The sequence below is a fragment of the Falco biarmicus genome, chromosome 4 (genome assembly GCF_023638135.1).
Source record: "Falco biarmicus isolate bFalBia1 chromosome 4, bFalBia1.pri, whole genome shotgun sequence".
Lineage (NCBI taxonomy): Eukaryota > Metazoa > Chordata > Aves > Falconiformes > Falconidae > Falco > Falco biarmicus.
The window spans coordinates 1343937-1488115 of NC_079291.1; the positions used below are offsets into that span (position 1 = coordinate 1343937).

Sequence of the window (144179 nt, forward strand, 5' to 3'; positions counted from 1 at the left end):
GCTTCTTCAAGTACATCAGTAGCAAAAGGATGACTAGGGAAAATGTGGGCCCGCTGCTGAATGAGGGGGGTGTCTGGTGACAAAGGACACAGAGAAGGCGGTGGTACTGAATGCCGTCTTTGCTTCAGTCTTTGCTGCCAAGGCTGGTCCTCAGGAACCCCAGATGCTGGAGGCAAGAGAGAAAGTCTGGAGACAGGAAGACTTTCCCTTGGTCGAGGAGGATCGGGTTAGAGATCGTTTAGGCAAACCTGACACCCACAAACCCGTGGGCCCTGATGGGATCACCCCCGAGCACTGAGAAAGCTGGCAGACGTTATTGCTGAGCCACTGTCCATCATCTTTGATGGGCATGGAGAACAGGAGGGTGTCTGAGGACTGGAGGAAAGCCAGTGTCACTCCAGTCTACAAAAAGGGCAAGAAGGAGAACCCAGGAAACTATGGGCTGGTCAGCCTCACCTCCATCCCTGGAAAGGTGATGGAACAGCTCATCCTGGAGGTCAGCTCCAAGCACGTGGAGAAAAAGAAGGTCACCAGGAACAGTCAACGTGGATTGACCAAGGGGAAGCCATGCCTGGCAACCTGACAGCCTCCTACGGCGGAATGACTGGCTGGGTCGATGAGGGGAGCGGTGGATGGTGCCTACCTTGACCTCAGCCAGGCTCTTGACACCGTCCCCCACCAGAGCCCCCGGGCAAGCTCAGGAGCGTGGGTCAGGCGGGTGGGCAGTGATGGGCTGAGCGCGGGCTGAGGGCAGAGCTCAGGGGCTGCGACCAGCGGCGCAGAGCCCAGCCGGGGGCCTGTAGCCAGCGCTGTGCCCCAGGTCAGCGCTGGGTCCCGTCCTGTTCAGCTGGGTCATCGGTGACCTGAGGGGACGGAGCGCAGCCTCGGCAGGTCTCCCGATGGCACAAACTGGGAGGAACCGCCGGGACACCAGCAGGCCGTGCTGCCCTCAGCGAGGCCTGGGCAGGCTGGAGAGCCGGGGGGAGGGGACCTCATGGGGTCCCACAGGGGCCAGCGCGGGGTCCTGCCCTGGGGAGGGACAGCCCCTGCGCCGGCACAGGCTGGGGGTGGGCTGCTGGGGGGCAGCTCTGCGGGGAAGGGCCGGGCGGTGCTGGGGGACAGCCGGTTGCCCGCGGGCCAGCGGTGGCCCTGTGGCCGAGAAGGCGGGTGGGAGCCTGGGGCGCGTTAGGGGCAGCGTGGCCAGCGGGTGCAGGGAGCTGATCCTGCCCCTCTGCTCGGGCTGGTGAGGCCCATCGGGAGTGCTGGGCCCAGCGCTGGGCTCCCCAGTCACGGGAGACGGGGAGCTGCTGGGGAGGGCCCAGCGGGGGCTGCGGAGCTGGTGAGGGGCCTGGAGCACCTCCCTGGTGAGGAGAGGCTGGCAGAGCTGGGGCTGTGTAGCTGGAGAGGAGAAGGCTGAGGGGGGATCTCATCAATGTAATCAGTTATCTTAAGGGTGAGTGTCAAGAGGATGGGACCAGGCTCTTTTCAGCAGTCCCCAGCGACAGGACAAGGGGCAACAGGCAAAAACTGCAACACGAGAAGTTCCATCTGAGTATGAAGAAACACTTTTTTACTTTGAGGGTTACAGAGCACTGGAACAGGCTGCCCAGCTGAGGAGTCCCTTTCTCTGGAGATAATTCAAAACCCACCTGGATGCAATTCTGTGCAACCTGCTCTGGGTGAGCCTGCTTTAGCAGGGGCTTGGACGAGATGATCTCCAGAGGTCCCTTCCAACCCCAACCGTTCTGTTATTCAGTGATTCCTCACAAAGTCTGTACCCATGGATCCTTCTGAAAATTATGCATGTCCTTAATACTGCGAGACCATGGCAAACAGGCACTCCCTTTGGTTGCTGCTGTGATCTGGGGACAGGCTCTGTGCTGGCACCAGCTCCAACAAAACCTAGATGCCTCTGTAGCCTGGTTGACAGTGGCCAGACACCACTGTTCCTGGAGAGATCTTCTAGACAGCAAGGGTTGGTGTGCTGCGTGATCCATCTGTGCCCCTCACCAAAGCCACAACACACGTTACAAGCAGGCCCTTCTCTTGCCACTGTCTGGAGTGATCAGCTGCTTCAACTCCATGAATGTTTAAAAGTAGTATGGTTAAAAAGAGGCCCTTTGGGTTTTTTGTAGTGATTCGTGGAAAAAATGAAATTGTGATGATGAAAGTGCCATTGAAGTCATACTTGTTGCGCTGCACTATTCCTTCCTCTACAACTGTATGCAACTTCTTTGATGGGTTTTTCTGAGATCTGATGTAGGCTGTTGTTGTTCTCTGGTGTTTAGGGAAATCCCCAAATTAAAATTATTGCAGTAGCAATTTCATAATTCCATGAAAAGTTTCATAAAAATGCCATTCATGTCATTCCCTGAAGTCATCCTTGCAATTACAGGATATGTGGTTACAGTAGGAAGGGGAAATTGTTTGTAAAAATACATATAAACTATAACATGTAATTTATAATAATATACAATATATTGTTGTTATGTTATATGCACATGCTTCACAGCCACACACTGGCTATCATTTTTACACTGATGCAGGCAAAGACTGTTCACCTAACAAAGGCTGATCCACCAGAATCACGTCTCAGAAGGGCAACTGGAAAAGTCATATTTTCCTCAGTCTAGAAAACTTATTTCAATGGATCATGCCATTGTTCAAAATAGAGGAAAAAGCACTGTGTTTTGTGATCAAATGTTTCGGATAATTCAAAAGCAATAAAGTTTAGGACAGCAAAATTTCTTGAAAAGAAATCCGATTTTGAGTAGGAGAGTCTTAGAGATAGCTAGTGCAGTCTGTCAAATCAGTATAACTGATCAGCAATTAGGTATGTGACAAGACACCGTGCATTTTTAAAAATCTTTAAAGAATAAGATCTTTTAAGAGACTTAGAAAAACAAAACACCAGGCACAGAACTTTTTTCTTCTGCTAACTTGCGGTTTTATTTCACTATTGCTTTCTTGAACTAGTTGCAGAGTTCATTACCACACAGTTTGCTTTCATTTTCTTATATAAGCATGTTTTCCCTTGTCTCAAGTGAAACAGGATATCCATCTTTCAGGATGAAAGATGCAATACCTTTTGCAAGACCATTCATTTGTATGTCGTAAGAGCACAAGCATTTAGCAAGTTACATTGTGGTTAAAGGAAGTCTGCAGATTTCCTATTGCAATAGGTTAAAGCTTTTGTTGAGCTACAAGATTGACTAATGTGGGACACTTCCTACTTCCCCTTACTTCGATGTCATATATTTAAGGGAAGAGCAGTAGAAATAATAACTATGTTTTATTGTTTATTTTTCTCAGTTTGCCATGACACTGACTTTTAATGGGAGCAGCTTTAAAGAGCACATAAATGAGCTGGAGGTGCCCCTTCAGTCCCGTGCTATTAGGCAGACTACCCCAGTGTCATCCGTGCAAAGACTATGGGATCTGCCTTCATCCCATTAATGAAGTACAGTGATATTTCTTTTAAAGATAATGTTAACAGTTAAATGCCTATGCTGCATTGTCATTGATAACAAAAACTAGCTAAAATCATGAAAAGAGCTTAAAAAATAAACTGATTTTGCTAAGGAGATTTTTCAATTATATGTAACATAGTAAGACAACAACAGTATACATATTAATTTCTTAATAACTTGCTCTCCAAAATTTTAGTTTTATTTTTGAAAGAAAAGAGTCACCAAAGTAGAATTTTAGGGCCTGTTGCTCTAGGAAAATCCACAATGATGATAAGGTAACTAGGGAACTAAACACTGACACTGCAAAGTGTAAGTTGAGCAACTGACTTCTTTAGCTAGACTGTTTCTCCTTTTACAATTTTCAGTTTACCAACTTTCCAGCTTCACGAGCTGCTTAACTTTTGGTCTTGAAGAAGAGCAGAAAGGTCTGGGCCAGTGAATCAACATCTCTGCCTCTTCAGCATGAGACCTTGCAAAGCCTGGTCTCAGAGACATCCAAGACATTCTCCACCAGACAGGGAAAACCTCAGCCAACCTGCTCCATAGACTTAATGAAGGTAAAAAAGGTAGGAAATGAGAAAAAAAAGAGGATGTATTTGAACAGAAATATCAGTTTTCCCATATTCATTAGAAAGGACATGGAAACCAACATCACTATGGTGTTTATTTAAAAAAAAAAAAAAGGAAAAAAAAAGAAAAAAGCTTCCAGCAGTTTTTAAAGCATTTTCTTTACTTATAAAGGGACTTTGATTCTTCAAGTGAAATTACATGCATATGTACCCTTTAAAAAGTATTTTGTAGAGGTGCTATAAAGGTTTGTCCACTTCAAGTCCATGACTACTCTGTGATGAATATCACATCCCACTTAAAAATGTTAGAAGGTTTAGAAGGAAATTGCTTAGCAGCACATTAACAGGCCTGGTCACACTGGCTCCTGCTGGGTTTATATATTGTGAGATCGCCTTTAGTTCCAGGAACATGAGCTATTTTCTTCAGGGGATTCTCACCTCATGCAAAGTCCAGGATGAGTGCTGCTTAGGGGAGGAGACAGCTGTTCGGCACTTCCACTCTTTTTCAACAGACAATGCCCCTCTCATCTATCGCCATCCATGTCTTTCCTGAAATTTTCTACTCCAGGAATGGTGGAGTGGTGCTGACTGCAACAGGATTTCTACCACAGCCTTCTAATACCTCACATATATGAATTATCTGAGGTAAAAGATGACATTAATATTATTCCTATGGAAAACGGAAGACAAAGAGCTTTTCCTGAGGATATCTATAGATTGGATCAAAAAATACCAACATTTTTCATAAAATAAAATTACGTCACGAAATAAAATTATTTCAAGACAGCTTCAGCTACACAAAGTAATTAATGGCAGAGGAATCAGGTCTCCCTCTCTTCTGATACTGTCTCCATGCCTTCATATATCACAATTTTTTTGCTAAGATGCTGAAGATTGCAATGTCTTTGGCTTTAGGTACTTGGAAAATGAAAAACACCACTGTTTAGCTTTTAAAGTTTGGTCATAATCAGTGGCCTGCAGGGGCTTCTTATGACAACCAAGACATTGCCAGTGGTTTGCCTTCTGTAGTACAGAAGGTAACAAAAGGACCATGCCTGAGTCCTTCCCTACTGGTGGTAACTTCCAGTGCCAAGGAAGAAAAGGTTTTGAGCAATTATAGGAACTATTGTGTCTCTACAAGTTCTTCAGACTAAGTAAGGTCTTTCATTTGTGTTTCATTTTGAACTAAGCATGTCTCTCAACATTAGGTTTAGAGTTTGACTGGGAGGGGGCCATTATGAACACCTTCATTTTATATCCTAAACCTTGGAGGGCAGTTGGTTTATCCTTAGCATGCAGTGTATAATTACTACCTAAATGATTATAAAATACTTCAGGGAAGATAATGTTTTAAAATGATCTGAGAACTAACCCTAAATAAGAATTTTTAAAAAAAAAAGGTTTTAAACATTGTTTTTAAAAGGGTCAAGTTCATTCTGGAGAAGCAAATCAAGCCCTGGGGACCTCTCTTCCAGTGAAAGTGGTTACAGTACAAGCAGACTTTCAAACACTGTCTTCTCAGACCTCATTCCTAATCTGCCTCTTCCGTTTTACATGTCATTTCCAGCAGTGAATAAAGCCCTGAGGAGAAATAAGCCTAATTATTTGTACATGGCCCCCCACAGTCTCCTATTTGATTATGTCAAGCAAGAGTCATTCTGCTGACGCACCTCTCGCCAGCCGGCTGTACAGTATAGCGATGGAGCTCCTTCCCTCATTCTGCTTTCCTTCTCCACTTGGCAGAGATACGTATGTGGGATTTCACAGTGTTGTCTGCCAACTTCGAAAGGAGAGATGTGTCAAACTACTATTGGTTGGTTTCAGTTTGTAAGGGCTAAAATAACAATATTTGAAGCTTCAGACAAATACCAGGAAGGAAAAAAAATCTCTGCTGTTGATTTACTGGAACACACTATCATTGAGACTTGAAGGGAGGGAATTTAAAAGGAACAAATTGCACGTATTGCGCAAGCTATTAATTTTACCATTTGATGAACAAGCCCAATAACGCTTGTCCTAATGTAAGAACGTAGGTAACACACTACAATTCACAGCCGTCATGCCTATTTTAAACCGATCTCTGCATAACTTCCCAGATTAACCAACTACTACACTTTCTCAAATAACAGCTGAATTCACCCCTTCTCCTCTGTCTGTTGCTTCCAAAATCATTTCTTGAATACAGTCAGCGCACAGCTAGTAAGACTTTTAGGGATTAAACTCAAGATCATTACAATATACCTAAACTGTCTGTTAATATGCAAACCCTAACAAGCACACAACAACTTTTTCGAAACATAAACTCGAGGTCGCATTTCCTATATATGGTATCTCACCTCCTTAATATAGCCAGGGCATGTTATTTGAGAGTTATCGTAAGATTTGTGTGGGTGCTGGAGCAGAAGGAAGAATAAGAGGTCTACTAAACACTGAAGGTAATGCTGAACTACAAAGCAGGACTTTGCACAAAGACTACATGCCAGATGTGTGCACCCTGCTCATCAAAATTAGCAGCCAGAGAATTCACAAGCCGTTTAAAGCACATTTATAGAACAAATATTTTTTCCTAAAAATTGTTAGGCAGGTTTTGTAGCAATGTTGTGCAAGGTAAATATAAAAATAACTCATAAATATCTTAAGGCAAGAAAAATATGTCAACCTTTTCGGCCATCAGTAAGTTCTGCTATTTAAATTAGACTCAGGAAATTTTCTTTATTCTTGGGACTTCCTAGGCAGTTACAACTGAGAAGCCACAGAAGACCTCATATAAGTTTGATAAAGCGAAATCGCTCTGGCATAAAACTACTGATTAGCTGTTAGAAAGGTAGTAGGAGTCCATGTCGCTATTTTTAAAACCCTACTCTGTTGATCCAAAACACCCACGCCATTCCCGAGAAATGTGAAATATTCTGAAAGACTGATAAATGGGTTTTTTAAAAAAAGTTTTCCTCCAAGCAATTTTCCACTGCCAAAAAATAAGTAATTTTTCAAACCAAGTAACTCATTTGGGGATAGTTGTTTTCACATTGTATCAGAGATCATTTTACGTTGCTTGTACTCCAGACGGTCCTAAAAAGCTACCTAGTTCAATTCCGGTACAGGTAGGAAACTCGCCACCTTGCAGGCGCTTTACCATTTCCCCAGACTGGGGCTGTAACCCCATGCCCTTCATCTACTGCCTTCTCTACAGCCTTCCCCCTTGCCCAGTCCCATCAGAGCCACCTCCACTGGCTCCCCGTGCCCTTCTTTTGGGGCAGAGGCATTGCAGAGTTCCCGGAGAGCAGGCAAGGGACTTACCAGGTGGCTCCTCCGGAGAGCTCCCCTGCCTTCCCAGGAGGTGTTGGATGAACCATACATTCTGGAGGAAACACACACATTTGGTGGGGAGAAAAACTGAACTGCTTGCAAGGACCAGCTCTGTGGCAGAGCAATAAATTAAAGCTGTGGAGGCCATCCGTGAAGATGGCTGCTGGTCTTGGTAGCCCTTCTGCATGGCAGCCTTCCACAGATGGTTCAGTCTTCAGTGCATTTCATATCCCTCTATTTTGGCCATGAATATCCATACAAAATACTGTTAGTACCAGAGATTGTCTGTGAATTCCCACAAAGGGGATGTTGACATGTGCTTCTCTATTCCCTGCCCAAAGGAAAGACCACATACAGTGCTGCCATTCTGTTCTAGCAACCTTTTTTTAACATAAGATATAGGGCAAGCGTCAGACCTTAACTCCAAAGAGGTAAGGATGATATTTTAGATAGCTATATCCTGCTATACCTAAGCCTTTAAACTAATTGTGGAAATACTGTGTTCAGGAGAAGTACTCAATTAACTCCCCAGCTTTCTAGGGAAGTTTTGCACTTTCTCCCAAGCCTCATGCTACCATGACTATACTGCCAGAAGATGCTCAAGAGAGCTACTTCAAAATGCAGGGACCTCAGTCACTACATTTACTGCAAAAATCACCAATATGGGGTTCTGGTGGAATCCTTTTATTACTGCTTTCAGTTTCCAGTAACCTCCATCTCCAGGGCCTTGAAGGCAAAGAACTGGGAACTTTTTACCCATGCTAAGTAGAGGTCAAAGAGGGTCAGTCTGGTCCTCTCCTGGCCTGCCCACAGGTTTGAGTGTGAACATGTAACGTTCTCAGCCCTCTCATTTCCCTGCAAAAAGCGCTGAACTCCCCTTCCAGAACAGGCAGCACACGCAGCACGCTTGTAGATGACTAATACGGTATTCCATGTTGCAAATATGATTTATTCTATTGTCATTATTTTTATTACAGTCAGCCCAAGAATGATCCTTGTACTACTTTATCTCAGTAATGGGATAGTTTGGCAACAATATCACTGCTTTTCCTCTTTCCAAAGAGAGGAGACATTTTTCAAGTGTACGTTTTTTGAAAGCCATGGAATTGGAGGGGGGTGGGGGAGGGGGTGTGTGTGCCAAAGAAATGGGTGAGTCAGGCTGCTAACAGATAGAACATGCAGATCTTTTAGAAGAGCATTAAGCTGTTCCTTAGGCTGACTTCACAGACTGATACAGCCATCGTGGTCTGAGCAGAACACTCGTTAACACATGAATCACAGCAGAACAACAGGTAGCTAAACGTACAATGTTACGGCACAGTTACATCAATGTTCAGGATAATAAAAGAGAGAATAAAAATAAAGAGTCAGAATACAACTGTATTATTCAGCCTGATTAGAAGCCAAAATATTATGATGAGCCAGCCAAAAAAGACAAACACATTCACACACACATCTTTCCACTGCCCCAGTAAACCTTTGGCAATCGAAGAGAGATTATTTGCTGCAGTTTGATTCTGCTAGACAAGAAAAAGGTTGGAAAAAAGACAGTGCACATGGAAAGGGACTAAGGTAACCACCAAACATTATTAGGGAGCATTTTCTTGTCTGTGTAACTGAGACTTACATGGGATGAGGACAGTAGGAATGTGTGGCAGCCTTGCCAGCCCCATGCTGCCTTGGTGCATGATTTGCTCCACGACAACTCTGATGGAGCAATTTACTCACTTCCTATCTGCTCACAGAAACTCCTACCTGCTTTCTGTGTGCCAAAACTGGCCAACTATCTTCATGTCCACTCCACTGAGTAGAAATACCTGAGTATAATTTCTTTTAGAGAAACACAATAACACATTCAGAAAGTGGAAAGATTTGCTTGTTGAGGGATGGTCCAGTGACCCAGTAACGTAACACTTCTGCTAAGTCACTGGTTTTTGAAAACAGGGGAGTGAGAAAGCCTTTCCTAAGACGGTAACTCCAAAATTTAGAAAGCTATTGAAAAGCAGATTTCTGAGGGGTGGGATTAACTGGAAGAGACACCATGAGGTTTTCAAAATTGAAGTCTAGATTGCCAGAGTTGTGTTCTTTGCTGTAATTAATCCAATCCAAAACCTAGATCCCTGTAGGACAGTTACCATTTCCTGTGCATTGAATTCTGCACCACAGTTTTATTTCCAAGTCAGAACAGGTAAAAAGCAAGAGCCGTACCCAGGCTGTGTATACAGGATACTCTTAAGACACTGAGACACAGTCCCCATCACTACTGAAAAAAAACACAGCAGTCATGCAGGGAGATGTGACAAGTACCCAGCTTTCAGACCACTGCAGGCAGGGAAAGGTCATCCTATTTCAGAGGGAATGTTGGTGTGTGTAATTTGTTTTCCATTTCAATAGATATTAAGTTAAACATTATAAAAGACTTTGTGACCGGGTCTTTTCCTCCTGCATACTGCTGGGAAGCTGCAGCGTTTAGAGGCTGTGATCTCACTGACTCCAAGGAAATCCAGCAACAGCATCAACAGCCAAAGAGATGGCAGCAAGCCAGGCCAGTTTCGCTCAGAAATTTCTGCTGCTGGGGTATGCAGAGCTGTCAAAACCCTGGCCAGTGTCACCGAGCTGACATGAGAACTGGGGGAGTTTCACACCGCTGCCCAGTGCTGGGGAACCAGCATCTTCCCAGCCCTCTCACCCCACAATACGCTTTATTGAACTTCTTTTTCAATTAACCTTGCTGTTGGCCATGAAGGAGCAGCCAGATTTTCTCAGTAAGAGTTACCCATAAGGACAGAAATGTTAACATTTCAGCAGCAAAGACCCGCGGTGTGACCTGAGGCCAGCCAGTGCTGATACGAGGCACTCCTGGATGTACAGGGAAATTAGGAAAGATGACAGCTGTAGAGATAAGATGAAGAAATAGAACAACTTTCCTCACTGAAAGGGCCAAAGCCCCAAAACCAGTCTGGAAGTCTGTGGTTACATAGTGTGATACATGGTAAGGAGATAAGAGTGAGGCTGGAAGAAGTGATACTGGGATGAAGCAATCAGCTACACTCATAGGAAACAGCCACGTTCCACATTCTTCCAAACACATCCAAAACACTTGTAGCATCTTGTCCAGTTTTGGCTGGTGTCTCTGACTCTGTTACATTACTGCAAAATAATCATTAAAAAAAATAAAGAAAGATTAGACTTGCACTGACAGGCGTCTGAATACACAACTGTACAGAGGAATGTGATGGTACCTGCAAGATGCAATATAGACTAAATATCTTCCAACTGTAACTCCTGTAACGTCTTTCAGAGAGTGACATTTCCACTTCTGTTCTAGCCTGCAAGACCTGGAAACTTCTTTAAAATGAACTTGTTTGAGATACAGTCTATGTTAACAGAGAAAATTCACAAAGTTCAGTATCTTTTAAAAGCTGTAGGGAGCAAGTGTGGCTCATAACAAACCCTGAAGCTGGAAGACTGGAGCATAGCATTTAGTGCTATGAAAAAATGCCTATCACAGTCCTAATGAATATGTGTTTAAACTCCAAACACCTGTTGGTCAATTATAATAGAGCGCTGTGAATATTTTTTTAAGTGTTTTTGTAAAAAGTCCAAGTATAATGAGTCCCGCTCTGGGTGAGGCTGAGAAAAACCTGCTATGTAATTTCAATGTGCTCTGCTGCTTTTCTGATTAGAGCTGGCTGAGATCTCCCTTAGCCTATGCAACCAGGGCATAATCTGCAGATTTTTGAATGTTAATTTGAATGATAATTCCCGTTCAGCAGATGAAACATCCTAAGTACGGTTACTTCTTTAAGAAACCCTGATCGTTGAAATATCATGTCTAGAAAAACAGAGAGCGAATTACCCATGGGTTCAGGTTCATTGCATTTCATGATTAACCTCCAGGCCTGAGGTTTTTCTTAACTTCAATTCTAACTTTAGACATATAAATTCAAACTGTCACATGGCTTGAATTATCAGTAAAGACACGTGCATGCAAAACAATAGTTAAGTACTTTTGAAGAAGTACATAACTGCTAACGTGGGTATTTGGCCTCAAGAAGTTTCATGTGGGCTTTGACACTAATTTACTAGGTTTCTTCAGACAAGACAGCTTTTGCATTTTGAATCCCCCGTGTGTACAATGAAGGGAATGACTGTAGTTAACCTGTTAGGGACTGCCGGTTTGATTAATTACTGTAGTACCGCCACTGGCAGCAGCCGCAGAGTCAGCCAGGCGCTGCAGTTCCGTCTCACGCAGGCAGCACCCTGGTGCATCACGCTCTCCTTCGCAGAAAAGGGAAGTGGGACAGGCCGCTGCACAGTCCTGGAGAGCTTTGAACAACAGCTCTTGCCCTCGCTCTGGGAGAAGTCACCACCATGGTCTCTTGCATTTTCCCTGTAGCAGGCTTGCTGTTACACTGACTAGCCATGGCTCTCAAGAGGCACCGAACACCTTTGGGTCAGTTATTCAGCGAATCATCTTCTGCCTGTGAACAATCAGATCATAGAACTTAAGGAACTGAGAAGAGAGAGGAAGGGATAACATTCCCTTTTTTGCCTTCACTGGTTTCCCCAGAAAAAAATGGCTTCAGCATTTCAGCCAGCTGCAAGGCTTGTGCCTTCTCTGTTTCATTCTCAAGAGGTACATCTGGTTTCTGGTCAAGGAATGGCCCTTCACCTTCCCTTTTTCCTCTGAAACGAAATAAAATGTGGACATCTGCAATGTAATGAGAATGAAACCACTTCATTCACTTTCAGAGAGACTAAGTGAAGTTTCCTGAAACATAACAGGATGTGAAAGCAGCAGCAGCACCCTGAGCAATGCTCCGTGAGTCCCTGCAGTGGCAGCACATCTTGTTGCAATGTCAGGCTGCCCAGGGAACTTCTGTTCATTCCACATACCTCTTCCGATGACATCTCGACCTAGTTCATTGCTTTGAAATTATTACCTCTTGAAGTTATTGGCGGCCGGTCACAAGCGGCTGCGTGCTGGGGCCAGGCCTGTTTAATGTCTTTATCAACGATCTGGATGAGGGGATCGAGTGCACCCTCAGTCAGTTTGCAGGTGACACCAAGCTGGCCGGGAGAGTTGATCTGCTGAGGGCAGGAGGCTCTGCAGAGGGGGCTGGGCAGGCTGGGCCGATGGCCGAGGCCACTGTGTGAGCTTCAGCAAGGCTGAGCGCGGGTCCTGCACCTGGGTCACACCAGCCCCACAGAGCTACAGGCTCGGGCAGGAGTGGCTGAGAGTGCCTGGTGGGAAAGGACCTGGGGTGTTGGTCCACAGCCAGCTGAACATGAGCCAGCAGTGTGCCCAGGTGGCCAAGAAGGCCAACAGCAGCCTGGCTTGGATCTGAAACTGTGTGGCCAGCAGGACTAGGGGACTGATCGTCCCCCTGTACTCGGCACTGGTGAGGCCACAGCTCGAATACCGGGTTCAGTTTGGGCCCCTCACTGCAAGAGGGACGCTGAGGTGCTGGAGCGTGTCTAGAAAAAAGGCAGCAAAGCTGGGGAAGGGTCTGGAGCACAAGTCTTCTGAGGAGCAGCTGGGGGAACTGGGGCTGTTCAGCCTGGAGAAAAGGAGGCTCAGGGGAGACCTTACTGCTCTCTACAGCTACTTGAAAGAAGGTTGTAGCGAGGTGGCTGTCAGTCTCCTCTCCCAAGTAACAAGCGATAGGACAAGAGACAATGGCCTCGGGTTGCACCGGGGAGATTTAGATTGGATATTGGGAAAAATTCCTCCACCAAAAGGGTTGTCAAGCACTGGAACAGGCTGCTCAGGGAAGTGGTTGAGTCACCATTCCTGGAGGTATTTAAAAGGGGTGTAGATGTGGCACTTGGGGACATGGTTTAGTGGTGGACTTGGCAGTGCTAGGTTAATGGTTGGACCTGATTATCTTAGAGGTCTTTTCCAACCTAAACAATTCTATGATTTTATGGTTCTCTGACGTCCAATGTTTGGCAAAGGCAGTCTAATCCGAAAAAAAAAATAAATTAAAAAAACAGATCCGTTTCTTTTTCTGTTATTTGGAAATTTCACAACAGCTCTTGCCAAATTGCATTCACATTCCCCGCACCTTCTTGACCAGCAAACTTCACTCCAGACCTCAGACAGAGTGGATTCAGCTCACATCCAGACATCCATTCATCCTAACCTGTTTGCAGCAGTGTTGTGACAGCTGTTCTTTGTGTCAGGGCTGGCCGGCTGGGGAGAGCAGGGGGATGAGATAAATATGACAAAAGGGCTGTTGTGACACCAGCTTTGTACAAAGGAAATTAGGGATTTTGTTTCAAGTATGGCTAAATTGTGACGTCTCTCCAACATGTATACGAATGCTTATTTTTCAGTAACTGTGATTTTCTACTTGTACCGCTCTGCATTTCTTCAGCTTTTAATCAAGCCCAGACCACACGTCTCCAACTGAAAGTAACTTTGTCTTTTCCCTCCAGTGTCACAAGTGACAACACCTTCCACAAACACGAGCCTCCAGACCGCAATGTTTGGCCAGGCTGTGGTGCCTTCGGGTGCCTGACACATGCCGATGCCCTCTGGCATTAGTTATGTTATCTTATTACGGGTGATCTCACAAGCTCCACTGGAAAGGCTTTCCACAGAGTCTTAGCCCCCCCAAAATCAAAACACAACACTTTTATCTCTGCAACACATGATGAATGGAAAAATATATCACGGCCCCATATTGGCACCTGGTTTGTTAAACGCAGGATTTGAGCCTCACGGTTTGCTTTTCAATCTGACCTGCTTCAGCACTTACTGCTCGCTATTGCTGAAAATAGGTGCCTCTAGCTCGGTGCCTCTGGAGGTCGGTGCGCTCATCAGTGGTTTTGCTCTGCAGAGAAGTGAGGTCAGCCCAGAGAAGTTACGAGTCTAAAGTGTTTCATAACACTCGAGTTAGAAATTGGGGCTCAGGACCTGGATTCCTGTCCCGGCTCTGGTGGGGCTGGGCTGAAGGCTCTTGAAAGCTGATGTCAGGAGTGATTTAACATGGGACGGTGCATGGAAACTGGCTGTGCAAGCTGTTGCAACATGCAGTAAGAGCAGCAAAGGCAGCAGGAGTACTACAAGCACTTTGACCCAACAGCAGTTCACCCCGAAGAAAATCCCCATAAAAAGCATTTACAGCCATCCTCTGGAGGAGTTGGTTAATTAGATGGATAGCAAGCGGGATAACTGGAGGGTTCCTAAGGCAGATGTGGCAGTTCCCTTACTCCAGAGGTAAGGCTGTGTGGTAAGCAGGATGCAGGAAAGAGGGGGAGGTGGTAAAAAACAGAGGATAATTCACATTTTCCATGACCTGGGCACTTTCCCCAGGGCAGGAGAGAGCAGAAATCAGAAGCAGGTTTGCTGTTTCTTCCCTGGGTTAAAGAAGGGATTAATCACAAGGGGAAAATGCTTTGTAATACTGTGACTCAGCAGAAAACATTACTTGCTTGGAAGCTGCTGAAGGACAGGGCTGGGACACAGCAGTGAGTCAGGAAAACCTGGGATCTGGGCTGCTGCCGTCACCCTTCCCTCTGGCCTTCATTTAGCAATCTGAGCATATGAGAACAAGGTGATCGCTTAAAAATACCTCATGTTGTCTTGTGTAGCCTGTGTGGATTTCGACTGCACAGCAGAAAGAGAAGTACAGATGACATTATTCTCCTTTCTGTGGAGTGCTTTTTGGCACTGATCTTCCTATGGCAGCTTCAGTGGCATGGTCCTAGCAAAACAGGATGGTCACCCATAGATGAGCCCTCCAACACGTACAGTCATCTAAATTCATAGTAACACAGACCCAACTTTTCTACAGGAAAAAAACATACGAGGAAGAAAACCTCGTATCACCCCAGCTCTATACTATGTGGTGTTTTTAGGGGAAGATCCCTCAGAAAAGAGGATGTACCTTCTAATAAATCATGTGTTAGCTTCTGTAAGAACTGCCACAAGGGCACTGGAGCAATGACCTGTCATCTCATGGAGTCAAAAGAAGACAAGTGTCATCCCCAAGAAAGACATTGTGAGGGTAGGAAGCTATCCACTTGCTCTCTCCTGTCTGATTTACTTAAGTGGTGCTGCAAAGCAATGAATGGTACCTAAGTACCTGAGTACTAGCTCAGAACATGAGTTACAGGAGTTTTTCAGACTTTCAGGCTGTACTGCTCACCTTTTAGGACATGTTAATTTTCTCTAAACCCTTCAGATGGACCTACATAGTGGTTTTCTTCTCACCATTTGATGTTACATGACAATCTGGAGACCCCATCCAGAAGCAAACCTCACAGTCAGCAGCAGCCTATAACTCACCAGGAAGCTGACTTCCCCCCACCAGATTTTATAACCCAAATCACAGGCAATAGGCAGTAGGTAAATAAGAAAGAAAGCATAAGTAAAATAAATAGCCTAAATAAAATTAAATAGAAGACTAGGGAAATGTGATACACAGTGACAGTGAAGGCAGGTGTGATACATGACCTAGTCACCACAGAGACCTGGGTAATTACAAGCTGGTTCTGGATCATTCATGTGGCAGACAGCATGAAAAAGTAGGATTTGGTGAAGACAAAATGATGCTGTCATGAATTTGAAATAGTGCAAGATGCAAAACTGCGAGGTTTTTTACTTACTGGATGGATTCATGGATTTACTACAAGTCCCTGAAACTTAAGCTCAGATTTGCAATGTTATTTTTGTCAGTCATGGTGAACAGTCACTCTTTCCCTGTTGCCATTCTCTTTTAAGCCTCATTGCTCAGCACTCAGACATCTTCTGAAAGATTAAAATGAGCAACGCTGGTGTGTTGTTCCCCCTAAATTTCTGCTGACAAACCCTGGCGACGTGTTAGAATATATTGTTGATGTTGGGCCACTGCCAGAGGATAAGCCAAGAAACTGCTGCAGGAAGCATCACCAGTCCTTACAGTTGAAATTATAGGAGTGAGTTAAATTCAACTTTGCAATCATTAGGCATGACTGCATACTTGCAGATGTAGCTAGGTCAGGGTCCTGGCTCAGGTCCTGGTTTCTGTCCTGCCTGAGCAGCACAGTTTCCAACCCAGGCTGCCAGAGGTCATTCAAGGACCACCACGACCTCACCAGTGTCTCTCCTGGGGACAGCTGTGCAAGTGAGCTCAAAGCTGCCCATACCCTCTCCCCTTAGGGGTTCTCTGTGAAAAGGTGCCCTCTTTTCAGCACTAGCTAAACCAGAGGCTAGAGTTTGCCATGTGTTAAGGAAGGATTTATGTCAGAATGAAAAGATAGCAATAATCCATCTAGTCCCACATTGCTTATTCCCACCCCTGTTCACCCCCTTCCCCCTCTCTTTGGCCCCTCTCCATCAGCAGCACAGGCACAAACCAGATCTGGAAACTGTTTCAGCTGAAATCCGTATCTCACTGTGTGTTTTGTTTGTTGGGGGCTTTCAGTTAGGTTGAATGCACGTCAAAATTCAGTCTAAGAAAAAACTTACCAGACTGTTCTCCAGTCTAGACTCACTTCTGTTGCCATTCCTTTGCTTCGGTCCAAAGGTACAGCACTTCTCCCCAAAACTTCAAAACAAACTGCAAGAAAATACCGAGGAGACATAAAAAAACCACCCTTGAACATCTCTACACAGACTTTTCTTTGATAAGTAGTTTGAAATTCACATGCTTGTGTAGTTCCTCTCTGTCACCCAAGGCTGGTGTGTGTAGTATATCGTCACAGGCTCACTGATGCAAGTGGCCATTCATAAACTCTGAAAAACGTGTCAGGCCAGAAGAAAAGAGACTGACAAACCATCTGCTTCTGAGCTGTAACAGGGTGACAAGGAGCTGAAGTTATACCAGATGCCCCAAACAGCTCAAGTCTTTAATTTCACAATTCGATGTAAGGGTCAATCCTTCAAGGTCTGTCCTAAGCAGGGTAGCAGAGCCCAGAGGATGAGTTTGTGGACTAGTGGGAGAAGGACACAGGCAGAAGGGCACAACAGCAAAGCAGCAAGCCATAATGCTCAGGTGTAAAAAGGACCAACCCGGGTGAGTTTAGGCTCCCAGTCAGCTCCTGGTCTCCTTCTGGTGGCAGACCATCCACAATCTTGGGCAAGTGTCTCACCTCCTCATCTGTGAGGCTTACGAGGTTGTGCCAAGGAGAGTGCCCTAAGAAGACCAGGACTCTTACTGCCAGGATGACCACATCAGCCTGGGCAGAAGCCCAGAGAAGAGCAAAGAAAGCACCCTGGTTTCAGAAATTTGATCAAGAACAGTTGTAACACGCATGGGAGAAGGCCTTATCGCTGTTATTCATGCTTTTGAAAATCTCTCTACTAATTACCAAACACACTAGGAACATTATTGAATGGATCATCAGACTCCCTCACACAACAGAAGACTGAATGCAACCAGGAAGCAGAATTATACTTTTCTTGAGGAATTTTCAGTTCTCGGAAGTTATATGACTTTCATTAATCTTTACTGTGCATTAAGTAGCATGAATGGCAGAAAGAGAACAGAAAGATTTGAGATTTGACGGAGCAAACCCAGCAATACTAGCCTGATGGCAGCAAAGATGTTTCCTCAGCTGGAGGATGGCCTGAGGTCCTTATGCTTGCTTGACAAGGTGTTTAACTTTGCTATGCCAGTAGTGTTCCCTGCACGTTTTATATTGAAATAAAATAGCAAATCTAGCTGCCTTGTAATTTCCTCTTCAGGCAATTTATCTTCAGGGAGAATGACTACAAGCACGTTGAGGGCAAGCCTTTCTTTACAGTCTCATTCACTTTAGAGCCTCATGAGCTACCTGTACTTTATTAAGAGTTTCAGTATGGGTGATACTGTTACTAGAGCCATAATAACCTCAAAGTCCTTCAGGTGGACTGGACTTTTACATATATTCTATGTAGTAGTAGTATATATATACATATAGTAGTTGTAGTAATAGTAATAATGACAACAATAACAAACCAATGTCGGGTCTTTTGATAGATAGGAGTTTGAAAAACATATAAATACACCCCAGAGGCTCAAAATCAGTAAAGCAAATGTAGGAATAAATACATATTTATTATGCATTTAGCCTCTTGCTCTCTGGGATGCTTGTTTAAGGCATGGTGTGAGGGTGACAACGCTGCTATTGTACCCTCCCAATTGGACTGATGCTGTGAAACCACCTGCAGTACAGAACAGAAGCGGACAAATGGGATTCACTAATCGAATTTCCTTCTTTAGGAGGCTGGGAAATAGAATAGAAAGGTGGCGAGTTTGTCTGAAGAGGCTTAAGTAGGGGGTGAAAAAAGAGGTGAGGATCTTTTTGCTCTTCCTATCTCTAGGCAGAATCCTTCCCTGTCAGCCCCTTTGGCACCCCGGCTGGTGCAGCAGCCTGCGCGTGCACTGCCATTTTGTCCTAAGGGATGGGGAGGGTATTTTTTTTCCATTTTGGAGCAGTGGTAAAGAAAGCATTTCCTTAGCTGACTTGCACAGAGACTCCTGTATGATATTTGCATCTTCAAGTCCAAAGGAGAAGGTACTGAAAATGTTTGTCACAGTAAGATCCGTTCAATGCAGGGCATGAAGTGGATCTTTTTTGTGGCGTGAGGGGCAGAGGGATGTGTTTTAGCAGCTCCAAGAAAGTCCAGGAAATAGTTCTTGTATTGTCTAAGTAAACTTGCCTGAAATGACAGTGAAAATGGAAGAAGGATAAAGTGCTTTAAAATGGGAAAACTTTAGCTTCTTCGCTTGCCAAGATCTTCTTTTCTAAAACTATGTAAGCAGACAGGCCAAAATGAGAAAAGGGTTTGATTGAATTGGTTGGAGGGATGTTGTCTCTTTTTTTTTTTTTTCTTCAATTTCATTTTTAAGGTATGCATTAACTTACATGTCTAGCTGAAGTGGAAAGAATAATAAGGAAAACTTGCTCTCCAAAAACATGCACGTAACATGCAAGTGAGTTTGTTTCACGTTTTGCTTTTCTAGGTCTGGGGCCTGGAAATTGCATTTTCCTTTCTCAGAAGACTTAGCAATGCACTTTCCAAAAGCAGTTACAGTTTATCCTGTTTCTTTTTCAAAAGAATATGAAAAATACATTTTTAAGTGCCAGAAATCATTTACCAGCACTAACCGTTTAATTGCCAGACAAGAACCATAGGCTGGAACACTATTGTGAAGTCTGCAAAAAGAACAACATGAAGAATTAAGTATTAGGTGGCTTATTTAGCTTACAGCTGTTCTGCATTCTTCATGTGGTATTGTATGTCAGAGAATGACAGTTTTAATTTCCTTTGCTGATTTCTCTGTTTAGATCACTTTGACACAAATTACTGCTTTTACAAAAACATAGTCCAGCTGGAGGGCAAACATCTCTCCTAATAATTTTTCTTTCGTTTTTTTCTGCTGTTCCTTCACTGTGTATAGCAGAGGTGAAAAATCAAGTTGTGTAGCTTGAATTTTTTACAGTTATTTTGATATTTTTAGGCATTCAGGTGTAAAGTCTGGTCCCTAAATTACAAGGCTGTGAGTCTAGCTTAGCCTGGAGAGAATGATTTCATGAGGTGATAAAGAAATAGTGACTGGACTAAGCAGGATCAAGAAAATATTTAAAGCGTGAATTCAATTTCAATGGATCTTAGGCATACATTTTAACTTCTGCGTGCATTTAACTGTTGTCTTTTTTTAACATTTTTATTTAAATTTATTTATATTATAAATATTATATATTACATATAATAAATATATAATAAAATACTATTCTTGTTGTTGTTATTATTATTCTAAAATTTAAATTTAATTTAACTGCTTAACTGAAGCACAAACATCCCTGACCTTGAGGCTATGGAGTCTGTGCTTACTGGAGCCTATGCTTGCAACCCAGGTAATTACACTGAAGCAACTGATGCGTTATTATAATGCCTGTCATCCAGACATCAGCACAGCAAAATCTGACCCAGAAGCTCCAACAGCCACTTGGACTTCCACACCTGGCAGCGCATCCTCGACTGGCCCCCTTTTACAAGGGGATTTTGGCAAAGACCTTGCTCACTACATGTTCGCTCAGGCCGGAATCTCCTGAAAAAGCTCTGTGCAGCCAAATGTTCCCAACGTTTCAAGCTCCACACTGTCCCCGGTCTTCTTGCCCAGGGAGACTGTCCTGCATCCAGTGTCACTGACAGTCCTTCCCCTGAGAGACACAATGGGGGACGCATCTGGCACTTTAGGTGATGCAACCAGGTCTCTGCTGGGTGGCATGAGAGGGGCAGGTCCCAGCGGTGGGTTGCAGACCTGGGTTGTGCCTTCTGGTGGTGCGTCTAGGCTACGGGTCCTTGCTACACGGCACCTGTTGGCCGCTGTAGAGTGCCACAGCTGTAATTTGGCACAACTGGTCAGAAAAACAACAAAAAAAGCTGTGGCAGTGCATGGCAAAGGTGGTAAGTACAGGTCTGGCTTGGGGTGATTACAAGGTAGGAACCACACAAGTCATCACTGAATGCAGTAGATTGGTTCAATAACTTCATGCCCAGGCTTTCCCGTTTCTTAGGCAGTTTGGCCAGGATTTGCTCGCCCTAAGTTAGGTGCCAAAAACATCTAATGCTACAACTTTGCTGGTGATTTAAGCGTGACTAAAACCATTCTCAGGCACTGAAGCCCATATTCACATGATTAAACCATTTCACCTTCCAGAATGGGTGCTCACAAACTGCCTGTTAGGAGTGGTCATTGATTGGTCCTAACCCCCAAAACCATACCAAAAAACTGGTTTGGAAAGTGATATTTGCCCTAGCCTGAAGTGGGGGCAGGTATCTTTTGATAAGTGAATGACACAGAGGCTTGAGTCTCCTTGCCCAGGGACACCCTCTGGCATCTTTACGAGTAGGAACACAGCCTGCCATTTTATTCGTTCTTCTCTTTCCCTCAGCATTCAAATCTCTCCTTCACCTGAAGCAATGTTGGCCTCCCCCAGTGAATGCACTTCAGGAACACAGCTGCCATCTGTAGTAATTATCCCTGCTTGTTAGATGTGTCTGAGGTCCCTGAGGTCCATCCACCGCGCAGCCCACATGAGGTTGGTGATGCTGCCAATGGCTGAGTCTTCATATAGTGCTTGGAAGAAACCTCCCCCAGTCCCTGGGGGCTCGCTTCCAACCTGATCCCCAGGCACTCCCTCCCCTTTGCTGCCTCTGCACACACTGAGTTCAGACCAAACATCTTTCTCTCTCTTCCTCTCCACAGAGGACCGTGCACCGACCGTGACCCTTACCTCCTGAGGTGGCACTGGTCTTTGCAAGGCAGCGGCAGTCAGGTCCGGCACTGCATTCAAGCCCCTGCAGAGCAGTCCTTGCCATCCCAGAGGTAGTAGTTTTCCTTCACTGGTTTTTGGCAGCAGCACTGTCTTGCACGTTGCATCCTCCGCTAAGAGACAAGCCACAGCCAGAGGGCTCAGGAGTGGAGGACAACCAGTCCGCCTGGCAAAGGTGGATCAGATAGGGGAAGCTCTTTGGGATCCAAAGCAGGAGATAGATGCAGAAACCACACTGCAGGAGATAATTGCAGAGACTTCTTGTGACAGAGCACTCCTAAAGCTGAAAGGAGATATTGGAAGGGGTAGTAGCAAGGATGTATTCAAGAGTTGATCCTCAGAGACCAGAGGGGTCAGAGAAGGATGTAAAGCAAATGTTTAGCCACCTAGAGTATCAGTCCTACCAACTCTAACTGTGGTGAGAAGGACAGCATGTCCTGACAGGAAACGTGTGCAATGTAAAGGCATTATCAGAGGTGAACATCTGCAGCTGACTGAGGTGCTCGCTTATGGGACAGCTACTCTGTGTTGACCATAGTGGAAAAAGGAAACAAGTGCATGAGAGAAGCAGAAGAAAGCATTTGAGAATTCCTCTTCTGTACAAGCATGGACATGTTTCATTTTCCACTTGGCCTCTCTTGCAGTGTCCAAGTGCCAAGCTAGCATACTTCTCCATGGCCATGTTCTCGGGTGTCAGGCAATCCAACTGAAAGTGCCTGATGCCTTCTGGGTCTTCGAGCCACTAGAGACATGCCAGCTCATGCGCAGCTGCCTGCCTCTGGGCTATGAACACCCAGGGCATTTCCAAACAGTTCAAAGATTTTCCCCGGGGAGGTTTTTGTTTCAATGCCCAGACCTGTCACCCTGCCCGTGACCGTTCTAGGAGACCAGGGCATCTGCCACCTCAGCAAGCAGCCCCCCTGTACATGGCCCCCCCACACACAGTGTGCAGAGATCGCAACGCAGGCTGAGAGCAGTGACATTTGTGTGTGTGCTGCAAGTGACCTGGGTCACCCACGCAATGGAGACCTGAGAGGCAGCAGACTGCAGGGTACCAGGAGACAGAAAGCCCTTCCCTGGCTCTCCGTGAAAGGCTGAAGCAGTGCATTCACGTGCAAAACCAGAGAAAAGCTACAGGGAGAGGATCCCGAATTGTATACATCTCTCGTGTTTTATACACTGTCTTGCACCTTGCAGGTGTACAGACATTAAGACTTGCAGCTTTTTAGGGTGCATCCCATTGGCCATACCAGGAGAACTGGACCATGACTCAATGAAGGTTTATACTTATATTTTGGATACATACCTTAGGGCATGCTGAGGCTTAGTCACTGGAAATCACACAACTTATTGTGTACCTCTTTAGCATCAGAAGGAACAGTTGTAGCTCAATCTACAGATTACCAAAAGCATATGAAATTTTCCTTTTCAGATACAAACAAAAGCAGTGACTAAGATAGCCTTTCACATGAAAATATGTTTTACATTACCCGGTTTTTCACTTCTATGCTTATTTTTTGCCTGTTACTTCAATGTAAAAAAAAAAAAATATTGTTTTTAAAAATATGTTTTCCTGGGCATCCAATTATAATGTTTCTGTTAAGCTATGTAAAGTATCAGCCCAGTCCTTGTGCATGTGTTTCTGTGTTAATAGTAGGTCTACTAGCCTAGGAGCCAAATTGCCTGCATTTATTTCAGTGGAATGACACTGACAGAAAATTGAGTTCCTGCTGTTCTCAGGGATGAATGGGCCTGATGAATAAACTGCCTTTTTCCCCTACAGATAGTCCTGCCAGTAGGCTCACTGGGAAAGAGGAAGAGTTAGGGAGGGCCGAGTCAAATTGTTGCTGACTGCCCAGGCTAGTGCCCTGTCTTTTGCAAGATCTGTAATTCCATGATTCAAAAATAAAAGTCAGGTCAAATTTGCTTCCCAACCTCATTTCACTTTCTAAATTATTTGTGAGAGGCTGTGCCATTGAACCTGCCAAAGAAATTCGGTTTTGCGCATCTCTTTAGCAAATCTGGACTTCTTCTGGTCTGCTCTTTCTCCTTCTTCCCTTTAATTCTCTTTTGATCCTCTCCTTTCCCCCCCACTCCTTTTTTACATCCTCATACTGCCTCAGCTGTACTAGTTTCATAGAAAACTAAGATTTTTTCCAACTCTCAGCACCTCTTTTTTTCATTACTTGGCCATTCTCAGCTCTCCTGAAAAATACCCTGAATCTTGTGAAAAATATGTTGAGGAAATGAGTGATAAAGACAACAAACAAATAATTTATGAAGTACCTCTGTATCAAAAAATTCTGAGAAGGCATTATTGATAAGCTGTGAGACCCAAATGCTGAAAGAGATGGCAAGATATGTTCTGTCTTGTCCCTGAACTTCTTCCATGTAAGGCCCACAGCCTGCAAAGAGCACCCTGGTCCTCAGGTTTCTTTCCTGCCTGCCTGCCTTGACAGCATTTTGGGTTTTGAGGACTTTTCCTTTCTCTCCTTCTGCTTCTCACTGATGTGTTGTGAAAGGTGCCTGGCAGCTTTTTCATTCTAATGGAGCACAGGATCATGCAGGTGGAAGGCACCCCTGGACATCATCTAGGCCACCCCCTTACTTAAACGTCCCGTTCAAAGTGGGATCAAGTTGCTCAGTGTCTCGTCCAGTCAAGCTTTGTGCACCTCCAGGGATGGAGATTCAACAGCCTCTGGGCACCTGTGCCAGCGCTTGACCAATCCTACTGTGAAACTTTTTTTCTAGTTAGAAAATTTGTGCCATGGTTGGAAAGCACTTTCTCATTTGAAACACACATTTCTATTCACAGCTAGGTTAGTCCCGTGTGTTCATTGGTACCCTCTCTGGTATTTACACTGCTAATAGGAAGCAGTCTTGGTCCCCTCTGAGGCTTCTTTGCTCGACTAAACAGTGTCCACTTCCCAGCTCCTTTCCAGCACAGGGTCCCCCAGCTCCTTACCGGCACAAAGCTCTCCATCCCTCTGACCACCCTGGGCACCCTCAGTCTCAGTCCATCTTTGTAACGTAGGCAATTAGAAGAATAAGCAAAATTTAAACGAAATCTTACAAACGTCTTTGAATCAGGGCAGTAAGCTTCCCTCTTTCCTGCTGAATGTACCTCACCAGACCACTTTAAGATCACATTAGCAGCACATCCACCTTATACACCAGGGTCCTCCCCTTCCACAATTGTTTCCATACAGCATATTTGTGCCACCACCACACCCAGCTTATGAATTCCTTCCTCACCGCTTACTTATTAACACTTCGCAGTGCGCTCTGCCTTTTAGCCAGCCCTGTGCACACCTAATCCCTGTTTTCTCGCAGCTCCCTCATCACTGCATCCCACAAGACTGCATGAAAAGGCTTAACTGAAATTCCCAGGAAGGAAACATGTTTCCTTTGTGTAGGAAATAGATTTTCAAAGACTCTGTTGAGCTGACACCATCCAACACTAAAGTCAGGTTTCACTTTATCCTGTTCCCTTCCCAACCTCTGCTTGTCCTTTCATTCAAAATTTTCTTGAGATCTTTGCATACTGTTGCAGTCAACTGTGTAAGATCCCCTGGGTCACCTCCTCTCTCCACCTGCTTAACTAAAGGGCCCAGGTCTGCTTTTCTTCATACAGATGGTTTTGTCCTCATGAGAGGTTTGAAACTAAGAATACTTGCTACCAGGGCTGTGCTTCCATGTACCAGTCCTGCCAAAATTCATAGGCAGACTTTGCCTCACAATATCCAGGAGTTTTTTTCTGGAAAAACGCCAGACTCACTGTATCTTGAACAGCAGAAGAGGCAGAAAAGTGAGGACACACTTGAGATCCAGAATGACTTACGGTCATCCCAAAAGTGTGCAAAAAGAGACACACTGAGAAATACTGGCAGTATGTTCATAGCTGTGGAGGCAGTAATTTCTTCGGCTATACCTCTAATGTCAGAGCTTATCTGTTAGGTCACGGGGATCCAGAGTGCTGCCATTGCTCTGTAGTTTCATTTCTGGATTTACTAGGTGGAAAAACAGTGAGCAGATGTGAAATCATGGATGAGGAGTTAGCTACCAATAGGCAAGATTTCAGTTTCCTTCTAATCTCTTTATTTGTTCAGACATGTCTGTTTACCCCAGTCGTGTTATCCTTTTCAATCAGCATTCCCAGCAAAACAGTTACCAGCACTGCTATTATAATACCCGTAGCTAAAATAGTTTTGCAATATGGGGAATATCAACAAGATGGATTTTGTTGGCCTCTTCACAATTTTCTTGAACTCTTCTTAAATACTTTTCCAAGTGGCAAAAATCCCTTGGTACAAGAGATGCCTATATAAGAAAGTCTTTTCTCCTGTAATCTTTAAGAAATGTACATGTAGAAATAGATTTTTAAAAAATTTTAAAGTCACATTCCACATTTAAACAGTTCCACTTTCTAAGTTCAAATGCAGTCTTAAATAAAATCTCTGACCCTCTGCTCAAAACAATCTATAATGTCCTATTGCATGTCGAGTGGAAATTCTGAAATGTCATGCTAACAATCTAAACCAGACCTAACTCTTTTCATCTGCTCAGTCCCTTACAAAACCACCATTAAAAAAACCCCAAAACATTACACAAGAAAAAACTGCCAACAAGCATAACCCCAACCTTCTGTTGCAGCTCAATGGTAATAACCCTAAGCTTAAAAGCTAAATTTTGTGGGCACTGCTATTTGGTTAGGAAAAATGGCACCTACACGGTATGAATCGTCAAAAATTAGATTTATCAGTACTGTAAACTAACTGTAACGTATAAAATGCAGAAGACTGGAAAGTTACAAGTCAGCAGAGAGAAATGACGTAAAAGCGACAGGGTAGGAATGCTGCCGCTTGCCAGCTCCAGCTCCCCCTTGCTCCTGTCGCTGTCAGTATAGCTGACGTACAGCACAGCTAACCACCTACAGTACAGCACAAATACTGTCTATAGCATATAGAAATGTATGTGCTATAATAGGAATAAATAAATTAAATAGGAAAAAATTATGCTCCTCTTCTGCATCAGGAAGAGGCCGGCTGTGTCACTGAAGGTGATACTGGGGATGACGGGAGCTGTGGTTCAGGATGTCTGTCACTGTGGCTTCTTAACTATCTGCTTTGTGGCAGCGCTGGGCACGGAGCAGGCCCTGCAGCATGACGCAGGCAGGCCCCCAACCCCCCCCCAAACCGGCAGCCCCTGGCCCCGGGGCATTTACGTTTGAGGTGTAACGTCACCCACACAACATTGCTACCAAGTTCCAGAGCAAGCGACATCATGAGCTGAAGGTCCCCTGCAGCCATCAGTTACATGTCACCTAATATACAGTAAGTTTGTAAATAGCCACCTCTTCAAATGTGCCCAATTTTAGCACAAAAAAAGCCCCAACATTCTGGGCTTTCATTTCTAATTCAGCTTGCAGTCAAGACAAGAAGGCTGAGCAGCCGTCACAGCGATCTGTCCTGCAATTTGGAGGTGCCAGGGACCACTCCTGATTTTTCAGAGCATTCTCAGCTAAAAAGGACTATTTTCTATTTCATGTAAATAACTTCTGGTTTAGTAAAACCATTCCAGGTTACTGAAGGGAAAAAAATGAAGCTGATGCAAAACTGTCACTCATATATCTTTTACAAGACTGCAGAGTAGCCTTGCCTTGCAGCAGTTTAACTTAAGGATGCTTTTCATGCGACCTTTTTCTTCCTGATAAACTCTTGCTTGAGAATGGCAGGTTAGAAGTACGAAACCAAAGACAAATGAGAAAAATAAAACAGGAAAGAGCAGAGGTAGAATAAATACCTGCAGAAACTGCTCCAAAGGACTTTGCCAGTGCTTTACCAGGAAAAAAATAAATATTGTCTGATGCTAACCAAGAAAATGGCATCCCATGGCTTTTTCAGCCCAGGTCAAAGTCAGGGCTACCTGAAATTGTCTGCACTCTGGTGTGATGCTGTATTAACACTGAAAGGCAGCCTGCCTCATCTGCACAAAGAACATCCCAGGCAAAAGGTGATTTGGGGGAAAAGACATTCTGGTGAAAGAGAACCTAAGCGCGGGGTAGGGTGGTTGTTTGAGGTTACAATAAACATACATATCAATAGGGAATTAATAGCAAACTTCAGGAGTATCAAAAGACACTGTACTGTGGGACTACAGCTTCCTACAGATGACAGGAGGAGCTATTCAGGAAAAGGCCCTTATTGAACCAATTAAAAATGTTTGAACATTTTTTTCAAATTAAAAAAAAATCATCTATTTCAAAATCTTTGAAAGAAAGTATCACTTCTAGCAAGTGGCCACAGAAAATTTATTTCAAAACAAAAAGCTTGTTATTCAAAAAAACCTGGGACTTTTGGAATTATGAAATGTCATGGTCCCGTTGTGTACTTTGTGACATTTAATCCCTACACTCTTCTTGTTACTCCAGGCTATGTCAAGATTACTAGCGCTTAAGGGGCTAACTCAAAGGAATAAGTTGCAGAACAGGCAGAGTGACTTTGTCCCCTGGCAAAGAAGTCTCCCACGTCAATGGCAAGCAAAGCTTTTCAAGCAGATATCATCTAATGTTCCTCCTTTTCTGATATGATCTGACTTGCTTTCTTCCTTGTGGCAGCTCAAAAAATTAGATCTATTTCTTCCTGTGCCAGACTTTGTTCTGATAGTACTACTTTCAGAGAAGTTTTCTCGATGCTTGAGAAGGAGATGAGGCTCAGAAGAGGGTGAACAAATTGTACAGAGAGTAGGAGGGCTAGAAGCCACTTCCAACTTTATCCATTTGTCTGTCTTTTACACGAAAAAAAGTGCCAGGTTCATAATGAGTTCAATAGAAAGAAATGTTGTCATTGAGTTTACCCTCTTACAGTAACTTTACCACACCACTGAGAAAGTTTTAAAACAGCTTTTCCTCTGTGTGACACTGATCTCTCTCTTTTGAGAAGCAGTTATTTGCATTACCCCTGTGACCAGTTCTCTGAAACAATATACAAGAATTTTCTCAGGAAGGCCACAATAAAGAAGCTATGAAACAAAAAATGATGGAATTCTAGAGATGTTAAAGGAGCCTCCCATGCATTTCTTATCATCCTCAGAAGCCAGAAAACATCAGCTTTGTTTTGCTGTTTGTAGGCTTTTGATTCTACAGAGTTTCTCGGTAGACCAAGAGCAGTGGGAGCTCTGGCTACACCATCTATCTGCATACCAATGCTCCTTGCAAAAGCTCTGCTTTCCAGAGGTTCGGAGGTCATGAAATCTGCAGTCTAAAGGATCCTGCAACCCCATCGCATTGCTTAGTAGAAAAAATTATCAGCTGTGGCCTTACCCTTTCAGATGGCAAAGCATGCACTGACAGTGATCTGTGGCTGCAAAACTCTTCTGCTTGACTCTCTTTTCTCTTTCATTAGGGATGAGAAGCCCTGCCAAAATCAGTGGAGTTACAACAACATAAAACATGTGCAATGTCTTTCCATGGGCAAGGGGGTAGGGCTGGCTAAAAAGACCATTCAGGGAACAGCAAATAGGTCCAAAATATAATCTGGAGCTGAAAGCAGGTGGGGAGATGAAAGTCCTCATGAATTGAAATTGAATTTGGCTGCTAGGTTTGCCTGGTAATAAAAAGTGATGAACAAGTCAATGTCTTAAAACTTTCCATTTTTTTAAATCTGATTTCAAGAGTATGTGTTGCTTTGGAGAGGTGAATGTTTTGAGATGAGGTGAAGCACTTTTCATCTTCAGCACAAAGCCACAGTAATTTTAATTTGTTATTGATATAGCCCTAGGAGTCAGGCATTGCAGCTGCCTCCATCATACTGACACATGCATTTGAGCAGACACACAGTGACTCAGATCACAGAACAGATCCCAATGAAAACTGTTTTTTATTAAATTCCTTTAGTGGCTTAGTTTCGAACTACATCCTCTCCCCAGTCTGACACACATGGGAGGTGGTGAGAAAAAGTGACTCGGGGCAGAAGTCAGACTACGGACTGGCAGTGACACTTTTTGGTAGCACCTTTCTCACATTGGTACCCATTTGGAAGCACATTCCCACTCCCCAAGAGTTAGCTTTTGTTCAAGGGCTCATTGAAAGAGCTTTAGACTGGATTTGAAGGGAGAAAGGGATAAAACCAGGCTCACTACAGATAAGATGAGGGGGGCACACCAGTGTTGGAGGGATAGTGTGCTAGCTAGGTCCTTTGGTCTGCCACCTCAGTGGAGGTAGGGGGTGGAGATCAATGCGGTAACAAAGACGCAAGGGTTATTGATGCATTAGAAACCAGGGAGCACCTGAGAACGGTAAAGCAGGAATTAGGGTTTCTGCCCAGAAAAAGGTGGCAGGATCAACAGCCCAACTGAAGTGCATCTACACCAACGCACACAGCACGGGCAACAAACAGGAGGAGCTGGAAGCCGTTGTGCAGCAGGAAAACTATGACATAGTATGACAGAAACACAGCGGGCTGCCTTGCACAACCGGAGTGCTGCGATGGATGGCTGTAACCTCTTCAGAAGGGATAGGCAAGGAAGGAGAGGTGGTGGGTAGCCCTGTATGTTAGGGAGCATTCTGATTGTCTAGAGGTTAACAATGGTGATGATCCAGAGCTTTGGCTGGAACTTGGGGAAAAAAGGGAGACTTTATGACCCTTGGAAGAAGGGGCGGACAACTCAGGAGGACTATAAGGATGTCATGAGGTTATGCAGGGAGAAAATTAGAAAATTACAAGGGCCAAAGCCCAGCTAAAACTTAATCTGGCTACTGCCATGAAAGACAACAAAAACTGCTTCTGTAAATACATCAGCAACAAAATGAGGGCTAAGAAGAATTGCCATCCTTCGTTGGATGCAGGGGGGAACATAGTGACAAAGGATGAGGAAAAGGCTGAGGTACTTAATGCCTTCTTTGCCTGTAACTCCTTTAACAGTAAGACCAGGTGTTCTCGGGGTACCCAGCCCCTGAGCTGGCAGACAGGGACACAGAGAAGAATGAAGCCCCCACAATCCAAGGGGAAATGGTCAGCGACCAGCCACACCACTTAGACACACACAAGCCTATGGGGCCAAATGGGATCCACCCAAGGGTATTGGGAGAGCTGGTGGAGGAGCTCACTGAGCAACTGTCCATCATTTATCAGCAGTTCTGGCTAGCTGGGGAGGTCCCAGGTGACTGGAGGTTAGCCAATGTGATGCCTACCTATAAGAAGGGCCAGAAGGAGGATCCAAGGAACTACAGGCTTGTCAGTCTGCCCTCAGACATGGGGAAGGTTATTGAGCAGATCACCTTGAATTCCATCACGAGACATAGAGGACAACCAGGTGATCAGGCCCAGCCAGCATAGGTTTATGAAAGGCAGGTCCTGCTTGACCAACTTGACCTCCTTCTATGACAAGGTGACGAACCTCGTGGATGAGGAAAAGGCTGTCGATTTTGTCCACCTAGACTTTAGCAAAGCCTTTGACACAGTTTCCCACAGCATTCTCCTGGAGAAACTGGCTGCTCATGACTTGGACGGGTGCGCTCTGCACTGGGTAAAACACTGGCTGAACGGCCGAGCCCAAGGAGCGGTGGTGAATGGAGCTCAACCCATCTGGTGGCCGGTCACAAGGGGTGTTCCCCAGGGCTCTGTGCTGGGGCCAGGCCTGTTTAATGTCTTTATCAACGATCTGGATGAGGGGATCGAGCGCACCCTCAGTCAGTTTGCAGGTGACACCAAGCTGGCCGGGAGAGTTGATCTGCTGAGGGCAGGAGGCTCTGCAGAGGGGGCTGGGCAGGCTGGGCCGATGGCCGAGGCCACTGTGTGAGCTTCAACAAGGCTGAGCGCGGGTCCTGCACCTGGGTCACACCAGCCCCACAGAGCTACAGGCTCGGGCAGGAGTGGCTGAGAGTGCCTGGTGGGAAAGGACCTGGGGTGTTGGTCCACAGCCAGCTGAACATGAGCCAGCAGTGTGCCCAGGTGGCCAAGAAGGCCAACAGCAGCCTGGCTTGGATCTGAAACTGTGTGGCCAGCAGGACTAGGGGACTGATCGTCCCCCTGTACTCGGCACTGGTGAGGCCACAGCTCGAATACCGGGTTCAGTTTGGGCCCCTCACTGCAAGAGGGACGCTGAGGTGCTGGAGCGTGTCTAGAAAAAAGGCAGCAAAGCTGGGGAAGGGTCTGGAGCACAAGTCTTCTGAGGAGCAGCTGGGGGAACTGGGGCTGTTCAGCCTGGAGAAAAGGAGGCTCAGGGGAGACCTTACTGCTCTCTACAACTGCCTGCAAGGAGGCTGTAGCGAGGTGGCTGTCAGTCTCCTCTCCCAAGTAACAAGCGATAGGACAAGAGACAATGGCCTCAGGTTGCACCAGGGAGATTTAGATTGGATATTGGGAAAAATTCCTCCACCAAAAGGGTTGTCAAGCACTGGAACAGGCTGCTCAGGGAAGTGGTTGAGTCACCATTCCTGGAGGTATTTAAAAGGGGTGTAGACGTGGCACTTGGGGACATGGTAGACTAGGCAGTGCTAGGTTAATGGTTTGACGTGATGACCTTAAAGGTCTTTTCCAACCTAAACAATTCTATGATTCTATATCAGCTCATAACAGTTGTGGAACCACATGTTAAATGTCAGGCAGAAAAGAGCAGATTTTACTAAACAGGTATGTGGCACCCAGGCTAAATAGGAGACAAAGTAATAGCTAAACAGATGCATAGCAGTATCCAAGGGATGTCTTACATATGACTTAAAAAAATGAGTAGAATATAAAATTTTTGAAAGTAGCAATTTCACAAAATGTATAAAACATGCAGCGTCACACCAGAAATTTTGTATAGACTATTACAAGCACATAATGAAAGCACTGAAATGAAACACAAAAGTTAATCCTTTCCTAAAAGTGCCTGCACTTCTGACCAAAGTCTTTGCTCTCTGTTCGCGTTTGCCAACGGTTACTGCATTCACACGGAATAAAGAGAACACACGTTGCTGTATTCACGTAGACATGTTTTAAAAGTCCAAGCACTTCATCCCGACAAGTCCAGACAAGCAGTATCAGAAGAAAGTAGACCATAGAAATCCCAAGATGTATTTCTAAATAACAATGACGAATATCAAACTAAGAGCAGCAGGGAGTGACGTTTGATGCTGCAGAGCTGAAGTACAGAGGGAGATACCCAGCGTGTTCCCTCTCCGCACCAGAATTGCCATTGTCACGTATAACTTCAGGCACAGGGAAGAGCCAGGGGGTTTCGGATCTGAGTGGTTCAGCCAGCCTGCTTCTGGTTTTTATTTTTAACTTTTGGTTTCACATATATTTTTAACGTCAGCGGGGAAAACGGAGTACATTCTGCATTTGGTACGAATGATACCAGGGACTTTACAGCGAGCAGTGCCTGGCTGGGGCAGGCAGAGCCACAGTGTTCCCCTGCCAGCCACGAGCAGACCCCCTGCCAAGGAGGGTTTGTTGGATGAGGAGATCTTGCACCAGTCTGCAAGAAGCTCCAGGGAGAGGAGCTTTTTTCCCTCAGAAAGCAAGCGTCTCTCCCAGGCAGCCAGGACCCTTTTCTGGGAAGGATCCAACACCCAACCCTCCTCGGTTTCACCTCACAGACCGACTCTTCTTCCTCTCAAAATGCAGCCCACAGAGGAAGCAAGGCCCTCAGCCCTGTCCAGGCTTACCCAACAGCTCTGAGGTCAGGGTGCTCCCTGGGAATCACTTTCTATTTCTGCCCAAAGGCCAAATTTCCTGTACTACATATTTGAGCAAACATCACTTGGAATCCGGGTCAACCCACCAAGGTGTTACACGGACTCCTGACCTTCTCTTTCTGACAAAAAATGGTTCACTTTAAGAAGATGGATTGGAAAACATCTTGGCCAAGATTATTCTTAGGAGTTGGGGGACTTTCCTGTAAAGAAGCAAATCTGGGTTCATAATCCCTTTAGATAGGGAAGGGATATGATTCAACATCTCCCACACCCTGCTTGAGCAATCTAAAATGAAAACACCAAACCATCTAATTGGCCATCTGAAGGAAAAATCTAGTTGGACTTAGACCACTTGAACCCTCAGGTGATAGGATCAAAAGCCTTATAGCCAGCCTGGTTCTCAGGATACTTTTGCTTTAATAGCAGTGGTGTGGTAAGAGTGAAGATTAGAGGTTACCTTTCACAAATTTAGTTTAGAACAATAAAGGAGTTTGCTAGAACTCACCCAGAAAGGAAGAAAGATCCAAAACCCCAATGATAAGGTACTTTCTGAGTAGTGATACTCAGGTTTCTCAACAAGATTGCAAGGCCAAATGTATGACCAAAGTGACAAACTACAGCAGCTCTACCATGTCACTACAGGATCCTTGAGCTAGAAAACCTTCATGAAACCGCACAATAATTATTGCAGGTGCCTAACGCATTTTGGTTTTCTAGTTACTCATCTCCTAAGATAAATTTCCAACATATATATACTGCTAATGAAACGTTATCTCCCAAGAGGAACGTACTGAAGCCTTGCATCTGAATCTGGTGATGGAGTTACAATACTTTCATCAGTGGCCTTGTTAAGCAGTACTACCACATTATAGCACATGTAAAAGCCCTCCAGCTGGACAGTCTAGGTGTCTATTATATTCAGATGGGATATAAATTGCATCTGCCCACATCCAGCTGTATTTCCCTATTCTAAGCTCTGATGTAGAAATAAAGCTCTCCGAAGCATGAGGAGTACTATCTCTTACGCCATTTTGCATACAGTGGCAAAAATAACCGCTGACACCACCCAACTTCTGTTCTCAGTGCAGAAAGAAACTACTGCTATCCAGGAAAAAACACAAAAATATCATTAAGTGACTTGGGTTATGCGTAGGCAATTTATAAATTCACAGAAAGGCAGTCAACAAGAAAAGCGGAACGAGGATGCGCGGCTAAATGTCGAACTGTGTGAGACAACAGTTTGATAAAGAGATTATGGGCACCAAGAATTCAGGCATGAATGAGGGTAAACACATTTAGATCTACAGATGTTTCATTGAGCAACACATTGAACTTTTATGTAAGAGTGAAATAGATCCAATGGTTACTGAACTGAACTAGACTTGATACGCGTTCACGAGCGTGATTAGATAAACACTGACAACCCTTCACTTTCCTCTGGCATTGAGCAAGCTCCTCAGAGAGAGAACTTGCTTTTTGAATGCTTTGTAAAACACAATCTACATCTAACGTACTATGTTAAATATAACAAACGATAAATATAACAAATACTTACACCATTCAGGACCTCCCATACGCTCAGGCTCCTCATTGTGTTCTTTCCAGCGTCATCATCTTCCTCTGGGACAGAAGAACTTCACACTTCTCTTTCGGCACACAACATCTTCAAATGTTCATCTTTCATCCTCCGAAGAGAGCTCAAAGGAAACCAAGAAGTTCCTTAAACACAAGTGGAATTTACAGTCAATTTATTTGTAAAAGGGGACCGAGATTTTTCATAGAAGCACAATGCAACAGTAATTTAAAACACAGTACTCATAAATGGGATCCTTGTCAAAACAGCGTGTTGCCATAGTGGGTGATGATCACAAACAAGCCAGATACAACAGTTAGCGTGCAAGTATCGTGCTTGTGAAAGGCCAGAGGCCACCGGGGTATTTCTAACTCAGCCAGTTCTCTGCTCTGGTGCCTCATGCAGCCCTACGAAGAGGCATCACCCACCATACCAGGCACACTGCGTTGTGACGAAGACAAAGCGAGAGCTACCTTCCTTCCATGAGAAAGTCTGCGGAATCACTTCCCGATGGTGTTTGTCAGTGCAGCCACAGCAGCAAAGTGCTCCTAGTACAAATCTACATTCACTGTTGGGTGTTACAGTATTCCAATTCTGGAGTTAAAACGCCTGCAATCATTTTGATTTGAAGGAGATGCATCTATTTAAAGTGGCCTGTGGCATTCGGATAGTCCCCAAGAACAGTTATCTCCAGGACGTCTTTCGCCTGCAGGACTGCATACCTGGCAGCCTGGAAGTAGACTAGAGAAGACCACAGCATGATATCTCTTCTTGAGATTAAGCAGATAAAGCCAAAAATCAGGGCATAACTTAAAGTTAAGTAAGATTTTTTCCTCCAAACCTCTGATTTAGCTTAAGGCATGGAAATTTGTGGCATTTGCGTATAATGCACTCATGAAAAAAATATTTCAGTCTATCACTACACATCCTAGTCCTGTTGAAAAATAACGCAAGCCTGCTTTTAGGGAAGAAAAATGAGCAATTCCACAGCTTTTCATCAAAAAATCCCCAAACATCTCTGCAGTTTCCTGGCAAACAATCAACAGAGAAGAGAAGAACTTCCAAAGCTGCAAAAGCTCAAGGCCATCGGTCAAGTGCACCAGCACTCTTTGGTGATGTGCAGCTTCTCAAAGCGATGTTTGCTTATGAGAAACATGAACACAGGACATTAATGACCTGTTCAACCTGTTCACCTCAAATACAGCGCAGGGCAGCTTGGTTTAACATTCACACATTCAAGCTCTTAGCGGAGCCAGTGCTGACCATTAATTTGAAAATGCATGGGCAAAAAATAATTCCAGTTTTTGAAGCTTGGGATTTTTGATGGACTGTTGAAGACGATACTACTCCTAATGCTTCAGACCATGGAAACCCCAGAAAATGTAGGGACATGTAAGCATTTACAGACCTTGTAATGTCAGTGAATGCTCAATAGAAAGATTCTTAAAAGAAATGAACTCTAGAATGGGTGAAGGGTTCACATCTTGATGGACTACAAAGAACTCATCTCCCCTTTTTACAAGATCTGTAGGATCTCAAGATCTCTTATTCCAAGTTTTGAGGGATTCAACTTAAAATATGTCAGGGGAACTGGACATCAGCTTTCCACCTCATTCAAGACATTTGGAAGTTACTTCTTTAGTCATTCTCACGATCTCACTTGAACAGTCTACCAGCAATTGGCATTTTCTTCCACAGATAAACCTAACACTTTTTGTAGAGTCATAGAACGGTTTGGGTTAGAAGGGACCTCAAACATCCCTAGTCCCCACCCCCCTGCCATGTGCAAGGACATTTTCCATGAGACCAGGCTGCTCAAAGTCCCATGCAGCCTGGCCTTGAACACTTCCAGGGATGGGGCACCCACAGCTTCTCTGGGCAACCTGTCCCAGTGCCTCACCACCCTCATAGTGAAAAATGTCTTCCTAATATCTAATCTAAATCTATCTTCTTTCAGATTAAAACCATTACCCCTTGTCCTGTTGCTACAGGTCCTACTAAAAAGTCTGTCCCCCACCTTTCTTTTAAGCCCCCTTTAAGTATCGAAAGGCAGCTGTAAGGTCTCCCTGGAGCCTCCTCTTCTCCAGGCTAAACCACCCCACCTCTCTCAGCCTGTCTTCATAGGGGAGGTGCTCCAGCCTCTGATGAGCTTTGTGGCCCTCCTCTGGACTTGCTCCAACAGGTCCATGTCCTTCTTATGTTGGTTGCCCCAGAGCTGGAATGCAGTACTCCAGGTGGGGTCTCACAACAGCCCAGCAGAGGAGCAGAATCACCTCCCTCAGCCTGCTGGTCACGCTGCTTTTGATGCAGCCCAGGATTCAGCTGACTTTCTGGGCTGCAAGCGCACACTGTCAGGCTGTCAGGCCATGCTGAGCTTTTCATCCACTGGCACCCCTAAGTCCTTCTCTGCAGGGCTGCTCTCAATCCCTTCTCTGCCCAGCCGGTATTGATGCTGGGGTTTGCCCTAACCCAGGTGCAGGACTTTGCGCTTGGCCTTGTTGGACTTCATGGGGGTTGCACAGGCCCACCTCTCAAGCCTGTCAAGGTCCCTTTGGATGGCATCCCTTCCCTCCAGTGTGTCAACTGCACCACTCAGCTTGGTGTCATCAGCAAATTGGCTGAGGGTGTGCTCCATCCCACTGTCCATGTCACCAACAAAGATGTCGAACAGCACTGGTCCCTGTACTGACCCCTGAGGAACGCCACTTGTCACCGATCTCCATGTGGACATTGAGCCATTGACCACAACTCTTTCAGTGCAACCACCCAGTCAGCTCCTTATCCACCAAGTGGTCCACCCATCAAATCCATGTTTCCACTTTAGAGACAAGGATGTCATGCGGAACAGTGACAAAAGCTTTGCACATGTCCAGGTAGATGACAACAGTTGCTCTTCCCTCATCCATCAAGGCTGTAACTCCATTGTAGAAGGCCACCAAATTTGACAGGCATGATTTGCCCTTAGTGAAGCCATGCTGGCTGTCACCAGTCACCTCCTTATTTTCCACGTGCCTTAGCATAGTTTCCAGGAAGATCTGCTCCATGATCTTGTCAGGCATGGAGGCGAGACTGACCGGCCCGTAGTTTCCCAGGAGCAGTGGTTTCCTGTTTTACAGAAGAACACACATGTTTAGTTATATTCCTTCTTTTATCATCAACAGTACAATTTGAAGGCATCATCTCAGAATAAGCTTTAGTGGTCTGTATTACTATTGTAGAAAAGTCAAGATTATTAGAAAGAAAAAACGGTCAAACCAAACACACAAATAAATCAGTGGAATATACTGCAGCTCTAGTAGTTCTCCTACTTTATTAAAATACCATATTTTTCCATCTAGGAATGCCATTTATATAGCCATTTAGTTGACTCGGCATTCAGCAAGCAAGGTCTCCTGCTGCTGCCAGTAGCACTGGGTTTTACCGCAGCCCCTGGTGGGATTGCTTGCAGACCTGTCTGATGGCTGAGAGAAGAGGGGTGACAAGCTATGACCGTGACAGCTCTGCAGCCTGCTGAATTCTTCAGTGGCCACTGCATTCTCCTGAAAACAGCCTCCTGTCTGCAAATCTCCCAGGTTATCAGCAGCAAAAGTGGCGTGGGCTTGCTCCCAGGCAAAACAATTCTAGAAGAAACAGCACCTGCTCTCGAATGGGTCTGTGAGTTGCCACACTCATCCTAGAAAACAGAGTTGGACACATGGGACGATCTGGATAGGCTCCCTGGCTACAAACCCACCTCCTCAACTAATCAGGAGTAATTTTCATGTGTGGACAGTCTGAGGAGATTTTTTACAACATCCAGAACTGGCCCCTCTGCTCCCACAGAAATGTACAATGGTAATGCTCATTGCTCAGAAAGAAGGAAAAGTTGGATAAACACTGAGAATTTCTGAGATCTCACCTTAGGAAGGTTTTGTATGTCAGGATGCAGCCATCTGGTTTATAGTATAAACGATAAGAAAAAAAAGCACCTGTACAGGGAAATGAAGAACAGTAGCAATAAAAGGATACAAGAACAGCAATCGGCAGTATATACAATATATACTGTATGGAGGAAAGAGATTCCTCTGTATCTAGAAATCATACCTTATGAGTCTCAGTGATACTACTTATACATTTTAAAGTACCAACAGGCAAATCTCCTGACCTGCAGCTAACTCACGAGCAAGTGCTGTTTGTTCGGAGCTTACTACATTTTGAACATGGCTACTGATGAATTGGAGTAACTCAGTGTAGTACAGTAGAATTAACCCCCTTTAAGCCCTCTCTAAACTTTAACCATTATTATAGATAGATCAGTGCCAAGTATTTCTTTTATGCGCAGCATCAATTAAAAAAAAGTAGTTTTCCGTAAGAAACTGTCTAGAGTAATAGCAGAAGTATTTTAATACTATTGTGTAAATTCTAGTTCCTCCTTCCCTTGAATGCTATGCTTTGTCCTAGATTATCAAACTGAGTTTATAAGGCATTAATGAGCAACCTCCACTGGAGCATGTAAGTATATTCTGTACTTTTGAAAAGTCACGAGGACAATCATATCACAGAATAAGCAAAACCCCAAAAGGAGCCAATAATAACTGAAGGTTTAGAGACATTTGGATGAGGAACAACAGCAGAAATTTCCTTTTATTTCACTCGGAAGATGTAACTACGCACATCAGCAAGACTGATCCCTGTATAAGAGTCATCAGCACAAAAAGGTTCTCTGGAAATTGCTAAGGAACAGACATTTCCATGGCACAAGGAGAAACAGACTTACAAAATCAAAAATGACAGAGCCACAAACAAAGCTAACTTACAGAAGGTCTGCTGAAAAGATATTATGGAGGAAAGGTAGCCTTCTACTAAGTTTTGGTGATTTTAGGAATAGTATTTTCAGTTAGGTTAGGTAAAGGAAAAGTTAATAGCCTATGGGCCACCTGGCAGTGGAAGGAAATCCGTGTGCTATCACAGACGGAAAGAGAGGGAGGCAGGAATTGCCATCCCAGCTGCATCTGCCCCTGATGGCTATCAGAAGGCAAATATCGGACTTGTCAGGAGCATTGAGCTCATCTGGTCTGGCTGTTTTAATCCTTTGGCACCTTGCAATCGTGTCTTTTAATTTGATACTCGTCAAACATACCACGAGTGGTATGCTTTATTCTTATGCCCAACACCGCAGACCTGGCAAGGGTCTAACAGAAGATTATATAGCTATAAAGCTAACTACACAGAGGTTATTGCTATGGCTCCCTTCTGCCATGCTCAGGGAACTGGCTGAGATGGATTGCTGCCGTTGAAAATCGCTCTCTCACACTTGTGTTTCAGCACTAATCTCTCTCCACTGGGCAGAATTACAGCAGCTGCCTTTCCGCTGCTGGCAGAATGAGATACTAAGTAAAAAGCCAGTAGTACCCTGCTTCTTTCCTGAAGCTCTCTACCCAGGCTGTTCTTAGAAAATGAGTTAGCAGTGTCTGTTCTTTTGAAAGGGGAGAGTCCAAATGAGAATGCCCAAGTACAGCCCTTGCATCACCTCGCTCTCTCTCTCTCTCTCTCATGCCCTACATTCTCTTCTCCCCACTCTGTGCCCTCCTCTTAGCACCTCCAGAAGCAGAATCAGGTCTTCCTCTGGCCTTCCTTCCAGCAGAAAACGGCACCAATTTAATTTTAAATAAAAAAGTCCCTTTGGCCAAAATCAGTTCAAGCCATTCCAGAAGTTCAATGCCAGCGTGCCTTGCAGTTTGACTCGGTCCAGACTCTACAAGACTGAGCCAAATGAGGACACTTGCCTGGGGTGAAGAGCCCCTCTGTGAAAGGTTAGAATTCCCACCACACCTCCCGGGCAGGCAGAGATAAGGTGGCAGATAACGGGGACCTTCCCGGCATTTCCTGCAGCCACCCTCCCGCAGGAGCTGGCTGTGGTCCATTCCTGTGCATTTAAAGTGTTCGCACGTGATGTATGTCATCCTACTCATACCTAGCTCACAGGGAGAGCGGCAACTTAGCACTTACACATAGCCAGCACCTAAACACATGCATTTAGTTTCACGTAAGTAACAAAACCAGCTAAAATATAGAGGTAAATGCACACAATACGACAGGTATAAAACATTAAAAACACACGAGAACACATGAAAACAGATAAAGTGTGTAGCTACAGAGGTAGGTAGGTAGGTAGGTAGGTAGGTAGGTAGGTATGGTTACCGAGACTTTCTGTGCGGCTAGAGTCGGCGGGCTCGCAGGCTGCCGGGGCTGCACCGGGTGGCCGCGGCCCCAGCCCGCCGGGGCCAGGAGAGCCGGTGGCGGCGGCGGGGGTAGCCCGGCCCGCGGGGCCAGGTGAGCCGGCGGCGGGGGTAGCCCGGCCCGCAAGGAGTTACCGTGCAGGAGCGCGATGACTTCATGCCGCCGCCGGCCTCTCGGCTGCCCCCCCGGCCCGTTTCACAATCCCGCCGCCCCGCTCGGACGGGCCGAGCGCCGTGTCAAGCCCTGAGCGCAGCGCCGCGCACACGCCCCCGCGGTCTCAACGCCGGATTTTCCCGGGCCATGAATAATCTCGAAGCCCCCTCGATAAATACACGTTCAGGGATGCCCGGAGCTCAGTCAGCCCGCCAGCCCGCCCGGCGAGAAGGGGCTAGAGCCGAGGAGCCGCACCATGAAGTTTCCCCGGGGCCGTGGCTGTGACCGTGACCGCGACCGTGCCGGCCGCCGCCCGCCCGCCCTCCGCGCCGCCGCCGCCCTGCCGCCGCCGCTGCTGCTGCTGCTGCTGCTGCTGCCGCGGGCCGCCGCCGCCCCGCTGCCCGCCGCCGACTCCTCGGGGGAGGCCGAGCTGGAGGAGGCGGCGGCGCGGCGGGCGGCGCTGCCCGACTGCGTGCGGCTGGCGCGGCTGCTGCACGCCCGGGCGGCCCAGCTGCAGGAGGAGGTGGGTAGGGGGCGGCCGGGCGCCCGCACCCGCTCGCTCGCAGCCGGCCCCGGCCGAGGTGCGACCCAAGCTCTCGGTGTCTCTCCCCAGATGTGCGAGAAGTTCACCGTCTGCGGGAACAGCATGGAAATGCTCGTCCAGAACAACCTCAACCTCCCCAAGGTGACGGAGGAAGACGGGTGTCTGCTCGCCGGCTTCGATGAGGCAAGAAACCGCTCTCCTTTCCGGGCTAACCCTATACACCTGGGGCGACTCCCGCCTGCTCCAAAACCCGTGGAAGTCGACCTAAAGATCTGTGCCGGCTCCAGCTGGCTTCGGCACAGCACAGACCTCCACGCTCCGCATCAGCATCGTCCGCTTAGCATAACTGCGACGGAGGCGTTTCGGAGCTCTAAGTGACTTTCTCACCTTTCTCTCATTTCAGGAGAAATGCTTGAGGAAAATCTCCAGCGGCCTTTATACCTTTCAGACATACCTTGCACACGTACAAGAAACTTTTACTAGTGAAAAGCAAAACGTTGAATCGCTGTGCTATAGTACAGAGCACCTGGCACGCACCATAAGGCAGATGGTGAGTTGGTTTTACGTTCACCCCAATAATTGTTGTGGCTTAGCACTGACGGGTACGCAGAGAAACAGGAGGCGGAAACAGAAGTGGAACATTTCCCACTTTCATTTCTCTCAGTGGAAGCAGGTGATGGTGCCTCCCGCTCAGATACTTACCCTTATGACGTAACTTACAGGCTTTACAAGGTTTTGTTTTCTTTTCTAAAAGCAACGATTCTTCCTACTTTCTACTGTTTTGTCTAATTTCCAAACCAGCAATGAAATGCATCATTGTTTTAAGGACAAATATACTGATGCTGCCTGGCTAACAGAAATAAGATTTCTCAGGGAGCCTGTTCCTAATTGTGGAACTGCAGTTCAGCCCAAGCCTTCTAATGTCGCAACCACCTGAGAAGTGGAAGTTAACTTGGCTTTTATTTAAATGGTTAGGGGTTTTTAAATACATTTTTACAAAATTACTAATCTTCAAAACTCTCCGAAATTTAGCTTAAAAATCAAGGAAGCCTGTTAAATTCAGAATGTAGGTTAATGACTAAATAAAAGGTGCTGCCTATTGAAAAGCACACATGGTGCTGGTAATAGATTCTCTTCATTCAGTAAACTAAATGCTGCTCACTTCTGACAGTCATTTGCCACGTTTTAGAGAGCTCCGAAAGATCACACTTCAAAAATTCACTTCATTCTTGCAGTTCTTCCTTATATTAGCAAACCCTTAACATGAGTGCGTACTTTGTCGTCAGGGAAACTATTTGCCTGAGTATGAAGCAGCCAGGTGAGTAAGGACTGCAGAAATCCCAGGGCATTATTTCCTTCAAGGTGTTCTTTGGCCTCCAAAAAGCCCATTGTGTGTTTGCCATACCTTTCCTAGCATCTTTATTTATGTCCATCATTTTTTAAGTGAAAGGGAGCTGAGCTGCTTTTTGCACACTGTGCTAGCTAAGAATAATAGTCCCATCATAAGACTGCAACGGACCACTGGCTTCCAACTTGATATATTAGTTTGCAGAAGGGTTCACTTCCTAACTGGGGGAGACTGATTATTTTTTTGGAAAATTAGTAGGATAGAGGTAATTGGAACAGGCAGAATTAAACAGTGATCAAAAGCAAAACCTGTACTTCTAGAATCTATGGAATTTTTCAGGAGTCTTGATCTCCAGGCTGGAAATTTTTCTTTGAGAGAAGTCTATCTGCTATGTTAAGGCATGGAGAGCAAGGACAGAATCTGTCACTTGTGGTCAGATAGAGCCAACAGCCCAATACCTGTGTGAACATCCAGATACAAACTTTTACAGTGTGCAACGAGGAGCTGGATGTATAAGTAACTGGGTGTGTGATCAGAATCCGCTTCCAAGTAGTCTGGACAGAAAGAATATCCATCTCTAACTGAATTTCACAAAAAAAGATGTTCCAGAAGGAGCTGCACTTGTTTTTGTCACTTGTTAAAGGGTAGGAGAGATCCTAAAACCAGGATGAAGCAGACACTTTATTGTTAGACTTCAGATCCGAAGTCATCTACAACAGCTCCATGATTAGGTAACTCCCCTTTTCAGAAGTCACCTACCCGCTTCCTGGGACAAGTTCTTAAAAGGCATTTAGGTACCAGGTACCCAGCACTGTCAGTCAGCATTGGGTACACAACTCCTTCTACTCATCTTGCAGTTAGAATTCCACACATGAGTGAAAGCTGGTGACAGAGTCCCACATGCTTAAATGCCTGGAAAGTAGGAATTAAGCAGCTAAACAAGTCTGACATCTTTGGGAGCTGTTAATCCACTATAAAATGTGAGAGTACTCCAATGTCATCTAATTAACTTATGACTCAGGATGTAGCAGCCAGTACAGGTTAGGACAAATCATGATCAGCATCTTCCCAACTAACCACGCAGCCGGCAGACAGCAGAAGTGCGTTGATCTGTTCAGTGCAGCGTGTGTTGGGCTGCGATGTCGGACATTGCATTCAAACCAGAACCAGAACAAACTGTATAGATCAGACGAGATGCTCCGATTCTTGCACAGTGATCGTAGCAGGCATCAACGTACCCCAAACCCCACCGTGGAAGCTGCAGGGAAACACAGGTCCCAGGGAGGTCTGTCATCTGCAGTACAGAAAGTGTGGACACACAGCTGGTCGGGAACATAATTATACCTACCAAGTGATGCTCTCCAACAAGCTCAATTACATGTTTTAACCAGGGCACCCCAATGCTGTCTTTTTTTTCCACAGGTGATCAATCCTGATGAAGTGATCATCCCGGACTCAGCTACCCAGGAATCCCTCCGCGCAAAGCTGAAGTCCGATAAGATCTGGATAGAGAAGATCACCACCCACCTCATCCTCCGAGACTTTACTTCATTTATGGAGAAAACAGTGAGGGCCATTCGCTATTTGAAAAATATCAGGAGTTTCAGTGTTTGAATGTTTTAATTCAGGCACAGTCCTTTGTTACAAATCTGTCACGTGGCAGACGACAGTGTTGTTCTGTTTTAAGAACCAGAGATAGTAACAATGGTTTGCATTTATATACATTCCTGTTTCCTTCTAGGAACCTATTTATTGTATTTAAAATATTTATTAATTTCTAATGTTTCCTATTTATATTTTCAATATTTAGAAATAATTTAAACAAAGGATGTATTTTATATCATTTCTAATGGTACTATGCAGAATATCAACTTACTTAATAGGTATTCAACAAAAAAATATTTTCAGAAGCCAGAAAAATTGTTGTATAACTTATGCTTTTTAAACTATTTGAGAGATGGTATTTATGACTTATTTATATTTTTAGAACAAATAAAAAGCTGATTTTACAAAAACCTGTATAACCTGTCTGAACTTTAAATAAGACTAAGGAACCCTAATGTATCCCAATTTTTAATACCTACAATTATCAAAATAACAATTCAAGAATTTAAATTTTATCTCTATAATCAGGTCAGTTACCTACATAATGCATACATACATACATACACAGACAGCTAGATCAACACAGAATTCTTAAAATGGGATATAAAGGAATCAGATGCACTAAACACCGGCACTTCAGAATGAAACATGATAAAGCATCACTGCTCTCGCGAAACGAACAAACAATGAGTCCCCTATACTTAGTAAGGAACACTCCATAAAATCCTAATTGTAGGCATCTGCTTACAAGTCAAACAATCTCTTTCAAACAAATAAAATGGCAAGATACCACATTAACAGCTTTGATGTGAATATCATCACTTCATCAGACTCACTGATGTCATCCAAGGGAATTTTCCAAGTTTGATTAAGTATTTCTCCCCTCTCCCCCAAGAAGCAGAAAAAAACCCCCATCTTAGGTGCTCTCCTCAGGTGATATAAATCAACATATTGCTGCCGAGATGTCAGTGACTGTTGGCAGTTTAATGCATTTGCCTTTTGTTATTTATATTCCACTAGCATGGACAGGCCACGTAACAGGAACGCACATTCTTGAATACTGTAAAGGAAAAAAAAAAAACAAACACCCAGGTCCTTAACCCGAGTACCAAACTGCTGAAACATTCCTGCGCTGTATCATCTGCTTCACTGCAGCTGCGCAGGTACCTGGCATCCCCAAACTCAGGGGAATTCGCAGAACACACAAGGGATGCAAGCAGCAGAAGCCCCTGGAGCTTTGTCCCTGGAAGCGGTGGAACGCTAATTACCCTCTCTCTTTCTTGCAGCACAGTGGTGCAGATGAGGAGATGAAAGGCAAGCCCTGGAATGTGGATAAGGATGTCAGTAAACTCTCCTCTTCCTCTGAGTGATCTGCTTGTCCACACACACATTCCACTGCTGGGGATGCCAAAACAGTGACCAGTCCACCCAGAGCCCGCATCTCAAGAGGCTCAAAATAAACCAAACCACAGCTTTGCCCAATATGGTAGAACCAACATCTGAAGTTGTGCAACATCTGGAGAAGGAATGAGGCAGCCTCAAGGTGGTCACTTCCAAGACATCTGTGGTGAATGGGGTTTTCTCACAACATAGAAGATTCTGCTTTAGCAGTCCTGTCATGTGCTCTAGCGGACGTAGGAAAGCCTGGTGTGGCTTTTTCCACAGCTTACCTTCAAGGAGATTTTCTCAGTGACCATTTGGTTAGAGGCCATTCTGGTGCTTATTATGGCTGTAATAGCTACGAGACTCAAATGTGGATCCCACATTGGACCTTTAAAGGCCTTCATTACTACTATGCAGTAGCCGGGGAGGGGGGGGGGAGGGGGGTGGTGGGGGCAGGGAGGAGGAGAAGAAAGAGACCAAAAAGAAAGGCATCCCCTGGTCTCGCCTCTCCCAGCAGTGGGTGCCTAGCCCAGATCACCATTAGTTACTACGTACACTGCAATTACACAAACTCACACCGATTTCCTCCTTGAATGCTAGGAAGCATTTAAGACAGAGGGTACTGAAATCCCATGCAATCGACAGACAAGCATCCACACTTCCCACTGGCACCCTTCAGCTGATGGCCACCCCAGGCTGCCCACAATTCTAGTAAGGATACAAGTGCTACTACATCGTAGGATGTAGAAGATGAGCAAAGATTACCACTAGCTGGGTGGGGAGGTCAACTTTCAGGTCCTTCCCGGAGTTCAGAGTATCACTGATGCTGCCACTGTGGTGCCATCATTCTACCTGTGGCTCCTCCACAGCCACCTGCAATTCTCTGGGTACTTGGCTGCAGCAGCTGCCTGGCTGGCCATCGTCCTGCTGTCACCGTGCCACCTTCAGGGACTGCCCCCAGGATAAGCATCACTTGCTGAAATCTATAATCGTTGGTGTCTGTGGCACATGAAGACCTGCAGCGGGGAACTCATACGGCAGTCAGAGGAGAACTTAACACTGTTTAGTATGTTGTGGGGCCACTCAAATTAACCAGCCTAGTATCCGTTTTCCAGTTTGTTGTGTAGAAAGTATTTTACAACAATCAATAAACACACGTGGGCTTTTATTTTAGTTGGCAGACCACTGCAGACATACACCCCCCCCCAAACAATAGTAAAAGTTGTGTTCCAAACTTCTAAACCAATCCTCAAAAGTAACTGTGCTACTTTTAGCAACAATGAAATACCCTAATGCTTCTACTGAAAAGCGCTCCTAACTGACAAGCTAACTCACTGAGCAGCCAGTGAGTAGGGAAAAACCCCAAACCAAAGACCTATTAATAATTGCCCATAAACACTACGAAACTACCCACCAAAGAAGTGTTTTGGCTGCTGCTGTACAAGACCAGCCTCGACCTGCAGATCCCCTTCCCCATGTTCCCACTGCATCCCTACCTATTAACCTCACAGAGACTTCGGAGTGCTTGACAGATTACTAACTCCCTTCATCCTGAATTTGCTTTTCCTTTGCAGGAAGAGGGTAAAGCTGTTAAAAAACATGCATACACTCTACAGTATGCAAGAAAAAGCCCATAGTATTAAAAGATAGCGTTAAAGATGAGAAACAAAATATTCCTCAGTGCTGTAGCTATGACACTAAAATGCTAGATGAGGAATGAAAAGGCAGAATGCAACTTAATCTGTAATGCCAAATTACCTTTTTTTTTTTTTTTTTGCAATTACAGTCTCTGAAGAATCACTTTTCTAACTACAGTTTTCCATCAGATGTGTGAGAAACTTTAAAAAAGAAAAAAGGAAAACATTTCAGCCTGACCCACTTCCCAGGCTGTGATAACATCTCCTGCCCAGTAACCTATGTACTGATGGAAACACTGAATTTTGGCAGAAAAAAAAACAGCTACTTGAAAGAGACTGTCTGCAGTTCTAGTGCCTTCACAGATTTTATTAACAGCTGATGGCAAGTGAGGTTAGCAAGATAGAGCTGATGCTACATGAGATGAAAGAGTTAGGTCCCCAGCGAAGCAAGGGAAGCAGGATCGCTTTTCAGCAGTAATGAATCATTAGGTTTGTTTAGCTCAATGGGAAACTTCCCCCTTAAGTTTGCCACTGTACCTTGCAGCTGAGAATCCTTTCCACATTAAATTTAAAAGATAAAATGGTGGAAAGGTAAGTATACATCAAAGTCAGACCCCTAATGGTCAAGAAATGCTGCCAAATATATTACTACAAACCTTGTGATATTGGGTGGGAAGCTTTCTGTAAACCCTTTGCTTCTTGAGTAGAATGATTAAGGTAATTTCTGCTATCTCTCTCTGTGAATTTTTGTTCTTGATAGGAGGGAAACCAAACCCCACACCCTCAACCCCAGAAAATGCCACCTCTGAGGGCTCCAACACCAGAATCCCCCTTCCTCCCTGAACTCTAAAAAAAATAAACTGATTTCTGTAATCTAAACACATTTAACGAAATCTTGGTATACTTTCAAGACTGACTTTGGCAGGAAGACACACTGCAGAAATTTTGCAATCTGAATTTCAGTGACCAGAACCTGAGAAGATTCAATCTTTCACAAGAAAATCTGTTTTTAAAAAATATATTAAGAAATCAAACATTAATCTTCAGATCAAGAAAACTGAGATTTGATTCGCCCTGCCATAATTATTTCTACCAGACAGTGCTTACCTAACAGTATTTTCAAGATTTTCATTCATTTCAACTATACCAAGGGCAAAACCCTGACTGGTTTAAATAACAGCAAATGTTTTTGTGGTAAATTCAAAGGGATTAAGAGACAACTAATCCTGTATTAACAGATAGATTTACATCCGGTACCACATAAATAGGGTCAATATGATGTATAAGCAAATTATAGTAAAAGTTTTATTACCTGAGAGAATCACTTACAGCTGTTAAACACACAAAAAAAAGTAAAAACACCTCAGGAAAGCTCAAAGTCCCATCCTCAGCTCAAAAGAGAAAAATTAGCTACTGCACTACTGCACAGCAACAGCCTTTGTCTCCTCTTCCACTTCTAACAATCTGGGAAGAGATGTAAAGGGAAAAGGGACTATATATTGACTACACCTGTGGATCCCACATTAGCATGTGTTAACAAATACAACAAAGTTCAAAGACATCCCTCAAACTGCAAGACCTATACTGCTCCTAATCATATAGCTCAGTGACCTGGGGCAGGACTATAAAAGAAAATGAAATTTGTTAGAAGAGAGACCATTCGGGGTGAAGGCAGACGTACAGGCAATCTTCCAGTCCGGCTGGAAAGGGATTGCTTTCAGGTTGCAGTGTCACAAATTGCACCATTTGGAGATCTGTCTATAAGAATAAAGTGGACCCTGAGAAACATAACTAGAACATAATCCAGGCTTATCTCACTTCCTAGGCTAGTAGCTGCTCGCTGCTATGCAATGCAATTGCTTGAACTTATTTTTGACAGAAATTTGGCATTTCTTACAGCAGAAATAATGAGAGTAAGTATCTTTTCCCAATTCAAAGATAAGCATCCCCTCTGTCTTACCCACCTCCTAATCCTGAATTAACATGAGCATAACCAAGAAACAATGCACATAACCCACAGTCTTAACCAAGACACAGCTATTGCACTGCACGCCATCACGGAAAAGTATTTAGAAATTGCAATTAAGTAGTCACTTGTCAAAATTAGTCTTATGACATTTAACCAGGATGTGGTCTCTTCTCCTGTGGTGAGAACACATATAATGAGCTTGTATTTCCAAATCTATCATCAGTATCATCATAGCTTAAATTCCAAGTCTGTAACAACATATTTCCAAAAATACCCAGGGTATAGTTTGATTTAGCTTTTTTCTTCCCTGATAAAAACGATGTGTTAGATACCTGTTTCCCTTACAACACAGTGCAGAAAAAATACATCTCAAGAAGTACTTTGTCTTTTACAGCCATTGTGGAAGATGGCTGTACAAAGAAGCAAAGAACAGATTTTATACGTTGCCAACAAAGGCCTGTTATGACAAAATTATGAACGTTGTTTTGGTCTGCAGAGTTTACATGTTTGAAAGCTGTAAGTGTATGTTAATATGAGTTTTGCTGATTAATTAATTCTAGGAAAAAAAGCATGTATCCTCTGTTTCCTAACTCCAATGAGATACAGTACAGTGACTTTATACCAGCTGTGTCTACACCAGGAATTTGCAGCAGAATTAAAATAATTGTTCCAAACTTCCTATCAGCTTCATTTCTACCTCCCAGCTGGCCAGGCTCTGAAAGAGTTTTTGGAGCAAACAAGTAGCTTCCTTTGTAGTTTAACTTAAGAACAAATTTACACTAAAAGCCAGTTGTGGTTTTTTTTTTTCTCTCCTTTGTTTAGTGATGATATTAAACAGACCAGTTTTTTCCACACCCTACTACCAGATTACCAGTCCACACACCAAGACCAAGAAAACCGTCCAACTTGCAAGACTCCATCAGCATCACACACCAAGCATCACAGGGCTCTGTGGCTCCTTCTCTGATGTGCATACCTTCTTCTCACTTACTGCATTTTCACCTTTTAAAGTCGTGTCCATTTTTCCTACTCTTTATTCTTCTTCTGACTGACCTCCCTGTCCTTATTCTCTTTTCATGACCCTAACTTTCTCCCTCCCCATCTCTTAACCCAACATCTCTGCACTGTCTGCTATGCCAACACCCGAGGGCAGCTCCTCAGAGTCCAGCTTGCAGGAGATGCTTTGCTAAAGCAGCTGTCACAGCTGCGGGCTGAAGAGTTGCTGCCCACCACGATTACCCAATTGTACCAGGTCGTAACTGATCGTCTGACTCCAGTTAGATACAATGATGGGAAAGGCAGTTTTAAGAAAATACAGAAATGATAGAACATATATAAATTGTTCCATCAGCAGTTGCGGTCAGCGTGCCAGTGAACAAGATAACCACAAGACAGGACACCGTATTGCTCCTTGCCAATCATAACCCCCGACACTTCGCTAGCATTTCACACAGTCTGGCTGGAGGAGGAGGAACCACCCATTTCTCCAGTCCTGGGTTAAGGACGATCCCTTGTTCATAGACACCCTCTCTGGAGACCAAACAAAAGCCATTGTTGCCATTGTCACTCTTGCACAAAGCAGCCGAGAGGCAGACCACCTTCTGACAAGGAGAAATGTCTTCCTGCTGTTAAGGGACCACGGGCATGGGAATGCAGCTCACCTGAGACTGAGAGCAGGGCGCTCTTGCATTAAAATCCTCAAGATGCCCTCATTTTTGGCAAGCGGCATAGTGAGCACGGCAACCGGTGATCTTCCTAAGACTGATCCAGGCTGAGGGTCCTCTGCCCCACATGCACTTGTTTGCCACCAGGTACAACAGGCTCCAGCTTGAGCAACAGCCTCCACCTGGGGTATTTCCCTGACACTGAGGCAACCACAGCCACACTCCACCTCCACTTTGCAGGCACAAGGCACACAGCCAAACAATTCTTATCTCCAGGTAAGATCAGCTGGATACCTCAAAGTTTGTACATACAATCTTCCCAGCACACAGGAAGGGCACAATGATTTTATCTCACACATCTCAGGCTGTAGCCTTGAGCTCAGCTGTGGAAGACACAGCTCAATTTGCAGTAAACTACACTCATCAACTTTATTCTAACACTAAGAGTTCATGCATGGTCCTCGTCAAATCCCATGGCAGGAAAGAACGCATACCTGGCTGCAGAAGCCACTGATTCACTTGACAGAGATCAATACAGTCAAGCAGGGAAGCTCACGTTTGTTCTTTAAGTGCCTCCCATCCAACAGTAAAATGAAACTTTCTCAGGTTTTACTGGGAGAAAGATGGAAGAGCAAAAATTAGAGATTAAAACATTTGGAACAAATAACACCTAACTTCAAGTCCCTAGCCCACAGCCTTGACAAACATGAGAGTCCCTCCACTTCACTTCAGAGACCTGCCCTCTTTTTCCCCGCACCACCAAAAAAACCCAAAACAAACCTCAAGTCTTGTTAAAACTAGAATATTTGCTGAAGTTCTGTCAGGGAATTAAGATTCTTCATAGGAATCTGTTTAATGTATAGCTTCACAGAACACTGATCTGCTTTTACAAGCAAATCTGAATTGTGTGAAAATTACAATAACTGCAAAGTAATTTTAAGATATTGCTACCAAAGATTCCCTCATTTTTAAACTTGAAAGAAAAAATCCTGGGTTTTGCTACCTTACAGTTAATTACCAAGAACAATGATTAATGCTTATTCTGTTTTTTTAAAGGGGGGGGGGGGGGGGAAGTACTGTTTATTTAAGGAGTTTCTTATCTTTTAGTTACAGAGAGTGAGCTATACTGAATTAAACTGTCTGGTTGCACAAATGAAAAATGGTGTACTACATATTGGCATTTAATTTAACTTGAGTTAAATATACCACAAAAGACCTTTTCATCAATTTGAAAATTCAAAGATTCTATGCTAATGACTCTCCTGAACCACACTTGGGTGTGTTGTTAAGAGACAGTAATTTCACTTGTTTCCGTAACAGCAGTGAAATTACCAAAAATTTGCTATCCAATGTGCATAAAGCAAAATTTTAAAAGTAAGAACTATATAAACAATACTTATCCAGTAATTCCAAGTCTCAAAAAAACCTGAACTACAACTACTTTTAAGGGAAATTTTCAGCATGGTAAGGTCACATAATATGGCCTGTGCTTGATATACCCACACTTATGTATGTAAATCTTTCAATGAAAAAGAGACAAGCACACTTCCCTATTTCTCTGCCTCTTGCCAAATAATACTATTGTTGGAAAACAGCCAGAGCAACCATGTGGTGGTTAAGACCCACAAACCACATCCCCAGATGTCTGACACACAACAGAGCGCATGAAATACACCTCTGCAGGTGTTTGGGTCCACCCTCTCACTGCTGCATTTTGGGTACTGCATACCCTTGTCAGAAGCAAAACCCAATTTTGAGAAATTGGAGTTTACACCAAATACCGTATCTCTTCATACTGAGTATCTCTGGTCATTCCACTAGATTCAACGTGAGAAAAATGTTCCTGATCATGGTTAAAGCCACTATCAAGTACCAACAGATTATTTCATTACTATTTTAATCAGGATCAGTCAAGAAAAAGGATCAGAATTTGAAGTCCTTTCATAATTTAGGACATATGAGCAGTTACATTAATCTGAAGTTACCATCAGAAAAAAGGCACTAGAAAAGCTGCACTAGCAACAGGCTGTAAGGTCACAAGAAAAGTGTTCTGCATTCAGTCTTTGCTCTGCTCCCCTGGCAGTGGTCTATTATCATTAGCTGTTTCCCTATTTCATGACATTTGATTTAATTACCATGACTAATGGAATTTTAAGGAACATGCTGGTTTGCATTAGCTCTCATAGATGTTTCCCACTTTTTTTTTCTTCCCAGTTCTTGTTTTTCAATTTAATATTTTGCTCATTTGCTTTCCAATCACATCTGCCTTTAAACACAGTAACACTTTACCATGAATTTTCGTAACAGATGAGAAACTAAGGAGTCTCCTATTCCTTAAACATTTAATTAATGTAGTAACTGTCTGAAAAATCTATGGGGTTAAAAAGAAACCAATCTGAAATCTAGATTACTTTTGTTGCAACAACAGTTTGGAGCCAATAAGTTTTTTAAAAATCACTGCACAGATGCAACCTAGCCTGTACAGTTCTAGAGGTGAGAGAGTAATCTACCCAGTGCTTGAATTTCAATGTTAAAAGGGAGAAAACCAACGGAAGCCAAATCAACAATATTCCAAAAGGCAAGACTTTGAAGTGAAAGCAAAGCATACACCCTGTTATGTGTACTCGGTTACTTCCTTCAGTTATACATTAACAAATTTCTCTTACAGTTAAGAGCAATACACACACAGAACACTTTTGTTTGTCCTCCCACCCCATCCCAAACTATGGAGAATGTACATAGTGTTTTAGGGTAAACTTGGCTGAAAAGTTCACCTTTTTACTAACAGACTATGCTAGGAAAAAAGTACACATCTCTCAATTCTTAATGTATCCAGAAATGAACTAATATAAGAGGAAGGAAAACAAACAAAAAAATAATAGGTCAGCGTAGTGACCAGCTGTAGAGGCTTACCAACATTTAGGCAAGAAATCTTTGAAGAATATTGAAGTATTTAGAACATGAGCTCAGTTTTCTCATAGCAGGGATAAATATGGTGATCATATGTCATCATATTTTGGGGAAAAAAACCAAAAACCCACACAACGGGTTATCCTTTGTGTAATAAAAATTGCTACATTTTAATTATGTAAAGACTTAAAAACAAATGCGTAACCATTCAAATTGTATTTATTTAATTACACTGTAATGCAAATAAGTTAGGTCCATATAAATTCCATTTTGTTGTATGTACAACCTATGTCATTAGCAAGCTGATTGAGCCAGCTGGTGTAAGTGTCCACCTCATCCTCTGGAATGTACGTATCTTCAGACACTTTCTCTGTCCATCGGCTGGCTCTAGAACAGGACCACCACATCCTTCATCCCCAAAGTAGACTGGAAGAGGAGGGGGGAGGAAACCGAAGTCAGATTCGCAGCATGTACTCATTTTTAAATGGATATTTGTAAAATACAAGCCTGGAGGAACAGCCCTGTAAATGTACGGAACAAATGCCAGCCCCCAAAATACGGAAATAATGCCACCTTTAAAGTAAAATTTCAGTCTACAGAACATCAACGTGCTTAGAAAAATGAGCATCTGTAAGCTTCAGATTAAACCAAACACATTTCTGGTATCTGTGTACATACATTCTGGTATGCAATACATACTTTACTGTGTGCAGAGACACGCCCAGTGAACCAGGAAAAAGTCTCAAACTGCTACTGAAGCTAAACATAGAAACAGTGTCAATAAACAAAAAACCTCCAGCAAGTTAGTCTTGAGACAACAGAGGATTTTAATGAAACTGCAACATGATCTTGGCACCCGGTTTTCTATACATTATAACTATGTGAAGCTAGAACATTAATATATGACTTTGCAAACAATACAGTCCATCAATTACTTGTCTTAGCAATACCTAGCTCTGCCCAGTAACCACAATTATTTCAAGAAAAATAGAAGAGTCACACTTCAAAACTTTGTCTCACCCACGGAAGTCATCCAGTAAAACTCAAATACCACAAGAATTCAGGTATTACTAATGTCATGACGTTGCAGCACTAAACAGTTCCAGAAGGAAGAGGCAATGTGAGCAAATGCACTTTGCTTCAAGACAATGATTAACATTGAAGGATACAGCCCTTCACTTCATGCAGCTTTTATGCAGTGTTACTACCATATTTGCAAAGGCAAGAGATTGGGTTTTGTTAAACTCATGCTAGAAAGCTGAAAAGTTATTCCTCAGTGCACAAACTTGCATAAACTGTTGCTCTACAACAGACTAGTGTCCACTCAAAAGGTACAGGATGTCCCATATAGTAAAAGCCATGCAAGATTAAGAGAAAGGCCCTCCCAATAACTTGTATTCTGCTGTCTTCTTGTCTGGATTTCTGAAGAAACAAAAACCATGACCTGCTATGCTTTTACCCTAAACAATCAAAAACAATGGATGAAAGCAATGTGTGCAACTGTTGCTGTCCAGAGGTTACACCCAAAATGGCAACTTCCTGCACTGGGTTTGCATGTACATTCGGAACCAATACATACCTCCAGATAGTTGGCTCAGGCATTCCAGGATCCGCACCTCTCTTAAAACCTGAAGTGAAACATACATATATATAAATATGTGCAAATTCTGACATAGTTAAATCATTATCAAATTATTCCAGCCCATTAAACTGCAATAAAAAAGAAGACCTCCTGAGAACCGTGATTCATGAAGCTGTGTACCAACCTGAATAAAAATTGCACATTCTTATCAGGGTTAGAAAGCAGAGAAAATAAATACAAGTGTACAGGGCAATTTTGTTTTGCTTTTAATCCTTACCTGCATCTTTACCTGACTTAAAATTCAGGGCCAACTAGCTATGTGAGATGGAGAAAGTTATCTACCCCAAAGATCAAGACATACATACCAACACAACACAAAACCACGCCGATTTTTAAATGTTGGTTAGAAAACAACCTAGAAAGGCAGTACCAACAGTGACACCTACAACTGCTATAAGCAAGCATCCTGAGTCCTAACAGGCAATGTTCTGCAACGACATCCAATGCAGAACTTAGAAGAAATATTTCAGTAACAGTTCACTCAATTTAGGCTGACAGAATTCTAAATGTCAAATACAATTAAACCTAACATCTCCCATTTTTACTGGCACTTTTTGAAAAGCTATCTAGTACTAAAGCTTGCAAAGAAACACAGTATTTATCAACCTACTAACACCCAGGAAAACTAAGACAGAGTTAATAACAAAGAGTTCATCCTCAGCTAATGACTCGAGTACCAATTCACTAAAGCAAACTAATGCTAGAGAAGCAACTGAACGTTCAGTGTATAAAATATCTTTGCCCTCTGAACTGTAAAAGTCTTGAAGTGTAATCACGCAATTCATGTACTGTTCAACACACTCTCTCCTACATCTGCTATCTAGAAATGGATGTTACATGAAAAAATACATTATTTCCCTTGTTTACCGCAAATAAATAATTAACGCCAGTTCGCCTGAAACACAGGCCATGAAGGTTAACAAAAAAACTTCCAGTAATTTCATGGGGAACAGGTTAACTCTTTGAAGATAACCTTGTGTGATCTGAGAGTATTCAGCACCCTCACCCACTTTCTTCGCTTGCCATACTGTCTAGCAAAATTGCTTTAAAATTCATGAAGTTGTATTAGGAGTTACACTTTGTGTGTGTGAATGTTTCTGGCTTTTCTTCCCCCCAGTACCTTCAAATAAGGAAGCCAGGTTCAACAAAACTGTACTGGTCTAATTTACCTACTTAACAGGGGCAGCCACTTCAAAGCAAAAAAACTACAACAAAATACAACGAAAACACCCAAAACCTGACCAATTACCTATAATTGCACATGCACATACCAGGCTCCCTTATACATCCCCTGAGCATCCCATGCTGACCTAGAAAGCCTTTCAGAGAAAGTTAAAAGCTCAAAATTTCCCAAAGTTTCCTTGCCTGTGTTTAGTTTAGCATGTATTTCATATACACAGGGGTCAATACAAAAATTTACCTTGAATCAGTGACACCAAGGACTGTGTAGCCCCGGCCCTTCCACTGCATCACACCTTCCCTCCCAGATTCAACTGTAATCCCAGTACAAAAAAAGTTCTTCCGTTTCTAGACTTTGAGTAAATGCCACCTCCAAATGTCTATGGCAAGCAAAAGTGGCACCTGCACATCTCCTTCCCATCTGCTTACACTTAATGTCCTTTCATTACAGCAGACAAATTCGTAAGAGGGCAATGCAGATGTGGAACAGCACACTTATTTTCTGGAGTTATGAAGCTAAACTACTACAACTTAGTTTCTCACTGCTACGTAACAGAAGTATACAAGGTACCCTGATATCAGTGCAACTTCAAATATAACGACATGGCTTTACATGACTTAACTTACTTCCTCTGATGTCCCTGAGAACAAAAGCATCTTTCCCATATTCATAGATACTGTCATAAAAGTAAAATCAAAACAAAAATTCAGCAAGAGCAAAATCAGGCCACAAAACACTGCTGCAATTCCCACCCAAAAACAAGTGACAAACTAAAAATGGAAGTGCAATTAAACTTAAACCTAATACTGCCAATTAGTGTTTTTCCATAGTGTTTGAAGTGGCCTCTTTTACCTGTAGTTGTTAAAGCCTGTATGCGACTGTTGAAAAGACCAACTTTCTCCTGATTGCTATCTACTATGTGAACAATCAAAGCCCTTCAAATTGGAGGCTGCATTCTCCTCCATTAATTAAAACAACCTATCAGCTTTGACTGTAATTACATTAAGCTTCCAACCCTCCTTCAGGTTTGCATTCAAGGCAGAGGTGCCTGCCCGTTTTAGATGCTCTTCCAGAAAGACCCACTGGAGTTGGGCAGAAAATAAAACCAGGTGAACCACGAGGATTAGCCTTGCTGGGGCCCCTTGCCACACAAGAAAGGAACAAGCGTGTCACGGCTACTGCACATGTGCTTAAGTAGCTACATCCAGGATAGTCTTCCTCGGTGGTTTTTAAGGATTCAGGTAGAACTACTCCCAAGTGGTGGTTGTGGTGGCGGTGGTGGGAATCCAAACCCGCTTTCTAACAGGGAGTGGAAGTCTTAAGTAGGTCAGGCTCTGTAACACGGACAGCTGATGGCATACAGCCCAAACTCTGCAGGACAGCTATCATGTGGCGGTGATGCCTAGCCAGACCCATGACAGGAGCAAGTGAAATACACCCTGGGCACCAGGCATGATGTCAAAGCATCCCCTGAATGCTCCACAGCAGTTCGGAAACAGGAGCCACGCCATTTCGGGAGAGATTGTGACCTGCACCTAGCTGGAAACTCAACCTCAGGCAGAGGCCGGCAACCCCCGCGGCACCACGAAGGGGCTCCTGGCCGCAGACAGCTTTCTCCTCGCACACGGACGCCCTGCTGCCAGAAACACACAGCCTGGCAGCTAGGCCAGTCGGTCACCGATAATCACAGCATGATTAAATCACGGCTCCGTTCGCCGCCAAGCCGCTCCGGTGGCGCAGTCCCGGGCCGCTCCCGCGGGGCCCGCCCCCTCCTCACCGCGTACGCGGGCTCAGCGCGCCCCAGCGCGGCAACAGCGCCCAGGCAGGGGAGGGCGCAGAAAAAGCTTTTTAAAGGACAAAAAAAAAAAAAAGAGAAAGAAACGAAGCGCCCCACGGCCACCGCGCAGCAGGGCCAAGGGCAAGGCCCGTCCCTGCCCCACGGCTCCCACAGGCCGCCTCACCGGCGGGCCCTCAGCCCCGCTCCGCCCGCGCATGCGCGGCGAGGCCCGCACAGCCCGGGGGCGCCTCTCCCCGACGCGCGCGCGCTCCCTTCCACCCCCCCACCCGCCCCGAGCACGCGCTGCCGGGCCGGGCCGGGATGGGGGGAGGGCGCGCCCGGCCGCCCCGGCCCCGGCCTCGGCCTCGCCACCGGCCGCCGAGCGCCACCGCCACCCCCGCGCCGCAGTACGGCCGGCCCCCCGGCCGCCGCTGACCTAAGTAAAGCACGACGGGGATGAAGCCCCAGCGGATGGCGAACTGGCCGCCCTTGAAGAGCTGCTGCAGCCGCTGCTTGGCCTCCTTGCTGAGCTTCGGCATGCCGGCGGCGGGGGAGAGCGGAGGAGGAGGAGCCCAGCCGCCCGGGTAGCGCTGCGGCAGCGGCGGGGGGCGGGCCTCCATGGCGCCGCCGCCGGGTCGCGGGGAGGAGACAGCCCCTTCCCTGAGACGGGCGAGAAAATGGCGGCCGCGGGGCTCCCTCCGCTCGCCGCCGCCCCCGGGCATGCGCGGCCGCCCGCGGGGTCCGGCTCGCCGGGCGGGGGGGGGCGGGGGGTCGCAGGGGGCGCGGCCGCCTTCGTGTTGCCTCTGGGCCCCGCGTTCGTGTTTCTTTCCCGGAGGTGTCGAGGTACGCGCGCTGCGCAGGCCCCTCTGGAGGCTGGGACGTGGCGTCTGGTAAGTGACAGGTGGCGGTGCAGGGAGAAGAGAAGCGTTTCTGGACGGAGCGGGACGTGCCTGTGCGGGGTGTGCGGCCTGTGGAAGCACGCAGGAGGGCCGGGCAAGTTCTGGCGGTGAAAGCCGGGCTGCCCGTATGGGGAGAGGCGTTCTGCTTTCAGACCTAACGTTGAAAAAAGCCAATATAGCGCTGAGAGCCCGTTGTCCTTACAGACTCAGAGCCCCCGTAAGCACCGAGGCCCTTTCTTGTCTATCTAGTGACTGAGTGGCCTCTGCCAGGGCCCCTTGCAGTGCCCAAAGCACCGAGCTCTTGTCTGTTTGGCACCGCTGCCGGCGGGGCGTCGTGCTGTGTGATGGCGCTGCCCTTGACTCCCTGAGTTGTGTCGCATTTGTACCATGTTCATTCTTTCTCAGGCCTCCTGCTACCTTCTGCTGTAGTGCCAGAGCCAGGCCTTCAGGTTCCTAGTATTGCTAATGGGCTGAGTTACTTAACAGACATGATACAGATTGCCCATGTTAACTACATCAAACTCCTGTCATAGTTTAGAGGGAATTTAATTGCATATGGAAACTCTGAAACCAAAGTTTTTAGAAGTCAGTCCTTGTGACACTGCAGAAACCTACTCGGTTTTGTTCATAGTCGTGATTTATTGACCAGACACAGTTAAAGCTCTGCATGTTATGTATTGGTTTGCCTAAGGCAATTACTTGAAGTTCTGTAGCCATTTTGTCAGTGCTTTTAGATCCAAAATAGAATCCAGGGCTGTAATAAATATCTCTTATACAAATACCACATTTCTTCTTCCAGTGTGTGGATGCGTGCTCTGCCATTCCAGGATGATAAGAACATGAGCTTACAGCTTGCTCTTTGCTCTCCAGGTATGGACAGGTAGCCAGCTGCAAGCCATGTGAAGGATTCTAGCAGTCTGCAGCTTGCTTTTGCCACGGTAAGTCTACCAATAATCAAAATGTGGGGGATAAAGAAGTATTTTGGTGTTGTGGCGGCATAAACATGTTGTTGTGTTACCAAATGCACAAATAGCCTTTTCTTATGTAAGCCAGTCCATATGCACTGTACTTTCGTGCACATTAAACGTGTTGATGAGATACATCGATATTTCTAGTCATGTGACAGACACATTTAATATCTAACAAGTAAAGCAGAGGCTTAGAGTTTGTGAGTGGCTTCTTTATGAACGGAATAGCTTATCCCTAAGCAAATGAGCAGATGAGCATCAGTAGGAAGCCTGGACTGTGAACCTACACCTTTCCCAAAAGAATATGCCTTCGTGTCAAATGGCATATGACATGATCATGTGACATATTTTCTTTATACATTCTTAGCCATTAGGGGCAACAAAGTGTGCTCCAGATAGCGACAGATGATAATGGGAGCACGTGTTGTGTCAATTGACTTTGTGAGGGTTAGTTTTGCTTGATGAAGTTTTTGATCAGTTTGGCTTACTCCACTCTTCCTGCAGCAGGTAAGCTGCTGGGATAGGCAGAAGAATACTTGCTAGTTGTCTTCATTTCGCTTTAAAAATGAAGTGTTGCCAGTATCATCTTGCAGGTAGGGCTTTTTCCAGTTCATTTTTTGGCAACCAAGGTGGTGTTACTTAGAAATAGTACCTTCAGATTAATGGAATACTTCCATTAACGAATCCAGAATTGCTGGAACATACTAATGAAGACTTTTCTGTGGCAGTCATGGGCAACTAGTAATACAGATATTTCATCCATAAAAGACAGAGCTGCCTCTGAAGTGCTGTTTGTCTGTTGCTTTTTTCTGCATGGTATTAGAGGCGAGTTTGTACTTACCAATGTGGTCATATAACTCCTACTTTGTCGTATCTGGCCTGGTACTTGTACATCAGTGGATTGCTGTATTTCTGCTCCTGAAATTGAATATTATGTAACTATCGTTAAATTATTTTAGGGTTAGTCATGCATTTGAGCTGGGAATTCTAACTTGAGGTAACAAGTCTTTCTATCTGTAGGTTTGCATTAGCTTTCAGGTTTTTTGGTATATCACTGTTGTCAAACTTTTCAAACTAGTACACTCATGAGTAGAATTGTGTAGACATTCAAAATGACAAATGTACTATTCTTCCAAAAAAGTGTAGTGCAAGTGGCACATTCATTTGTCAGTAATGGTTTGTCATACTCAAAAGAGAAAAAGGTCAAACCAATGAGCTCTCTTTTCTGACCCTTGCAAAGGAAGAGAAGTGGTTGCTGCAGGAACCTATTTTTCAGCAGTTTGTATTACATTGATTTTCCTTTCTAGATGAGACTAAATCAGATCTGCTTCCACAGTGTAGTTAACGGGGGGGGGGGTGTTACAGCTTGTTCTTTCTAAATGTACAAAAGCAACTGTTTGTTACAGCACACAGCTTGTTCATAATCTCTCACAAAATATTACAGTAAAATGTGACCCACTGTACTGGAATTAAATTTGAAAGGTATTTTTCTTTAAAATGCTGGTAATTTTAGTGTAAGTAGGATTCAGATGGTCAAATTTACTGAACAACGGTTAGACAGCTCTGTCTCCTTCGAGTATAAATTGGTTTAACAGTGTCACATGTGATACAATATATTCTTATTGTGGATGTTCTTGAGAAAGGATATTCACAAGTGTGCCACGTGTACCAGGTGATTCTCTTGTTGCCTTCACATAAAGTCAAGGAATAATTTTCAGAGCACAGAAGCTTTCCTTGATAGTTTTCATTTCTCATGTTTGCTACTTCTGATGTTTGACTAAAAGCTTGTAGGTTATTTCCTTTATTTAACTGTAGAAGCCAGGAAATCAACAGCAAGAAAATAAATATTTCTTTGCCACAGTTCTCTTGCAAACAAAATCATTGCTGTGGCCTAGAAAAGCACAAGTACATGTATTTTGTATGCAAATAAACCAGTTTATTCTGTATAGCTAATGGTCTGAATTTATGTAGTGTTACAGACTGAAGCTGAGAAAGGGTATTTGTAAACTAAGAGAAGTGACTGGAGAACAGCATTTCTTCCATCATAACATGCATCTGTATCATATCTGCAATAAAAAAAAACAAAAACAACAACCCACAACCAAAACCCAACACACATACACACCACCACCCTGCAACAAAACAAAACCAAACAAAACCCCAAACAACACAAAAAAACCCCCAGAGCATGCCAATAGCAAAGGTTTGTACTGACTCCAGAAGCGTTCTGTGCCTTTATTTGGCTCTGGTGGCACCTAGGATGTTAGAGGGTCTGAGAGTCCTTTGGTGAGCTATTGACTCAGCCATAGGGTAAAAGAGAACATCAGTCATCTTCCCTGCAAGTTCAGTCTGGTGGGACAGCACTATCCAAATAATTGAAATATTGAAAATTAGCCCCTAAAAACAAAGGTGCCAATGCTTAGGTATGAAACAATAGCTGTTTTGAAGGGAGAAGTAATACCCAAAGAAATGGGCACTCTAAGAGATTGATAGAGGCAGCTTTGCCTCGAGAAGATAGAAGTAGGATGTTGTAGGCAAGCTGTGGGCGCTAGTTCACATTTGTAATTTATTGTAATGCTTCCGTGAAGGACGTTGGATTTATTTTATTCTTTTTCTCTTATGGCTGATAATGAAGACTTGAAATGTTTTCATTAAAGAAGAAAAGAAAGAGCCTTAATTGCTGGAGTGACAAAAGACAGTAATACCATATATGTTGACATTTTTTTTGTTACGAAAAACCTCTTTGAATTTCTCTTGCCTCATAGTTTGTGTGATCAGCAACAACAATAAAATAAAATCAGAGGTTTTAACTGGGACAAGAACATGAATCCCTCCTGTTTTATTAACTTGATTAGCAGTAATTCTGCAGGTGCTGTGTTTTCATAGCAAATTAATACCACTAACACTCATTGTAAACCAGATTAATGTTTCGAATTTATGAGTAAAGGAGAGAATTGAGATTCTTATAAAGAGGACTGAATCACTTAAGCATGAGTCTCTGGCTCAGGGAAATAATGTCACTCAGTCTGATGACTTTAGTTGTCTGGTTTTGGTGCCAAGGGTAGATTTCACATTAAAGAATTGCAGACCTCTAAGGCTTTATGTCAACACACTACAAAGCCGTGCAACTCAGAAAGCTGAAGAGGGAGGCAAAGTGAAGTGGCACATTAAAAGTTTGTGGAAAATTTCTGTAAACTCTACACAGGAAGTCATTGCAGAGCTCCATTATACTCTTACCACTCTCACTTTTCAGATTTCCCCTTCAAGAAACTGCATTAAATTCATCTGCTTGGGAACAAACTTTGAGTTTATCCCATTTAGGAGGAACTTACATTTCAAAGATACTGTGGTAGGCATTTCATACTTCAGGATTACACTGTAAATCAGTATAAATAATACAAGGACACAAGCAAGATGTATTTAACAGATTTCCATTACAGGCTGAACCTTTACGTTGTCAGTGAAATTGGTAGTATATTATGACTACATGTTCTATTTCACGTTATTATTATGATTAGCCTTTCTGTTTTGATTGTGCCCTGTTAATGATGGTCCTTTTCTTCCATTCCATTTGAGTATTCCCATTCATTTAGTATAATAAATCACAGCTACCCTGCAGTACTACCGGTCTGGCAAGTGTTCCTTGCTCCTTTGTTTCACAGAGAGACAAATAAAAATGGAAATCCCTTTAGTCAAAATAAAAAAATACTAAGGCTGTCCAATTATGTCATGTGGGAAATGTCAGAATTCTTAAAATTTCTCTTGAATGTTGTTAAGACCTAGATTACTTGGATCTGAGTACATGAGGTTTTGTATTTCACATATTTTCAAAATACACTTGAAATACAGAGCAGTGATGCATATAAAAAATTTCTGTCCAGATCACAATCTCTTTTATATGAATTTCTGTGTGATACTTGTTGGCTGTACTCTAGTCACTGTCTGATACAGGATATTTCCAAGAAAAGTGGTGCTGTCAGATGCCTATAAAGAAAATTAGTAAACTGACCAGAGTGGTAGGAACAAAAAGCAAAGTGTAGTAATTCTGTATATTCAATACAAAATTTATTTATTTAAAAATAAACCAAAACTGAGTGGTAATGGGGAGTTAACTGCAAAACAGTAATAATTTCATTATTTTTCATTACAGCTCCCAAGGCCAGTGAAGGAGACACAGCAGTTTGAGGTGAGACAGCATTCAACAGAACCTCATCAAATGCTTTTAGAGACCTTTGAGAAGAACTGCTGTTGTGCTTGAAAATTGAGTGTTACCTGTTGCAAAACTTTGTTGTTGTTGTTTGAAACTTGACTTTCCCATTCTTCCCATCTTCATTTAATAATGAAAATTGTTACATTTAAAGATACTGCTACCTTTTACTATTGGTAGTTCCTCTAAAAACACAACAGTTCTTAAATACATGTTTTTATGATTGCAGTATTTGGCCGAGGATGAAAACAATAATCTGATTCCTTGCATACTTTCAATGATACGCAAAAACCTGATGGATTAAAGGATTTTCTGAGGCCAAAACTAATATTCATATTTATTCAATCTTTGTTTTTAAATTAAGCTTTTTTTGGCATCTGAGCAGTGAAGGTTTCAGTAGCTCTAGGAGGATCTTCCTCTAAAGATACTAAACCTTTTATTTGTCAACAGATCTCAAGTAGATTTTTGTTGCTAAAGAATATGTTACTATAACAACACATAACTACAACGATTCTAAAGGACTTAAGAGATGCTTGTTCTAGGCAAATTTTTACTGTGATTGAAACAAGGTGAGGAAAACAGTGAATATATTCTGATTTCCAAAAGTCTTTGCTCTTAGTATACTTATTTTTGTACTAATTCTGGCCTTAGTACATTTTATTAAGGTGAGGCAACCATGAAGCTAAGAATGTATGTCTTTGCAATCAGTTGACAGCATTGCACATGAAAACGAAATAGTTCTTTTTGAAACAGAACATAAATTGGAGTATTTGAAAAATAACAGTTGTAATTAAAAGTCAAATTCTGCTTCCTGTCTTCAATGAGCATTTGTTGTAATAGTCTTTCTTAGCATCCATCTAAAAAACCAAAACATGCTGCTGAAATGACTTTTTCTGACAGTGAAATACTTAAAAATAGTAACTGATTGATGCACAGCATTCACTTCACTGATTTACAATAGCGCTTTTGGATGCACTCTTTCAAATTTTACAAGCTAAATGTTTACTACAACAACAACAACAAGAAGATACTAATTAGCCCCTGATCATAAGCAAAGAGAAAACAAGTAGTAAAGCGAAAAGAAGGACCTCTGAGTTGAAATGCACCAGGTGGATGTGGAACAGGTCTGTCTGGGTTTTCTGCTAGAATATGAGTTTGTTCTGGTTTTTATCTTGAGTCACTGCTAAAATAAATAGTTTCAGTTACTGTGTATATCCCTAAGTATCCTTTTCCTTTGGTGCCTCCAAAAGAGGAAGGGTGTTTGTTAAGATAAAAGTATAAATTAAATTTTAATTTAGCATAGTTTTAATTTAAATAAAATTTAAAGCATAGCTTTAATTCTTGCTTCAAAGATAGTCTAGGTTTTAGTGTTGTCATTATAACATTTTTTAACAGCTTGTAATGCAAATTATGGAGTCCAGAGCATAATACAAGAGGTTAAAATACGTATATTTTCAGATCTCGGGTAAGATTACCCAGTCAACAAAGTAAATGTCATGTATATGTATAAACTGAATCTTTCTCAGTATATCTAAATATTGAACAAAACAGTTAGATAAACTGAACATAGGTATTATTTTATCTTGATTGTCGGCTTTGGGGGAATTGACTTCAGAAACTTAAGGACAAACCTTTAGTCATGTTCCTGATTCAGCATGGCTTAACCATCACCAACAAGGCAAGGAGCAGTTCACACCTCCTTTCGCCAAGCTCAGGATGCATCGCATGGGCTCCTGTTAAAGGTGACCCTCCAGGAAGAGCTGCCTTCCAGAACCTGAAGTCAAACTGGTACTGACAAAAGTATCAGCATTTATGCCCGTCTTTATTTTTCGCTTTTCAGTAGCTCGGATTTCACTGAAAATTTCTTTGAGATCTTCAGCACATGGAAGGTTACAATCAGTAATTCAGTATTATAATGAAGAGTAATTAAGGCCTTTCACAGATACCTGGGGGTTGGTGATCAAGGAAAGATCTTCCTTTGCAAGTCTTGTGTAGCGCTATCAGGATTAAATGAAGTGCAACTCATGGTTAATGAAGTTTTTACTATTCTGTGAACATAAACCTTAATCTCTTAAAATGCTGTCCTTTTTGTCTTTCATACATAATTTCTGCCCAGACTCTGTCGATTCTAGCATAATCATATGCCATATTTAGCCCAGACAAATGTTTTTAGATTTTATTAATTTTAAAATACTGTCAAGTAGGCACACAAGTATCTCTTCTCTATGTATTGACAGCTTAATTAACATATCTGTAAGTTCATCTTAGACTCCTTCCACTAACACACCAGAACACCAGTAACCTTTCAGGAAAAGAACCAGTGTTTCAGTGTGGCAGTGTTGCTGCTTTTCAGTTAGGATTATTAAAAATCTCAAACAGTAATCTCCTGGGAGTGCAGAAATCCAGTTTAAGAGCACAATCTGTACCAGCACACACTGGAGTGATTAATGAGATTTCAGTAGATTTTTGTATAGCTTCCTACCTGAAGCAAAAAAAAACCAAACCAAAAAAAACCAATAAGAAACCAACTAAACAAAACAAAACAAAAAAACCACCACAAAACAGTGAGGACAGATTAGTTGTCTTTCACCGCTTCCTGTAAAATGTTATAGGGACTCCTACAGGTTCTATATTGAACGATAGCCATTGCAGCAAGAATTTTAGCAGAGGACGTTCAAGGAACCCCTGCAAGTTCCTTATGTTCTGCTTCATAAAGTCTGTTAGGCACACAGGTCCAAGTAAAATGGCATTTCCGTAATAGTTTAATTCTTTCTCTTTTTTTTTTTCAAGTGTATATTAAGTAGACATCTGAAGAAACCACATTTTACTCATTTTAAGGTAGCAGTCACAAGAGATTAGGTGCTGTTAAGTGTAACTAAGCATGAAGATGACAAGATAAATTAATCTGAGGCTTTTCAGCTTGATCAAATCCTCCAGTGCATAATGGTATAGATTCTGTATTCCAGACACAAATGTCACCTAGGGGTCGAAATCATGCTAGATGAATCTATGTGAGTAAGTATAACTAAGATAGCTTCCCCCATCCCCCCCAGTTACCTTCCTATTTTAAATATAGAAAGGAAAATGAGTCCTCCTGAGTTAAGAGGCGAGTTAATTGCCTGTGGGATTTGGGATGGGAAGTTCTTTCTAAAATAAACACGGTAATAAAAGCTGTTCTTTCACATCTTAGGGGGAAAGACTGCTTCTAGTGACAGAGGACTAGACTAGACTAGACATGCTGGTCTCTTAGGACATTAGTACTGCACTAGTACGTATAGCACTATGTATTAAAATCGTTAATTGTATCATAGCAAAATATTTTTCTGCAGTTTTTCTATGAAATGTCTTTAAAACCATGTGCAGAATGTAACCTCCCATGTTGTATATTAGTTCCAGCCACTGAAATGCTGGTGAGCTTTTGAAATCCTGAAGAACAAGTATCTGCCAGGAAGCCTATATAGGACTTTAAAAATAAATTTTAAAATTAAACTACTGTTAAAAAATTTTAAAAAGAAATGCTGACTGAAGTTCTCAATCAATAAATTGTATCAGTTTCTGTTAATTTAGTTCCTCCACTTCATTACGGGAAGATGCTATTGATGCAAAATTCATCAGCAGTGTTTCATTAAAGCCAGCGGAGGGCAGGCTTGAATTGGAAACTGGTTTTGCTACTTCAGTTACTTGAACTTAAAATACCAGATGGGCCCTCAAACTGAAAGCTGGTGACGATCTCATCACCTTTACTATTCTAATTACGCTTCTGCTGGATAAAAGCTTTTTTTTGCAATTGCTGTTAGACGAAATGAGTGTTTTGCTATGTTGCTGTAAGAACAGTGAACGTTTAAATAAAGGTGCTAATATGAAAGTGGGTAAGTCGTATTAGCAGTTGTGTGTTACTTATGAGAGAATCCACACTGCTTGATAATTAACAGTGTATATTCTAAAATGTTTTTTAAAAGCTAATGAATATTATTATTTTACATATTTACATTTTACAGATGAAGAAACTGAGGAATAAAGTGATGGCCTTGCAACTTACCCGTCTAAGGTGACCTACAGAAGCAAGAACAAAATCCAGATTTTTGAGATCTAGCTCAGTGTTCAAGCATATCTTTTGCACAAAGAAACTGTGGCATGTCTAACTCTTGCAAACATTATGGAAAAGATTGCTAGCAGCTCACGTTGCTGAGGTTGAGGAGCTTACACTGATGAAATAGGCCAGGTAGCCTGACAGGCAGGTTGTAATCTTGAGAAAAATATTCTCAGGAAGGTGGGTGGTGATCAGATTAGGTGGCTAAAGATCTGCTTTAAGAATAGTATTGTATTAATAAAACAAGTACTCTGCATTTTTATGTATATTTGTCATTCTTAAAGTTGGGTTGTGTTCTTACAAAGGAATGAAGAGCCTTTCTACATAGACCTTTAAAGCCAGTCCAATCTCAGTACTAGGAAATGTATAGTTAGAAAGTCAGTTTGCATACAGGTGAAGGATTAAGATGCTAACTGATTGTTCCTCCCTTCCCTTCATCTTTAATTACAAGGATTTCAAATTATGAGTGCTTCAGTAGGGTTCCTGCTAACTCACCAAGCCCACTCTATATACTGTACCTGTGGTCAGTAATATTCATGGGATTATCTGTTCCATTTTCTTTGTATTCTTAGGAGGTCATTACCCATCGTAACAGATTTTTAAATTATAAAAATACACTGGGTTTTTTTATCTATAAGCCTTAGTGTCAACTGTTCTTTCTGTTTCTAGAGAAGACTGGAGGCATGCTGTTACAAAGCTTGCCATTCCCAAGGCTCATGTAAGATACACCACAGAACATCTGGTGCTGCATATTGAAAGCTCCATTTGTACAATGAATGAGCACATTGCACAGTGTATTTTTTCCTTTTCTTTCTTACTGCTGATTTGTAGTGGACATTTGTTGATGGTGGGAATTAGTCACTGGTTTATATGACTCCAGTGAAAAGGACAGCATTGAAAATCATAAATTAGAATGTGAATGGGTGGGCACTTAATAGTTTGGACTCAAATACTGTATTACTTATGACTGTGTTACTCATTTTTGGTATATTTCCAGACAAATCATGTTAAAATAGGAGTCAGAAATATCTGGCAGTGATTTAATGTAACTTAAACCAATGTGGGAGTTATTCCAAACCTTATTACTGTAAATTGAAGCAATGAATTTCAGGATAACCTTCAGAGAAGTAAGTCCAGAGACAGACATGTGCAGGGAGGGCGTTCAGACAACCTTTGTGATAGCCTGTTACTTTTCAACTTTAGGACTTTCTAAGTACTGTGTGAAGGTTTGTAAGAATAGATTACAAGAGTCTACTTTGAATTCCGTTACGATTCTTGATGATTTCTCCTTGTACTTTATGATTTTACACCTCACAAAGAGCTGACATCTCCAAGTAGTCATCGCTTCCTATAACTCACAGAGGCCTGGAAATGCAAGTACCTCAAAAGAGAAAAGATAATTTTCTCTTCTGCAGAAGGTAAGCTCTCCTCTCCTCAAAATAACACTCATTGAAGGCATTTATTTACAGACTAATTCTATAGACTAATTTATATCCCTTAACTCAAGAAGAAGCAAGAAAGATAGCAGTTCAATTAACTAAAAATGCTGCTTTGAGAAGTATGGTTCCTGGTGTCAAACTTTTTTAATTCATCCCTAACAATACATTGCGACCTGTAAACTAAAAGAAATAAATATTATTTCATACTCTCAGGGCAAATGCTATGATATTGTAAAGGGTACATTTAATATACCATATTCTGAGTCTAAAATTAAACCTTAATTCCAGAGTAGCACCAATTCCATCCAGAATTTTTTAGATTTGCTGTATTTCAGCGTGAGGAGGCTTTAGCTGTCTTGTTTAATTCCCTCTCTCGGTTTCTTGCAACATCCTTCATTCTCGGAGCAGAAGTACAACACACTGGAAGAACTAGCACAATCTCCAGCAAGAGCACAAAGCTGTGGGTTCATGGGAAGGATAACATCTGTCTGCCCCCCTAGATAAGCCAAAACCCATGTTCCCAGCTTATAGGTGGCTTTTTTTACCTTTTGCTCCATGGTAAAAATCAAAACTTTCTGTGGTAAAATTGCCTTTATATTAAAACCACAGATAAATCCACTCTACACTCTTAAATTTTTTTGACAGACAACTTGTAAGCTATAAACATTAAAATGATGTATAAATAGGGAAAGTGTTGATAGAGCATTTATGTAAAATAAGGTGTATATGAAAATTAATGTTAAAAATGTCCTGAATATGGGGGAGAATGAGAGTTCCACCATGCCAGTTACAGCTGTTCGATACATGGAGTTAAAGGAGAGTTTTACATTGTTATTGTTACTGGTGTAACTGATTACATCTTCCAGTTAAAACCATTATCAAAGGGAAATAAGCCTGAGCTTTTGGGAGCATGGCAAGTTTTTCCTGCTGTAAGCTTCACAGGTTTACAGCTCTACCTCCACAATGGTCTTTTCTTACACTAATCCTAGATGGTGTGTATTCGTTTTTGTTTGTAACCAGCTTTCCCTTTTATTTGTAATACATATGTGAAATGATAAAAAAATTAATGATTTAAAAGCAGTTAAGATATTCCTACCTCAGAAGCACGTCATTGTTATGTGCAGTTGTGCTTGTTCTGCTGAGCAGGCCCATCTCAGTTGCAGAGGGAGTTGCAGATAATGCAAAATAACTCTCTTGGAGCAGCAGCTGTTGCTATAGGTAGACTGACCAAAAGCCTGTTGTTGTATTTCTTTACATGGAAACAAATGCATAGATATATACTGTCTGAATAAAGAACATGGCATTGTTGTGTGCCTGTGACAAAAAATAAAATAGTATTTTATTGGCAAAGTATACTGAGTTTGGATTTAAAAAAAAATGAAAGAAATTCACATATGCCGTGCATAAAGCTTGTACAACTGTGTTTGATCAAAATCAGTTATTCTGGTAGTGGTACTTTCAGAGATGGGAATTCTAATGACAGTGAAAAGATACTTCTACTTCTATGGAATTAAAGCTTGCTGCTGTCAAGTTGCCAGCATCCTTACATGTGTGCTGAAGCCACCTTCCCCCTTCATAAATCAAGTATGTTTATACCTACTGTCACAAGTTGCAGAGAGACACCAGTGATTGCTTCCGTGTTTAGAATTTTGTGGAGTCTACTACCTATGAGCAGACTCTGCTTAAGTGATCTGAAACTACTAATAGCTAATTTTGGTTTTGACATACTTCAGCCTCCAACAGTGTGCTGCATCTTCTGTTACACCTTCTGGGAATCTATGTGTGACAATTTCTTTTTCTCCCCACTTGGCTCCAAGCCAGAAATACATCAGTTTGCACAAATGGTTCTTAACCTTGTTCACGCTGGAGGCTTTTTTTTTTTTCCATTTTTTTTTTCTTCCTGCTTCTTTGGTTGTTGCATGTTTTTATAGTAAATTTAGTACTTGCAGAGTTTCCTGTATAATAAACCAGTGGTTACAATGCATTTTCTCCATGGTCATTTTATGGGTGTCTTACTGTAACGTAGGAGTCCTAAACATTAAGGCATTTAATCGGCTTTCTGATGAGGTCGTATTCTTGCCACTCGCTAGGGTAGGCGGCCCAGCTGGCAGAGGCAGGCTTCAGCATTTGCAGAGTAACCAGCACTTTTGAAGGCTGATAAAACATGAAGGCACCAACCTTTCTCAACAGCTACCTGGCAAGTTGCAGTGTCTCTGCTATCAAGAAACTGGTGTATAACTCATGGGGAAGGTTGTGCTTGCCGCAGGAATTATATTGGTAGCCAAACTAGCTTGCCTTAAGTTAATTCTGGAAACCCTGCAGCATATATGTGTGCATTATGTGTATATAAATGTACATATACAGTACAGAACTGTAGGTTTATCGGAATAAATTTAAAATGAGCCGGCTTTGATATCAGTAGTGTATATGTATATACACATATAGCAAACCTCAGCTGCAGCTTGGGAGTACTCAGCGTTTCAGCTACCTAGAACCACGTAAGCAAATATTTGACATTAGAAAATCAGGAACATTTTGATTGAAGTTATTAGGTTGATACACGGGAGTTCTGTGTTAGAGGCAGGAAAAAATCTGATTGCAGAAAGAACAAGGTTACTAAGATCAGATTTTAAGATTCTACTTCCAAGCAATAGTGAGTAGCTAAAATAAGGCTAAAAGCCAGGAGCATGCAGGCTCCTACTGGTCAGTTTTCAGTTGATCAACGTTGGTTTTTAATAACTAGCTGCAAAAGACTAATTAGGGACCTTACTGCATATCCTTCGTTTCCCTGTCTGATGCTGTCCCATGCAACCTCAGCGCCTCTTGACCCCGGACCCAGCACCGATCAGGGCCAGCAAACATCAGCTTCAAGATTCAGGGTAACGTTAGGATTCTGCCACCTGTCAGCGATAACATATAACTTCCACTGCTGGGCATAAGCCAGAAGATACTAAACTGTGAGTGGTTTGGTTTTCTCCCACTAACAACAGGGAGAAATTTAGAGCGGTAACTTCACAGCACCAAAACCGTTCAGCACCCGTCATGGGAAATACTGTCAGTTCCATTTACTATTTTGGCAGGCATAATTTTATTTTTCAAGCTCTTTATATCAGCCACGTCAGTGTTTTAATTATTTCATACCTACTTCTGCATTTTAATAAGTCTGTGCTTCAGCAGCCACGGAAGATGGAGCCCCCCCCAGATTTTAGAGGTTTTTTTCACTGGGTGCGATACCTTAACATTTACAAGCTTCATTTACATTTCAACAGACCATTCATCTGCCTGCTGTCAGAGACTGTGCGTGGCATTAGATGTATATTTTAGAGAGATAATAAATTCTAATAAAAGGGGATCAGGAATACCTACAGCAGCTGTAGACATTTGTAACAGAAAAAGTCATACTTTGTATGAACGAGGCACGAATGGCAATGTGTGCAAGCACCAGCAGGAACAGCAGAACAGAGGGCTAAGAGAATTGCCCGTTTTGTTGACACAAAAAAAACATTCCCAGCAGAATAATTAAGGGATTGCTCTTTATGTCAAGGCCACAGACCTACGCTTTGAAAACAGCCGCAACACAGACAAGCCGCCAGCATAAGACCCAGCGCCCTGGCCCCAGGGGGACGGCAACAGGGCTGCAGCATCAGTTAGGCCGCTCCTGTGAGCCCCGCGGGAAGCACGCCGAAAACAGAAAACAGGCAATGGGCAGCCACCCGGCCTGTCATTGACGAAGAACAAAGTAAGCAGGATTCTGAGGTAAAAGACAACCACAAACCAGCTGATGGGTCCTAAGGGACAGGAAAGATCCATCCAGAAGTCACTCTGTTGTCTCCAGACGAGGAGAACCTTGGGCTTGGCAGTCGGCGTCCCGGCTCCTTTGTGTCAAGCATGAGCGGTCCTGGCCGGGCCATTCGGTCTCATGTGTCTCGGTGCTCGTGAATATCTGAAATATATGAAGTGTGAATGAATTAAATATATAGGAGAATGAGTGCGAGTGGATAAAACCAACTTGCTGAAAGATTTGGTAAATCAATACTCCCTTCCTCTTCCCTAAGATCTCACACTGGCCTTTCTCACGCCAGTCTCCCCGTTACAGTCATTTCCCGTTGTTACACAAACGAAGTCATTCATGTTGAGGACCATGTCATAACTCCCCCACAGAGAGAGGGGCAGAAGTATGCGTGACTTGACCTAGCTCTTGTATTCTTTCCTAGATGTGGCATAGTAACAACCTGTAGTATATAGATGGTAGTTTCCTCCCATTGCTTAATTAAATGCCTGGTTTGCTCAACGAAGAGGGACTTTGTACAGCATTTCATGCTATGGAATTTAAGCTTCTCTGAGGATACTCGTGCACTGCTGGAGTATAATAATCATAAATCATAGTTGAGTAGTTATTGACCATGGTTACTTTATGGAAAGCCACATGAAAACAAAGGGTTAGAGAGAAAGTGATGAAGGAAAGGTAAAAAAAGTCTGCTTTAAGTCCTTCGAGAATGAAAATGAGGAAATAACATGTTGGCCTGAGACAAGGATGATAGGGACTTGGCCAAAGTCACAGTATGACTCAGAAGTTGGTAGGATGCTTGAATAATGCCTTCCAGCACCTCACGGATCCTGATCCATGGTGCCGGAGAGGGAGGCTGCGAGGGGGGCTCGGTTACAATGAGGCTGGGCTGTAGGCACGCAGAAATGGAGATTTGGATGTGTTGCTTCTTTCATAAACTTCAACAGACCACAGATCAAGTCCTCTAAACAACAAGATTAAGGCAACAGGCTACGCTGCCTTTTGCACTCTCCAGTAAAAATCTGGTGGAGAAATAAGTATCTTTGTCCTTCTGTCTCACCATAGTAGCATTAAAAGAAGCTACAACGTGTACATCCATTTAGCTGGTCACCCAGACGTCAGTGAGGGTCTTTGTGCTGCAAAAAAAAAGCCTTTCTCAGAGAACTAAACACATCAGATGTTACCTGTGAGCCAGCAGTATTTAATCTTAAGACACTGACCACAAAAACAGCTTAGGCATTTGTTCTGACTCAATTATGTATTTATTCGTTCAAATTTAGTTCGGGCTTTTGCAGAAAGCCTACTGGTAGCTCACCAGCCAGTTGGCTTCTGCTGTCCCCAGAGATAACCGTGAGCCAGTCTTTCTAAACGTTTATTGGCAATATTACACTTGTTAGTTTAGCAAAGACTGGTAACGTGTTCACTGCTGTGCTGCAGACTCCCTCACAGCTAGTGAAGGAGAAGAGAGCAGGTGCTGTAAGGAACCGATGCTGCTTAGAGATCAGTGCCTGACACTATTAACCAAAGGCCTGATAAACATGAAACCTTTCAGAAACCAGGTTTGTTTCCAGACACTCAAATGTTTCACTATTGACATCACAAACTGGATTTTTTTACCCAAGTAAAATATCTTAAATCCAGAGCAATCTCAAAATTGCCTTTTCTGGAGCACCTCTAGATGTACAGAGCTCAAGAGCAGATTTTTGCTCCATATTTGTTCTCTTAAAATTGGTGTTAGAAGGCTTGCAAAGCTTCTGTCTTGGTACATGCTTGGCACATACTTCATCTCAAATCAAAAGATAAGCACTGGGGAGGGGGAAGCCTGGTTTGCTAAGAACCATGTCTGCCAGATTATAACCAGTATGTATTTTGGGGGGGAAAAGCAATGTGCAAAAGTAGGTTTAAACCTCATTTGCCCCCTCACAGAGCTGGACCATTTGTCACCAGGGTAGGTGACCTAAGGGATCCTCTCAGTCACGCTGGTTACCAAGAGCTGCTAGGGCAGGAGATGACCTGACCACAAGGGACTGCAAGAGGTAGAGCCTAACTCGGGGTGACTACAAAAGCGGCTCCACCGGTGGTCCTCAGGACCTCCCGTGCTGCATCTGATCCCTCACCGCCAACCACAACAACTTTTGAGTTGCCAGGCAAGACGGGTCATAGCAGCCCAGCACAAAGGTTAATCCACTTTCCGCATCATCTCCAGGAGTGAAGAGGCATTGCTAAATTACAGAGCCCCAAAATCACACTGCTGAAGTTTAAGCAAGCTGCTGAAGCAGCCAGGCACTAGGTACCGACAGTAACTCAGCCCCGCCGCGTGTGCTCAGCCTTCTGTGCACGACTGCAGCATCCATAGCAGGCAGCAAGGCAATAACCAAGAGCTGAAAGGAAGAGATGTGTGAGCCACTGCCAAAGTGCAAACAAGCTGTCATCCAGCTGCATAACAGCTGTGCTTTGAAGCCATCACAGGATTGTTTTCGTTGGACAAACCTTATTACCGTTCTGAAAAGCCCCACGAACCTGCCTGCATAGAACTGCCTGCAAAGAGGCTGGCCCAGGTATCACTTGCAAATGAAGTCTGGACTATCAGATCTCCAAGAATATGAGCCACATGCTCAGGAAAAGTTTTGTGGTGTTACTCTAGCTACAGAAGGACGAGTTCTCTATCATCTGCTGATAGGTACATGCTAAATACAGTTTGGGTTAACTAGTTGCAGAGATAAATCTAAGGGAAGCGAACCAAAAGATGGGGGCATCTAACACTTGTCTTGTGAAGTTTATGGGAAGCAGCGATACAAAAAAAGTCATGGGCAGATCTTTGCCCATGAGGGCCAGAATTCAGCGACATGCACAGACATCTTTGGGGACTGGCAGGAGTGGCCAGGAGATGGAACAGGGCACAATTTCCTGTTCTATGTTTTATCTAGAACACATACAGGGACAGTGGGGGAGATCTGCTGCTGTGTCTGACACATTTTTCCTTGTAAAAGTCCCATTTAGGAATGAAGCAATTCAAAATGCTGGCATTTCTGTGTAAGAGAAGTTCATGCTCCCCCCAGCCCTGTATAGATGGGGAGCGTTTCAAAGTCGTGATTATGTCATGATCATGTCTGGCAAGCGAAACACACAACATCAGAAAAACACAGCACTGCTCAGCAGCAACACCCTTTCTCCTGGCCAGGCCAGCGAGAAGAAACTGCAATTGCAGAGTCAATGTCTTGACACTATAAGACACCTTTAATTAGTGAGATGTAGTAATTAGAGGAAGGTTCCCTTCCTCAGGCGGCAGGTTTGCACGGCAGCCAGCAGCTGTGGTTTGTTCTCACTCGCATCAGGGCGACTGAGTTCCTGTCAACACAGAGGGAAAGCAAAAAGTTTGATAAACACTACCAGAAGACCCTGTCCGATCTGAAAGCACGCAGCCCATCATGTGACGAGAAGAAATAAATTCCTTTTACCTCAAGCTGTCACACTGCCACGCCTGTGTAGGCTCTCGGTGCGTTTAGCGCTGTTGCGTCTTGCTTTTGGTTTTAACCTCTTCTGCCTGGGATATTCCGTTGCCCTCCTTCACAGGAACTGTAAATGGCCGTTGTTCCTTACGCAGAAGGACTTATTTCTGTGTTTTCTGCCACAGCAGCTTCCAAGGAAGTCTACAAACAACTAGACGGAGGCAGCCACCGCTAACCCAAGAACAGCTATCAGGAAAACCGTCCTAAGTAAAATAAAAAAGGCGGAACGGTATTTTTGTTTCTACCTGACAAAGTGGACCCATACCATAAATACACGAACATGGGAAGTGGTACGTGCAAACATTTACATTTTCAGCTCAAATACCAACATTTTTGGGCATGCTGTCCTGAGCAGCCTGGTGTTTGAGTAGATACCAGCTCTTGGATAGATTTCTGTACTTTCAGAAATAAAAATGCCTCTCAGAAATGACAGTCATCTTGACCTTCTGGAGCGGAGCGCCCCAGAACGGTACCATCAGGCCCCTGCTTTTCTGCTTTTGGCTTCCTAAGAGGGCCAAGGTGAGGGGGAGTAACCCAAGGCCAACAGCAGCCAAATCAGAGGGCTTTTATGCTAGAGGGTGTACATGACCAATACACCTTTTGTGCAGCCACCATATAACCAAAGAGAAGCTCCAGAGGTGCTCCAAAACCAGAGCCACAGCACCAAAAACGTAAGACCAAGCAGAGCAAGCCGCTGCAGAAAGCTCAGAGCTTGGCTGCTGAAAGCTCTGGTTCCATAAGGTATTTAATGCTGGCCTGAAAAAAACAGATTTGAAAGCCACTAACTTCCAATTAATAATCTGCATGCAAGGGATGCTTATTTATGAAACTGTGTACCCAAAGAAGGAAAGGTAAGGTAGGTGCAATAAAAACACATAGTCTGAGACAAAGGATGACGTTCTGCTCTCACCCTCATAGCATCAACACCATCACTCTTGGTGAATTCAGAAGTCAAGATGGTTTGCTAATAGAAAACAGAACATGCACCTTCATTTCGGGTAAGTGGAAATACTGTGAAAGGATGCCAGAGCCTCCCGTTAAGTGATGTAAACAGCGACAGAAGAAAGCAGCACAGTATCCGAGCTATGCTGTGCTGATGTGGCCGAGTTAATGAAATGTGGTTTTCCTGCCTCACAGCGCACATGCTGCAACGTTTACAGTTAGATTCTGATCTGTTGAAATCAGGTCAATGCTGTGCTGTCCTTTCGGAGCAAACCCTTCCGCCTGCAGCTGTCATGAGTAGAATGCAGCATCAAAGGCTCTGGTCTAAATGGGCAAAGCATTTATTATCCTTTAATTTTCCATCCATGCTTTTGAGTCCTCGGAGTAGGCTGGTACAAGCATTTAGACAGGTTAAGTGGTGTACTTTCTCCACTAGTTGAAGGTAGCTGGACGCTTTCTCACCTTCAAGCAATCACATGTTGTAAAGATTTCGACTCCCCTTTTCAGCAAAATACTTCTGGTAACCTACCAGGTGTTATTTTGTTAATAGGGAATAAAAATAATTAAACACAGAGGCTACAGTATGCGCAGTCTTATAAACCGGACTAATAACGGTTTTCCTGCCACCACAAAATGTCACATTTTTGCGTGATGTCTGACATCGAGCTATCTGAAGTGGAACAGAAGACACAATCGATCTGTGTTGGAAAGCGCCTCCCTCCCGCAATTAGCCTAGCTAGCTTCATTAAGCCTACATCTCTACCACACCATATTGCTCTTCATGGCAAATACATACTGTTACAGCCTGGTTTATCCTCGCAGATGAAAATGTGCAGACACGGGGGAAAGCTAGAGGAATGTCTAGCAATACATCCTAGCGTATAGTCCTTATTGTCCTTTTTAAATACCCCGATAACTGCCACCATCGGCAGATCCCGGCGGCTGCAGGTTGTGGCCCCGGACCCTGTTGCAGCGACCGGCCTCTCGGGCTGCGTGGGCACTGGTGTCTGTAAAGCACCCTCCTCAAGTACTGCTGGGCTCACGACCGGGGGGCCCTGCACAGGAGAGGACGGCCCACCCCCCCCCATACCCTCGAGGCAGTCCTACTGGAGTCAGGGTTTCAGAGAGATCCTTCCAAGTGATCATCTGCTGGGGACAAGTGCCGGGTTGACAGGACTCGATGACAGTAAAGGTCTTTTCCAACTTAAACGATTCCATGATTCATTCCCACACTCATTTGTGGTGTCTGTGCCTTCAGAGACCCGTCCTCCGGCCCGAAAAGCCGTCAGGAGAGATGAGGTGGAAGAACATTTTCTATGGGACACTAATTTGAAAACCACACTTGGTTTCTAAGCGGTACTTTAAATCAGGCACAAGTATATTACCAAATAGAAAACAAATATTTGAGAAAAGCAGTCCTTTAAACAACTTTGCATTTCTTAGTGAGCAACCAAAGCTGCTATAGATTAAAAGTAGCTGATTTCCAGATACCTGGAGACATTAAGTCTGTTTGGGACAGCTCTGCTTCACTTCAGGAAGGGTATAGAAAAATTGTACTTGGCAGTAGCACTTTTCTCAGTAATTCGGTGCCTGCTCCTAGGGGATATTTCTGTCACTTCATCTATTTCCTTTTGTATTTAAGTCTGTTTACAATAAATAGTAATAATAATAAGAAGAAATAATCATACGCTAATACAACACACTAAATGTATGTTACATTCTGGTAGGCTATTTAGCATAATTTAAAATCCTACACTTTGAATGAAGATTAGTTTTACGCAACACTGAAACCAATCAGCCTTTTGTAAGGGGTGTAGCGAGGGGTACAGCAGCTCTCGGCTCCACCAGAGCAGCCATCAGTAACGTGACACGGTACTGCGATGCCAGAGCAAGTGACACACGGCCATGTAGCTGCACATTATAATTAACCACTGATTTACAATATAAAGAGGATAGATTGTTACATTCAATTAACTTGCCTTCCTCTCAGCTGACAGGCAGCTGAGTGCTGAACACTTAATATACTTTTTGCAAATTTCCTTCTCCACAAGCATTATAATTGCTGTAATTAGCACAGATCAACTATGACAGCAAAACCCTCATTTCATCTATGCATGCAATAGCTTATAAAAAGTTTCGATTTCTCAGTTTTATGAAGTATCTAACCAGCATTTCTCTTTTATCATCCCTTCTCACATAGTTCCGTGTAGTTTTTTCAGACGATTCAGTCACCTTCTACATAACTCTACAGAAAAAGAAAATTTTCCCAAGAAATATGAATTGAGATGAGTTCAGCTGATGACAGTCACGTGTAGAGTGACACAGGTGTCCCACGTTTTCTGTTGAATGAGTTGGTATTTTCTGTCATGCTGGTTCTTTTTCTACGGGCTGTGTGTTAGCCCATCGGAAAAAGGCTGCCCAAGCGCTCTAAACCTCCTTTTTGCTTTCTTCTGTTTTCTGTGACAGCCTGCTGTCATAGGTGCTCAGTGGTTTATTTGGCTTGACATGTTGATTTACCTGTCAGAACAGCGCAGAGGGTGGAAGAGGTGTCGGGCGAGCCTAGGGGAGCTCAGGCGAGCTCCTAACCTGCCCACTGAGCAGATATTGAGAGATTCGAGCATCGCTGTGGGACCTCTTCCTTCTGAAAGAGGGACCCACAGGGTGACTTGGGGCTGTAACCCTGCCATGCTTCACAGCATCTGTCCAGCTAATGAAAGCTCCAAACACAAAGTTCAATGCAAGGACTTCGTATAGCACGGCACAGCCACCCACACCGAGATTTCAAGCCCACGTAACAGAAGCCTCCAGGAGACGCAATCTGCTGCGACTAAAGGCGACCAGCCACTGACCTTGGGAGTCACTGCATTGTTCTTCTTGGCGTAACGAGTCCACCTCCAATTCAGACCACTCACCATAGCATGTAAGCGAGCCTGTGGGGGGGTTACCCCAGCCTCTGAGGTGGGAATGACCAGCAGCTCCGGCTGTGCGCTACCCGGGACACCTGACCCTTCACTGTCAGTTCAGGGAAGCAGTTGTGACACCGACTGTAGGCGCATAACGCTGCCGTACGTTTAGCTTTAGCCTTCGGATGTGCGTTGCTACATCCTTGTACTGACTGGCCATGGGGCGGCAATGTCAATCTTGTTGAAAACGTTTTCTTACACTTGCTGGTCTCAGCCCCTGTTCCTGCTCCTCCCCCTTTGCGCTTTGTCCTTGTTCTGTTTTTACAGTTGAGGAATCCATACATGTCTTTTAATTTCTTCTGCAAAAGTTGAATTCAGTCTTTTTCTTCCAGCAGTTCAGCCCACCACAAAGACTTTCTGATCCCACCAGACTGTACACTTTCTTCTGCTCCACCTTCATACAGTTCCTTACAGGCGCTCAAGTCCACTCTTTAAGGGAATCACATGTGCAATGCCAGCTTTCCATGCAAGATTCCTCCCCTTCTCAAGATGGCAAATGCTAGACACTCTGTCCTTTGACTGAAGTTTCTTTGAGTGTTTTGGGGTTTTTTTTGCTTTCCTTCAGGCCAATAAGCTTCACTGTCCAGACATCTCCATTTTGCAACGCTTGCCCTTTTGAAATGAAAAGTCCTTTCATTCAAGATCTGGTTTTTGTTCTTTGGCTAAAACCAGAAAAAATTATTTTCTATAATTATCTCTTACTTCACTGTAAGTCTTGCACAGCGGCATGATGAAGTCTTGTGCAGAAGCACCAGAGCCCCAGCTGAACAAGGTCATTTATGCACCAGGGCACCCTCACCAGCAGAGTCCCATCTAGGGCCAATTTACTTTTTTTTCCCCCGTTTCAGGAACCCACCGTTCAGCAGTATGCAATGTAATGATGCTCAGAGCCTGAAGCAGCACACCCTGTTCTTGGTTCAGGAACATTTTGTTGAACAAGGGTGTCAGTTAAAACTTCCAGAAGCAATAAAAGACCTGCAATTATTGATGGAATTTATCCTCCAATCTATAGCAAGAAAATTTAAGTCCTTCTTAATGACAGTTGCTGTTAGCATCCCTCTGTGAAGAATACAAAAGTCTCACCAAAGGATGATAGCAGACCTGTAACACTATCCCACTGGAAATGTTTTTACTACACTTTCCCAAGGGATTTTAGCTCAAAGGCAATAATTTCTCATTTTTTGAAATCTGACAACAGTGTTCATGTGGTGCACTAGTCCACCAACCCTTTTACCTGTGCCTTTTCTCAGTCCCATGGATCCCTCCATGCTCATATTCTACTTAGAGAAGTTATTCCAGTGTATTATTTCTACAGCAAACATTTTCACACTGCTGCACGAGTGGTATCAGTCCTGTTATGCAAACTCTTTGCATTATTAAAAAAAAAACAAAACACCATTCTAAGTTGTATCACAGTGGCCATATCAGTGAGGCAATTGACAGTTTTCTGGTTGGGATCTCTTGCAGAGTTAGATCTGCACCTCATTCTTGCTCTGGGTGGACCGATCAGCTATGCCACGCCACTTGGCGGCTTGGTTCCTCCATCACACCAGACCATGTGCCTGGTGATCTGCAGGCTCCTCGTTCTCCTCTGTGGTTGGTACCTGTAGACCTTAAGATGCAAACCGACTTCCAACCCTCCATCCTTACGGATACCTCCTTCACACCTTGTAAGGTCAGATCTGACCAAAGGCTGCACCATCTCTTCCAGAAACTCCCTCAGATATCCAGTTGATGACTAGTACATTCACCAAGTCCTCTTAATTCCATTGTCTCCTCCAGTTTAAGGGGCACCTCGACAGCCAGCCTAGTGGCCACCTCCTTTAAGAAAGAAAACAAACAAAAAAACACAAACACCAGCCAAAACCCCAAAAATATTATTCACGCCTATTCGTTGTCTCTTCTTTTCTTTAACCCTCTGCCAGCATCAGTCCAGAAGTTCCTGACATTTTGGCTTCAGGTACCAGTCATGCATTTCTTGACAGCAAAGCACGACAAGAAAATCATCAGCACTTAAACCAAAGGAGCAGAACGCAGCCGCCAGCGCTGCCCGCAGATGCTCTCCTAGTCCCATGCTGGGTTATTCCAGCGTTCTCTCCTGTACCGCCCCTGTGGCAGTGCCAGCACTCAGGTGCCTCTCCAAGCAGGCAGAGGCACGAGTTTTCGGCAGCAGGAGGGAAGGGGCAGAACACTGTGGCACGAGCCCTGCCTGACAGACCCTGCCCTCGCAGTGGGGTGGGAGCCCCAGGAGCAGCGGTCACCTCCAAAAGCTCCCCCCTCCCCTCCCCCCCAGTAAGCTCTGGGCTGTGTGCCCCTCTCATTTTGTGCAGCTTCTTCATTCATTCAAAACTGCCTGTGGAGACGGGCAGAGGGGAAGCCCACCAGACATCTCGAACTGCTTTTAAGCTGCTGGTTTAGCCTCCCCTTCACCTCCTTTCCCACAGCTCGGCACAAAGTGTGCTTTCTGTGACGTGTTCCTCCTTTCAAGCAAGAAACAAAACTACCCCTCAGCACTTGTGCTGCGCGGTGCCTGCTCTTATTGGAGTAGGAATAATTACAGGGATTATGAATGTGGTACTGAATGTCAAAGAGTACTAGAGCTGTCCAATATGTCAAGACTGAATAAAGATTCTTCCAAGGCATTGCTTTTCTGCCTGAAATTCAGTTATGGCATCAAATACCTTATAAGTGGATCTATCTAGTAACCAATTTTATCAGCATATTTAAGACGTTACTCATCTCACCATTACCAGAATGAATCAAAACCCTTTGTGCTCGCAAGCATCACAGAGTTTTTTATCCAATACTGCTCCCAAGGTACAAAAACACCCTGTCATTCATCGAGAACGGAGCACACGTATCATGTGCAGCATGTATCACGCACGCCATGCTTTATGAGAAAGATGGATTATGCAGTGTGGGATCTCAGAGAAATGTATCGCTCAGTATTTTCTTCTTCAAGTTATTTCTCCACAAACACATTTTATTTTAGGTAACAATGCCAAAGCAGTAAACTAATCCATTTAGAAGCTGGACGAGAGGGTTTCAGGGGACGGGCAGCTGAAGCACTGCTTGGGCTCAACAAGGCCCAGTGTGAGCCTTCTGAAATTGCCTCTCCGGCCGGCCCTCTGGCCATGGACAGCCTCCTGCTATTCCACGCCACGGGAGGCTGCCCACGCAGGGGCAGAGACCCCAACAGCCCTCCGGCCGGTGGTCGCGCTTGCCCCTGCCCTCACCCCTACAGCTGCACCAGGAGCCAGCTGGCACAAGGCTGGTAGCGCTGCAGCAGATCTGGTGCCCGTCAGCAAACCTGGGCGACACCTGGGCAGGTGGTGGAAACATCTCCTCAGCCCTTCACCGAGCTGGGGTGGTGAAGGTGCAGCTGCTGAAACACATGCAGGTTCATGCTAGGTTCAAGGGCAATGCTTTCGTAGCACAGCTCCCTCCACTGACAGTGGGAAAAAGCAAGTTCTCCTGGAGAACCACAGCAGATTCAAGTTCTGATTTTCACGCAGCGTGCGAGGCAGCTGGGAAGCTCCTTCCCAGGCTGAACAGTTTTGCCTCAGATTTGTCAAGAGTATTCAGCTAGAGCCGAACAGATACTATCCAGTTGTAAAGAAGCTTTAAACAGCCTTGCCACTATTCTACCCTTAAATTCCAAAGCTGATAAAGCTATTACATACTTCTAAGTGCGACCCTGAAGCAAGGATGTCAGAAGCAGGAATGGTATCGGTATTTGTGCTCCAGTTCTTTCCTCCTTCCCCGCTTTAGACATTTAGAAATGCAACTACTTCATGATTACTCAAATAATCCAAACAGATGCAGTTTGAATCTTAAGTCCCAGCATCTGTCCACAGTATTTCAAGCTGATCTTCACATCCTGGCCAGCAGAACTACTAAACCAGATCTATTCTTCCCAGACATCTGCCTGCTTGTAAGGCCTTTAGTAAAAACAGGACAGCTGCTGACATTTAGAGCTATGCTGAAGCGACTGCTGCTATAGCTAAAGCTTATTTTGGCTTTACGCAGCAAGAAGGGGGATGTTCAGCAGGAAGCAGTAACGAAGCAGCAACGCTAATGCAGCTCAGGATGAGAAGGAAGCAAGAGATGGGATGAACACTTTTCAGGTATCAAAGAGGATATGCTGAACTGACAGAGCGCGTATCTGTCTCCAGTCAATACTGTGAGAGCCAAAATTAGCTGAATAGAAGTTGGATTCGTTTTCTTTAATGGCTGAAAATGAGGAATATAAATCCCCATGATTTAACAAGTGAACACTCTTCTGGGGAATATTAATGATGTTACCTTGCAAAAGTCTTTCCACTTCGTGATTTATTATAGCAGATTTCTCAAACACCAACATTTTAGGGCAGGACAGTTGGCTGAAAGCTGACATTTGGTATGACAGTTGGCTTGCACTTGATTCCAAAACGTTATCATATATAATGTTATCTCAATTCAATTATTCAATCCAAATTACTAGCAAAGTCTGTAGGTTCTTAACAACAATGAAACCACAATGCATTTAAAAAAAAATAAAATATGAGCACTGATTTTTTTAAACATATTTAAGGAATAAGTGCAAGATCTTTTACCATTTATATTCAAATCCATTTACTCTTAGCAGATAACACCCCTAGGAAAACACAACAGTGACAGTACAACTTTTTAGGGCCTAGCTATGATTATTTTAGATGCTATCATAGGTTACTGACATCAGTGCTACTCGAGGTCTTTGCCAGCTCGAAGTCTCCCCAAGAGTTCTACAACCTCCATACCTTGACTAGCTGAAGAGGACACCATATATACGTGTGTATATATGTATAACATATATACATGCACACATATAACAGATACGGTTTTATATGTATGTTTTAAATGTGCCATTGTACTGTTCCTACTTTGATAAGAACCAAAGATGATATTCGGGTTTCACGCAAGACCCAAGTATCTTTTCAGAGAAAGCACCGAGCGTTTGTTCATTGTTTTGTTTTGGCAATACAAATAGTGAACTATCAGAAAAATCACACCCACACCGAGGACTCCTGGCAGTACTGGACACTCCATTTACTTTGTTGTGTGTTGTGAGGGCCAAACCTCCTCTGAAATCTATCCTCTCACACTGGAAGTCCAAACCAAGAAACTCTGTACTGAGGACTGCCAATATTAGCATCAATGATGAGAACAACTAGGTAGCTTGTCAGAAGTACGGTGCGACTCACACCAACTTCCTCAAGTCTTTCCGCACCATTACATTTCAGTATTGTCCCAACACATTTAGAGTAACGGATGATTAACCACCACCTCATTTTAGGAATCAAGTTAATGAAGCGAGCACCATGCAATGTAAAGGCTTGTTTCACAAAGGTTTCTTGAGTTACAGTGACGTTTTTCCCCACTATCCTTAATTAGCAGATGTATTTATTACCTGGCAGCTGTGGGCTGGGAGAAAACCCCCATACTGAAGTCATCTTTAATACCGAGCTAGATTAACATAGAACACGAAAAATAATTATCACAAGCTCAATGCAGGCAACCAGCTATAAAGTCCGTAGAAACAAATGTAATTTCTGTAACTCATTACTAATTGCTTGTAGTACCTTCAGACGTTCCTCCTGCGGTGAATAGTCCAGCAGGTTCCCAGACACTCCCGTGCTTCTGTAAGGGCTGTATTTTGGAGTACCATGCCTTTCTTTTGTACCCTTCCCTACCACATTTCGGGAAGAGAGGAGGTATTCAAATTCATGTTTTCTTTCACAAATCCAACAATTCCAACCTGAAAGGACGTAAGATCCCGTTCGAAGCACTGCTTTTCACCCGCAAATCTTAACACACTCACAGGACATCAAGTCTAATTTGTACCTTTTGGAAAAGGAAGATTTTAGCCTGTTCAAGTGAAATGTTAGGAATCTACAATCTCCTTTCTCACCCATTTGTATGAAGGGAAATTGAGTTTTGCACATCCAAAAGAACAGGTTAAAGATTGACATTTGAAAAAAATTTACAAATGCACAGTGAGATCTCCCACTGCTGCCATCTCCTACAGCTCTTCCATTCACTCAGGTTTCTGTACAGCATTGCGTCGGAAACTACATTTCAAGGGAAAAGGAAAGAAATGTTGAACAAAATGCAGGATCACAACCTGGCCGTACACAACAGAACTTGCTTTGTGCAGGGAATCTGCTCAGTAGAGCCCATGGCAGACCATCCTAGAGAGAAGGGCCCAGGAGATCCGGTTGACGTTCAAGAACCATCTCCTCCAGGCTCACGAATGGTCCATCCCAACACAGACACACAAACAAAACAAAACACAGAGGCAGAAGAACTGGACCCATGAATAAGGAGCTCTTTTGAACCTTGATATGAAAAAGCAGCATACAAGAGGTGGAAGCAAGAGCAGGGGACCTAGGGGGTTACAGATGCACTGTCCAAGCACACACAGATGGCGTTAGGAAAGCCAAAGCCCAAATGAAATGGAATTTGGCAAGGGCGGTGAAGGGTAACAAGAAAAACTTTGGCAGAGTTATCAGCATCAGGAAGACAAGGGAAAAACAGGGCTCCCCAGCTGAGTGGGGAAGAGGACCTGCTGGCAGGAGATACGGAAAAGGCCACGGTACTCGCTACCGCCGTTGCTTCTCCCGTCTCCAGCAAGAGCAGCCCCCAGGAACCCACCCTCAGGAACCCCAGGCCTCCAGGCACAGAAAACTGCCACAGCTGCCAGGCCCAAAGGGCTGGGACCAGCGGCACGCGGCCCAGCTGGAGACCGGGCCTTACCGGTGCGCACCGGGAGGACGTACCCGCGCCGGGACGGTTTAAAATCTTCATGAATGGAGGCGGGTGAGGGGACAGAGCTCACCCTCAGCACGTTCGCAGGTAACGCAAGGCCGGGAGAGGTGGGTACCCCAGCGGGTGCGCTGCCACTCACAGGCCACCAACAGGCAGGGGACAGGAGCCCACACGCGACCCTCGGAAGTTCAAAGGGCAACGCCAGGTCCGGCTTCTGGGGACAACCCACCCCAGGCACCAGCACACACAGGGGCCAGACAGCTGCCAGGCAGCTTTGCCAAAAAAGCCCGGCGGGTCTCCATGAGCAAGGGGAGCACGAGCCCGCCACGCCAGCCCCGCAGCAGACGCCAACAGCCCCAGATCACCACAGGTCACAGGAACACCGTGAAGCTTGCTGGACAGATGATCTAACAATAAAGACACGTAGAAAATAATGACTGTTACAAAGCACTGTTACATTAAGACCACCAAAACGACCAAGTTGCCCAAGCAATGCTACATTACTAACAGGACAGTCACCTGCTGCCATCAACCAGTTTACAACTCATCTGCTTGAACTCACCTGTCAGTGTTTCCCAGCAGAGCTGCACTTGAGAGCCTGCACTCTTTAAAATGGGTATTCGGCACATTTTAAGTAATGTGCTTAACCTTACTGCAGCTTCTAGATGCATGTAATGACAACTGAACAGATGTACTGCTACCCAATGTGTATTTCAACAAAGAGGTGGCAAAATCTTCTGCCGTACAAAGTATTTACAAAAGCACACAGCTTCAAAAAAAACCACAGTTTATTTCACTACTTAAATTATTAAACGCTAAACAAGACAACCTTGTAGTTTATACATTAGGAATGTAAGTTTTCACATATAATTAAGAGAACACTTTACTGTAAAAAAGGTGAAACACTGCATTACTAAAACACGGTGTCACACAAACTGAAGAGTATGAGAAGGTGTGGCACATTCATTTAAACTCAGGCTTTTAGGTGAAGACAGACATCTATAGACCGAGGCAGCTATTCCACAGACTTTGGTGAATATTAAAAAGTGTACACATTTAGTACTAGAAGTAGAATTATACAAATACAAAAGGCAATATATTACATACCTATATACAGCACTGTAAGCCTCAAACACTGACAAAAGAGATCCGACATAGTAATTGTTAGAAATTTCTATAATCCTTATAGAAATCAGGAGACCTCCTTAGAGAAGCGTGGCTAAAATAGCTACATATTTCTGTACCTGTCAAATCTGCCAGGTATTCAAGGCAATTCAAGCACATTTCACTCCCTTCAGAAAAGTCACTGCAGCTCTACAGAAAGTGGTTAGAGGCCATACACTTTTTGCACAAATGTTACAGTTTCTCACAACAGAAAGAATTCTCAGCTTCAACAGTTTTGAAAGTGTTGCTGTTCAAAGCTATCGTTGGGAACAGTGTGCTTTGATTTAAAACAGTAAGGTCAGTTATAAATGTCAGCATTAAAACAACTTCTCTTATTATAATTTGAGATGATTCACTCCTACATAACGTTTTTTCCTGCAGAACATTGCAGCCGTGTATGATGTATTCATCAGAACTACCCACTCCTGGGCAGACTACAATATGGGATGTCTTAATAGGCTTTCCTTACACTGTTAGAAGTCCTATACTTCTTTAATATACATTTTTCATTCATCAATCTAAACTGACCAGATAATGCTCAAAATCCGAGCCCTTGACAGTTTTAGAAATATTCCGAAAGAATTAATTTATCTGCTTCCTGCCCTACTTCCCCCTTTCCTCTCCTTCCGCCAAGTCCCACATCATGGATATTTGGACAACAAATAATTCTGTCCCATCTCTCCCCTATCTTGCCTTTTTTTTCTTTTTTTTTTCCATTTTCAAGAAAAGGAAGAAGCACAACTGACAGTTTTATTACTCACATCAGGAAAGAAATTCTTTAGTCTCGATCAGTGTCAAGATGTGATGTCAGTTCACAAAAACATGCTCATTGGGTAAGTTGCTCCAGAGACCCATACATACATACTCACCAGCAGATGTATAGAAACATATGTATGAACCCGCATATGTATAGAAACAGCAGCCTTTAGTATCAAGAACCTTTCCTTTTATCATTTTCTAAAAAAAGTACAAAGCTTTATATAATTTCAGTTGTACCAATACGAGCCTGTCTTGGGTTTAAACCGGAGCACAGTTAGAATAATCAGCTAAATAAAAGGATAAGCTAACTTTACTCAGTGTTAAAACTTGTAGCCAACAGTATTGTAAACATTATGTGACATATCCACATTTTATGGCATTTTCGATCCTTCTAATTTTAAATATTTATAGCTCACGTGACTAAATCTTCCCAGTATAACAAACAACTCTTACACCAAGACCAAGCTTGCAAGAGTGTCTACTGTGGAGATAATTACGAACTAAACGAAACAGAAAAAACCCAGCTGAATTACTTGAAAATTCTAGTCCCTTAACACAAACTCACAACTAAATACTGTCACAACAAACATTTGTCAATTGCAATTTTATTTATCTATTCTAGTTTATGTTTCAATTAAATTACTGTAAAGTGTTTCCAAAGCATATGTAAATGCTACACTGCAAGAGCAGAGCAGGAGGCAGCTCTACGTTCTCCAGGTTATTTCTTTGTAACATCTAGAACACATTTCAAGGAAAGGAAGAGCTCTGCCTTCCGTGTGTGTAGTGCCAGCCCATGTCTGCTACCAGCTGCCTAAACCCCTTCTAGCGCTTGTGGTTGTGCATGCTCCAGCCGCCACATGTATTAGTCAATCTGAAACAAATGTGCTGTCTAATGTGTATTGCGGAAAAACCTATAAAAAAGACAAAATTTTCTGCTGTACAAAGTATTCACAAAAACATACAACTTCAAAGAACCAGTTTATTTCACTGGCTAAAGTATTAAACACTGCACAGGACAAACTTGCAGTTCATACTTTAGGAATGTAAGTTTTCATGTACAATTAAGAAAACACTTCACGGTAAAAAGGTGAAATACTGCATTACTAGAACAGAACAGTGTCACACAACAAACAAGAATATGAGAAAGCGCAGCACGTTCATTTAAACTCAGGCTTTTAGGTGAAGACAAATATTTACAGACTGATGCAGCTACTCCACAGAGCTTGGTGAACATTAAGAAATTACACATGTAGCCTACAGTCTTAGAAGTAGAATTACACAACTTACTTGTCCCTATCAGCTATGTCTCCTCATCTCTTTTCATTAAATACCCAGCTTATTAATTGCTATAAACCTGAATAACATTAGCTGCTTACAAGTTATTTCTGCTTCAGTTTAAGTCAAAAATAGGCATGTAAACTCATCTCGGGGCAAACAGGGAAGTTACCAAAATTTTAGTGTTTGTTTCATTACAAGGTTCTTGGCAGTAAGGGAACACTAGCTGCAGAAATCTGGACAGGTGGGAATCACTACACCTTAGATCTTCATCCTATTTCTCCATCAATTATATCATCTGTTTATCAGCTAATCACTACTACTGGAGTGGTTTTGTCAGCTATTGCTTCTCCAAATTTCTGCACAAGAAGTTTGAACATCCCTTTTTAATTAAAAACTTAGCATTATAAAAGTTAGTATCAAACAAGGTCACGAAACTAACTGAAGGTTAAACGTTAGGTAACCTTGACCAGGCTGCTGTTTTAGAATTTCAAACTAGAAAAATAATAGATATCAAAGACTAGAAATTACAGTTCTAGTTATATTTACATTATAATTTCCCTTTGTGCTTGCAAGTTACTGGAAGTACGCATCCTTTGGTAGTATTCTTTTAGTCTCAAGTAAGAAGTTCATGTTAAATACATTTACACTCCTGATTTGCTTAAGTCAGTGCAAAGGGCTCATACCTTATTTCCTACATGACATTGTTACATAAGCGTATCTCTTCCCCATAAATAATAATACAGATGACAGCGACTTTTCAATGAGTAGCTTTGCGCCCTATACTTAAGGATCTGAAAGAAAGTCTATCACACAATTTCTAAGTCTAAAAAGTGACTACTATAGGAACTGGTAAGAACTCCCATCTACAAGGACTGCCGCTGTATGACTTCTGACCCAGTTTCAAAGACTTAAAGAAAAACCAAAACGCATCTGTAATTCAGACTCATATAGGCATGAGGAAGTACGAACACTGCAACGGGTACTACCGTTACAAAAACCACCGTAACATCGAACACTGAACAGATGCTTCTAGTCTGAGTCTTACATGTAAGCACAGCTGTCTCATGGCAAACGTAAGAGGATGCTTGTTGTTACAGTGCAGTTCCAAAATTTTATGCCGATACTGTGGGACTCCTCCTAAACAAAATAGGTACTTCCAGTTTCACCTATGCCAACCGGCAGTGAACAAGACTATGGGAAAGAGGCTCTATTTACTCCCATACTTTGCATTTGTAAAAAGCCACACATCTTGGTCAGTGGCTAACCAACCAATCCATGCTTATTAAATTGGTGAAGATGTAAGTCAGTAATCAGGTGTATAAACACAGTAAGTCAAAGAGGAACTTTTCAAGCTGCTAGAAGTTGACACAACATAATTAGAACTGTTGTCTACTCACTATTACTGTCAAATGAGAGTCAAACAAGAATTTATGGGGTTGAGGTTTAAGAAAGTAATGTACAGCATACTGAAGACCTTAATGCACCAACATCAGCATAAACCCTCAATATTTTGTTTTTCATACTTGCCAATTTAATATCAATCTGTTGACAAAGTTATGCTAATACTAGGGGGTCGCTGCTGATTAGGTTGTTTGCTTAAAACGGGAAGATCTGTTCTTTCTGTTCCATATATCAGTTTTTCCTCCTGAAGACTGCAAGCTGAAAACCTGTTTGCCTCTGTACCAGATACGCCACCACGATTATTTGTAACTGTGACACCACTGACCTGTTCAAAGGATTTACTAAACACAGTAGTGGTTGTTCTGGCTAGACTATGGCTGCCAGGCTTAGGCAGGGACTGGCTAGTTGTCAATGTCAGTCTCTTCAGAGAGACAAGCTCTAGATTCTCACTCATGGCTCTCTGAGTTTGTTTTCGTGACAAGTGTTCTCTGCAGCTTTCTCCTTCTTTTTCTTTTCCTCCAGCTTTGCTTCCTCCAGACCTTCGTTGGCTCTTCCCTAAAAGGTTCTTACTGCTCATGTTGTTGCTGTTAGATAGGGCAGACTGACTTGTACTAGAAGTAGCCCTAGAGTGAAACCCTTCATCAGTTTCAGATACTTCTATCAGTTCTTCTTGAATTGCTAAGTCAGTATTACCTGCATGGTAGAAAAAGAAATAAGGAATTAGCAATTTACTTTCTCACATTTCCTGATCTTTATGTATTGCTAGATTTTGATATTTAAAAGCATGAAGCCATTCAGCAACAGAACAGAGAACAGAAGACAACACACTTACCTATTCCATTACATTTTTGGAATTAAGGTTCATTAGGATATAAAGTTACAGCAAATAATGCTGCATTAACCAGATCAAAAAGCATGCCCACAATCTCATTTTGTAGTGATTTTGGAAAAATAAATGAAATGCAGTCTTGTTAATTCATGCAGGAGATTAGAAATTTATAGATTAGAAGATATCACACAGAACAAAAGCGTAAATCTTACTTTGAACAAGTGCTCCAATACATGATTTTGCAAAGTTTATTAATTATAAAGGTACGTGATCAATGCCCCAGGACACTCAACACGGCACCTGCACATTTAGCAACCCAAGAATGCTTTAGGACTGAAAGGTCACCTTCTGCATCACAGGTCTGGTGGTATGAGTTGGAAACTCAAGCACAACATGAGATCTCCAGTATACCGTGAAAAGTGGAATTTGGGAAATCTGAGGTACATAACGAGATACTTTTCACATCCATTTTGATGGATTCTTCATACCATTGATCACCAGATTTTGTAAACCCAATAAGTATGCTTAATAACTCAAAGGTAGGTTGAGCCTCACAGTGTATTTTCTCCAGATTAAATAAATCTACTAGTAAAGTATGTCAACGTTGTCTGTGGCACAGACAAAGCTGTGTGAAATACATGCATTTGTGTTATTACACATGCAAATATATTAACTGCATACTTTAATTCTCCAAACATGCAGCAGTGACCCTTTCAATCAACAGTGGTACCTTAGAGTGCAGCTACAAGTGCTCTGCTAAAACTGCACTCTGCCAGATGAGTTTATTCCATCCTCCATCATTTTTCTTACAGATTTTTGTCTCCTGATTTCTGGCATGCCTTTGCTGTCAGTTCTAGGATCTGTAGCTGTTTCCTGTACTCCCTGTAAATGCTGAACATCATTCTCTGCTAGTGCTCTGCTCTTTTCCCCATTCCCGGTCCTCTCTCCAGCCACACTTGTGACACTAATCTCAGGTATGATAAAGTTGCCCAATTCAGTAGCATCATTACCATTCTCTGGTTGTTCTAGAATTAAAGATGGATAAGAAAAAAAACAAAAAAAAAGTCTGAAACAAAACATGAAACAGAAGCCATAGATACAGATGACTAAAGCATTGTAAATTAAAGCAAGATGTTCACATATTAACCTCTTGTTAATTAGCAACATTAGCAAGTATGGAATTTTGCTTTATTTCTAAATTGCAGGTTTCAATCTTCCATTACTGGCCTGTACCCCCATACTGGAAAGCCCCATGCTTGATTTTTCAAAATTGAAATTTCTGCAAATCATGAAACAAATATTGAGAGATAATCAGAAGACAAAGAACTCTCCATATTTCACTTTTATGACTATACCTGTGTCACCAGGCTGAAGAGAAACATTTTTACAATGAAATGGCACATCAACTTCATGTGTTATCATGTAAGACTAGAAATCCTACACGTACATATCATGATGCTGCACAGTGGTCAGCCTGAAAACTAACAGTGAAACAACTAAACCAACTCAAACGCACTTTGACTTCCATTTCTTTCTTCATTTCAAAAAACTATTTTCAACTACAAAGATATTTACAAGTAGAAAAATTCTCCAGTTTCTAAAATCAAATTAATTCAGATAAAATCCATGGAGTTTTACTGCAATTTTTGCCATCTACTAATAATATAACATAAATGTTGATCTCCTCAGCCTTTTTAAGCTTCTTATATGAGCTTAAAACTGAATTAGTTTGCAATAAACTTATTTGTGTCACAAGTCAGTTACTAAGTACAATTGAGAAAACAGGGATTAAACTGAGGGGAGGGAAAACACACCTTTCTGCAGGTGGGGGAGCAGAAATTAAGGTAAAAACCAATGCAGCCTGGTTCTAAGATTACTACTTTTCATCTGGATGTCGCATCAACAGCAGGTACATGCACAAGTGTTCAGCCTGGCCAAAAAATTATTTCAAGATAGTCAAAGATTCCTGCAGATACAGCCAAATATCTCCAAGCAAACAGAAAATGCCACTGCTACTCGGAAGCGTGAGAATGATGGTTGTGTGTAAGCACTGGAGATTTATTAACGTTTTACTATTAATAATGATATTTAGTGATAAGAATGGAATAGCTCACACAAGGTCTTGGGAAAACAAATCCTAACTCAGAAGATGTCTGTCTACATTAAATGAAGACAGGTTTGAGAAGGATGAACTCTTGAAAGGAAAAAAAAAGTGAACAAACAAGTGGGAGTTGAAACTTTATGGATATTCCAAGTATATGCAACTAACAAGTTACAATCCTACAATCCTAGCAACCTGCCAGCTCCACAGTGTTTGAAGTATTCTCACTATCTGAAGGTCTTTTAAAGTATTCAGAATTGCTTATCAGCACTAGCTATACAACCAAAACCCTGCATTTAGATGACCTGGAGAAGGAAGAAAAATAAATAAATAAATAAAAAAAGAGAGAAGCCATCTACTACAGATAGTCACGTCACACCTTCCATGAAGATGTGCACACGGAAACACAAGTGAAGAAGAGCAAGAGCTACACTAAATGCTATGTAGTTATATATTCTACATGTGTTATATATGTATATTATATGCAAACACTATGTCCACAAACTTGACAAGACTAAATTGCACTACAAGCACAGCTCAGAATAAAGCTCAAGTGAATCCATATGTTTTATTCATAATGCAGATTTTCCAGAGCTAAGGATTAAGGAACACCCAGACTATACTGCCAGTTTGCTGCTGCACGTGACAGAAGCTGGCAGTACAGACATTGATGAAGCCCCAAACCTGAGGAATTTACAATGAGATGATTTCTCACAGCAGCAGCTCTAATGCTTTTTGGCTGGAGGGGATCCCCTCTTCCCCCCTGTCCCCACACTGGGGGCTCTTGTGCAGGCACAGTGTACGTCTAGGTGAAGCAGGCTATAGCACTGGGCTTTTTGCCAGCATTTGTGCTGCCTGCACTTCTAACAATGAAATAAAACCTCCAGAGCGAGAAGGTTATTCTGGCAGGAATGGACATCACTGACCCCAGGTATAAGAGCTATCCCTGATTTTACCTGCAAATGCTAAGTATCATGAGTCTTTCTAACTAGTCAACTACTAGTGAAAGTATATGCTTAACAAGTTGCACTATTAATAGGAAATGTCATTAATAATTGCTGCGATTAGCCACTACCTTCCTGATATTTGGCAGAAGTTAGAACTGTTTTCAAGTGTTACTCCCCCTAACAGCACTTTCTGCAAGTCTTGTATTGTCAGTAACAAAGATAACTGAGCACAGTGAACTGCAACAATAATAATAAATCACAATAATGATGATAATCAAGATGATGATAATAATACCACCATCATCAAATACAGCCTTTTTAATAAAAAGATAGGAGCAGAAAGGTTAGTGAGGGGCGAAGATCACCACTCTGAGTGGCCTCATTGCTCTGATTTTACTAGGGGGTGAGGTATCCGTGCCTCTCCTACGGCAATCTCCAAACTCCTTCCTGCTACTCCATCAGTGCAGCTCCAGGCACATTATTTCAGCAGAACTTTTTCTCAGGAGCCACTGATCTCCATGTGAAGAAATTGATTCTGCTATAAACTTCGGTTAGAGCCAGGACACGAAAGAGGAGAGGGCAGAACAGAGCTTACTGTCCATCCCTTCCCCACCAGCGGCAGAGAAGCACTGGTCAGCAGCATCCAGCTCCAAAGAAAGGAGACTCAGAGTAGACAGCAGAAATCAGAGGAGAGAGGAAGAATTTTTTTTGTTACAGGTTTTGTATAACAGCGCTACATGGTTATTGTTGTTTGGTAGTGTGCATTTCTAAATGTATTATCAGCACTTTACCCATCATTGCTGCATTCCCACAGCTGTGTACCCATTACCACAATGAACTGGGAAAAAAACGAAACCCATATTTTACTCAACATAATTATGACTGATCTTTTAGTTAAATGCTATTAACTGCTTTCAATGAAAGGGAATATACCTTTCTCAAAGTTTAACATTGAACTACAGGAGAAAATTAACAAAAAAAATGGGATACTGGTATCTCAACTCCTGTTAACACTGCCTACTGTAGCACCTACAGTCTTGTGGCAGGGGTAAGACTACACAACCCATATCCTTCATAGTAGCATCCCCTCCTTACTTTAAAAATTTTAAAACCACATAAAACAAACCTTTAGCTTTATAGTGCTTGGTTTTAAAGAAAATACTGCTTCAATCTGGACAGCTCTGGGGGGGTTCTACCCTTTGAGAAAGAGATATTAATACTCAGCGCACAAGGCAATGCAGCAAAAGAGAAAAAGCCCACTGCTAAGCAGTGTAGAGAGAAAACTGAGTAAGTATGCCCGTTTGAAAGGTATCACAATGCATACGCATAGCATATGAAGGAAAATGCATTTGGAGACATGTTTCTGACTGCTTTGAGTAGTACAGCCAATAAATTGATAAAATACATTTCATGGTTACTTGCTGCTAAGAATTAGTTTTTAAAATATTTCAATCACTGTCTACCTTACTATTACAGTTGCCCACATCATTTACCTCAGATTGCACAGGGAAACTGTCCATTTGGATTGTAATTCAATTTTAACCACCACAAGCTCAAGCTGCACTTCCTGCACAACAATGTTAGCATTTTGAATTATTCACAAAAGCATCAAGCTTATACCCCAAAATTAACATTCACTCTAGATTCCTAAAAGTTCTAACTCTTTCAGGAATTAATATTGTTTCAAAAAAAGTAAGAAAGTTCTCTCCACAGAGGTTCAAAGACTTCTAAGGATTTCTAAACCTTTTGTACCACATGAAAATCAATTTCTGCCATGGTAAAAAACCCCAACATCTTGCCTTTCACCTCTAGCTGATGCCTTTAGTTTTGTGTTATGTTGTATCTTACCAACATCTACTTATCTCTTCTTCCTCTGTCTGTTACATTAGATTATCTCTCTCACATGCATTCCCTTTACATACAGGAGTTTTTTCCTGAGCAACCCTTTTTTTTGTAGGACAGCTTAGCAGATTTTACATTAGCAAGGAAAGTGTTGCTAGGGCTTGCTTTATTTTTTTTCCTAGCTTCCATAAACGCTTAAATGAACAGTTGTTTATTTCCCTTACACACTGTATGATTTTTCTGGTTTTCCTCTATTTACGAATGGAAACAAAGATGCCACTCACTGTTTGTTTTTAAAACATGAATACTACAAAAACTATTGCTAGACAGAGGAGCTAATGCTCCTTTTCTTTAGGCTTTATGATTATATACAATCCAATTAAACAGAGCTAAATAATTTTTGACAAGTGATGGCTAGTTCAATTGACTCTGTAAATACTATCCATTTATGATTAGATGGATCCATTCTGCAAATGACCTTCACCTTTGGTACCTCTAAAGTATTTACCTTAGAAGTTCAAATTCACAATAGAAATTTGATTTTTTAAAAGTCCTTTTAAGTAACAGGTTTAATGGGTAAGTTGCAGGGTTGAGTATCACAGTAAGATGAAATGCTAAGTCTACTTTTTTTCAAAACTGTCTCCAATCTAGAGTTCTAGCAAAGGCTAGCAAGATACAATGTCTGAAAACTTTTAGGAGTAAACTGAATTTTTTAAGAGATAAAAAAAATAAAGCCCATGCTTCTCAGCTGGAAATGTGATTGGCTGTAACTCTTTTACTCAAATAGCTAGTGACTGAAAATTGCTGCCCTTGCTTCCTCCAAGGGATGCTTTGCTTCATCAGGTCTTCTGGTCTACGTAATGTATAAGGCCAAAGTATCTCTCAACTGTCTCCTCTAGCTTCCTAATCCATTTGTACAGCTCATTTTTATTATACTGAAACACAAAAATAAAACCGCTGAATATATTTTTTCCCCTTTTACACTGTGGGAGAAAGAATAATGGTCAGGAGGTATCAGGTTTGTCATCTGATTTCTGCCAATTCAGTCTTTAGTTTAATTCAAACAAGCATCTGTAAGCACAAGCCTTGTTATTCTTTCTGCATGCTGACCCTGAGGATCTATTCTGTATCTTTCTTTCATCAGGAATTGTGGGAAACCAAATTACACTCTTAGGAATTTTGAAATCAGGCAACTACCCACTCTGACTTAAAAAAAAAAACACCTTTAAGTCACAAACAACAGTTTTCTTAGTGTTTTATAATGAAAATTTGAGATCAGCTGAAGTCATATATGCATGGATCATATACCATTTAAAACAATCAGACAGTCAAAGATACCATAGACTCAGTTTTGGCCTTTAAACTAACTTCATGTTTACACTGTCTTCAAATTTACAACTACTCCCACAACCTGCTAGACAAGTTCCCCTCCACACCCGCCCTACCCTAAGTGATTTTCTTCCTCTTCATTAAATCCTGTACCATCAAGGCAAATTTGAAGTTTTCCCAATAATCCACATAAAATGTTGACAAGAGCTTTTTTGTAAAAAGTTCTTAGTCTTTATCCCTAAATGCTGACTGCTCCTCACTTGGGTCATACTAACTAGATTACCACTGTTTCTCTCAACTTTTCCTGCTTTATGAGACTCCCACAAAACACAGCATTCCTTCCCATTTCTGTGAGTCCTATTCTCATTTCCCTTTCACCTTACTGTTATCAGCTGCAGGGCACACTTGTCCCACCCATTTTTCCTTGAACTTCACTAAGCATCACCCCTGCAAGAAGGCAACTGTAAAAACTTCTGGATCTCTGTATTTGCTGAAAAATCTGCATTCTTATAAGGATGGTTCAAATACTGATTCTGTAACATTTTTATTTGATTTTTTGTGTAAACACAAAGCCAAAGGGAACGTTCATTTTAATACACTTCCAATTCCACTGAATGAACTAGCACTCAGTATCCCTATGTGCGTTCCCCTGCACCACCTCAACTGAACAAGCATCAGAACTACTAAAAGTAATAGCTAACAAAATTGCCAAGCTTCAGAGGGCATCTGTCTATTTATAAAGCTGAGCTATCATACAGTTTTCTTGCACCTGGTCAATAATCCCTGCTTAAGAACTGTAAGCCTGAAGAAAGGAAAATAAATAATAAAACTAAAATGGTTCTTAGCAGTCTTGACATTTCAGTTATGAATTGCTACTGGACTGCGCTCAAGGTAAAGACAGTAAAGATTTGCTCCTCAGCTTTGAGGGTTTTAAGCAGTTTTTGATCAACTGAAGTTTGGTCATTTCACCCTTCTTTGCCCCTCACCCCCTCTGGCAGCTTACTATTGGTACTAATACCACCAATGTGTACCATAAAGATAGGGCTTTCTGAGCAGTAATTTTTAAGTCATTTTCCACCAGCATATTTATATTTCAACACTTAGCTGAATTATCTCTCAATCCTTTATGACAAGTAACTTGGCAAATTTTTTTTCCTAACCAAACTGTCCTTATACTACAAAAGCTCGTAGAGTACACATCATACAGAAATTTTTGATACTACTTCAAAATCTTTACTGAACCTACTAAAAGAGCATTCTTATCTACACTCACTTGCTTAGCCTGTCATCAGAATTACAAGCCCAGCAGAATAAGCCATTGCCAATTTTGATTGCTGGTCCAGCTACTCTTCCCTCATCTGAGGATGGTAGAAGAATGCTTCTCCTTTTGCAATATGTTCAGCACCATTTTTTCTACTTCTCAGCCCAGATCTGTGCTTTACTTTATGGAAGCCTTTATATTAGTTTGCCCAAATGTGCCAACTTTAGCTGGGATAGAGTTAATTTTCTTCCTAGTGGCTTGTACGGGGCTATGCTTTGGAGTTGTGCTGAAAACAGTGTTGATAATTCAGGGATGTTTTTCTTACGGCCGAGCAGTGCTTACATGGAGCCAAGGCCTTTGCTGCTTCTCATACCATCCCGGCAGTGAGCAGGCTGGGGATGCACAAGAAGGTGGGAGGGGACATGGCCGGGACAGCTAACCCCAACTGACCAAAGGGATATCCCATACCATATGATGTCATGCTTGGTATATAAAGCTGGGGGAAGGAGGAAGTGGGGGCACATTCAGAGCGATGGCATCTGTCTTCCCAAGTAACTGTCATGAATGATGGAGCCCTGCTTTCCTGGAGTTGACTGAACACCTGCCTGCCGATGGGATGTGAACGAATTCCTTATTTTGCATTGCTTGCCTCTGCAGCTTTTGCTTCGTCTGGCTAATTGCCTATCTCAACCCATTATTTTTCTCACTTCTCCTCTTTCAATCCTCCCCCCATCTTACTGCAGGGGAGTGAGTAAGTGGCTGTGTGGTGCTTACTTGCAAGCCAGAGTTAAACCACAACACCAGAACTTAATAATTTATCCCTCTGTCCTTAAACCTGATTTTTATTTAATTAATTTAAAACAGATGAAGTTCTGCAGTTAAATACTTGCTTTGCTTCAGGTGCTATAAACCACTTTCCAAAAGAAACCAGACACTGGCCTCTTTAAAAGAGCAAATAACTTTGTCCAGCTCCCTTTAACAAGTTTTTTGGTTTGGTTTTTTTTTAAGCATGATTAAGGAAATAGAGAATATATTTCATGCGAACTGCATTAAGATTCCCATTCACCAGTCAAAAAACAGAAAACCTCCAAAATGCTGCTTGCTTACTAGCAATGAAGATATGCAATAACAAAATTTTCAGTATTATTTTAAACACATGTAAAAAGTTGAGAATTCATTATAAAATGTGTTTCTTACCATGCCTTTTCCACCTATGCCCTCTGATAGACATGCTAGTCACAGCATTTCTGGATATTCTGGATGAAGTAGGTGTAATTTCAACCTGAATGCATCTTGTACCTTCTTTACTAGATTTCATAGCACCCTGAGGCAGTGAAGCTTTTATTGCATTAGCAACCTAGAACAGAAAAGATGCAGTTAAACTCTTAACATGAAGATCCAAGTTTTGGAAGAATTCTGTCAGAGGATTCTTATTCCCAGTTTAAGGTCAAAGCAGCACACTGGCTTTTTGCAGAAATTGTAAAGAATGCTGTTTGCATTTATCTCTCAGAAGTAATACTTGCTACTTTTTAAGACGTAGTTTGCAGTTTAAAGATGGGGCTATTACTTCAGAGCGCTTCTGTGCCATCATCTAAGCTTTTAAAATGTGAAAGTGTTCAAATGACAATAGCTTGTTCACCAGGGAAGATGACAATATAACTAAGTACACTGAAAATACCTGTGCATGTGTGCATATACTTACAGGTGTAGCTATTCACACAAGCACAGCCACACAGACCTTGTGGGATTTGGGTTCCTGGTGTAATGTTCCATCAGAAGTGTTCACAGGAAGGCTTTCCTAGACTAAAAATTCTACTTAAAAAGATGTTGAAATACAATACCTACCAGCAGAGGTTCCGGATACAGCTCCAGCTGTGCTCTATACAAAATGTCATCCATAGCTTTACGAGCCAGATCCCATTCTCCATTATAACTACAAAGGTAAATATATACATAATGATAAGCATCTATATCAATAGATGAACCTTCTTGGGTCACATAACCTTCACCGATGTAGCGTTCCTTGAGAGATCCATTTAGGAAAGTTGAACTATTTGTGTTCTCTAGCAGTAAGCCTGCTTATTTAGATAATTTGTTCTGGAGTAGCATCTACGGATACGAAGTTTTATTTTCATTGGCCACCCTGAGCAGTTTACAAATTATGTAATTAGGTACTTATCAGCTAGTCATGAAATATTCTGAAATTCAAACAGGATTGTTTTAATATTCCTCCACCTTTTGAGTATTCCTGTGTTACTAGTCTCTAATTACTTCAGTTAATGAGGCAGCTTCACACACTAACATGACTATTAAAGAACAGATGACATCAGCATTTCACTGAAAAAAACCCACTTTTTTCCTCAACTAGACTGATGTCAAACTTAAGCATGCAAAAATGCAGACAGCAGACGACAGTTAGAAAAGGCTTTTTAAAAAGATTTTTTCACATCAGCAGTTACACCTATTAAGTGCTATTCTAGCCCTCACTCCCCAATATGACATGGGTAACTTCAGCCACCTAGCTGGAGAATTATTTTCTCTTCCTGAGGAACCTACTGCTAGACACAGCATCTGTCCACTAGAAAACAAAACGTTTAAAAACTAGTATGCTGAAACAAGTGTAGAAATTAAGCTGACATTTCTTTATTTTGTACACATATTAAAAAAAACCCATGAAACTTACAAGGCATAATAAATCCCTGTCAGCATTTGCACCATGAATTCAGATGAAACTGGAATCCTACTGTTGACTCCCTTGTACTTTCTCACTTGTTGGCGAGGATATCCACAGACACAAATTCTAAAGAAATCATACATTTGTCATTAGCAAATAATCTACACCTTTCTATAGAACACTACAAAGCTAGGTGTTTAGTATGCATTTTAATTATACTAGACCCAAAGGAAGGTACCCATCAACAACCCTGTGCTGAAGCAGACTGTCTCAGTATGGAAGGGCTTGCCCTCTGCCGGCACAGTTCAAATCCTTCAAACAGAAACGTCCAAATCACTCCTGTTACATTTATACTACAACGCAACATGAAAAAAAACGGCCAGTGAAATCCATTCTGAACCCACACATTTGCTGCAAAACAAGTGAAAAATAAGTTAATAGCATTTAAACAAAGCAGCATAGCAACCATTGATATTAGAGACAAACATAAGCGTCATTGCACATAATATGGAAGCTGCACACAAGCTGTCAAAGAAGAAGACTAGAAATGTCACATTCATAAAATTATTTTAAAATCCAGTAAAAGTCAGCTTTAGAATTTAGTTCTGAACTAAATTTCACATCAGGTTCTGCAGTTAAAACATTTTTTAAATCAAAGATATTGGGTAGTTAAATATTCAATTAATTGGCTACTACTGGACTTCTGGAATGACCTTTAATGACATTAATCAAAGTATTTCATTCTTCAAAGCAGACACTAGAAGGTTTAGTCTCAAAAAGCTTCAATTCTTCCGCTTCAACAGTGGAAAGCTTGTAATCTACTTAAATCTCTTAAATCTACTTTTTTCCAGGAAAAAAATATTGAGTTAAGATTGTATTGTAGTACCTTTCAAATTACATCTGTAATAGAGATCTCAGGAGCTTTGTTATATTAATACTAACTTTACCACTAACCTACTGCACTTTTTTCCCCCTCTCCTTTATGCCACAACTCTTTGGCTACTAAAAAAACCCAAACACCTCACTCAAAAAAGCAGACAGCACCCCTAAGTTCTCTATGGTTCAGCAACTCTCCCAGTATATACTTCATACCCACTATGATCTAAATGTGACTCTTCACATCATTATCACCGTATCTCCAAATAAAAACAACAACAAAAAAAGATTTTATACACTTCATCAGGAAAGACAGGAAGCCACACTAGTGAGAACATGCAAAGAAACAAAAACATTGAGATGTTTATAAAGGAAGATTCATAGAACAGTTTGGGTTGGAAGGGACCTTTAAAGACCAACAATTTCTACCCCACCTGCCATGGGCAGGGACATCTCCCACTAGATGAGTTTGTTCAAAGCCCTGTCCAACCTGACCTTGAACAACTCCAAAGATGTGGCATCCACATCATCTCTGGACAACCTGCTCCAGTACCTCACCACTCTCATTGTAAAAAAAACTTCTTCCTCATGTCCAATCTAAACCAACTCCCTTTCAGTTTACAACTGTTGCCCCTTGTCCTGTCACTACAGATCCTGCTAAAAAGCCCCTCTCATCTTTTTTGTAAGCTTCCCTTACATTGAAGGGCTGCAATAAGGCCTCCCTGGAACCTTTTCTCCTCCAGCCTGAACCACCCCAACACTCTCAGCCTGTCTTTACAGCAGCAATGTTCCAGCCCCATGACCGATTGTTTTTGAGGCGCTCTGCTGGACCCGGAGGTCCACAGAACAGGTCCATGTCTGTCTTTTACTGGGGACCTCAGAACTGGATGCAGTACTCCAGGTGCGGTCTCACAAGAGATGAGTAGGGAGGTGATTCTCCCCCTCCCAGCCTGCTGGCCACACTCATTTTATGCAATCTAGGATACGATCAGCTTTCCGGGCTGTAAGTACACATTGCACTGCATCCCCAAGCCCTTCTCCACAGGGCTGCTCTCAATCCATTCATCCCTCAGTCTGTACTGATGTAGGATATCACCCCAACACAGGTGTAGGGTCTTGCACTTGGTCTTGCTGAACATCACAAGGTTAAGATACCTATAGGTAAGGTATAAGATACCCCCCCTCTATGCACTCCTCGAGTATTCCATAAAGCCTAGGCTTGTGCTGCCACTTCATAGAACTGGTCAGCTGCTGCTCTGAGCACCAGTATTTAGTCATAATTCTCACTGAAATCTGCAACCCTAAATACAACCTTCTCAGACTGGCCTAAACCAAGATTTAAGTGACTGAATTCAACAACTCAAAATCATATTTCTAAAAAAAGAATTCATTTTGCTTAGCTTTGAATTTTGATTTTCAAGAGTAGCCAAACGTTAATTGTTAGCCAACTGCAAGTTTTCTCCTAAATTTGATATTGTTGTTGGCAAGAAGCACAGACTATTTAAGTATTGCCTGCTTATTCATTCAGATTCTAACTCTGATTTTATTGATAGGACTGTATTACTTCAGATTGCATTGTGATTTGTGTCTCACTATTCAAATTGCTTAAAACTCTAGATTTTTAGAAACCAGAATGCAAATAAATTTCTCTTAAAATACAGAGTTCACCTGTAAAATATATACACAGCTAGCTAAAACAAAAACCTTACTTCCAGTTAAGTGAATCAAATTGACTCTTCCATTAACTATGCTGAAGATGCTGGAACCAAACAAGTCCATCCTCTCATATTTCACTTTGTCCATACATGGTAAAAGTTAAAGCATGAAAGCTGTTTTTCTGACTCTTACCTAGTTCTAAACCACAAGAGCCAGTTACTGAAACTAAGTTGCATAACTCCCCCACAAAATTTCCATCCTATTTTCCCCTTCTTTATTCCCCACAAGAAGTTTTATTATGCAACTTGGGCAACACTTCAGTTCCAGATAGTCCACAACTTCTACTAATGGTTTTGCTCAAAAGTGACACATAATCCACTAATAAGCATTTCAGTCTTGTATATAAAGCCTGTGGGTGGTGCAGCAGCAGCAAGTGTCCAGTTTAAACAAAAATCCTAGTTTACATAAAACCCATCTAACCAGGTCAATTTTATGCTAATATATATGTTTAAGCATTTACTAGATACTACTGTATAGGAATACAGTAAGTATTTTTTTTTAAGTCGTGAACTCTCAGTAGGAATGTGATCAGTTAACACAGTTATATAGAGAAGACCTTAACAGCGACACTTAATTAATGCCTATACTGATTAGTTTTAAGAAGCCTTTACCCTAGTCCATGTTACTTCCTCTAAAAGGCTAGAATAACATCAGCAGAACTGCTTTGTTTTACATCAAAGTTATTAGCCTTGTGAGAAGAGACTTAGTAACTGAAGATGCCCAAATGTAAAAAAATCAGGGTTTACAACACTTGAGACAAGCACTTGAGACTGTCACATTTACAGTTCATGTTTGTAAGTAAGTAGTACTAGAAGCTTCTGCTTCTTTAGAAGTCATAAAAATTGAATTAAGACTTACTAGAAGAAAACACATTCATTGTAGAGTGCTTTCACATAGACCTTCCAAAACAAACCTAAATTCAACACTGCCCAAACTAATTAAAGGAGTTATTCTAGAGACTCTTCTGGGAATTTTGTCAGCACCACATCCAAACAGGATACTGAAAGATGTTCTGGTCTTCTGACACGTATTCCCTTGAATCCCTAAAATGCTGTCAGGGCAAGATTTCCAGTAAGCAATGAAACATGGATGCCAAAGCTAATAGGCAATTAAGAACTAAGACAAAAGTTGAATTGTATAGATTCAAATAATTTGGTATCCAAACGTTCAACATATTGAAGTAGGAAGACTTGCTTGCATCTGCTTGTAATTTGCTTGGGGTTTTTTGCTGGCCTCTTAAAAAAATATTTATCCCAAATACAAGCAGAATCTTATCAACCAAAATAAGCAACATCAGTCTCCTGTCCACAATCCTTAGCTTCTAAATATGTTCCACCTTCAGTTTTAGACCAGCATATCTATCAAAGATCTTGTAAAGACTCTTGTAAATACTGCCTAGTGCTCCAATGCTCGTTCTCCTCCTCTGGAGAAAGGATCTTACAGTCATCTATTACCACAGATGCTTGTTTGTGTGAGGAATCTTGGAACTCTGACTAGTAAATTACTGTAGTTGACTTGTAGGTCTCTCTCAGGTTTCCTGGGTTAACAAGAGCATTCTGATTTTTTCCTTAACCCAAAGTCTACTTTCAAAAAAATCTAGAGATAGACACATTTACAACCAGTTCTTCCTCTTTCAAAAAAGAAATGGATCAAAAATAGACACTAATAAAAGCTTATGTGTGTTTTGGGTTTGGGGTTTTTTTAGTTTCGTTTTTGAAGTAACAGCAGATGTTGGAAATACCCAAAGTATCTGTAAGAATGGATGTACAAGATCTACTATAATTTCAAGAAAATTTTAACTTGCACAGCATTTAAATACATTTAGTAAGCTTGCAGTACAAAATTTACTGAGATTTTCTCATTCTATTTAGTTAACACACCTACAACTACTTTGATTAAAAAACAAACAGGTCCCCCGATCTGATTTCTCCGCTTAACAGCACTGTATATACACCAGGTCACTGCCTACCCATTTTGAGACCTCAGCCAAAGTTATGGAAGAGATACCTGAAAAGCAAATAAGGGAGCTGTAAATACTTACGAAAAGTAGTCAAGCTTACGAGAATAATTTGGGAACCTGAAGCTTTTAAAAAGAAAAGTTCAAACTGATTGCATTTCAAGTTGAAAACACCATTTTAAGTGTAAATAACCTACAGAAATTACCTTGAACAAATCTGACACAACGACTGTAGAGAAACTGCAGGCATGTAGCTTAAGGCAGCATTGTAACAGAGAAGAAGGAAAGTCAGCACTTCAAACCTGGGTTTTACAAGAAACATTAGAATTACATTACCAATTTTGTTTTTGAAAAGACATTTACACAGAAATTTGCAAGTTATTTGAACTGATTTAGTATTTCATTTCAATAAAATTGACAACTGAGTAGTTTGGTTCTGTAAGCTTTTCCTCTTCATTAATAATATGGATGGCTAGTCTTTCTGCATCTACATTTACACATTTAAAAACAAAAAAACCCACAAAACACAGCATACACTCACATCCACCTGCAGTCTGTAACTATATTAAAAATTATAAGAATTTAACATTCATCAGTGATTCTCAAATAAAATCTTATTACACAATGTCACCTGTTCTGTGCTGTTAACATCTCCCTCTGAGGATGAGGTCCACTGTACACAACCCTGGACAAACCATGCTGCGATAAAGCTCCTTCAGTGAGAGCCATGGAGCCAATGCTGGAAGGCTAAAGGAAAAAAAGGCCATTCAGAACCTGTTCACCTGAAGTCTTGCTACGATGCAAATGAAAATAGACAACGCCAGCATCACCGTATTTGTACAGAAATTTTCAGCAGGCTTAAGGTTATCTGACTGCTTAGCTGTCCTCGATTTGAGAAGTTATTTTACACCAGATATATGGCTTCAGAAAAGAAAAAAAAAAGATATAGCTGGTGCAAGGATATTATAAAGTTATGACTATTCAGTCTTGAAGAGGCCTCAGAGACCAGTCAGTAGTACTCAGAAGACTGAGAAATATATTCCTATGTCATCATGCAACACATTAAAACTAGTTTTCATTTTTATTCTTAACAAACAAGTCTCCAAAGCATATTGCCTTTCTTGAGCAGTAACAACTTTACACTGTAGATGTCACTTACTTCATGATAGACTGAAGGTTTGGACAAAGATGGAATTGTGAAACTCAGCACTTTACTATGACCCTCTTTGTCAACTATCTCCTGAGAAAGACAAAAGATACCAATGGTTACACTGTACCACAGAAACCAGACATTCAAAAATGTTAAGTACTGGGTGGGGGTGAATGGATAAAGCAAGCCAACAAATTATTACAGGGACAATATAACAATCTCAGCCACAAGCTAGAAATTACCTCTGTGTTTGCCTTTTATCACAGTGCATTTGCTTTGTTTCTGAAAACTAGTCAAATGACTTAACAAAGGGCACACATATTTGTATACACAGCCCACCTTAAAAACACTAACTGGAAATCTCAATATGTTTAAACAGTGTTTTGTTTTTTTAATTGTATACTATTTGCTAATTGTGAAGGTTAACACACTAATTCTGTTCTGAAAACTGAAAACTATCAAGTAATGACTCTACAAGTAATTTGGTTTGGAAATATTACAGCTCTGGAACGACTGCAGCTTCAAATGGTTTGATAGTAACAGACATCATAGTATTTGCAAAAGCCCAAGTCTGATAATTCCATAGAGAGAGTTAAAAGAAGCACAGATGCAAAGCTTTAGAGAAGCTACTTTCCTGCAAGATACCACCGCAGCAGTATGCTGGTAGACTTCTCACTCCTGTAAGTTAATGGAAGACTAATGGGCAAGGCAAAAAAAGATGTGCGTATGTATCACAGAAGAGCACTGAAGTACTTCAGATAAAAAGCTTCAGAAGTTCCAAAGCATACCTGACTGATAACCAACACCACACACACACAAAGTACTTCCCCTGCTCCTCCCCAAATTTCAGCAGATTTCATATATCCAGAGGTAGAAATCAGAAAAGAGCTTCAGTGCCTCTTCACATCCATACCTTGGAAGGCTGAAGGACTAACTTCACATAGTAATTATTAAAAGTCATTTCTTAAAGTAGAATAGGAAGTGGTAAAGGAAGACTGAGAAGCATCAAAAAGGCATACAGAGCTGTTTTGTCTGAAGTTACACAGCTCCTCCACTCTCCACATAAACCACTGGTATTTTTTTCAATATTGCTTCTGCATCAATGCGGAAAACAGTTTCCTCAATATATGGGAGGATAAGGGAATAAAGAAAATCTGGCTACATCCAAACTTTTAAAAACGAAAACCACCAGTATTTTGACTCTTCATTCTAATCAAATTTACAAGTAATTTTCAGGAATGCATTTCAAGATCTGAAGCATATTAGAACAAGCTGGTACCTACTGCCAGGAAAGCCAAAAATATCAACTGCATGCACCACCACTGTATGTCTTCAAGCTGAAGGTAGAACAAACCGATTCATGACCTCAAGTTCAGTCACAATAATTGCATACCCCCCAACAACACAGGGTATTCAAAATTACTCTGGGCAATACTTACTTTTTCAATTTCCTTCAGTAAGAGACTGAAGGATTCTGTTGAACATCTTAATTCCCTCAAGTTCCAAGACACCATCATACATATTTACAGAAGTATTTTACTATTTGTGTTAGTCTACGTCCCTCCCCTTGATTTTGAAAACAAAGTAGCTGGTTAAAGAGAAAATGAGTATCTAAGCAGGTCACCTACTACCTTTTCAGCCCTGTATACTGAAGAACAGTACCATCTTGATTGTTTAAGCTACAAATTTTATGACAACAGAGGGGAAGAAGTCAGTATCAGTAACATGCATTACTTTACCATAAGCAGTCATTGTGTCTTAAATCAAAAGGTGGGGAAAAAAGGCTTCCAAAAATCATATTGATCTACAGCTTCCTACAGAAGCTTGCTGTAAAATTCTTGTGACCCCAAGCAGCTGGAGATGGATGGCTACATTACTAACTGAAGAAACTGTTCATAGCTAAAAGAACACATTACTGGACTGTTTTCAGGCGTAACTAATCTCTTCTAGGAGAATGACCAGTGATCATAGCCACAGCTGTCAACCGTTTTGGATGACTTCATCATGGAAATAAAGGAGTGAACTGATTTAAGGCATAAGATACACCAAATGTTTTCCAGGAATGTTTTTCTTCTCAGATACAACTAAGCACACAGAATTCTAACACATGAAAGCTGTACTCTGCTTAAAGAGTTGAATATAAGGGCTCAGGTCCTTTTAAGTACACTCCTTGGTGAAAAAAAAGTTTTCCGTTGCTTAAGACACTTGACATTCTTTTTAGAGGAAGGATGGGAGATGCCTTCTCCAGATTTTCAGAATGGGAAGAGAAGACTTGAAGTTAATCGCCGTTTCACTTCCAGAAAGGCCTTTCTAAAACATCAAGAATGTACAAACTACACTGAAGAGAATCCCAATGGACATTAAGCTTTTTAGAACAGCCATAGAAAGACTAAAAGTATAACTAAAATATGGTACTCTTAAAGGTTCCTTCATAAATCTGTTCTTCAAGCAGTGACTTCATAACAAACAGTATCATTTAATACAAAATATGAAAAAAAAATGTCAAGGTTATTGCAAATGAAAAGAGACCTTTAATTTCTCAAAGCTAAGCAATCTGTTCAGCTTAGTACTCTGTCAAGTACTAAGAATTTGTTGAAAGTGATCTTTTGTGTTTTCTAGTCAGAATACCCCAGAAAATACATGCAAACACCTCAAAAATATTGCCTCTAAAAGCTCTCAAGCAGAATGTACGTTTAATCACCAAACCAAGAATTAAGTAACAAAAGAAACAAAGATGACTCCTTTGGCTCCTTCAGCCGTTGGTGCATTAACACTTTCCAGGAACCACAAAAAGAGCAGAGAAAATATTCACCAAAATAAAAGAAGTTCATGTTGTAGATTTCTTAACATGAACACTAAGTTGAAGAGTCAAAATTCAGACATTCAATCACCTCAATTTTGAAACAAAATTGTCAATTATTCCCCAGTAAAATATTCTATAGTACCCGCAAAAGCACATTTAATACTTTTAGGCCTGAGTAATTACATGTGAATACAAACCAAGTTATAAACTCCTAGGAGAAGAGCTTCTATGCATCCACTGCTCTGCAAATCTCTGCTGGCTGAGACAGCAAGATAGCACCACATCAATTCCGGTAGAAACTGCAGTGTAAATCGTAGCAACTGTTCCTCACCACTCCGATAAAACTCAAAGAGCTGATGGCAGACTGGCTCCAGAAGCTGAAATATAATTACAATTGTGAATGAATAGAATATTACAAGAGACCGCAGCTTTCTGTGGATCAATAATTTGGACAAAACTGTAAACTGAAAAGTGTTACATTTTAGTTATTAGGGAGTGACTGATGGAATAACAGCCCAAGTCACCTTACTTTTCATCCCTTATAACATACTTTCAGATGATAAAAGCAGAGGCTTCCATCCCGTGTGAAGAAAAAATTCCGATGGCTCCTTTCTCTCATTTTTTGCTCACCTCCTCCAGCCTCAAAGGCATAAACAGAGGACACTTGTTATCACCACACCTCATACCATGCCCTCAATATTTTTAATCTACAGGAAAAGTACCTGAACAAAAGGTCTTGCTATTCTAGAGCTCCAAGAGTATACATACAAATTGCTAGAAGCCTTTACCCACCAAGTGAGAACAGCTGCAAAACACTCAAATTCAAAGCATTACAATAACTTAGTATACAGTAGAATTAGTTTACTTTTCCAATCATTAAAATCTTCTAGATAACTGATATATTCATAGGTTTGAGACAGAAATGGGAAGCTTCAAGACTACTTTTACAATCAAATTTGTTAAGCTGATATAAATTGAGGTAATATATCAAACTGAAAGTAATACATAGAAAAAGTTTTTTAAAAGACTTTAAACCAATTAAGCTAATCAGTTTGCACTGTGTTTCTGGATTTAATGTGCATTCTTGTGCTACCTCTGCTAGACGATGAAACAGTGTCAGCCATCATGTCAATGTACAAAATTACTTTTTTTTGTCACCTACATAGATTTCCTAAGCCAAGTAGAAAATACTGTCAAAACCAGCAGGCACCTTCAAAGCCAGCTGGAACTGGACACTGAACTCAAGCAAAACTCAAAAACAACTTTTTCGCAACAAACACAGCAAACTACTGAAAAACAGTTTGGAACTGTAAAAGGATTTCTTCTAAAAAAAAAAAAAAGGAGTGGGGGAGGGAAGGGGGAAATGTGACTTTAAATTAAATCTTCTAAATCATTTATTTGCAAGTAACAAATAGGAGGATCCTATCACTTAAGAAACTACTCCCTGAAAAAGAATCCAGGCAGTTGATTGCTTTATAGTAGCAAACTTTACAAATTAAAATCCAAGATTCCAGTTATTTAGAATTAATTTTGTCAGCTCCAGCTATAATATAAAAAAGCATTACATAAAATGTGACATTCTCCAATTGCAAATCTCAAAGACAGGATTCAAATGTAACTTACCTAAAAGACTAGTTTTGCTACCTTGTTTCTTAGCTCCAAGATTTAGTTCTGAACAGTTCATCTACATGATTCACAGAAATAAGACTCTAAATTCATTTCAAAATCAGGAATGTTGAGGATAGTATTAAACCTTCACTGAAATGTATTCCTGCACAAAATCCCCCAAACCAGACATGCATTTTAGAGATCACACTGACAAAAGATACCATAATCATTACAATTGCCACTACACTTCAGTTCAGAAAGCAAAGTGTTATTCAACACCTTTGTGAAAATCCTTACAAGCTGGAATATAGATACATACTTTACTGTTCATAACAAGCAAATTATGTTTTCCATTTCATTCTAATTACAACACTCTTGTTCTTGTACTATTTGTCTAGGTTACACCTTCAGGTTTTTGATGGAGCAAGCTTTCAAAAAGGTAAGAAACCCATTCTTCTATATTTACCTCCCTTTATTGCAGCAAAGGAGGCACCACCACCAGAAGGCCATGCTAGAAAAAAATCTGCTTGCTTTCTTAAGTTTTTCCTCCTGAATACAGAGAAAGCTGAATCAACCTTTCTCACCTACCAAAGTTACTTCTCAACGCAGAAGATCTTAGCATGTTTTGGTTCTTTCTTAGTAGTAATTTGGAACAATCTACTCCATTCAAAAAAAAAAAAAAAAAAGAAGAATTTTTAACTTCTGACAGATACAGCTTTTCTTTGGAAAAATCTGTGAAAAATCTACAGCAAAGGCAAAATAAAAAAAAAAAATCATGCCAAGCTAAACTAGTCATCAGTTTTAAGAGCAAGAATATCAAAGATCCTTCTAGAAAACTTTACCAGCACAAGTCCTTTCGATCTTCAGCTTACATATTTCACACAATTTGTGTGCTTCCTTCAATGAAGTATCGGTTCAGAATTACGCGTCTGAACTTTAAAAGGCACATAAATAGCTATGACAGGTATACATGTTCACATCGTTATCTCAGTCGAGACAGCTTTGTATCTGCACACTTAAATGCATAACCAATACAAAACCAGACTTTCTTCCTCAAAATGCCACATCAAGACTGTTCTGAAAAATGTCTAGACTGAAACAATTTTTAAACTGGAACAGAAGAAAGTCCAAGCAATTTGATCCCTCTTCCAAGTTGTATCCAAGTGTGTTAGACAATCCAAACACCTTCTATTTCCTAATGCAAATGCCTACATTGCTACTGTCTAAAGGGACAGCAATAGTATTTTAGATAGAAAGCAAAAACAAATATTGAATTTGTGAAGAAGCAAACCTCTTTTTTTTATGGTTGGATTCTTGAGTCAATTAAAAGTCCTTTAAATCTTCACATCTACTGAATATACTCCTTGTAATGAATTATATTTTTCATCTGTCAGTGGCCCAGGGAACACCAAAAGTAACTAACAAAGTCTCTATTAAGAAAGCTACTATGAATTGGGTATTTCTTTGCTATAGCAAAGAAGTAGTCCCTTTACCTCACATACTGATTATTAAGTTTTTGGAAAAGTTAACAGAAAACCCTTATGAAAAGCAAACACGAACCAGCACGAAAACGCAGTCACAGATGCAAATACACATGATCACTTTTCAAATGCTTAAAAAAAGAACACATCCATCTCTCAAAATGAGATTAATCACAGTTATAAGGTACAGTTAAATATTGTATTAGAAGTACATGTATTCAAAAGTATACAGATGGGGTGGTTTGTTTTTAATTTCAGCAGTATTTGTAGTGTTTACACATTAATCATTCCCCTTCGCATTACTTACATGAGATAAAGGACAGCACACATCCTACACTGTAAAACAAGTTGTCATTACACAATGCAGCTAACAGATTGCAAATAACAGTTGAAAGAAATTACTTGTCTTTTGAACTGCTAGTTTATAAGTATTTTCATAACATGGAAAGCTCCAAGTAGCCCTTTCCACATGACAGGCACTCAAAGAACGGTTCAAATAAAGATTTTAAGACTGTTCTCCCAAGGCAGGACCACACTCAGTGTCAGCACTGGATTTTCATTTCAATTCAAAGTCTCACAGGGAAATCTTCAATACCTTGCCCCCAGAATTATCCCAACCACCAAGCAGAATTTTCAGGGCCTTGACCACCCTGCTGCTAAGGTCCCTGAAAAACCTAGTGATAGCCAGAAGTAGTAAGAAATCAAAGAATATATTAAAGTATTAAATTGCCTATCAACAGCAAGACTCATCAGATTAACTTACATGTTGATATGCATTTGGGAGACCAGACAGGCTTGACTCAGTAGCTGGAATGACTCAGAATGCCTTTCTGAGTAGCTAAGTAAAATTACATTTCTTCTTTTCTGGACAACCTGGGAATTTCTCTATCAGAATTCTCTCTAAAAATGTATATACTGAAAGCACTTTATCCTCTGGCCACTACTCGCGTCATCTCTAACTTTGGAAAGGCTCCTTAAGCTGGGTCTTTTCAGAAAAGGAATTAAGGACTTGGTGCAATTTTAAAATAATACACACAAGATTTGCTGGACAGTAGAAAGCAAGACAATGCAATTAGAGACACAATTAAAACCAGCTCAGTGTGTTCCAAACTCACCTGGACACTTCAAAACAAGTGCAGCCATAGGGTATGGAACCATTCCTGGCACAGGTTCAGAGCTAGCTTACACCCCCTGCCCCCCAGGTTTGTTGGGGGTTTTTTTGCCATCATTTCAGCAAGGGTACATCCACTGTATAAATGCATGTATTTATAGTGCGTGTATTTAGAACAGGAACAAAAAAAATTCCAAAGCCTAAGCAATAACTTAAAAGGATTGCAAACCTATCTAACATTGCTCTCTTGGGTTGTAATAGACAAGCTTCTGATTGCTATATATTCTCATCTGAGTGATACTGAATTACAGAAAGAATTTTGTCAGTCTCAAACATCTTTCTATTCCTTAATATATTTCTCAATTCTATACCCAAGTCCTGAAGCCCATGAGTATGATCTGCAAGTTTAGTTATGATCAGTAGGTTACAAAACTTCCGAATTGTTTCCACGGTAGTATGCAATTGCTAAGAACAAGTATTTTGACTGAGACTCTTCAATGTAGTTCTGTGGTTCACATAGTTAGAACACAATTAACTAGCACACAAGGTCTTATTTTATTTTGTCAGTGTTATGTCAGACATTTTGTGCAAGTGATCCGATATACTCACTTCACTCTGTGGCTCCTGAATTACTTTGTAAAGAGATGAAATCAAAGCACTCTTGTCTTTCAAGTTTGTAGCATAGCTAGATATGGATGCTTCTGGCAGTGTCTGAAATAAAAATATTTTAACGACTACAAAAAGCTATTTTTATCATTAAACTGTAACCGTTATTTCAACGATTTTCCATTACAAGCTACTGTCTATCGGAGTTTACTATAAAGTAAAACTTGTTTCACAAAGAAATCCTTACTGCAGAAATGAGCATGTTTTCAGGACAACAAAATTGCCAGAAGACACAGTGGATTTTAACATTTTGCAGACAGTTTGATACAGGATATGACAGCGGACGGAAATAGATAAAAGCCAAGAATTTCACAGGTGAAACCCCACTGAAATTTCAGTACTGTGAAACTTCGAAGCTTGCAGATCCATGCTTTAAGGAGTTCTCAAGACTGACTGTACACAGCTAATGAACATAGCATAAAGCATATACTCTGAAAGAACATATCAACTGGAATTTGTGAACAGTTCTTCTTTAACATTAAACGGATTTTCTGTCAGTACTTGAGCGTAAAAAATCCAATCTTTTTAACGAGCCTTTGGAAGCTGTACATTTAAACTTGTTATTCATAGCTCTTACAGTACTGCTTGTCTACAGTCCTTCAAAGGAGATCATACTCTGCTATACAGATAGGAAAACACATTCCCATTATATCTAAGTAGACCAGGAGTAAATCCTACAGTCTAGTCCGTACTCAAACCAACAAGACCATTCATCCCTGATAAACGTTTCACCGCTCTGTATCAGGAAGTACGTAGTCCCAAAGAGGACAAGGAAAAAAATCCTTTCAAGCAGACATTTGTATATAACACACTATCGCAGCAAAACCCAAATTTACTATTTTTCTTCATTTCTACAGCAATCAAGCACTCCCACATACTGCTCCAAGCAGTGATTCAACTACTACTGGCTAAATATCTGAGAGTATATTACCTTGAACTCTGATAACCACTCCTCCACAACCCCAGTATCCACAGCTAACATCTTCCAACATCCGTTCCAAAACCTTCAGCCTGAAAGAACAAGCAAACAGTTTGTGAAAACTGTGTAGTCACTGCACTAAACAGATGATGAAAATCAAGTCCCTGTGAATATTTAAAGAATCTTATGCTTTTACTTGTTAACATTTCACATGCTGACACTACTTTGAACTTTTATTCTACCTCACTTATGCAAGCTGCTGGGAGCATTAAGCATGGGAGTCTTCACATACTTGGAATTTATTAAACTGCTGTATGTATTGCGTGGGAAGCTAAGTCAAAGATCTGCAGAAATGGCATTTTGAAAACAGAAAATATTACCTTCTCAATTTAAATTTATTTTTCAGCTTACAGAACTCAAGAGAAAACTGTATGGGCTCACTAAAGAGAAATGACTGTTTAGGTTTTTTCCTAGTCAACTGCTATTCCTAACTTGGAAAAGGTCACTGAAACAAAGGCGGACTGAAAACCTTTCGGTCCTCCCCGATGGCAGCAACTGCAGGACAACGAGCCTGCTGCCTCTGCGTGTAGCCTGAGATGGACTCCCCTGACCAACATCCTGCACCATCTCAGACAGAGCAAGATCAACACAAGAGATGCAGAGTGGCCTTTGAAATCTCTGATTTCTCTTAATTTCTGAGAAAATGCTTAAAACCAACTGTCCCTTGGAACAACATACTCTGAAACAATGAGCAACATAGTATCTGTTAAGATACAGAACTATTAAAAAAGCATGCTGTGTGGGATACCCTAGGCATAGGTAAACTATTCAACAATACACATTAACTTATCAAAATTGTGACCATGGATTTCACATTTGGAAACAAGGAGGAAAGTACCTAAGTACGGTTTTACCTAAAGAGAAAGTGACCAAAATCTTTCAGTGCATAGGAGGACATGGCTGTGACAAATGACTATTCAAACATGAATGGCAAAAGAAATAAAATTTAACAGTCTGTCCAGCAACTTCTTGGATCATTTCCATACACAATAGCAGCATAAACAACTAGAGATTCCCTCCCCTCCCCCCCAGCACTATCAACAAATAAATGACCTGGTCAGATGAAATCATGGGGAACCAGCTAAGGCAATCTCCTCTTACAACCCCAGAAAGACAAGCAAGTCTGCACAAAGCATACAAGAATAACCCTTTCTGGGGACAAAAGGGGAATTAAGAAGGGTGCTAAGGAATTATAAGCCACACAGGGCAAGACTTAATTTCTGGAGAAAACAGCAATACTACAGCTGTAAACACCTAGGAGGTACAGTGCAGCAGCAGTTCCACTAAAACGATTCCCCTGGCAGGTAGAAGGTTGGGGCAGCCCATAAGGATACCAGCAACATCGGGGGAGGCAGATGACAACCCAAAGCCAAGGGAGGAAGTGGCAGACTGAGCTGGCAAGCAAAGGATAAAGCGATACAGGCAAGAGACCTTGCAGAGCTAGCCAGGGACACACCTCAAACATAAGCACATACATAAAGCACTGCCTGCAGGACAGCACGACGAGGGAAGCTCTAATACCTTTTCTAGCAAATCAGCCCGACGGGGTGCCTCTGTGAAGTGCCCATACACCATCACACACACAGCATGGCAACCAAGCAGGAGGAATGAGTGGTCTGGGTGCAGCTGCAGGGCTGTGATCTCAACAAGATCACCGAGACACAGCAGCAGAGCTCATGTGACCAGACTGCTGCCATGGCTGGATACAGGCTTTTTAAGGACAGTCTGGGATAGTGAGGAAGGAAAGCTGCCCTTTATTTGGGAGAGCAGCAAGGATGCATGGAGCTCTGCCCTGTGATGGAGGATCAAACAGCTGAGAGCTTACGGGTCACAGATGAGAAGGCAGATCCACACGAGTAACATTGTAGCAGGTGTCTGCTACTCATCACCTGGCCAAGATGAAATGTATGAGACCCTGTTCCTACAACTGAAGAAGCCTCACATTTACAGGTAAAAAGATCTCACACAGAACACAAACTATCCTGTTATCACCTGGAAAAGCAACACAGAAGGGAACAAGCAGCCCAGAAGGTTTTTGGAGTACACTGATCGTAACCTCTTTCAGGAATTATAGAGGAGCCAACAAGGGAAGGCATCATAGTTACAAACACGGAAAAACTCAGCAGTGATGTGAAGGTCAGGGCAGCCACAGTGGACCATGACAGCAGAGCATAGGATCCCAAGAGGAAGAAGGATCAAAGCAAGAAGGATCAGGAATGCTCCAGAACGGAAAATAACATCAGCATCAGGAAGACAAGGGAAAAACAGGGCTCCCCAGCTGAGTGGGGAAGAGGACCTGCTGGCAGGAGATACGGAAAAGGCCACGGTACTCGCTACCGCCGTTGCTTCTCCCGTCTCCAGCAAGAGCAGCCCCCAGGAACCCACCCTCAGGAACCCCAGGCCTCCAGGCACAGAAAACTGCCACAGCTGCCAGGCCCAAAGGGCTGGGACCAGCGGCACGCGGCCCAGCTGGAGACCGGGCCTTACCGGTGCGCACCGGGAGGACGTACCCGCGCCGGGACGGTTTAAAATCTTCATGAATGGAGGCGGGTGAGGGGACAGAGCTCACCCTCAGCACGTTCGCAGGTAACGCAAGGCCGGGAGAGGTGGGTACCCCAGCGGGTGCGCTGCCACTCACAGGCCACCAACAGGCAGGGGACAGGAGCCCACACGCGACCCTCGGAAGTTCAAAGGGCAACGCCAGGTCCGGCTTCTGGGGCCAACCCACCCCAGGCACCAGCACACACAGGGGCCAGACAGCTGCCAGGCAGCTTTGCCAAAAAAGCCCGGCGGGTCTCCATGAGCAAGGGGAGCACGAGCCCGCCACGCCAGCCCCGCAGCAGACGCCAACAGCCCCAGATCACCACAGGTCGAGGTGATCCTTCCCTGTGCTTGGTGCCCGCGAGACACGTTTGGAGTGCTGAGCTCCCCAGCACAACAGACACATGGACATACTAGAATGAGTTTAGGAAAGGGCCACAAAACTGGTGGACAAACATCTTTCACAGAGTCTGAGAGAGCTGGGACCGTTAGGCCTAAAGAAAAGGCTCACAGGGATTTTATGAATGTAGATAATTACTTGAAGGGAGGAAGCAAAGATGACAGAGCCAGGCTCTTCTCATTGGTGTCCTGTGACAAGACAAGGGGCAAGGGGCACAAACTGAAGTACTCTAAAAAAGGGTTTAAGTGTAATTTCACATAAGGACTATTGAACACTGCAACAGGTTGCCCAGATTGGCTGAGGAGTCAATGGACAAGTTGGTTTCTGACTTGGAGATACTAAAGACTCAGTTGGACAAGATCCTGAGCAACCTGTTCCAATTTTCACTGCTTTGAGCAAAGGAGGTTAGACTTGATGATCTCCAAATGCCCATTCAAACCTCATCCATTCTGTCATGCTATATCAACAAAGAAATAGGAAGAACTGCCACGAAGGAAACTCATCCAGCTAAATACCAACTCTTTCTGACAACACTGATAGTCTCTAAATGTATAATGATGACACTATGGATTAGTGGCCTCTGAATGGTATAGGTTGTGTGTCAAAACCTGCTGTGAAGTGAGGCTTTTAAGGATAATATTGTGTGATAACAAACACAAAGGCTTCTACAATTATTAAAGCAATGATAGTTCCTACAGAACCACACAGTTCACTAGCTCTATTTTCATTCCTGTGAAGGTGGACAAAGGCTTTGGTGATGTCTCATGCTTCAGCAGTGTCAACAATAGTAACCATTCCCTACTGAGCCCCACTAATAACACAAATGCCTGCACTAATACTGCCTGTTCAAAGCAAGAAACCCGTGCTTTAGAAGTGTCCAGAAGAGTCCTGGATACTCCAAGTCCATAGCTGATACCACATTTATCCAAAGGATGCATTTTTTTTTTCACCTATTTCTACTGATCCATCAAGCACTATTTTCAGATTAGAGACTCCCAGAGAACACAGGATTCATTTGACCAGTAAAAACAGCAAGAGCATCCGTGGCTGGCATTATCATTTGGACTAAGGACAATACTTCAAGATTTTATGGCCGAGCATTTGAAGGCAGGTCTTTTTTTTTTTTTTTTGGCAAATGCATGAATTCTGTAATCAAATCTATAAAAAGCTGAACTAAAAGAAATAGGACAAAGCTTTTGCTGATCAAGCCTTTAATTTTATAAGTAGCAGAGTCATTCCATTGAGAGTTAAGGCAGTTGAGATGCTCAGAAGGTAGACTGTCCTTACTTCACCTTCCCACGTTAAAAAAATGCATATACCCTTCTGAGCATACTGTTTAACCTCAGGCACATATGCATGCACCCACAGCGACACATATTTGAGTGTCACAAATAAGAAATCTGATTTCATAATTATTTTCCTTGAAGACAAAGATTATCTGTTAGACTGATGTCTCCCTAGAAGGAAAAAGCACCTCAACTCCACACATCAGGTGTGGGGAATCTCTGAAAACAGGCAAATGACCTACTATTTTGCTGACAGTTGCCACATTTTGTGCTAGTTCAAGAACAGGCCAAGTTGAGGTGCAACAATGTGTTCAACAATGAGCCGGCAAACCCAAAACTGTTCTAAAGGAAAGATTAACAAATTTCACTTAATACAATTTTTTTCTGAAGCCCACAGAAAGTTTACCAAATGTAACTCTCAAATGGAATATCTAACACAAAGTGGGCCAAAGTAAGGCCTAACTTGGAGCATCTGTTAACCTTTTACAGAAAAAATCCCAAAAGGAGTAAGAAAGTATGGCTTTATTACAGCTCCATTTCAGTGGATTCAACTGCAAGACACAGGGCATTGCGAGCATTAGATGCTCCAGTCACTATGGAATTAAAGCAACATAAAGTGGATAAAGTAAATACATGTTATTTTAAAAAATGCTGTAAAATTCTATTGAGAATGTACTTTATAAATACCAAAACTGTAACAAAAATTCAAACAATACAGCAAGCACTACACAGCATTTCTCCCAAAAGAAGTCTTAAGGTACATCAGTGTGTAATTCCCTTTAAATAGATATTTTTTTTTCCCTTGGTCTCTTCCTCTTAAGTCCCTGCAAAGAGTTTGGATGAGTGGAGTTTGATAATTCCTTTAAAAACAAATTGCTTTTGTCCTCACAAATCAAACAACACTTTGACTAAAACCAACAAGCAGCTTCAAATGTCCCCATGCTCCTCATCCCAAAAGATTTGGCAGTCATTTGGATGTCCTGATGGCAGATAGTTGCCGGAAAGAGGAAGAAGTCTCAAGGATTCAAATGATATCATAAAATCATTCGTGATACATCTCAGTAACAGTCAGGTTGCCCATCTCTGTGGAACTTTTATTAGTCACATGTATATCCTTAACTTACATCATGCATGAAGCAAAGCAACTTTAGGTGACACGCTTCCATTGCGGGTCTTTGCACCTTACTTCACATTTGCCACACGATGAAAGCATGCATAGCTACTGCAGCACAGCTAACACATGGCAAATTTAATGGTGTGTTTACGCCTTGTGAGTTAAAAGCACTTTGGAGCACTTTCCACAAGACTCTCAACTTGGATTAGCAGCAAGAAATAGGATTTACACCAAACAATTAACAAACTAGCTTTTCTTAATAAATATCCGTTTAAAGCAAGCATACATAAAGCCATAGAGTCCTTACTAATCCCTAACATTGGAACCTTAGGACATACGCAACTTGAGCTCAAATATCAACAAGAGGAGAGTAACTTCAATTTACATTCTATTCAAAATCTGCAATCCTTTTTGCTATAGCTTGACTGGTAAGGTAAGATCCAGAAGTAAGACTGTCATCTGGATCTGTTCCTAAGTAATAAGCAGCCTCCAAGAGCTGTAAATTGATCTTGATCTAACACTGTAATAACACTCCCCTTACATAGGCAGTACCAATTTTTGTTTTGTTTCGAATAGTGCAACTGCAATAAGACATCAAGCAAGTTTATCTGACAAAAGCAAGTCTTGTTTTGATACTTCTACAAAGTCTCTACAAAGACCATTCTTTTTTCCATTACAGCATAAATACACCAGAAACTTATTGAATTTACTATTTTAATTGAGGGAGGAGAAAAAGTTGCTATGGACTGAGCTTGTGGAGGGTGAGCCAAGATGAATTAATATGCAATGTGCATTCTCTGGCAAACTTACCAGTGAATTCATCTACTTAAACAGCTTCAGTTTTTCATACCTGTCACTTAAGGCTTTAATACAGTAATATCAAATTATAGCCTTGAATGAGATCACTGACAACGCATGCACAGGTTGTTCTTTAAAAAGAAATCCTCATAATAGGTGGCTTTCCTATTCTTTAAAGCTACACAGCCTTTGTAAACTTCATCCACAGATGGCATGCGTGAAAATGACATCTGGATTAAGTACAAGGAGAATGTACTTGGATGAAGAATGAACTTGAGTTCTGCAGAACTGACCTTCTGGAACCACAGTATTAGCTATTTGCTAGTGGAAGTCACAGAGCTGGAAAAAACAAAACCAGGAGCCAAAAACTGCTCAAGCCCCGTCCTCTGGGAATTGCTGGAAGAAGAGGGAAAGCATATGCTGCATCCTTACCTAATCTGAGAAGTATCTGCTTGGAATATTGTACTATTTGCTATGAAATAGAAATGAAAAAAGCCTAAGGGGAACAGAGCAGAAAGTTAAGGTTTTTATGAACCATCAGCCAAATCTGTCAACTCATCCCAGAAAAGGAACGAAGTAAATTTGTGAGCATTCTGTTAGCATGTACGAGACCCATAAGAGATCAAGTCCCCAGTACGTGTTGACCTTGTATTCTGTAGTAGTTTATACACAAAAGTAGGGAAAGGCAAATTAGGACTCAACTCTTCTTACCCTTTGAAGTGGCAGATTCAGTGGTAATGTTATTAAAAAGTTTTTAAATCAGCTCTACATCATTCATCAGGTTCACTTAAGAATTACAGTCTACACTTCACATTCGTGTTGCTGAACCCTCTTCTCTCCCGATTTGTTTCAGAGACAAAGAGAATCCTTGGTAAGCCTCAGAACAGGTAACAGCATGCGCTCAAGGGTACTCTTGAATAAACTGCCAAAGAAGAGAATGTGTTTTCCTGATGTTAATGTACAACTCACTCTAGTGATACAGGTATCTGTTCATTTACTATACAACTTCGAATACGGTCAAGCTATCCCGTTCCAACAAATACTTGTAGGTGCAGTAATGGGTAGAAAATCATTCAAAGTCTCTTGAGAAAACAAACTGATACTACTGTAGACTCCAAAAATCACCCTGGCAAGTTTCAGAAACCATAAAGGCCAGGTCTGATTTCTTGACATTTTTCGAACTTGCACAAAAGAACAAAAACTGCATTGCACTAAGCCTGAAACAGTCACATGCTCTATTCAAATACACAACGCAAGCAGTGCTCAAACACTCAGTATCAAATATTCTCTGATAATTGCCACCTTCAGTGTAAAGTCAGGCAGTGTCAACAACCATCAGTGACTCAGGCTCAAGCAAATTCCTAAAATGACAAGAGATGGCTGTTCAGCATCTTCTAGCTGAAGAGCTAACAAGTATTAGGTGAAACTATAGGTTCAGAAAGTTGAAGTCAGAAGTTGCTTCCCCAGAACGTTCTTCCAGCTTCCCCTATCAGTTCCTCTCTAGGCCTCTGTTAACAGCCACTTTTAGACAACAAGGTTTCAGAAATTCTGATCCGATTCAGTATGGTCATAACTACAGTCTTCTTCACAATATAATACTGAACCTACATAAAGATAACTGTTTCGAGCATGTTTGTTCGCAGTGGTTTGTAAAGGTTACTGAACCTTAGGAACTGAAATTGCAGTCAATTTGAATTTCATATTGCCAAGGGCATTTTTCAGTTTTGCTGCTTTCCCCTCCCCAGCCTTGCCAGCGCTAGATGCAATCACTTTATTTGGAGCTTACACTTTTGATCATGATGTGAAACATCAGCCTTGAAAAGTCAGGGGTCAACGGACTTTTCCACGATACAGATTTAAGTAAGATTCCCTGATCTTGGGCACATATGCTTCTTGAACAGCTTACACCTGGGATATGACAAAGTGATAGGTATTTGCCCATTAAATGGAAAAGTCCTCCTGAATGTTATCCATTACAACTTTTTTAACATCATAAGCCTAGTAATATTTGGTCACAGACAAGAGATTTCAACTAAGCTTTGCTGACAGCAAACAAGGAAAAAGAACAGTTACTCTAAAGAAAGAAAGCATACATTAACTAGACTGTATAGAAACTATAAATAACTGTCTTAAATGCAATTGTTTCTTGTGCAAAAGATCCAGCACCTGAGAATATTGATGCTTTTCAGCCCAGAAACCTACACATGAATACTTGGCATATCTACAACTCAGCCTTCTACAACCTTTCAATTCTATCAACAGGAAAAAAAACCAAACCAAAGCCAAAACACCCCACACCTACAGCTGAGGCCATAAAATCATTTACAATGCTGGAAAACAGCCATATGAGCACACATGACCTAAAACATTCACAATGAAAGCTTTCTAAGAAGTCTTGAGCGGAAAGTAGGATCCCTTAGGCTTTTGAAGGTTTTAACCCCGATGTTTGACTCCTGGCGACTATATTTGCTCAACTTCAGATCAGCAAATAATTACAAACCACCTTTGTATGCAACTAATCTCCTACTTGCCCTTCACCAGCAAAGGGATAACTCTTTCAAGACAACTGAATGTCTCATGCCAGCTAAACAACTCACCAAGATAGAGGTAGGAGATTACACATGGATATACTTACTTGAATTTATACAAGCCATAGTAAGTCAGATTTATATTGTAAAAGCAGTCCTAGCAGTACAGTGCCAAACAAGTAAGATCAAGTAACTTCCACAGCTTCAATTATTCTTTTTTTTAAAAAAGATTTTAACAAAATCTTAATTTACTATTTCTTCCTTGCTGCCTTCTGCACAAAAATATGCTAAGTGCGACGGCCATACTGGTAACTGCAGTCAGTCAAAACTGACCATCTGTAAAACAACTTACTCTGGTTACATCTCATTCTCCAGCTTGCAGAAGCTGTACTCTCTTTCAGGCTATTTCATTTGCAGTTTATCTTCAAGTGTTCGCTTTTCTGTCATCTGTAATATACTGATACTTACATCTGTTATAGGAAAATAAGAGCTATTACTTTCTAAAGTTTTTCTTAGCAGCTGAAATATACTCACTTCCTCTTTTGTTTTACTCCATGCAAACACTATTGTTTACATCTTATTAAACCTTTAAAAAAGGACAGATATAAACAGTCTAGTCTTAGATAAGATATATGTAATTGAAAAAATCTTGTCTTCAAGTATGTTCTTACTCATTCTGGATTAATACAGTTACCAGTTTAACATACACAAAGAAAAATCAAGGTAGTAATGATATGCACCATAAGGATATAGAATTTAACATTAAAGTGAGTACAACGACAAGCTTAACCGAACATAACTGAAACAAAAACAAATCTGTAAAAGGGAACAGTGTGCTAATATTACAAAAGTGACCTAATCCACAAAAGTTTTCCAGTTTTTGCTTTAGCCACAGGAATTCCACAGTATTAAGGTATCTTTTTATGCTCTGATAAGAACTAACTAGAAAACTTCACAAACTATCTGTTCTCTATGTATCAGCACTCCTGTAACTTGTGTCAAGAGCATCTATGAGTAGGCAGTAGTGCAGCAGGTGACACAGTGCTCTTATAACTTCTGTAAGGGAAAGCAGTGCTGCCAAAGTTACCCACTTACAAGAAATATTCTCTACAGAATCCCAAGTACAGTAAACTTACTGTTCCCATGCGCCCTAGTTTCCCTAAGCCCAAAGCTACATCCCTGTGAAGTCAGGAAGTTTCCCCGAAACCCAAAATAATTTAAAATAGTGAAGCAGAATAACGGATGAAGAGAGAATAATTATGTTACAGATCTTGTTTCAGTGTTGCATACAAGTCTTGAACCAACCAGTAGTCTTTCCAAGAGCACAGAGCATTATTTTGGTAGCAGTGCTGCGACATCTAGTTCCTTACCTCCTCAAACTTCAGTGCTATTGTAGTGTACCTTTACTATCAGTGATTAGTCTAATCTAGCTGTTTGTGAAGTCTGCTGCAAGCCAATTTTCAAAACAAGTCTTCCCTCCTATGTGAAAATTGCAAGTCATCTCAAGTTAGAGTTCAGTTAGCCACGTATCAAAAAGGTGTCAGGTAATTCAGCTGTCACGAAGACTCTGTGTAAAGCATGCATAAGCAGATGCTACACAATAGCTTGAGTATGACCTAAAAAGCATGCAGAGAATGGAGCAGAGTCTGTACTTCATCTCTAGCATCAACTGTTAATGGCATAATTCCAACACCTCCTACCATTACAGCATGTAGTTCCAGCTAAAGCAATTGGAGCAGCATTCGTCTGACAAGCAGTTTAGCAGTGACATATCAGAAGGAAAAAGACTCAGCTCAGAGCAGGGACAGAAGTTTGAGCAGGCTCTTCACCTTCTGCTTTCTAGTAGCGACATTAAGAATGCAACACTTTTGGCCAAAACTTCCAAACTCCACTGGCTGGGAATGAGATTTCTGGAGATCTTATTTCTAACCTCGTTCTAGGTATCTGCACCTCATTTAATTTGAAAGGCAAAGATGCCCAACTGCAAGCCGGAGACTAACTTCAAAAGATAACTACAAAAGCCCCGAGGAAGAAATTTTGTAGCAGCTCTTGGGACTGCATTTCAGCTGAACCTTTCTTCTACCTCCACAAAATGCAAGGAGCTCCACAAACTGAGAATTAGGTTGCAGAACTTACATGTACTTCAGAAGTGACTTATTATTTGCCAAAAATTACTTGTTGTAAGTTCTAAAAACTTGTAAAAATAGTATTACTAGCATGAAAACCATTTAAAGAGAATTCTGTCTGCTTTGAATTCATACCCTCCTTCACCAGACAGTTGCACATGTCCTGTTAGAACTCCTCTCTACAACCTGGACTCCTACTCCGCAAACATTCCTAAGTTTTCATGTATGCACAAATATGAACTATCCTTTCAAAGCATTTCCACTCCTATCTAAGAAAGTCCAACACACTGCATTTGAAAAAAGCATGAAACTATGCTTTTGGCATAAATCCTAGGATAAGTCTGGATGTCCCAGAAATATTCTTTTAAGAGCATAATACACTGCAAGAGTAGCCATTATGGTGTGTCTACCCAGGCTGGATCTACAATATAGTGTAGTAACATCAGATGTGATCAAATATAACTGCAATGGAAGGGTTTGATTTTACTTTCACTCTAGAGCATTTATTTCAAATGAGTTCTGTGATAAATCCCATCATCCTAACTCTACCAACACAACAGCATTAGCATTCACGATAGCTTAATATTTGCACAATATTATCTCCAATATACCATTCTACCATTCCTCCAAAGATCACAAGAGAAAAGCAGGAACCTTGCTATTAGAAATTCACCACAGATTTTGTGGGAAAAAGATGTTTATGGTGGCCTACTGATACATGTTTCAGTAGCTCACTGACAGAAAGAAGCTGTACAAAGGTGCATTTTGCACAGGAGGGGTACATCAATACTGAAAATAATCTCAGGATTTAGCTTGCTTGGAGTGGTTGATGATTGCTCTGTTAGGTTACAGAATTAAAATGATCCATCAATACATGCAGATAATGCTGTGTTAGACAGCTTCAGGAAAAACATGCTTTATCTCTCCATGTCAGTTTTCTCATTCTTCCTCATCCCTTCCCGCCCAGTCCCCGCCCCACCACACAACAGCCCTCTTGGCACAAGCCTGTTACTCTCACAAGACTGGACATGTTCAGTTGAAAAAAAATTCAGAGCACCTAAGAACAACTTTGTGGTTTTTTACTACTTTATAAGCAACAGAAGAAGATGATTCCTTTAACTTCTCATTCAGAAAAAGTTACATCCAACACATGAAACACTCTATTGCCACATATAATTCATATGCTGTAGTACAAAGGGTGCGCAACCTGAAGACTCAGGCAACTTACTACCCTGTATGTCTTGCTCTGTAATGTAATTAAAAAAAAAAAGTCAAATCCTAAAAGCATAATACTGGTAAAGCAGAAAAGAAAGGTATTAATTGTCTTACATTGTAGGGCATATTAATTTAGGCTGAATTAATATTAGATGAAAAAACTCCTCAAGTAAAAAGTTCCCACATCAGGAAAGTATCTAAAGCTCAGAATACTAGTCAAAGAAAAGAAATATAAATCTAATGAAACTCAAGTTAAAGAGGGTCTGGAGGGACTCTTATTTGAGCAACTCACATGCAGATATCCAGGGTAAATGGTATCGCCTAGTTATCTGCCGTTATTCCAAAGCCGTAACAACAGAAAGTTTCTAATGAATTGATACGGAAATCACTTAGGTAGCAGAAAGCAGTTTAAGATTAAAAATAACAGAGCATGCATTCATTTTCCCTTCCTCTTTCTTTTATTTGCACTCTTATTAAATCTCAAGATGTCTTCTGCTCAAGACAGGCCTGGTTTCTAAGTGCATTCTTTAAGACCTACATACCTAGTATTTCTGGCATAAGCGAGCCATACTTCAATATTCAGTTACAAATTCACAGTCCTGGTTTAGAGCACAGACTTCATGATTTAGAGCCTGCCAAATATTTCTGTAGCCTAACAACAAAGTAGCCAAAATTTGTTTCTATAATAATCTGAAGTTTATGAATTTGGAACTTGATTTGGTGTATTCTGCTTACAAGCAGCAACTGAAAAGTCACTTGAATAGCAGATGCAATTATGACAGTACATGGAAACTGGTCACTGACTACACATGTATTTGGGACACAGTGGACTCAAACGAACCAAAGCTGAACAGTATCAATACAGCTTAACGACCCTAGGAAGCAACAGGTTATGTTTGTAAAAACTGTCATATCCATAGGGAAGAGGAGTGACAATGAACGAAGAACAAAGAAAGCTATTACCATATGAGAGGAAAAGACAAATATGACCTCAGTGAATAGCCACTTTTCAAAGGGTATGACGTTTGGGGGGTGGAGGTTCATTGCACAACACAAAGATCATACATCTATCATTTAAAATCAGGAGACACATTTAAGGAACCTCTTGAAGGGTAAATGTGGCATGATTTGGTTCCTGTTTCATCACTCAGTAAACTTCCTATTCACACTTTTGTCAGTTCCTCTGTTTACTGTACAAGCAGGGACCTTCTTTAAAGTGTTTCTTCTTCCCTTGACATCAAGTATACCCACATCCTACTGCTGCTGCTACTGAACTTATACAAGACTTGTGCTACCATACCGAAAGCAGCTGTAAATGGTTAAGGAAGTTAGTTAGCCCTCGTCACCATTTCACTGGACTGCTGCAACTCTGTGAACACAGAACTATCATCTGCTTCTTTGTGAGAATAGCGCAAAACATGTAAGATGCCTTTGAAACCACTAAAATGAGAACAAATCAAAGATTTTTCATTACTTAAGGACTGAATGAATGTATGCATTATACATGCAAAGAAACTGCATAATTTAGAGATCTTACTCTGATTATGTTAAGTTTCAGGTGGAAAATCCTTATCAGTTTTTCCTGTGCAGCCACAGCTTGCCAATAACAGTTTGGGATAAAGTATCACCGCACAAATAACCATTGCAGTCTAGTAAGAACTGCTGGTAACCAGTACAAATGCACATGCCCCAACCAGTCTTAAATTTTAGCGTAAGAAAGAGAATAATATTGAAAATACACATGCCAAGCAAAAGTTACTAAGGCAGCAAAAGTAGCAGAGACCACAAACTACTCTGCCAATCTCTAACATGATGCAGAAGTGCTGCAAGAGTAGCTCTGCTCTATTTGCACACATTACTAAAAATTCAACAAAACTTTAACCAATTCTAGCTGAAACACCAGAACCCTGATACTTCAAGCTACACAACAAGATACATATCACTAAGTACTCCGCATTCTCATGGTTGTGTTTCACTAAGTAACATGACAAATCTGATTAAGTATAGTGTCTCATCATTACACCACTGTGGTGAACATACTCATCATTTACAGTACTGACACAAAATGCTGCTGAGGAAATGGGGGGGGGGGGGGGGGGGGGGGAGGGATAGAAACTTGAATGTTTTTCCCCAGCTTTACAATTAAATGTAAATCACATTCTTTCAAGACAGGCAGCAATTGGTAAGTACTATACCAGCACCGGGAAAGCTGCAGAACGCACATGTAAGTGGATGTGCAAAATTACTGTCAAAAGCCTCTCACCTGCTCCTCTGGCTGCTGCACTGGGAATTTATTTCAAAGCAGGACAAAAAAATGCAGGAGCCTATTAGTCTTTCTAGACCTGACATATGGAGTCAATATAATTAGTGAGAGAGTGGAAAGACTACAGCTTACTGAGCCTAAAAGCTGTAACTGAGTAAAAGCAGTAGCATGTCCACGCGTGTGACATGAAGCAAGGAGGTATTTTGGCACAACCTGAAGAAAATCAGTAAGAAAGGTGCTATTTTAACTGAGTAGGTAGTAATTTGTTCAGCCAGATGTGCCACTAAGAACAAACTGTAGAACACTCAATTTCACTGGCAAAACCCAGTGTAAAGTTACTGTAAGGAACATAAAATTGGTGCTTTAACACAAAGCACCAAGAGCTAAGTAATTTCCTAAAATCACTCTTCCCCATGTTTTCAAAAAAATTTCCTTTCATCAGCCTAACACAAAATATATGACATTGCAGTCTGACTTTGCAATCTACTTCAACTCTGGAAGAGTAACACAATTTCCTTCAGCCAGCAGACAGTGAGAAGCAGTGTTACTGGGGAAAAGGTCTTATTTTTGTACCTGAAGATCCTATAACCTGCTTCCTACTACACCCAACACATCTTACATGACAGACTGTTTGAACATATTCACAGTATCCCAAGTTTCAGATGGTAGCTGGTATTAAGAACCTCTTAAATGATTTTTTTTTCAGATTTATTAGGTCAACATAATGCTTTTATACATATTCCAGTCACTTCCTTTAATATAGCTCATACTGTAGGATTAAAATGCATTAAAAATACAAAACAACTGTCTTAACATATGAGAATGGGATTCAGGTACTGAAAAAAAACCCCACAATGATATAGTACAGCCTTGTCCATTAACCAGACACTCAGGAAGACCTTATATTATCCAGCAATAGCTTCTGTACAATACCCAGACTGCTAGACAGCTTAATTATTGAGTATTAGATTTAATTCTCTGTCACATATGTAAAGTGTAACGGGCTGCTTCTCCTCTTTCTACAAAAAAAAAAAGAAAAAAGAAAAAAGTATTGCAATAAAATATAGTAATAGTCCTGAATCGTGTTTAGTGTTAACAAAATCATTAAAGTTGTATGCGCTGTTCATCAGGTTGAAGGTAATGCCTTGCTGAAGCATAAATATTTATCCAGTGCAAACAGCAGGAAACCTTAGGAGACAGCATGGCTTTAACCACTGAAATGAGTTAATTAGCATCCAGCGCAGCTTCAGAGCATACTATGCTATTTTTAATTAAATGTTAGTTTTCAAATAGAAAAGAGTAACAAGATAGAAAGGATATCTTATCTCTTACCTAGGAGAGCTGTCTTTAAGAGCTATTGAAAGTGCCCAAACTATACAGTTTCTGTCACAAAGTTTATCAGCAGAGAATACACATAATTCGTGACTTCTGCTTCAGCAATAGGTGTTTTGCTACTTGGCTAGTATTGCTTTTATCTAAATTTCTTTGTTATGCTTTGATTGCTACACAGCATTTCAAATCATCAGAGGTTAGAGATGGAGGAATACAAACATACATCTGTTTTGGAAAGATAACCCATTTCCAGTGTTCCTCTCAAGAATCAGATGACTCTTCATCAATGCTGGTCATTAAAAATAAACTAAGAAGTATTTTCATGCACGCCCTCGCTTCTCATGACATTCTCCATACAGAAGAGTGATTAAGTATCTGTCCAAATTCCACATGCTTTATTGATTCCAGTTTGAATAAACACTCCTCCTAGTAACAACTGTTTATCGAACCCACTTGTATTAAATTTGTACGCCATTTAGAAGTTACACTGAAGCCTTATAAACAGAGCCCTTAACTCATCACACAAACAGATACACCAACATCCTCCCATTTCTAGAACTGCAATGACAAGAAAGGGTCACATTCAATTTCAGTACTCACTTGGGCTTTAAGTTACAGTGCTTTCGTTCACCTTTCCAGTTGTTACCAAAGCATGTAAGTTCATGTGGGGATGAGTCTAAAGAAATCACTGTAAATAACAGTCACCCTCCCAGACTAAGCTGACATTCTATTTTTATTCTGCTGCTCTTGAACATGGCCCTAATTAGGACAAAGGCTTCACAACAGTTTCATCAGAAGTACAAGAAAACACTTCATATCCTGCATTATTTTAGATGTGCTGTAAATTGAAAACTATTATAGTTGCTGGATCTTTTGGATGTTGTTTGTTTGTTTTTTAAATCTAATCCAGGAGTATTTGAGTTTTCATGCTAACATTCCCGCACAAATTCTGTTAGAAATCTGATGATTTACAACAAGAACCAATACAGAAGCATTTCACCCCTCAGCCTCATGGGAAACTTTTTAAATTTCACCAATGTCTTCAAATAACTTCACATATTCTATGTGTCAGTTACTTATAAAGAAAATCTTGAGAGCAGGCAGAAGTACTTCAGCTTAAAAGTGTGTGCATACACTTACAGAGTATTGGAAAGATTCTGGTCAATGCAGGAACTAATAAAACATTTTAACAGCATGCAGAGCTTGAGCAGCCTACAAGCTTTAAACACAGCCTCACAGCAATATGTAGTTGCTACACATTCATAACATTTTCATACTTTGGTGGTGCTTGTCTTTAACGACAATGATCTGACACAGATTTCAGTCCTTATCCTGACATCACTTTGTTACTGCCTTCCGAGATTACCTCAAGAAGCATTTCAAATCAATTAATCCAATTTAAGTTCCTAATTAACTGATGCTAATAAAAAAAATACTTTAAATCCAACATACTCTCCGCTCCCAAATGTGTATTTAATATGCCACCATTTCAATTCTGGCAACTGAAGACAGCAAACTGCCAAAAGCGCCATTTTTTCTGGAAAAGAAAGAAAATGGATTTAAAGAAAAGATTTCATGCCTACAATTCTAATTAAGAGGGGGGTGTGGAGGTGGGCTGTTGTTGTGTTATACTTGCAGGAAAACTATCAGATTCCAGTAAACCACCAAATACTGTCAAGTACATTCTACCAATTACAAACCAACACACTGAAAACCCCTGCATATAAAATGCAGCTTTTAAGCACACTATTTTCATAATACCATGGAAGAAGTCAGGGAGATTATAGAGTCACTTCAGTCATCAAGCTATTATACCTCAGAAGATAACTACAAATTTGTAGTCTTCTGTTTTTCTAAAGTATAAGAGATTTGGACTCTAGTTCTCCCAACTTCGTAGAAGACAGCATTCTTATTTCCTATACAGCATGATAGGTTCTCCTGCTTAAACTTCACGCGTATTGCTCCTGGAAGACTGGCTGGCAACACTGGACGTAACACACAAGTTCAGTGATTCATACATGTAATCTCCATTTATGCCCACAAAACTACCTGCACGAATCCTACGGCAGAATCAAGTATAAACTTTGTACCCAGGCTTGTATTTATGAGACAAAACGTACCAGGTTATGCAGAGAGCACATTTGCTTAAGTGAAGGCTCGGGAATGAAATCTGACCTGGTGATCCATCTAACGGATTTAAGTCTAAGCTGTTCCCAACGCAGGCTTTATAGGTTTGCAGAGCGCCCAGGTGATCTTTGTCAAGAGTCCAAGTGCACTGCATTTTAATATTCTCATCAACATAAACATTTAAGCCTCATGAAAGTTTCATTTGAAAGCCTCAAATATAGAAGTATTCCACAGGCTCTTAGTTCCAAAGAAAAGCCTGGGAACTGTGACCTTCCTCTTACAAATTATGCAGATTTCTCAAACTATGCATCTTCCACACAACCTGAAACAAAATGGTGTCATGTCAGGCCATAAAATAGATGTTTATTTTCTAATTAAGAGAGGCAGACATTAACCAACATTTGATAACTCATATATGAGTTTCCAGAATGAACAAGGTGATTTTCACGTCGCATGTGTTACAGTCAGTGACAGGTTAAGAGAGAGCCTAATACCTACCTTAAGGCAGGATTTAATTAAAGTGCATTTCCTGACATGAACACACAAAGAAGGTTCAAAATACCGGGGTTTTACACTAACATGTACTAAGAATTAGACTTGAACTCAGCGACTGTTAGGTTTGATACAGTCATACCATATGCATCAGTAAATGGGCTCTTCTCCCAGCTTACAGTCAGCCCCATTGTACTAAGTGAAATACAGATGACACATACCATTTGCAGTGCCTAGCCTTGCAATATCTCACGCATACACTTGTTCACAACACAAGTCCTTGCAAAATTAGAATCCAAGTGACTTAACTACCCAGCTATGCCTGTAGATGTCTACCATGAACACTCTCAAGCGAAAGAAAATCCTCCCATTCAGGAGGCTACAGCAGAAGTTCTGCCTGTGGAAAGCCTTTTTCCTTGTAAGAAGCATTCTGAATAAATTTAACTCCTACTTTTAAAACAGCTCAGCACTGAATGGAAGTGAATTGCTACAGTTAATATGTCATCCAAAGTAATACTGAACTTCCAAAATTGCCACCTCTCTGATAACAGGCCTGTTAGAAGTACCTTGTCTCACAAAAAGATTATCACAGAAGAGAAGCAGACACGTTTTGCATTTCAAAAGCAGTATTTTCATATTGTCTTCTTACTCTGGAGGAAAAAAATATGTCCAAGAACAGTGCCAGATGGACCTAAAACTCAGCTTCAAAGTACATTACTCTTACCAAAAGTATTCCACTGACGAATTGGAAATTGGAAATTAATTTTACTAAGCTTTACAACACCACTTAATTTTCACAACATAAAAGAACTTGTTGGAAAGCAGAGAGAACAACAAAAGCAAGGCACAGAGTCATAGAAGAAGGCATTCTGTGAAAAGCACAAACTTCTGAAGAGACACTGTATTATCTAGCTACATTATTAGAGGGAAAAACTGCAGAAAAGCGTTTTAGACGCCATGAAAAGCAATTGCCAATGCCAGTCTACACTCTGCTACAGAAAAGTGCTTTTTGCTTCTTTGGAGTGTCGTTTGTTCAAGTTGCCTTTAAAAAAAAAGCAAACAAACCCACAACTAATCACCAAATCTGGATTTGCAGCTAACGAACAAAAGAGCAATCACTTCTTAGAAACTTCCATATTTTGCTCTTCTATAGTCATCTTCTCATGCACTAGTGGTGTATTATTAAAAATTATGAAAGACCAATGTTATCAAGACTTAAACCTTGAGTACACAAATCTTTTCCTTGTGAGCATAAGATTTCAGAAGCTTATTCAGGATAAAGTTCGAATTCAGCTGGATGGGAAACAAACGTGATGGCTTCCGGGATTACAGGGAACAAGCCATGTCCACGGGCATTACTTCTGTTTTTACTATTACCTTTAAAACACAAACCACATGGAAGGTTACTTCAGTTCAACGCGTGTGAAGTTAAATCCCGAAGCCTACACAAGCACAGTCCCCTGCAGTCCACGGGTCTCCCTACTCGCGAACCTCAACCACAAACTCAGCAGCTGCAACTGTTGCTGCCCGCTCTCGCATCCCTACCCGCGGGCACCTCGGCCACCGCGACAGGGGTCAAAGCACCCACAAGGGACGGTCAGAATTACTGCATTTCACAGCGGGCCACTACCCGACGTCCCAAACCTCGCCAGGAGCCGGCGGGCACACGCGGAGCCGCTGCCAGGCGCGACGGGGCCGGCCCCGCTCCGGGGACACGGGCGGGCGCAGCTCTTTGTCTCGCCCGCAGCCGCCCGCCCGCACCCCCGGCTGCCTCCGCCGGGCCACACGAGTAACCTCTGCCCCGCCAGCCCCGGCCGGGCCGCCGCTGCCCCGCTCCGCCCTCCCCGGTCACCGCCCGGGAGCCGAGCGAGAGACGGGGCGCGGGAGGACCGCGGCGGGCGGGCGGGCGCGGCCGGGATGCCGGCGGCGCCCCGGGGGGACCCGCGGGAAGGGGGGAGGCGGCAGCCGGTGCCCGCAGCCGCCCCCCCAGCCCGCCCCGCGCCGGGGGCAGAGAGCGGCTCTACCCCGCCAGGCGGGAGGGGGCCCGCCGAGCCCGTCACAGCCCCCCGCCCTGCCCGTCCGCCGCCCGCCCCCTCCCGCGCACCGGCGCTTCCCCCGGCCCCGACGCGGCAACTCCGCCAGCCGCCCCCCGCGCCTCCACCCACCGCCGCCCCCTCCCTCCCGCGCGCGAGCCCGGCGGGTAACGGCCGCCCCAGCCGCGCGCCGCCGGTTGCCCCAGGGCACGGCAGGGCAGGGCGGGGCGGGGGAGCCCGCCACGGAGCCGCCGCGCCGCAGCCGCAGCCGGAGAGGCTCTCCTCAAGCCGGCCGTTAGTTGCCCAACGGCCGCAACCGTCCCGCCGGCGCAGGGGGCTGCCCCAACCCCGCGCGGGAAAAGTTGGCTCCGCGAGAACGACCGTTAGCCGGACTCACTCCTCCCGCCCGGCGGCTCCTCCGCCGCCTCGGCCGCTCACGGACTTACTCGCCCGCCGGGAGCGACAGCGGCGAGGGCGGGCAGCAACGGGCTGGCACCGCCCGACCCCGCCGCTGCCTGGCGGCGGCCGCAGCCAATGAGAGAGCGAAGCGCGGTCACGCCGGCCAATAGAGCGGCAGAGCGGACCGTGCGGCGCCCGCGCCCTCCTCTCCCCCAATGGGTGGTGCTGCCCCGCTCCGAGGGCGGGCGGCGGCGGCGCTGGGCGGGTGGCGGCCGGCGGGCTGTGAGGGCGCCCCGGGGGTGGTCAGCGCCGCGTCCCGCCGCCGCGGGCCCGGCAACGCGAGAGGCGGTGGCAGCCCCGCGGGGGAGCGCAAGTCATTGTTTCGCCGCCGGGGCTGGATCGGGAGCGCGACTCCTGCGCCGGGCAGCACCCCGCCGCGCCGCGGGGGGAGCCGACGCCGAGCGGGGCGCCGGGAGGGTCGTGCCCCGCGGGGAGATGCTCCCCCCGGGCGGCGGGCGGCGGCCGCTCCCGGAGGCGCCCCGCGAGCGCTGGCGGGAGCTGCCGCGCAGGGCGGGACGGGTGCGAGGGGCCGGTGTGGTGCCGCTGTCCGAGCCCCCTCCCCGCCGCCGCCCCCCCCGCCGCCGCCCGCGGCTACCGCCGCGTAGAGATAAACACGGGGCTGGCGATGGGCTGGCTGATGCACGGCGGTAACGCGAAATAAAGCCTTTAACTTCGCAGCCCTAACAAAGAGACGATTATACTGGCTGACAGCTCCACAAGGGATGTTTCCAGGCACATTAATGGGAATGCCTCATAATTGAACGCCTCTTAATTTTTATCAGGCGTGTCTTTATTATTATTTAGCTACCAGATTCTTATCAGCCTTCCCAAAGCAGAGCAATCACGACAACTCTTATTTCACAGCACTCTAAGGCCTTTTTCAATTACAAGTACTTTTTTCCCCGTTTTTTTTTTCCTGTCGGCCACATCATTGGATTGCTCCGAAGAATGATCTTGAAATAAAACCACATACCGCCTAAGTAGCTACTTTTTGTTTTAATTAAATTTCAGTTTACATTACTTGTTAGGACCAGAGTTTCTTTGCAAGTATGCTTTGAGGATTAAGTTTTAATCCTCAGAAGCACATGCTTAAGGTAATCTTCAGGATTAATGAAGATTTAATTAATCAGTAATCTAATTGCTGCGTGGTGAAACCGGGGCAAGGAGGTGGTGATTTGGTCGGTGTCAAACACCACCTAATGATGACAAAGCCCGAATTAGGGCCACCAACGCCTGCTGTCACAAAGTGGTGTCCTGTACGATATCTCGCTAAAAAGCCATGCTTTTCTATACCTTACCAGTCTTAATTTCCTAGATGACTCTGTACAGGTAGATAACGTGTTCACAACTGTTTATTGACTGCCCCGGAGCCTTCAGCCTGAGAAAATGGCAGGTTCTGTGCATTCCTTCAAGATCTCCTGGCCATCCTGTGTACATATATTGTATCTTTCTGTCTCAGCTGTATCTAGACTTGCGCTACCGTACCATTCATTTCCATAGATATCTAGTATACCTTTTTAACTTATTGACAATAAAATGTATTTGTTATTTTCAAGGATCTTTTATAATACAAATTATAGTACATCAAACCTGCTTTTAGAATACAAATGTCTGTCTTACTAAGCCATTTGTCTTTAGAATACTCCCACTGTGTTATGGTCTAAATTCATTCCAGCATCAGTTTCTATGACACTGGATAAAATAGGTCTGTTTTCCTGAAAAGAAAGATTATATTAGTTCCAACAAAGGTGTAAAAGAGCTTTATGATTTGACTAAGATGAAGAAAGATAATCAAATGCCATAAACTTAGGAACAACCAAATGGAACTTTATGAGTGAGATAATAAATTTCTGCCTTAGAAACAACATACATCTGAATCACAGCCAGAACACTTAATGGTTTGGGGGGGTTTTAAGCTCTTTATCTGAATTTCTCTGCATTCCTGCCAACAGCAGTGCAGACATACATAGCTCCCATCACAATGTCTTTCCCACCTGCTGCCTTGTCCGTATTCCTGAAACCCTTCTGGGTTTTGTGACCCAAAACATGAAATCAATTCAGTTTGAAGAGAACTAAGTAGAAAAAACGAGGGTTTTTTAAAGACAATTCCGTTCCCTGAGCTGGTTTACTGCTTAGTCCTGCAGTTCTGAGAACAGCATGGACCGAAGAACAAGTGACAGAAGCAAAGATAAAGCAGTGCAGGAGGAGTTTGTTAGCCTGCATCCTCAGACCCAGTGTAAGGAGGGAGACTGGGTACCGATCTGGCTTGCAACACAGATCACATACAAAGTGACCCCAGTGATTGCGAAGAGATGTACTGAAATCATACTGTCATTAGTTATTAATTTTACTGTTATTAATGTATTATGACTTTAATGATTAGAAAAAGTAATGAATCATCCACAAACAAAAGGCAGGCGAATTCTTCACAAGCGGCGTATGACATGCATTAACAGTTCTGCAATGTCAGGTCACATTATCAAAAGAAAATAGTTCACCTTACATTACTTGCACAGATTTTAATAACCCCTGAAATATTCTAGTGTTTCAGGCATTCTTACCACATTAGCCTTAAATATTCTAAATGCACAAAACTGTATTCAATATATTTTATTTTTACTGCGTTTAAATTTCGGTGCATAGATGTGCCCTTCGCTTAAATGCCTTTTAGCCTTGTGTTTATGGCAGGGGTTTTGCTATTAGCAATCCATTTCAAATTGCTGTCTGAGAGGAGGGCTACAAAGAATCACAACTTTTGTTCCACTTCCCCAGCAGTCAGGGCTGGCCAGTGTTGTTTCAGAAACAATACTTCCAGAAGTTTCCTTTGGATTTCATAAAACATTCTTATTGCTCAGGAACATAATCTGGAACCTACAGATTCTGTCTACTTCATTATATTTGTTCGGTGCCTTTTCATTATAAGTTCTTATATTTAGATTGCGGACTATAATGGAGCTGTAAGCTTCTTTAAAAATAGAAATCCTTGATAAATAAATACGTAACAACCCTAATCTCTGTCATATGACCATGTTCTTAAAGCTCAATTCAACACACAGTCCATTTTTAAAAGACAGTACATCTGGACCTTTGGAAAAAAATTGCAGTTATTTCCAGTCATCTGATCTCATACCAAATCCGTAGCCTGTAAGACACTGAGAAGGGCACTGTTTAGGGAAAGAGACAGAACTCTAGAAGTGACATTTTGTTGGTCCTCTGTCCCAGTGCCAGCCTAGGCCAGGCTGGTTGTGACCGTAACTGCGCATGCTGCTAGATGGACAGTAACACCACTGTGGAGCAGTCCTCCTGTTTTTGTTAGGATGGAGTAACACTCACTGCAGAATTAAAAGCTGCCTGTAGTCTTGATTAGAAATTCAGCTAGCATTTTCAAAGACGCCCAGAATTCACATTGCTCTCTTACAGAGCCTTTGATAACTCCACTAATTGGGACTACGAAGAAGCATCCAGTCCTTCTTCAAGTCATCAGAGTTCCAAGAGCTTTGTTATCAAATGCAGAGGGCTCTGGAGACTTGTGGTCTGACATCCTCCATGAAAACAGTTTCAGTAACCAAAGCATGCAAAAACTCAGGGGCAAAAAAAGTAAGAAAGTCATGCTGACCTAGAAACAAAAACCAGATATTCTGAAATTTCCTTTCAAATAGAAATAAGTCAGCACTTTCTGCAAAAAAACACAAATTCTGCAATTTTTATTTTGGGAGCACTGAAATGCCCAACAAGTAAAATATTGACAGTGTCAGATGTTTAGTTTTGACTTATGGTTTTCCTCTTAATATTCTAGTTTCAACCACAAATAAAATATTTTGCTAGCTTTCTCTTGAAAACATACATGAAACTGATGTTTTCCTACAAAAAGTTGTTTTATCAAATCCATGTTTTGACAGAAAATTGCTCTAACAGAAAGCTCTTGACCAGATCTTCCAGGAATGTGAGAAATGACCAACATCTGTTTGACTCTGAAACACCAGAGATCTCAGAGTCTCAGATTTCTCACATTATCACAAAACACATTTAAAGAAAATGTTCAAGAAAGGCGGCCTCTATAAACATTTTGTCAATTGATTGAATAAAGTCCTTTTAATAGAACTTCAAAATAAAGAAGAAATCGTACATTGGCATAGAACTATAAAAAACAAACATTTCCTTTACCTCATACTTTATGATAAATTTTATTTAATCTAAATATAGCTTTTATCTTATGCTTTTTACTGACCTGGAGATCTCCTGGCAACCTGGAAGAGCTCTCCTTACTTAGTTTTTCTTGGTAAAACTTACACAGAAGCATAACACCACTAGGCCTTGATTTGCCCATATTGCAAAGAAATATTTATTACAAAAATACTACAGTAGAATTAAAAACAAAACAGTTGATTTATCCTACTACTCAAAGGCTTTCCAAAAGTTTAAATTCACATAACTCAAATTTAAAACCAAGTTAGACTTGCTGTTGAAGGCCAGTTCTCTGAACAATAAGTTCCATATCAGTATTTTGCACTATGGGATGACGCTTACAAGAGAAGAAAATAAAATGTAATAGCTCCTGATTTTGAATAAATTTTAAGGAGAAGCTACTACGAGGCTTTGATAACAGAAAAAGCTTCTTCTTACTGTACCACTAATGTAAGGCAAAATTTAAAAAACGTAGCAACCAAATCATAATAAACATAGATCATGTGTAAGCTATCCTTACTACACGAGAGCTAGGAAATCCATTACTTCTTCCTCACACTTTAAAAGCACACGCGTAGGTTTGTGAGTGCGGCAGTTCACAAGATTAATTTGTTTGAGTGGAAAGACACAAACATTGCATCAAAGCCCATGCAGCCCAGGGTCCTGGAAACAAGCCCCCGAGGTGAGGGAGGGGGAAAGGAGAGCTACATGCAAGAAGTACAGTCAAACACAATATCGTGACAGAAGCGGGAGCAGGAAAGGCAGTATTTGTTAGGGGGAGCTGGAAGAAGGTGACAGGGGTCTACCCCACCCCAGCACCTCCTGGGAGCCCTGTGGCACGCTCCCCCTGCAGCACTACAGCCCTCCCCGCTC

The 144179-nt window shown here is 42.1% G+C and overlaps 3 protein-coding genes, 3 long non-coding RNA genes and 1 other non-coding gene across 17 annotated transcripts; 3 read left to right on the forward strand and 4 right to left on the reverse strand.

The window, feature by feature from the left end:
- Nucleotides 1-203: 203 nt before the first annotated feature.
- LOC130147228 (uncharacterized) lies at nt 204-41153 on the reverse strand. The gene is made up of 8 exons (XR_008821168.1): nt 41035-41153; nt 38753-38822; nt 36872-37959; nt 34837-35000; nt 21563-29016; nt 16806-16896; nt 5710-15060; nt 204-4679 (listed from the first exon to the last, which is right to left on the reverse strand). It is a non-coding gene; the product is annotated as an uncharacterized LOC130147228 (long non-coding RNA).
- A 319-nt stretch (nt 41154-41472) lies between these two features.
- IL6 (interleukin 6) lies at nt 41473-53729 on the forward strand. The gene is made up of 4 exons (XM_056334058.1): nt 41473-41749; nt 41840-41953; nt 42174-42320; nt 44541-53729. The coding sequence occupies exons 1-4, from the start codon at nt 41483-41485 to the stop codon at nt 44730-44732; spliced, it is 720 nt and encodes a 239-aa protein (XP_056190033.1). The 5' UTR covers nt 41473-41482; the 3' UTR covers nt 44733-53729.
- Nucleotides 53730-54487: 758 nt separating this feature from the next.
- Nucleotides 54488-59469, reverse strand: TOMM7 (translocase of outer mitochondrial membrane 7). Its single transcript, XM_056334057.1, has 3 exons — nt 59322-59469; nt 55866-55914; nt 54488-54712 (listed from the first exon to the last, which is right to left on the reverse strand). The coding sequence occupies exons 1-3, from the start codon at nt 59422-59424 to the stop codon at nt 54697-54699; spliced, it is 168 nt and encodes a 55-aa protein (XP_056190032.1). The 5' UTR covers nt 59425-59469; the 3' UTR covers nt 54488-54696.
- Nucleotides 57926-59314, reverse strand: LOC130147229 (uncharacterized). Its single transcript, XR_008821169.1, has 2 exons — nt 58545-59314; nt 57926-58490 (listed from the first exon to the last, which is right to left on the reverse strand). It is a non-coding gene; the product is annotated as an uncharacterized LOC130147229 (long non-coding RNA).
- LOC130147227 (uncharacterized) lies at nt 59337-72470 on the forward strand. 5 transcript variants are annotated; one of them, XR_008821167.1, is made up of 5 exons: nt 59499-59728; nt 60655-60722; nt 64903-64938; nt 68958-70467; nt 70897-72470. It is a non-coding gene; the product is annotated as an uncharacterized LOC130147227 (long non-coding RNA). The 5 variants fall into 5 exon arrangements; XR_008821166.1 differs by lacking the exon at nt 59499-59728 and adding an exon at nt 59337-59469 and having other exon boundaries at nt 68958-72470; XR_008821164.1 differs by having other exon boundaries at nt 59493-59775; nt 68958-72470.
- On the forward strand, nt 65193-65280 carry LOC130149338 (small nucleolar RNA SNORD93). The gene has a single exon (XR_008821883.1). It is a non-coding gene; the product is annotated as a small nucleolar RNA SNORD93 (small nucleolar RNA).
- Nucleotides 72471-89249: 16779 nt separating the features above from the next.
- HYCC1 (hyccin PI4KA lipid kinase complex subunit 1) lies at nt 89250-139183 on the reverse strand. 7 transcript variants are annotated; one of them, XM_056334944.1, is made up of 13 exons: nt 139060-139173; nt 137851-138006; nt 118360-118439; nt 117372-117473; nt 112760-112939; nt 109769-109849; nt 109241-109356; nt 108816-108911; nt 104070-104186; nt 103232-103319; nt 102584-102743; nt 94917-94931; nt 89250-93770 (listed from the first exon to the last, which is right to left on the reverse strand). In XM_056334944.1, exons 3-13 carry the CDS (start codon nt 118408-118410, stop codon nt 93214-93216), a joined length of 1563 nt encoding a protein of 520 aa, XP_056190919.1. In that variant the 5' UTR covers nt 118411-118439; nt 137851-138006; nt 139060-139173; the 3' UTR covers nt 89250-93213. The 7 variants fall into 7 exon arrangements, with proteins under 7 accessions (XP_056190919.1, XP_056190917.1, XP_056190918.1 ...); XM_056334942.1 differs by lacking the exon at nt 137851-138006 and having other exon boundaries at nt 139060-139183; XM_056334943.1 differs by lacking the exon at nt 137851-138006 and having other exon boundaries at nt 139109-139169.
- Between the last annotated feature and the right edge of the window lie 4996 nt (nt 139184-144179).

Bases quoted from the DNA above. Each gene is read 5' to 3' on its own strand.
- HYCC1 (XM_056334942.1), bottom strand. From the start codon at position 118,410: ATGTTAGCTGTGGATACTGGGGTTGTGGAGGAGTGGTTATCAGAGTTC. The intron at 109,357-109,768 runs GTAAGTGACATC...TTTTTCCTTTAG, and splicing joins AACCTTCAGTCTATCATGAA to CCTTCCAGCATTGGCTCCAT. The intron at 102,744-103,231 runs GTAGGTATTGTA...TTTCTGTTCTAG, and splicing joins TGTATCCGGAACCTCTGCTG to GTTGCTAATGCAATAAAAGC.
- IL6 (XM_056334058.1), top strand. From the start codon at position 41,483: ATGAAGTTTCCCCGGGGCCGTGGCTGTGACCGTGACCGCGACCGTGCC. The intron at 41,954-42,173 runs GCAAGAAACCGC...CTCTCATTTCAG, and splicing joins TGCTCGCCGGCTTCGATGAG to GAGAAATGCTTGAGGAAAAT. The intron at 42,321-44,540 runs GTGAGTTGGTTT...TTTTTTCCACAG, and splicing joins CACGCACCATAAGGCAGATG to GTGATCAATCCTGATGAAGT.
- TOMM7 (XM_056334057.1), bottom strand. From the start codon at position 59,424: ATGCCGAAGCTCAGCAAGGAGGCCAAGCAGCGGCTGCAGCAGCTCTTC. The intron at 55,915-59,321 runs GTCAGCGGCGGC...GTTTCACTTCAG, and splicing joins CCCCGTCGTGCTTTACTTAG to GTTTTAAGAGAGGTGCGGAT.